This window comes from Oncorhynchus tshawytscha, linkage group LG03 (assembly GCF_018296145.1).
Source record: "Oncorhynchus tshawytscha isolate Ot180627B linkage group LG03, Otsh_v2.0, whole genome shotgun sequence".
Classification (NCBI taxonomy): domain Eukaryota; kingdom Metazoa; phylum Chordata; class Actinopteri; order Salmoniformes; family Salmonidae; genus Oncorhynchus; species Oncorhynchus tshawytscha.
In genome coordinates, this window is record NC_056431.1 from 47,372,236 (window position 1) to 47,516,414 (window position 144,179).

Genomic DNA, 144,179 nt, shown 5'->3' on the forward strand with positions numbered 1-144,179 from the left:
AATTCAATAATCATTACTGTGTTGCACCTTTAACCAATATACTAACACAGGAACAACTCTTTAAAAAATACAAAGACTTTTGATTGTCTTTATTCAGACATCCTCTATATAAAATTTTAGCCAGACCACCCAGCCAGCCAGAGCCGCCAGCACGCCCAACCCCCACCAGGCTAGTCAATAACTCAACTCTCTACCCAACTTCCTTCCCATGTTTTTGTTTTATGTCTCAAGGAAAGGTTTGGAAATAAGACACAAATACACCTACATATTAACACACAGAAACCATATGCACTCCATATAATTCATATCACAGGCCTAATAGTACTGTAGAGCTGTTTTTACTTGCACAATATAGCTGAATTGCCCCGTCGTGTCCCTAAGGGTCCACGTCCCTGCAGCGCCCAAATCCAACACACCCCACTCAGCTTTAGGATCTTAGTGAAACATTCATTATTGGTTTCAGGTGTGTTGGGCCAGAGTGTCAACCAACAGTAGGCAGACCCCCAGGGCCAGGACTGAGCAGCCTAGCAGCTAGGTATTGCCTAAATAGGTATCTCCCCTGATGTGGACATGTTTTCAATACAGACTCCTTTTGTCATACTGAATTGTAGCAGATCCTTTGTTCGCACTCCCCAGGGCGATTGAACTGATTCCAGAAGCAGACCGGCAGAGGAGAGGTGCTCGGAGTGGTCTTCTAGTCCGACTTAGGAGGCACGCACACCACCCACCACTTCCGAGTATATTACTCACAAATGTTCAGTCTCTGGATAATAAAGTTGACGAGCTCAGGGCAAGGGCTTCTTTCCAGCGAGACATCAGGGATTGTAACATACTCTGTTTCACGGAAACATTGCTCTCTCGGGATATACTGTCTTAGTCGTTCCAGCCAATTGGGTTCTTCATTGTGCAGACAGGAATAAATATCTCTCCGGGAAGAAGATGGGTATATGTGTATGTTTCATGATTAACGACTCATGGTGTAATTGTGATAACATACAGGAACTCAAGTCCTTTTGTTCCCCCAACCTAGAATACCTCACAATCAAATGCCGACCGTATTATCACCCAAGAGAATTTTCTTCGATTATAGTCACGGCCATGTATATCCCCCCTCAAGCCGATACCACGACGGACCTCAAAGTCCTTCACTGGACTTTATGCAAACCGGAAACCACATATCATTAGGCTGCATTTACTGTAGATGGGATTTAGATTTAGATGTAGATTTTAACAGGGCAAACTTGAGGAAAAGTTCAATCAACATATCGACTGTAGTACTCACGCTGGTAAAACACTCAACCTCTGTTACTCCAACTTCCAGGATGCATATAAGGCCCTCCCCCAATCTCCTTTCAGAAAAACTGTCAATGACTTCATTTTGCTTCTCCCTCCTACAGGCAGAAACTCAAACAGGAAGTACAGGTGCTGATGACTATCCAACGCTGGTCTGACCAATTGGAATCCACACTTCAAGATTGTTTTGATCACGCGGACTGGGATATGTTCCGGGTAGCTTCGGAGAATAATATTGACGAACACACTGATACGGTGACTGAGTTAATCAGGAAGTGTATAGGAGATGTTGTACCCACTGAAACAATTAAAACCTAACCTAACCAGAAGCCGTGGATAGATGGCAGCATTCACGCAAAACTGTAAGTGGACCACCGTATTTAACCATGGCAAGGTGACTGGGAATATGGCAGAATACAAACAGTATAGTTATTCCCTCTGCAAGGCAATCAAACAGGCAAAACGTCCGTATAGAGACAAAGTAGTGTCGCAATTCAACGGCTCAGACATGAAACGTATGTGGCAGGGTCTACAGACAATCACGGACTACAAAAGGAAAACCAGCCATGCTGTGGACACCGATGTCTTGCTTCCGGATAAGCTAAACACCTTCTTCGCCCGCTTTGAGGATAACACTGTCACACCCAGATCTGTTTCACCTGTCCTTGTCATTGTCTCCACCCCCTCCAGGTGTCACTTGTTTCCCCCAGTGTATTTATCCCTGTATTTCCTGTCTCTCTGTGCCAGTTCGTCTTGTATGTTCCAAGTCAACCAGCATTTTTTTCCATTCTCCTGCCTTTGCTATTCTCCTTTTTATAGTCCTCCCGGTTTTGAAGCTTGCCTGTTTCTGGACTCCGTACCCGCCTGCCTGACCATTCTGCCTGCCTTGACCTCGAGCCTGTCTGCCACTCTGTACCTCCTGGACTCTGAACTGGTTTTGATCTTTTGCCTGTCCACGACCATTCACTTGTCTACTCCTTTTTGGATTATTAAAGATCTTAAACTCCAACCATCTGCCTACTGTGTCTGCATCTGCGTCTTGCCTTGTGTCATGATAAACACAGTGTGTTGGTGGCCCGCTATCAGGAACTTTGGGCTCTCCTTCTCCATGGCCGATTTGAGTAAGACATTGAAGTGTGTTAACCCTCGCAAGGCTGCCGGCCCAGATGGCATCCTTCGCCGCGTCCTCAGAGGATGCGCAGACCAGCCTGTTGGTGTGTTTACGGACATATGCAATCTCTCCCCATCCCAGTCCGCTGTCCCCACATGCTTCAAGATGGCCACCATTGGTCCTGTACCCAAGAAAGCAAAGGTGACTGAACTAAATGACTATCACTTCTGTCATCATGAAGTGCTTTGAGAGACTAGTCAAGGATCATGTCACCTCTACCTTATCTGTCAACCTAGACCCACTTCAATTTGCTTACCACCCCAATAGATCCACAGACGATGCAAAAACCATCACACTGCACACTGCCCTATCCCATCTGGACAAGAGAAATTTGTATGTAAGAATGCTTTTCATTGACTATAGCTCAGCATTCAACACCATAGTACCCTCCAAGCTTATCATTAAGCTTGAGGCCTTGGTTCTGAACCCCGCCCTGTGCAACTGGGTTCTGGACTTCCTGATGGGCCACCCACAGGTGGTGAAGGTAGGAAACAACACCTCCACTTCGCTGATCCTCAACACTGGGGCCCCACAATGGTGCGTGCTCAGCCCCCTCCTGTACTCCCTGTGTATCCATGACTGTATGGCCACGCATGTCTCCAACTCAATCATCAAGTTTGCAGACGACACAACAGTAGTAGGCTTGATTACCAACAATGACGCCACAGCCTACAGGGAGGAGGTGAGGGCTCTGGGAATGTGGTGCCAGAAAAATAACCTCTCACTCAACATCAACAAAACAAAGGAGATGATCGTGGACTTCAGGAAACAGCAGAGGGAGCACCCCCCCCCGATCCTGATCGATGGGACCGCAGTGGAGAAGGTGGAAAGCTTTAAGTTCCTAGGCATACACATTACTGACAAACTGAAATGGTCCACCCACACCTCAGGAGGCTGAAGAAATTTGGCTTGGCACCTAAAACCCTCCCAAACTTTTACAGATGCACAATTGAGAACATCCGATCGGGCTGTACCACCGCTTGGTATGGCAACTGCACCGCCCGCAGGGCTCTCCAGAGAGTAATGCGGTCTGCCCAACGCATCACCGGGGGCAAACTACCTGCAGGACACCTACAGCACCCGAAGTCACAGGAAGGCCAAAAAGATCAGGACAACAACCAGCCGAGCCACTGCCTGTTCACCCCGCTATCATCCAGAAGGCGAGGTCAGAACAAGTGCACCAAAGCTGGGACCGAGAGACTGAAAAACAGCTTCTATCCCAAGGCCATCAGACTATTAAATAGCCATCACTAGCATATAGAGGCTGCTGCCTATATACATAGACTTTAAATCACTGGCCACTTTAATAAATGGAACACTAGTCACTTTAATAATGTTTACATATCTTGCATTACTCATCTCATATACTGTATTCTATACTGTCTTAGTCTACACCGCTCTGACATTGCTCGTTCATATATTTATATAATCTTAATTACATTAATTTACTTAAATGTGTGTGTATTGGGTATATGTTGTGAAATTGTTAGATTTTACTGCACCGGTGGAGCTAGAAAAACAAGCATTTCGCTACACCCTTAATAACATCTGCTAAACACGTGTATGTGATCAATAACATTTGATTTATTCCATATAAGGCATGACCTTATGAAAGTTGCACAGCATACCCTTCATCTGGTCATAAATCAAATCTAGTGATACATAACTTGACATTTCTTCCATCCATTGTGGGAGGATCAACCAACCTTCTAACAAGCATTTTACTACACCTGCAATAGCATCTGTAAATATGTGTATGTGACCAATAAAATTTGATTTTGAATTAATTGCAATGCATTTCTTAGCCACTATAAATACTAGGTTACACTGTTTCTTCTGATAAGTTTCCAGTATCAACATTTCCAAGCAAACAAAAACAGGACGAAGGGAGAATCTGTAGACATGCTGAGATAAAATAACATACTCTTTGCCAGAATTCATCCAGCCTTCACAAGACCTGACATGCAAATATTTTCCCTTTTGTGTTTTACACCTCCAGCAGAATAATTACATTTCTGTGTGCATTATATTCAGTTTCACTGGCATATAGTACATTCTATGGATGGTCTTAAACTGTAATAATTTATGTCGGAGATTATATGAGCATGACTGGACATTCAAACATATCTGTATCCATTCATCATCATCAATAGCATCTCCCAGTTCTTCCTCACATTTTTGTTTCACATGTATTATGTCATCGGGAAAAGCCTCTATCAACCCTTGGTACAGTTTGGAAATCAACTTTAGAGGTTTGTCAGACTGCTTTAAAATAGTTTAAATCTTTTAAGCTTCTTGCTTGTCCCATGTTTTCTGTACAGAAAAAATAAAGTGTTGTATCTGCAGCTCTGCCACAGACTGGTCTTCCCTGGCTGCCTGACCCTGATGAGACCCCTGTCACCATCTGATCCTGCTCAGATGAGGCATGACAAAGAATGACATTAGTATACATTATATTTTCCATGAATAGAATCAATAGTTCAACAATTGAAATGACCATTATTCCCAGATCCCAGACTGTGGCCTACCCATCAACTCAAGATGGAACTTTGTATCCAATTCACTCATAGTTATAATATAATGGAAAATTTACCTGAGCTATGTAGACCGGTCTTCCTTGGCTGTCTGACACTGCAGGGACACCTGTCACCATCTGATCCTGCTAAGACATGATGAGCATAGTGTTGTGTACTGACTGTGCACCATGACAGTGAAGCCTGTAGAGCTGTATATACTGTGGCAGTGTTAAAAGTAGGGAATTAGCTAGGGAAACGGACAGTTCAAAAACATTATATTGCTATACTGACTAATAAAAACTCACATTGTGCTGAAAAAACATCAGAATATCGGTCTTCAATCATTTGGCCACTGGTTTCATCGTTTGATTCAGGTCTGGTGTGATTGAGGCAAAAATAATAGCTAAAGTTAGCGAGCTAGCTAACTAACTAGCTAATGTTAGCCAGCTTTTGGCTAGCTCTGCTAGCTAATGGTACAATGGTGCATCATCAAATGTACCTCTGTTGAAAAGGGACAAAGTAAAGGCTACAAAACATTTCCATACACACAACAGCTGTTAGATACTGCTTTCTGGCAGATAGTTAGATGCTAGCTAGAGCTGAGCTGGCTGTGGTAGCTACTAGCTAGCTGCTGGTAGTTCATTCACCTCAGTGGAGGGGGATGAAACATTAGCTAAGGTAACATGTCAGTTACACTACTAGCTCAGTACTGGGAATATATATACTTTTCTTCTGTCAAACAGTAGTTGCCTTGCCAGCTAGATCAGACAACTAAAGAGTAGCCAGTTTCTGCTCTGCTTGCTTGCTTTTACAACTCAGAGAAAGTGCAACACAGACAGCAGCTACCTCTGTTCATCTCTCCTGTGCTGGTCTTATACGCCAGCCTTTCAGAAGCTTTGCCTTTAAACAGCCTGTCTGCTCTGTGGTGTCTCTGCGGTCCTAAATGCAGCAAGCTGAAACCAGAAAACAGCCTACCCAACTGCTCTGAGGCGTCCGCATGGTCCTAAAGCAAACCGGAGATGCGTTTTGTAACACAGTGCAATGATAAAACTATGGGGGACAAAAATGCAATTTCAGAATCGTCACCAGCGAAGGTACGCCCCTGCCCCTGTTGGTCACAGACACCTTTTAAAAAAGTAGGGCATGGATCAGAAAAACAGTCAGTATCTGGTGTGACCACCGCAGCACGACACATAGGTTTGCATAGATTTGATCAGGCTGTTGATTGTGGCCTGTGGCATGTTGTCCCACTCCACTTCAATGGCTGTGCAAAATTGTTGGATATTGGCGGGAATTGGAACACGCTGTCGTACATGTCGATCCAGAGCGTCCCAAACATGCTCAATGGGTGACATGGCTGGTGAATATGCAGGCCATGGAACAACTGGGACATTTTTAGATTCCAGGAATTGTGTACAGAGCTTTGCGACATGGGCCGTGCATTATCATGCTGAAACATGAGGTGATGGCAGCGGATGAATGGCACGACAATGGGCCTCAGGATTTCGTCACGGTATCTCTGTGCATTCAAAATGCCATCAATAAAATGCAATTGTGTTCGTTGTCCATAGCTTATGCTTGCCCATACCATAACCCAATGGCAACAGCTCTGGTGCAGTCAGCATGTCAATTGCACGCTCCCTCAAATCTTAAGACATATTTGCCATTGTGTTGTGTGACAAAACTGCACATTTTAGAGTGGACTTTTATTGTTCCCAGCACGAGGTGCACCTGTGTAATGATCATGCTGTTTAATCAGCTTCTTGATAAGGTGGATGGATTATTTTGGCAAAAGAGAAATGCTCACTAACAGGGAGGTAAACAAAGTTGTGCACAGAATGAGACAAATAAGCTTTTTGTATGTATGGAAAAAAAAAGTCTGGGATCTTTTATTTCAGCTCATGAAACACGGGACCAAAACTTTACATTTCACAAACTTTTTAATTCAAAAAACATTATTCCCAATTGCCTGATATTAAATGGTATTAAACAGTGGTTATTATTCATAGGTTAATACTGTATAATTAGCACTTAGCCTGCAATGTTTCAGAAAATACCTGATTTATAACTGACGGTTTGCATGTAGGAAATTTATTATTTTCAAAGACCTTGACAGTTATAATACAGCCATTGGAGAGATGATCAACATCTTTATTCAGCATCTCACTCAGTCTCCAGAGTGGAATAACAGGTCTTTCCCACATAGAAACCTCTATCAGATGTAATGAGGAAAACAGTTGTGCCTTATCCATATCCACATGTGCACATGTACATTTGCATAAACACATTTCCCCAGACCAGTCTTTGTTTTTGTCTTTCTTTGAGTTTGTCATTCCATGCTGGAGGTGTTGTTTCAGTCTAGAATCAGACAGCCTCAGAACCAAGAGGACGGAACCAGGCTTTTTTCTGATGCGTGAAATTAATGTTGCTGTTCTTTGTTGATAATCCACCAGTTTCAAAATGCCCCAAACCAACATTTCTTACTTTCAAATTCAAATAGCAGAGCCTTTTTCTCTGTCTTCCATCTCTCTTAAGAGTTTCTTATTACAAAAAAAGTGAATTCTAATTTTAATATTCACAATAATACTGTCCGTCATATAGGGAAACTATCTGCAGGAGTCAGTTATTTCTTGAAAATGGTATTAGCCTTAGACATGAGGAAAAATGATATCGCCATAGTTCATGGATGTATGGAAGTATATTTCATTGTGAGGCTAAGACGAGTGAACAAGCCCTGTGCTCAGGGCCACAATCTAGTCATTCAGAACCTCCAGCAACAGTCTAGCCGACCTACACATTAAGTCGACCTACACATTAAGGAATGAACTGTTTCCCTTTATTTGACCCGTGGCAAAAATAAAATACTTTAATTACCAGGGAGAGAATTATTCTCACTTGGCTGTACGCATGAGTGGAGGGGATAGGATAGGGAGTGACAACAGACTCCAAATGTAACACCAAGACATAGCGAGAGATCACGGTACGTTGATTCTCATGGGTTAGGTTGTGTAGCCTTTTCCTTCTTCACCTTATTACAAAGTATACTGAATGTCAACTCCTTAAAAACTTTCATAAAACCGTAATCTCTGGAAATATACTGTAACCTAGCTATAAAAGGGATTTAATGATTCTGCTCTTATCAGAAACTAATAACAAATATGATAGATGATCAAAATAAAGGGAGGGGCAAACAAACATCTCATTCATGTTTCCATCCGACTTAAATTGGGGATATTGCGAATTTTCCTAAATCAAAACAGGGAAAGTGGTCACAAGTCAGCTGTTTTTGAGTAACACAGTCCTAGATCAACAGTCATGTACAAATCAAACACGCACACACTTTCAGAACACACAACTAATACAGTAAACACACACATGCAGTACACACGACACCAACTGTTCAAAGCAACGTGTCTTAACAGGCCAATGAAAACGTTTAATGCATTCAGTATTTTATGGACTCTGCTATAAAACCTTTTACAGTGGGGTGGCATTTTGCGACGGGGTAGACGGAAGGCATTGTTATGGGCTTTACGGCGTCGTCAGGTCGCGACCTGGGTCTGTTGTGGCTGCTCTGCTAGTCTACAGCTACTAGGAGCATGGTACATAGGGCATGGGTAGAGGAATGGTGGATGTGGAGTAGACAGAATAGGGTTGTAATTGATTCTAGGGGTGAATGAAGTTATGGACATAAAGCTAAGGTTGGAATTGAGGGTTGGGGTTGAACCGGGATGTGGACATAAAGCTAAGGTTGGAGTTGAGGGTTGGGGTTGAACCGGGATGTGGACATGAAGCTAAGGTTGGAGTTGAGGGTTGGGGTTGAACCGGGATGTGGACATGAAGCTAAGGTTGGAGTTGAGGGTTGGGGTTGAACCGGGATGTGGACATGAAGCTAAGGTTGGAGTTGAGGGTTGGGGTTGAACCGGGATGTGGACATGAAGCTAAGGTTGGAGTTGAGGGTTGGGGTTGAACCGGGATGTGGACATGAAGCTAGGGTTGGGGTTGAACCGGGATGTGTACATAAAGCTAAGGTTGGAGTTGAGGGTTGGGGTTGAACCGGGATGTGGACATGAAGCTAAGGTTGGAGTTGAGGGTTGGGGTTGAACCGGGATGTGGACATAAAGCTAAGGTTGGAGTTGAGGGTTGGGGTTGAACCGGGATGTGGACATGAAGCTAGGGTTGGAGTTGAGGAGGTTGGGGTTGAACCGGGATGTGGACATAAAGCTAAGGTTGAAGTTGAGGGTTGGGGAGGGTTGAACCGGGATGTGGACATAAAGCTAAGGTTGGAGTTGAGGGTTGGGGTTGAACCGGGATGTGGACATGAAGCTAAGGTTGGAGTTGAGGGTTGGGGTTGAACCGGGATGTGGACATAAAGCTAAGGTTGGAGTTGAGGGTTGGGGTTGAACCGGGATGTGGACATAAAGCTAAGGTTGGAGTTGAGGGTTGGGGTTGAACCGGGATGTGGACATGAAGCTAAGGTTGGAGTTGAGGGTTGGGGTTGAACCGGGATGGATGTGGACATGAAGCTAAGGTTGGAGTTGAGGGTTGGGGTTGAACCGGGATGTGGACATGAAGCTAAGGTTGGAGTTGAGGGTTGGGGTTGAACCGGGATGTGGACATGAAGCTAGGGTTGGAGTTGTGGTTGAGGCTAGGGTTAGGGTTGAAGCGGGATGTGGTCATCAAGCTAGGGTTGGGGTTCTTCATAATCAGGAGGGAATAGAAACCCTGTCCACGGTTATGGATAATATTAAATCAGGTGTTAGTGAATGATAACTCAATGAATCCACTGATAGAAGGATGCTAGATGTTCCCTGTGTGAATATTGGAACAAAAGTAAGAGTGATGTGGACAATCTAAAGGTTGTCACAAAATAAACTAAGATGTAACAATATTACCTAATCTCTGCCATGACTTTAACTGTTCTATCAGAGGCACGCAGTGATTCATAGATTCATAACTGTTGGTTATCCTATCGTCTCTCCCAATTGGTCTGTAAAGAGGGGTGACATCTATTCAAATTTCATAGTAATAATACCTTATACAATCAGTGGAGGAGTAAGGAAAGATAGCCTTCCACCTGTGACCAAATGCATCTACTTTTTGGTTAAATTTGAAGACTAATCTTCACACATTTTCAGACAAAGAATCTCTTCATTCTCAATATCCAATGCAGCCAGTCTTTAATACTGTCTATACAACAGTACATGCAGCCAGACTTTAATACTGTCTACACAACAGTACATGTTTATTATGTTCAACAGTCTTGATTTCAATTCTGTTCTAACCGTACTATTGTTGACAAACTGAGTGGGCTGTGCTGTTTGTTGCCTCTACAATACCCCGCGCCACGACGTGAACAGCAGAGTCAGTCTGACACACTTTGTTTAGCTCGAGAGATTGCATTAATTCTCCCGTTTCTCCCTGCGACTACCAGGTGGAAGAGCATAACCACAGGGCAAAATTGTTCAGTGTTTAAAACATGGAATGCCATTTTTCTAGTTGTACGGATTGAATATGTGTTAGCGGTAAATTGCAGTGATGTGTCATGTCGTGTTTAGTGGCCATTTAGTTTATGATACCGACGGATCCACATTGCATTATGTTCCGCTCTCTACGGAGCTGAATATTGGAAATGAGAGGGTGTCATCATGGGTAGGATTGGGACAAATATCAGGTCAATTGCTTTATGGAGATATGTGTGAAGCCCAAATGGATTACTTTTCTTGTCACAAACGATACCAATATGGCATACACCAAACAAACGAATCCCAAGGGACTACAACAGGGCTCCAAACTGGGCAATCTAGGATTTGAATGAGATTCAAAGCATCAAAGACGTCATTATCTCCTAGTAACCCATCGACTACCGTGGTACTTGATAATACCCTACGCATTATGTCAATAGAAAATACAGCCACCATGCTGAGGGCCCCCTGTGTACTCACCACTCCTACTCACACATTAGCTGCATACAAAACCTCTGTGAGCCACTCTCTGTGCTGGCTGAAGGTGGGGGCCAGAGGGGTTTGGGGGGGGGGCAGGAGAGGAGGGGTCCCCGAGCCCCTCCACCCCCTCTTCCTTTTATATCATCTTTGAGAACGTAAAATGCATTGGAAGGGGATTGTGGGTAGGTATGCCCGGGGCTAGAGCCGAGTGTCGCGCTCAGTTGTGTGGGTGGACAGTTTGATGATGCACCCTGAGGCCTGTGTTACCTCAAAGTCCATTAATAACCACTATGGGCGCCTCTCCAGTCCCTATGCAGCCTAGCCCTACAACACAGCAGCCCTAAAGTACGTGTGCATAATGAAAAGGTTTAATTCAAATATTAACTCTATCGGTTTAAAACATCTTTTCCTCCTCGGTGTCGTGTGAGCCCGTTTGACTAATTCTGTTTTCTTGGCCTGATTTTACTTCATAAAAGATCAAGGGTATATAAGAAGGCAAGCGATTCAGGTTGCTGCTAGCAACACTAAAGGAGAACATGCTTTGAATAGGGGGTAGAGATTTAAAAGGGGAAGGCGGCCAAACAATGCTGCGGTTAGGCCTATATGGTTAATTCCTGATGATATGGTTAACGTTTAACCTTTTCACCCTCCGCTAATGAAAGTGTCTGTTCTACCTTGAATACCTAGTTATAAGGTATTCTCTAAAGGGGCTGAACAATTATTTAAACCATGGTAGTATATGATTGCATTGTTAGTACTGGCAGTCTGGGCATGACACATTGAGAGCTCCACCTGAAAATACATGTACCAAAGATATTTGCTTGTCAGATATGGATTCTAGTATTGTAATATGTTGAACATTCTCAAAACAAAACACTATATTCTACAAAACAATAGAAAACAATGTTTATTTGTAGAACTTTACAAGACAGCGCGTAGACAGAGAGACCTGCATTGATACCAGCAGACAAGTACCTAGCCCAAGTCAGCCCAAGTCTGATTAGGTACTTCAGTCTCCTGGGGCCTCATTTACAACCGTTAAATATGGGCAGAATAAGCATACATGCTGCCTATAGCAAGTGTCTAAGATTTATTGTATATTCAAAATCATTTAAAATGAACAAAAATATTAACTCAACCTGTAAAGTGTTGGTCCCATGTTTCATGAGTTGAAATAAGATTCCAGAAATGTGTCATACGCACAAAAAGCGTATTTCTCTCAACTTGTGTGCACACATTTGTTTACATCCCTGTTAGTGAGCATTTCTCACTTGCCAAGATAATCCATCCAAATGACAGGGGTGGCATATCAAGAAGGTGATTAAACAGCATGATCATTACACAGGTGCATATTATGCTGGGGACAATAAAAGGCCACATACTCTAAAATGTTCAGTTATATCATTTAAAAAAAATGTATAGTCATTTAGCAGGCGCTCTTATGCAGAGCGACTTACAGTAGTAGTAGTGAGTGGATAAAATGCCACAGATGTCTTAAGTTGAGGGAGCGAGCAATTGGCATGCTGACTGCAGGAATGTCCACCAGAGCTGTTGCGAGCATTGAATGTTAATGTATCTACCATAAGCCGCCTCCAACGTCATTTTAGAGAATTTGGCAGTATGTCCAACCGCAGACCATGTGTAGTAACCAAGCCAGCCCAGGACCTCCACATTTTGCTTCTTCACCTGCGGGATCGTCTGAGACCAGCCACCCAGACAACTGATGAAACTGTGGGTTTGCACAATGGAAGAATTTCTGCACAAACTGTCAGAAACCGTCTCAGGGAAGCTCATCTGGTTGCTCGTCGTCCTCACCAGAATCTTAACCTGACTGCATTTTGACGTCGTAACCTAATTCCGCTGGTACGCGGCCATCGAAGAAGGAAAAATAGGAAAAAGATTCCTATGTCTATATTTTAGATTCTAAAAATAAAACAGATGTTCTCGTTAAAGTGGAACTGACAGCATTTTAACTACTTTGCAGATACGAAACAGAATCATATCAGTCAAAAATATCAAATTCCCAGTTTATGCTACAAAACCAACTTCATAAGAGGTTTTAAAAATAGGTTCTATTTGACTCAACATTCCATGATGTACACTAAAGCATTGTTGGCAGAATATATCAGTTCAATGCATGATTAAATTAATTCACTAATACATTTCTTAGTAGTCCTAAAATATGACTTTATGGTTGTAAATCACAGCTGGCCTGGTGCATTGTTTGCTGCCTCCATTCAGGACGCACCGTTTCAGTTTCAATTACTCAAAATTTTGACAAAAAACTGACAAATGTAACTAAGGCTGGGAATGTCAATACCCATCAAACTAGCAAGGGCAGTTATCACCAGTCAGTCATAACATGGCTAATATGCTAGGGTATCTATTTATGTAGCAAGCTAAAAACAGAGCCTAATGTTAGCTAGCTAGATAGCTGCTAGGAGGACAATGTCATTGGAGAGGTCATGGTCTCAAATTTCCCCCTGGTATTGTTTTTCGGTGGCTACACAGCTAAAGATGCACGTGTCATTTGGTTAGCTAGCAAGAAATGTGAATCACTTTGCTAGCTAGCTATGCAGAACGACTGTTATCCAGCATAACTCTTGCATTCGCTAAATCACTGGCTAGCTATGTACTCTGAAATTTTGTCTGAGTGTGCCAGAGCGCAAAAAAACGTAATAGTCACGTACGCTCTATATAACATGTAAACAGCCTAACCAGCTCTGCTCGGGCGAGTAAAATGGTGAGTGAGGTGTTCCCTCATTTGTGTCTGGAAGTAGCTAGCAAGCTAGGACACTTTAGCCAGTTAGCTTGGGTGCTCTGTTGGGACATTGGCAGACAAGCTACAGAAGGACGAGCAGGCAATTACCCATCGTTTATCATTTCAATTTTGATGGCCAACTAGCTGAACAAGTTTGAGAGGGTTTGTGGAAATGTTCCTTCGTTAGATTTTAGCTCATCTTGCTCTGGCTAGCATTAGTTGTTGATCTTGTTGTTGTTAATGTGCATATACAGTACCAGTCAAAAGTTTGGACAGACATTTAAGGGTTTTCTTTATTTTTACTATTTTCTCCATTGTAGAATACTAGTAAAGACATCAGACAATGAAATAGCACATATGGAATATTGTAGTAACCAAAAAAAGTGTTACATTTTAGATCTTTCAAAGTAGTCACCCTTTGCCTTGATGACAGCTTTGCACTCTTGGCATTCCCTCAAATCAGCTTCATGAGGTAGTCACCTGGAATGCATTTACATTAACAGGTGTGTCTTGTTAAGTTAATTTGAGGTATTTCTTTCCTTCTTAATGCGTTTGAGCCAATCAGTTGTGTTTGGACAAGGTATGGGTGGTATACAGAATATAGCCCTATTTGGTAAAAGACTAAGATAATATGGCAAGAACAGCTCAAATATAAGCAAAGAAAAATGACAGTTCATCATTACTTTCAAAAGGTTAACACTTTTTTTGGTTACTAAATGATTCCGTATGTTATTTCATAGTTGATGTCTACACTACTATTCTACAACGTAGAAAATAGTACAAATAATGAAAAACCCTTGAATGAGTTAGATCCAAACTTTTGACCTGTACTGTGGGGAAAGATAGCCTACCTTTTTATGATTGTTTGAGCAATAGGACTGTAAACTTCCAAAATGTAATAGGGTTCCCGCCGTATTTATTTACAGTTGAAGTCGGAAGATTATACACTTATGTTAAGAGTCATTAAAACTTGTTTTTCAACCACTCCACAATTTCTTGTTAACAAACTATAGTTTTGGCAAGTCGGTTAGGACATATGCATTGTGCATGACACAATGTAACACAAAGTAATTTTTCCAACAATTGTTTACAGATTATTAAACTTATAACTCACTGTATCACAATTCCAGTGGGTCAGAAGTCTACATACGCTAAATTGACTGTGCCTTTGAACAGCTTGGAAAATTCCAGAAGATTCTGGAATGGCTTTAGAAGCTTCTGATAGGCTAATTTACATAATTTGAGTCAATTGGAGGTATATCTGTGGATGTATTTCAAGGCCTACCTTCAAACTCAGTGCCTCTGCTTGACATCATGGGAAAATCAAAATAAATCAGGCAAGACCTCAGAAAAACAATTGTAGACCTCCACAAGTCTGGTTCATCCTTGGGAGCAATTTCCAAACGCCTGAAGGAACCACGTTCATCTGTACAAACAATAGTACGCTAGCATAAACACATTTGCTGTCAAACCGCTCAGGAAGGAGATGTGTTCTGTCTCCTAGAGATGAATGTACTTTGGTGCGAAAAGTGCAAATTAATCCCCAGAACAACAGCAAAGGACCTTGTGAAGATGCTGGCGGGAAAAGATAAAGTATCTATATCCACAGTAAAACGAGTCCTATATCGACATAACCTGAAAGGCCGCTCAGCAAGGAAGAAGCCACTGCTCCAAAACCACCATAAAAAAGCCAGACTACGGATTGCAACTACACATGGGGACAAAGATAGTACTTTTTGGTCTGATGAAACAAAAATATAACTGTTTGGCCATAATGACCATCATTATCTTTGGAGGAAAAAAATGGGAGGCTTGCAAGCCGAAGAACACCATCCCAACCGTGAAGCACAGGGGTGGCAACATCATGTTGTGGGGGTGCTTTGCTGCAGGAGGGACTGGTGCACTTCACAAAATAGATGGCATCGTGAGGCAGGAAAATTATGTGGATATATTGAAGCAACATCCCAAGACATCAGCCAGGAAGTTAAAGCTTGGTAGCAAATGGGTCTTTCAAATGGACAATGACCCCAAGTATACTTCCAAAGTTGTGGCAAAATAAAAGCTGAAATAAATCACTCTCTCTAACATTATTCAGATGTTTCACATTCTTAAAATAAAGTGGTGATCCTAACTGACCTAAGACAGAGAATTTTTACAAGGATTAAATGTCAGGAATTGTGAAAAACTGAGTTGAAATGTATTTGGCTAAGGATGTATGTAAACTTCCGACTTCAACTGTACATATTTGCAGAAATCCATTTTGCCTAATGCGTTCTAATGATCTAAAGTCGCGCTGTTGCAACTGCCTGTAAACACGCGGTCCAGTTCAAAGTGAATGATGGCAGGCCCTTGTGGCAAATGGCTTGTTGGCATATAGACCTAGTGTACCTGATCGGTGTACCGCACCGGTCTGCGTAGACTTTAGTCCTGGACAAGACAGATGTTTTTATTAGGTTTAATTTACTGCAGTGTCTATTAATTGTCCAAATGCACAGCTGCTTTCCCACTCTATATCGCTATAGAATTTTTACAAATTCTTTGGAATGTTTGGGAAGTATGTATTCTAAGAATGTATGAAAACATGAAAATGACCATATCTAAGTGCTTGCTTGTCAGAAAATGTAAAAAGAAGTGTCATTCTTCCTGGGGGTGTATATTTTAATAAGATTTTTTGTTGCTAAAATGCTGTCAGTTCCACTTTAATGGGAAATGGCTGCATTCTGTTTAATATGTTTTATGAATAAGCTTTTCATCACATCCCCCTATTGCACAAAATACTTACTTGCCAGATTGCAATACAATATTTCATACACTAGCAGAGATGTGCGTACGCATCGTCTACAAGTTGCGGGGAGGTGAGCAAATTCTCATGTCAAGTACATTTTTTATAAATGCCAACTTTTGTGTGAACTGGCGCACGCACATTTTGGGGTATATTTGTACGTACGCACAATTTATAAATGAAGCCCCTGGCAACCCAGGTGTTGAGAGAACAGCATTTCAAGCCACAACTTGGCTGCCACTCTGTCGGGAGTCGTGGGGTGGGGAGCAATTCCAGCTCCAGGTCCTCTCCAGTACAGGATCAAAATGAACACAACCGGATATATGAGGTGGCACCGCCTTTGAGAAACCTTTGAAAGAGTTTACACGTTCTTTTCTCTTTATTTCAAATTCAAACCACAGTAGACATAAAAGACCTCTCCCTCTCGCACGTGAAGATGGGGACGTTTACAACAGGCACAATGTCTCAAAGGCATGGCTTTGATTTGAGCAGAGTGGAGCTGAGTGGAGAGAGAGAGGTGGTGGGGACAGGCTGTCTGAGGCCACCACAGGTTTGTTGCCCGTGGCTCCATGTCAGGCAGCTATGACGACAGCCCTTGAGACTCTCCCTCCCTCGCTACGCTGCAGACTTTCCATCAACCTTTAAATCCATCTCATTCTGCCACTAATCGAGTGAACTAAGTGTGCCCACTTCTGAGCAGATCCGCGGACTCGCATTGGCCCAGTTGTAGTCTGTCCGTCAGGGATGGTGGTCCTCTTTGTATGCCAGCAGACTCCTGAAGTCCTCCTTCAGCGCAGCCCAGGAATAGGAACTGGTGTCAACCTACAGTACAATACAGAGGAAAGAATGAAAGGCAGGATTAAGCTCTGGTGTCAACTGTCAACTTACAGTACAGAAGAAAGCAAGGCACACAGGCAGGGTGAAGGGTGAGGAGAAACCGTAAAGAGAGAAATTAATTGTGAACTGAATGAAGCGTGTGTTAGTAATCCCGTTCCTGTCATGTCAGTGTTAATTACCTTAACGTGATGTCTCCTCACCACGTATGGCCTTCTGCACAGTCCCTGTAGTTTCTTATAAAGCTGCTCAGGTGTAGAGTACAGATACTCCTCTGTAGGACAGAGTGAGGAAAGGAAAATGTATTTTCATGAAAGAAAAACCTCAAAGCACAGGCTAGATACAGCGCACTTTCTTTATAATTAAAAATACATATTACACTGAACTGGGACAGGTTTTACATAATTAAACTAGTATTCTTTTTAAAGATTCATATTATTTATGCAAATCTAATTCAAGGAAGAGGCACAGCTACAGTGTTAAGAATCAGGTAAATTAGAATTTTTTTGTTGTGCTCAGTAATCGTAGCTTTGACTTCAGCGTTCTATTTTAGTGATTTATTTTTCAGATTTACACCTTGAACATCTAAATACAACACATTTCTAGAGATGCAAAAATCAGAGAATTAAACATCTTGCAATGCAATGGTGTATTAGCGTATTTGTGTAGTAATACCTGGGAATATTTCAGGATACACCAAAGCCTTGGGGCAGAGTGGATAGCAGCCACAATGAACAGCTTCTAGCCTGCAATATAACATTTTATAGTTTAGCTTCCTGTCAAAAGTATTGGCTTAAAAACAACAAGCGTGAAACACATTTGGGCACCAGTTGTATAACATAATCATTGTCTCAGAAATCCATTTGCTGAAAAAGTGTGCTCTGGTCATGCAAAATATAGACAAATGTTGGTTTACTCTGTCCCCAAGATTGGAGAGTGAACACAATATTTGCCCCTAATAACTGCATGAGCTGAACAGCGTTGTCAAAATGGGTCCCCATTGTGTCTTTGTTGACATTGGTTTCTTTTGATGCACAGTTCAGAATAAATGAAGTCCCACAGACTAGCTGGGGAAAGAATTGCATCCGGACATAGCACATTTCCCAGCAACGCAGTGGATCTCATCCCATTCTCAAAACGATGGGGAGAGAAAATAATCTCTTTCACTGTGAACTCACATCATCTGCAATGTTACAGGATGTCCAAAACCATCACAAAAGAGAGAACCTAAAAATCCATCCAAATGGTTTTCAAATGTGAATAAGTTATTTGTGAAATGTCCATCTCCTGAACAAAACGTAGAGATCGAAAAAAAGCCTGTTGTTATGGTACATAGAGCTTCCCTCCACGTTCACAGAACTTATCTGAACCTCACTGACCATTGCAGAAACCTGCCTATTTAAATTAGAATGTGCATCAATATTGATGACACCTCAATTTCACTCCTTTCCATCACTTTATTACATCATTCCTCATGCAACAGACGTACATTTTTAAACATGGGATTAGTTCTCGGGAGTTTGATTTCATGTTAAGACTAAAATGATGGGTGAAATCCTCACACGTATGCAATGACACCATTCACTAGTCTGCACTCTAAAATGTACCCAATATCCTCAAACTGGTTGGAAATTCTATCTACAACATCTACTGCATCTTACTATTTATCAAACGGCAATTTTTGAAACGACAAGAATAACAGCAATATTGCTCTTCTGTCGCCCTAGTAGGTTTGACAGGCAACAGTTTGTTCCAGGGAAACAGGGGTTGAATAAGTCGAACTACCTTTTGGCACCGTATGAAAGTGGTTAATGCTTTCTAATAGTCTAATTGCCTTTGCCTGCATTCCAAAGAATAGCATGGCTAATCAAGCTAATTTAAAGGTAGCAAGATGATAGCCCCCTAGTCTATGACAGCAAAATCTATGAAACCGATTATTAAGGTCAGTTCCATTTCAGTGGCGTAATGTGTAAGCGCGCAAATGGTTATAAGGCTTTCCATCTCAAATATAATTAGCCGATAATTTTGCTGGGGTAAATGACTTCTTCACTGCAGGGCATGAATAGGCGTCTGCTCACATCGCCAGACCATAATTAATCAGATTAGGGCCAAATTCCACAATAATGAGGATGAAACACATTGGTGACACCTCTGTCGGGCAATAAGACTGGACTGCTCTTTTTTGTTTATTGTGCTCTTCAGAAGCCTCCGTGTCTGTTTATCCTTACACAGAGTGTGGAAATGAGAAACCCTTAACTATCTTCCTGTTTTGAACGCTATGTGAAGCTGATGAAATTGAACAGGTATTCTAAATCACTTGCTAACTTGAAAGGTTTGTAATGGAACACTCAACGAGCACCGATGTCTATGTTGTTTACTTTCAAAACAGGTGAGTGAAGCCGATTGGAAGCTGGAGGAAACATTTAACATCCTCATCCACCTGAGCATGTCTCTTAGGAGAACCCTGTGTTGATATTCCCCCATTCGATGTGTGTTTCTCTGTTGCCGAAAACACACACAAAGGGCCTCCAACACCAGCGCATCCACAAGGTTTACTATCAATAGAGCTTAGTGGGTGGTCGTGTGCGTCTCAGATCCCCCTGGTTTGGATCAAAGGAAGTATAAAACATCATTGTACAAGACTCCCCCAGAGGGACATCCCTTCCTCAAACTCAGGACAGTGTTTTTCACAACCATAATTAGCACATGGCTTCTTTATTGTGCACAGCCAAGCTTCTAACGTGTTTTCAGCCAATCTATCTAAAATAGATTCCCACACTGACTGCATGAAGCAATCCATAGAATTAACACACCACCAGGCTGGTGTTTTGTAAGATCACAACCTTCCTCTCTACTGAAGCAGCACTACTCTGGCTCCAGTCCTGCTCTACCTTGGCTGTAGGCGGGATCTGACGAAACCCTTCAAATGCACAGCACAGGTGACTGAAGTTTGGCTTCATACGGTAGCAAGTCTCATCATACACTTTGGACTCTACCTCCCTAGAGGTAAAAACACTTAGAAATAAGAGTTTTTAGTTTAGTTTTAATGAACGGTCACTACGTTTTTCCATGTCAAATTCAAACGTTTACTTCACATGAAAACCAACCACATTACTTTTCATTCACTCTTTCAGCAGTTCATGTTTTGTTGTGTCTTAAGTAGATATTAATGAAACAAACCAGGAGAGTGAGTTACTTACATGGCCACTCCAAAAAACTCATGCTTGGCTGTGGAGACCACCACATCTGCCTGGCAGAGGACATGGAGGTAGTCCTCTTTACTGGGCATGAACCCCCAGTGGAGGACATGGGCATTCAGGTCCACTCTGGCTTCTGCAAAGATGTCTGAATGGGGGGGAGACTGATGTATATTATTCACAATAACCATATCTGTTACTGTATGAATGCATTCATTTGATTGAGTAAAATGCCAGAGTGGACTGATTGACTTTGTCCAGTTGCTCGTTTCGTAAACTCTTTATAACCGATTAGATTCCCACATAAAGGACTTGAGTTTAATGGAGGATAAATTAAATGAAATAATGCAACAAAATGCATGTCATTGAAAAGCCATCTGTCCGTGACATTCTGGATTCATAATGAGTTCCATGCTGCTGTGTATTCACAGAATAGTGATGACATCAGGAAGATGTTTCAGTGACCAAAAAGTGTTTGGAGAGCAGATCAGTGAAACAGGGAATGGACTGAATCCAGGAAAACAGAGGAAAAAACAACCTATGAAAAACAGAGGTCAGAACTGAAGCCGAGGCATAAACTTTGGACTAAAAATGATATACAACATGAGATTGGGAGAAACAGGTGAGGGGTGAACATAATCAATACTGTGACCCTATTAAGAAAATCAAAGTAGATTAAAATTGTTCTAATGCGATTGCCTTCCGAGCAATCATAAACGTAATTACTAAATATGAGAAAAATTTACAGTCTCTCTTTCCATCTGTTTATGCTCCTATAAAAGTTTACATCCCAATATGAGAGAGTGTGTTTCCTGTAAGGATGTCTTTGCTTCCAGCCATGGGGCCAGAATGTGTATTAATTTACTTAACACTCAGTGGTGAATACATTGGAGTGTACTAAAGTCATTATAGCATCATCATCTACTAATGGGGAGCGGATTTGATCAATTAAACACTGTCCTGAGGGCTTAAAAAAAAACTGGCCTGTCAGACGACCTTAACCCCACACTTAGTCAAATTACCAATTACATTGAAAGCCATAACAATTACATACAGTATGCCTTGGGTGCACAAACTTATTCTACATCGTAAAAAACAAAGTATAGCTTTTCACTCACCTTTCGAGAAGTTGTGCAAAGTTTTCTACTCAAAGTTTTGAAACCAAACACACACTGCTTTGAAAACAAGTGTTATCGCGAAACCAGAGCCCACTTAATCCTTTGCTTGTAAAATGAGTGTGTGTGTACCTGGTACGTCAGTGAAGGTCTCCCCCAGGACAGACAGTTGAAAGCCCAGGCCTCTCTCTTTCAGCTTCAGCAGCATCTTGAAGAAGAGCTCGGGGTCTTTGTCGTGTTCCCTTCAACCACAAACAGAATTCAGGGCCTTGATGGTGCTACGTACACACACACAACAACACACACAGGACAGGCTCAGGAAAGGCACTGCTCTGGTGTGCGCCGGGCATCCAAAGGCTTACCCCTCTCAGTACCATTCTGCTCTGTGATTTATTCACACAGAAACACACACACACAGAGGCCAGGTTACACAAGGCAAGGCAGCAGCCAGAAAAAGAGAAAGATCATAGCACTCCCCAGAGGACACTTGACTGTGGTATCGATGCGGTGTGCAGTACGCCAGGTGGGGGATTTAACAAGCTGACAGACAGAGAGACAGAGATCCCTGTTGGCTCAGAGAGAGAAGCAGCCAGTCATCCTTGATGTGTTCGGTGCCTGGAAGGCCCTGCTTCTAGTTAACACAGGTGCTGTGTTCAGCTGTGGAGCAGATGTCATACTGTGCAAGTGGCCTGTCACTCACCATGTTAATCTGAAGGAGGGAACAGGGAGTACAGTCAACTGATCTAACAGGAGCGTCTGCACATTATCATTAACAGCAGCTAGCATTAGCTCACACCTGCCTTTTAGAGATGACAAAACAGGGAATCAGTGAAGGTCGATGACACAAATGTGTTGAGAGAGTAGCCTTGTGCCCTTACTAGTGCACTGTCATTTACGGTTTGTCACTAGCATAAACAGTAGAAAATGAATGAAGGTTGACTACATGCAAATGGCTGTATATCTCTGCTGGTTTCCCTCTGGAGCTGTAGTGAGGGGGTCCGCACCTGAGACTATAAGGGTTGTGACTGGGAAGTGGTGTTGGAGGGCCAGTAGGGGGCACTCTTCCGTCTGGTGTAATAGAGCCCTCAAGGCCGAGGGCTAGTGACCTGCAAAAGGTGCCGTCCCCTGGATGTGACATTAAAATGTAGGTTCTGGCTCTCTCTGGTCACTGGCGCTTACTAAACGTACCGGGCCGCCCCTGGGTGGTAAGGCAGGTAAAAACACATCTGACACTCTGCTCCTCAACACGCAGGCAGCTCAGGGGTGCGTGATCAGTCCCTTCCTGTACTCCCTGTTCACCCATGACTGCATGGCCAAGCACGACTCCAACGCCATCATTAAGTTTGCCGACAACACAACAGTGGTAGGCCTGATCACTGACAACAATGAGACAGCCTATAGGGAGGAGGTCAGAGACCTGGCAGTGTGGTGCCAGGATAACAACCTCTCCCTCAAAGTGATCAAGACTAAGGAGATGATTGTGGACCACAGGAAAAGGAGGACTGAATACGCCCCCATTCTCATCGACGTGGCTGTAGTGGAGCAGGTTGAACGCTTCAAGTTTCTTGGTGTCCACATCACCAACCAACTAACATGATTCAAACATGCCAAGACAGTCGCGAAGAGGGCAAGACAACACCGAGTCCCCATCAGGAGACTGAAAAGATTTGGCATGGTCCTCAGATCCTCAAAAGGTTCTACAGCTGCATCATCGAGAGAATCCCGACTGGTTGCATCACCGCCTGGTATGGCAACTGCTCGGCCTCTGACCGCAAGGCACTGCAGAGGGTAGTGCGTACAGCCCAGTACATCACTGGGGCCAAGCTTCCTGCCATCCAGGACCTCTATACCAGGTGATGTCAGAGGAAGCCCCTAAAAATTCCCAAAGACTCCAGCCACCCTAGTCAAGACTGTTCTGTCTGCTACCGCACAGCAAGCGGTACCGGAGCGCCAAGTCTAGGTCCAAAAGGCTTCTAAACAGCTTCTACCCCCAAGCCATAAGACTCCTGAACAGCTAATCAAATGGCTACCCGGACTATTTTCATTGACCCCCCCATTTTTACGTTGCTGCTACTCTCTGTTTATTATTATTTGTTTAATAATATTTGATCAAATAATATTTGATTATTTGTTACTTTTCTAAAAATAAAAAATAAAGTTTATTTTTATTTTAGTAAATACTTCCTTAACACTTATTTTTCTTAAAGCTGCATTGTTGGTTAAGGGCTTGTAAGTAAGAATTTTCACTGTAAGGTCTACCTACACCTGTTGTATTCGACGCTTGTGACTAATAAAATGTGATTTGATTTCAAGCAAGAGTAGGGACTATTACATGCCCAGTAGCTTCAGATGTAAAGAATCACTGTCCTCTCTCCACTTACAATCACTGCCCTCTCTCCACTTACAATCACTCTCCTCTCTCCACTTACAATCACTCTCCTCTCTCCACTTACAATCACTGCCCTCTCTCCACTTACAATCACTCTCCTCTCTCCACTTACAATCACTGCCCTCTCTCCACTTACAATCACTCTCCTCTCTCCACTTACAATCACTGCCCTCTCTGCACTTACAATCACTGCCCTCTCTGCACTTACAATCACTGCCCTCTCTCCACTTACAATCACTCTCCTCTCTGCACTTACAATCACTGCCCTCTCTCCACTTACAATCACTGCCCTCTCTCCACTTACAATCACTGCCCTCTCTGCACTTACAATCACTGCCCTCTCTCCACTTACAATCACTGCCCTCTCTGCACTTACAATCACTGCCCTCTCTCCACTTACAATCACTGCCCTCTCTGCACTTACAATCACTGCCCTCTCTCCACTTACAATCACTGCCCTCTCTCCACTTACAATCACTGCCCTCTCTGCACTTACAATCACTGCCCTCTCTCCACTTACAATCACTGCCCTCTCTCCACTTACAATCACTGCCCTCTCTGCACTTACAATCACTGCCCTCTCTCCACTTACAATCACTGCCCTCTCTGCACTTACAATCACTGCCCTCTCTCCACTTACAATCACTGCCCTCTCTCCACTTACAATCACTCTCCTCTCTGCACTTACAATCACTGCCCTCTCTGCACTTACAATCACTGCCCTCTCTCCACTTACAATCACTGCCCTCTCTCCACTTACAATCACTCTCCTCTCTCCACTTACAATCAAATCTCCTCTCTCCACTTACAATCACTGCCCTCTCTCCACTTACAATCACGGTCCTCTCTCCACTTACAATCACTGTCCTCTCTGCACTTACAATCACTGCCCTCTCTCCACTTACAATCACTGCCCTCTCTCCACTTACAATCACTGTCCTCTCTGCACTTACAATCACTGTCCTCTCTGCACTTACTATCACTGCCCTCTCTCCACTTACAATCACGGTCCTCTCGCCACTTACAATCACTGTCTCCACTTACAATCACGGTCCTCTCTCCACTTACAATCACGGTCCTCTCTCCACTTACAATCACTGTCCTCTCTCCACTTACAATCACGGTCCTCTCGCCACTTACAATCACTGTGTGTTGAGTATTCTGGTGTAAAATGGCTGCCATGCATGACTCTACACACTGAAGCTACACATTTTTTTATTTTATTTAAAAAAATGTATTTTACCTGTATTTAACTAGGCAAGTCAGTTAAGAACAAATTCTTATTTTCAATGACGGCCTAGGAACAGTGGGTTAACTGCCGTTTCAGGGGCAGAACGACAGATTTGTACCTCGTCAGCTCGGGGGTTTGAACTTGCAACCTTTCGGTTACTAGTCCAACACTCTAACCACTAGGCTATCCTGCCGCCCCATTAATGGATGGTTGACAGTTTCAGATTTTTGAGTTGCACCCCGCAAAGCACCACAATATGCATACCCTTCGAAACACCACACATTGTATTTGATCACCAACAGATCTCCGAATTGTAATAATCGACTGTACTCTATAACATGTTTGTGATAAAGGACGCAGGATTTGTCTAACAGTGGATAGTGTGTGAAGGTCAAACGCCTTCTACAAAGCAGCATCATTCAGACAGATCCCTCCTAATGCTACCTCCACAGGATCTCCTTAGGTGAGGTATTATAGGAGCTTATTTATTCTCATTTTCAGCTCTCATATTCATTGGCTTCCCCTGTGGATAAAAGCTAATTCCCTTATTTCCTACCCTTTTTAACTCCTTATGCGAGGCATGAATCCCTATTCCCCCATTACAGATAGAGAGGAGGACAATGAGTGAATGAGACGGTGATAATAATGCTCTGTGCACTAGGCTACCATCCCCCTCTGTAGGAAAATGAGTGTTAATTAATGTGTGGGATATGACTATCAGGAAGAACCTCTCTCTCGAAAACACACACGCACACGCACACACACCTCGGCAGCGTATCACAGTGCGAGCCCTGACTCCCCACTGATGCCCTAGATCTGTTAATGAGGACCGTTAACCCCCAGCGACAGTCAACCAAGTCGGAGGGAACTGTCATCCCACTGATTAGAGGGAGAGTGACAAACAAAGGCTATCTGGCATCTTCACAAAATCAGCCACACTGCCAATACACACCACTAATCTGCTGCTAAGGCACATCAAGGACATTTTCTAAGGTACAGTACAGTTTACAGTCGGAACTCCCTCAAGTCAACTGAACGGATGTTTCCCTCCAACTATCCCATTCCCATCAGGTATGCTATCTTCCAACATCAACAGTCACCCTATATTCTGCTCGTCTGGTCTCGAGAGATACGAGGTTGGTACATCTTCCGTTTGCTTAATTCTCCCTCCGAAGTTTACAGCTCCGACTAACACAATTTTTTCTCGATCTGCTCTTACTTTATATGAGTCCTTTGTGGTGTCTTATCACCCCTGTGACCTCACAGATGAATGCAGATGAAGCCGGGTAAAATGATCAAGTAAAAAGTATGTTCCGTACTACCCAGAGAAACCTCATTAATATGTATCACGTAGCAGCCAAAAGAAAATAAGATCCTCTCATTTGGAAATCTATGATTAAATATTCTCCTTTATGTTGCACCCAAGAGGTGCGTTTTAAAATTCAAATACTATTTACTCCAATGCACAATGTGAAATGAGCCCAATCACCAGAAACCAAAGGACTGCGCACTAATTAAGGGGACACTTGAAAGACAAAGAGTTGGTTGTTGAAGATAGACCAACATGCAGCAGGAGCGGACCGAGGAGATTTTTCCATTCAAAGGCCTGACAACATGCACCACTGTAGATAGTGGTGATTTTCAAATCATACGTCTAGGAGAACTACAAAGGGTTCGACATTTCTTAAAATAGAACTAACTTTGGGAACGGCAACAGGCTGCATCTTCACACACAAATACATATCCTTCGGTGCCTGCTTTCTACTGCAATGTACTGGCCCCACATGACACAGTCTCATTGGAGTATAATGCCTCTAGGTTCAGACTCGCAAATGCTGAAGAATGGCCATAAAGCATAACAAACCACACATTGTAGTGATGACTCTGGAAAACAGAACTATCACTTACAACACAAAAAATAAGCGAGTCAATCAGCTCACACCCCTGTATTTAACTTCTATTTCCTGTTCCCGAAGTCAGTCAGTCCTGAGGGTTGGTTGAGGTCAGGTTGGCGGCCTGAGGCCATGCCAGGGGAAAGCCCAGAGCAGGATGGGTGGGGGTCAATACTGATAGACTCTGTTGGCACATCACTGGACGAGTCTGTGCGTCAGCACTTAATGACCAGTGACCCGTCTGGACAGGGATTAGCAGAAAAACAACAAACAATACACCCAGGCACCTCAGTAACGTTAGGCTAGCCCCTCTCGCAGGGTGTCCTATAAATCAGGAATCAAGAATAGCGTCATATACTCCATAACGTTCTGAGGGTCTCACACTGCCGCAATGTGTTTCTTTTTCTCGATTGCCTGCTGTGTGCCTACGTGACTTACACATCTTGATTGCGTTGTTTGTTTTGCAATCAGAAATACTCCAGGAGGACAATCCTCTTGAGGTAAAAGCTGATCCTGATGAACCTTAGACGGAGTTAAAGCCCCTTGTAGCAGAGATTTAGCCTCCGTCCTGCTATGCTCTTCTCTCCCGCTGGTTATTATCATCACTACTGTGGCACGAAGCCATCTTCACCTGTAAAACAGCTGTCCTGTCCTCTGGTGGGGCTGATCTGATCCCACTGGCCTGGCCTGGCTGCCCGGGCCATTGCCTGCAATAAGACAGTCCTGTAATCTGAGGATGAACGTCTATCCAGGCCACACACAGATTAACAATCTGCAACCAATGATGAGCTCAAAAAAGTGAGGGCAGAGATAGTAAAAATGTAGGAGAATGAAATGCAACAAACTGTGAGCAGCATCAATCGAGGAGATTATCTGGGCTGCTCTCTCTCTCTCTTTCCTCTCTCTCTCTCTCTCCCTCTCTCGCCCACTGTAAATCCTAATTTACCCCAGAATAAGCCAAGGTTTATGAAGCCTGGATGTTGGGAGCGATAATCCATCTGTGTTTTGCTCAGTTTAGAGGAGATTACATGATGGGTGCTTTTGTTATTGATATAAGAGTAGGTGAAAAACAGACACCCGACCCATGCAAACACAGAGAGGGAGGGATAATGGAGAATGGCAATGATGCCGACAATGGCAAATCGCGACGCCAGCGAGGAACTACGGCACTGGTGGTCTTTGCGGTTGTTAATCTGATTTACGGACATGTTTTGGTGAGGAAACTAAGCCTCGCTGCCGAAAGGAGAATGGAGTCAGAGGAGAAAAATGTGAATCCACAGAAAAGCTGTTGTCTTTCCTCTCCAACACAGATGAGCCAGAGATAGAGAAACGGTGTGCCAAAAAAGGGGCCTACACTACTCTGAACAATGTAAAGGATATTTCTGCTTATGTAAAAGAAAAACATTCACAAATCCACCCAGAGTATCTTTAAACTTTCCCCTAGCTGTTACACAAGTCATGTTTTAATATGCCATTTCATTTAACTTGTGTTTTTACATTCTATGGCTAATGTCGACTGGGAAACCACACAGTAAGAGCATACCTGTTTATAGAAATCCTTAGCAAAGGCCTTAAAGCTTAAACTCAAAACACAACCAATACTATGTAGCTAGTTTCCACTCTTTTTATGACATTGTTACACAAAAACGTGTTAGTAATTTTCCATGCCCTCGGTTTGTTGTCAAACAACACTCTGATGATCCAAAGCAAATAACTCTCCGCAGGGTTGGTACATACGTACATTGCTGTTAGAGAGGTATTTCCAGGTCATTCTAGTTCCAGAAGAGGCCTACGACATGATCTTTGGATTATGGTTTGCATGACTGCTTTGTTCTAGAACATGCCATGCGATGCCAGGAGCGGCAAACACAGACAATCAAGCAAGGTAACAACAACCCAGTTGCCAAACGTGTTTGCTGTATTTGTAAATCATGACAGGTGTTTTGATACGCTAACACGCTAGCCTTCACGGTAGGTTCCAAACACTTTCTTCATGTTTCTTAGTTCTGAAACAAACAACCTCTATCCATAGGATTTTCCTAGAGTCCTTACAAAACATAACCATATATGGTTAACATTGAACATTACTTCAACCCTTGACCTGTTCCACATTTTTGTTGTGTTACCGCCCCAAATTCAAAATTGATTAAATGGAATGCATATACAAAAATTCACACCCCTGAGTGAATACATGTTAGAATCACCGTTGGCAGCGATTACAGCTGTGAATCTTTCTGGGTAAGTCTATAGGAGCTTTGCACACCTGGATTGTGCAGTATTTCCACAACTATTTTTTATTTTATTCTTCAAGCTCTGTCAAATTGGTTGTTGATCATTGCTAGACAGACATTTTCAAGTCTTGCCATAGGTTTTTCATTCTGATTTAAGTCAAAACTGTAACTAGGCCACTCAGGAACATTCAATGACTTGGTAAACAACTCCACTGTATATTTGGACTTTTAGGTTATTATCCTGCTGAAAGATGAATGTATCTCAGTGCCTCTTGGAAAGCAGACAACCAGGTTTTCCTCTAGGATTGTGCCTGTACTTAGCTCTATTCTATTTATTTTTATCCTAAAAAAAACTCCCTTGCCGATGACAAGCATACCCATAACATGATGCAGCCCCCACCATACTTGAAAATATAAAAAACGGTAATCAGTGTGTTGGATTTGCCCCCAAAGTAATGCTTTGTATTCAGGACATAAAGTTAATTTCTTTGCCACATGTTTAGCAGTTTTACTTTAGTGCCTTACTGCAAACAGGATGCATGTTTTGGAATATTCTTTATTCTGTACAGGTTCCTTATTTTCTCTCTGTCATTTAGGTTAAGATTGTGGTGTAACTACAATGTTGTTGATCCATCCTCTTTTTTTTCTCCTATCACATCCATTATTCTGTAACCGTTTTAAAGTCACCATTGGCCTCATGGTGAAATCCATGAGCGGTTTCCTTCCTCTCCGGCAACTGAGTTAGGAAGGACGTCTGTATCTTTGTAGTGACTGAGTGTTTTGATACACCATCAAAAGTGTAATTAATAACTTCATTATGCTCAAAGGGATATTCAATGTCCGCTTCTTTTATTTGAGCCCATCTACCAATAGATGCTCTTCTTTGCGAGCCATGGTCTTTGTGGTTGAACCTGTGTTTGAAATTTACTGCTTGACTGAGGTACCTTACAGATAATATATGTGTGGGGTACAGAGATTAGGAAGTCATTCAAAATCATGGTAAACACTATTATTGCACACATGCAACTTATTATGTGACTTGTTAAGCACATTATTACTCCTGAACTTATTTAGGCTTGAATAACAAAAGGGTTGAATACTTATTGACTTAAGACATTTCAGATTTTCATTTTTGTATTAATTTATAAACATTTCTAAAAGCATAATTCCACTTTGACATTATGGGTTATTGTGTGCAGGCCAGAGACACAACTTCTCAATCGAATCCATTCAGGCTGTAACACAACAAATTCTGTAGTAAGTCAATCGGTGTGAATACTTTCTGAAGGCACTGTATGTGTGTTCTTGTGTGTGTATCTATCTCAAGTGTAGAGATGACAAGACATCAACTCACCACCTATGAGGCCAGACGATATGAAGAGGTCTGACGTGGCTCTCTTCTCCTCCTCCATCCCCCTCTTCCTTCCCTCCCCCAGGCCCTCGCTCTTCCCTGGGGTGAGAAGGAGCCTCGGCCTGCCCGGTGCCTTCCCTCTGATCCAGGATGGCAGCCTCTGGCTCTGGGCTCAAGCAGAGCGCTTTGGGAGCCGGAGGGGAGCTGAGACTGAGAAGTCCCTCCTTTTCCTCTTCTACTGGACTGAGTAGTACTTCAGGTCTGCTGTGGTTAAATCAAAGTGACTCGTGAAGACATACGTACTGTACTGCGCCACTTCATGAAGTGATAAGTACATAAATACACTATGGTATGACCCTTGATGATGATCCGGCAGTATATTATTATATACTGAACAGAAATATAAACGCAACATTTAAAAAGTGTTTCATGAGCTGAAATAAAAGTTCACATAACTTTTCCATAGGCACAAAATTCTTATTTCGCTAACATTTGGGTACAATATATTTAGTTAGTGAGCATTGCTCATTTGCCAAGATAATCGATCCACCTGACAGGTGTGGCATATCAAGAAGCTGATTAAACAGCATGTTCATTACTCAGGTGCACCTAGTGAAGGGAACAATAAAAAAGGCCACTAAAATGTGCAGTTTTCACAACACAATGTCACAGATGCCAATTGTATGCTCCCTCAACTTGAGACATGCTGACTGCAGGAATGCCCACCAGATAATTTCTCTACCATAAGCCGCCTCCAATGTCATTTTAGAGAAATTGGCAGAACGTCCAACTGTCCTCACAAGCGCAGACCACGTGTAACCACGGCAGCCTCCACATCCGGCTTCTTCCCCCGCGGGATCGTCTGAGACCAGCCACCCGGACAGCTGATGAAATCGTGTCACAACCAAAGAATTTCTGCACAAACTGTCAGGAACTGTCTCAGGGAAGCTCATCTGTGTGCTCGTCGTCCTCACCAAGGTCTTGACCAGACTACAGTTTGGCTGATTTACTTATATGAACTGTAACTGAAATTGTTGCATGTTGCGTTTATATACAGTTGAATTCAGAAGTTTACATACACTTAGGTTGGAGTTGGAAAAACTTGTTTTTTAACCACTCCACGAACTAGTTTTGGCAAGTCGGTTAGAACATCTACCTTGTGCATGACACAAGTCATTTTTCCAACAATTGTTTACAGACAGATTATTTCACTGTATCACAATTCCAGTGGGTCAGAAGTTTACATACACTAAGTTGACTGTGCCTTTAAACAGCTAGGAAAATCCCAGAAAATGATGTCATGGCTTTAGAAGCTTCTAATAGGCTAATTGATTTGAGTCAATTGGAGGTGTACCTGTGGATGTATTTCAAGGTCTAACTTCAAACTCAGTGCCTCTTTGCTTGACATCTTGGGAAACTCAAAAGAAATGATCAAATCCTCAGAAATACAATTGTAGACCTCCACAAGTCTGGTTTATCCTTATGAGCAATTTCCAAACGCCTGAAGGTACCACGTTCATGTGTACAAACAATAGTACGCAAGAATAAACACCATGGGACCACGCAGCCGTCATATCGCTCAGTAAGGAGACGCGTTCTGTCTCCTAGAGATGAACGTACTTTGGTGCGAAAAGTGCGAATCAATCCCAGAACAACAGCAAAGAACCTTGTGAAGATGCTGGAGGAAAAAGATACAAAAGTATCTATATCCACAGTAAAACAAGTCCTATATCGACATAACCTGAAAGGCTGCTCAGCAAAGAAGAAGCCACTGCTCCAAATCCACCATAAAAAAGCCAGACTATGATTTGCAACTGCACATGGGGACAAAGACCGTACTTTTCGTACAAAATCATACAAAAATAGAACGGTTTGGCCATAATGACCATCGTTATGTTTGGAGGAAAAAGGGGAGGCTTGCAAGTCAAAGAACACCATCCCAACCATGAAGCATGGGGGTGGCAGCACCATGTTGTGGGGGTGCTTTGCTGAAGGAGGGACTGGTGCACTTCACAAAATACATGGCATCATGAGGTTCGAAAATTATGTGGATATATTGATGCAACATCTCAAGACATCAGTCAGGAAGTTAAAGCTTGTTCGCATTTTGTAGCAAAATGGCTTAAGGACAACAAAGTCAAGGTATTGGAGTGGCCATCACAAAGCCCTGACCTCAACCCCATTGAAAAATTGTGGGCAGAACTGAAAACGCGTGTGAGCAAGGAGGCCTACAAACCTGATTCAGTTACAGCAGCTCTGTCCGGAGGAATGGGCCAAAATTCTGCGAACTTATTGTGGGAAGCTTGTGGAAGGCTACCCAAAATGTTTGACCCAAGTTAAACAATTTAAAGGCAATGCTAGCAAATACTAATTGAGTTTATGTAAGCTTCTGACCCACTGGGAATGTGATGAAAGAAATAAAAGCTGAAATAAATCACTCCACTATTATTCTGACATTTCACATTCTTAAAATAAAGTGGCGATCCTAACTGACCTAAGACAGTGAATTTTTTACTAGAATTAAATGTCAGGAATTGTTAAAAAAAAAGAGTTTAAATGTATTTGGCTAAGGTGTATGTAAACTTCCGACTTCAACTGTGTTTTTGTTGAGTGTATTATGACGCTTTTGTTTACAATAAAGAGTTTAATAAAAAATAAATAAACATGTCAGCCATTTCTCATAGCCTCCACTTAGTCTGTTCTATCACTGCTGTATTACCGTGGGGCCTCTGGTCTGCCTGGAGACATAGGTTAACACTGCGAGGCTTGTGGGGCTCTGAGGTCATCAACATGATGCTGGCCTGTGATGGAGATGGAGCTTGTGTTCTAGGAATATTGTTTAAAGGCATTTATCCATGCACACACACCGTTCAATTTCACAGCACTCGAAGTAGATATGAAATTCTCCTCATAGAACTGTATCCATCGCGTGCATTGTGAATGGTTTGCTTCACCAATGAAAACAAAAAACGGAGAAGATCGTCCGACGCTACAGAAATCCTCAGTCTTTGTCAGGTTGCTTTGCTTGGAGAGGCAGACTTGGATGAGGAAGAGAACAAGCACGGAAAGATGCTGATGTCATTGACAAAGGAATGGGAAACACATTTAAAGTGCTGGCACCAAGGCAAGTGTTCGTGGCTAGGGTAAATTTATGACGGCAGGCAGGATTTTCATGCTACAGAGTGGCATAGACCGAGGGTCTTGTTACTGTTCTAGTCAGTCTAGAGATCCAGTCTTCTTATTACTTCTGGATGATACCACAAGTCCAGACCAAGATTAGGCCAATAAGTATTTAGTCAAGAATTGCTGGTTCACAGAGGAATTGTCATTGGCTTTATAAATACCTGCATTTTTCCAGTAGGTGAGGAAGATAAAGATACAGTATCTCAAAGCATACCGCCCACAGCCTTGGTCTTTCTTAGCAACCACACCTGAATGAACCAGCAACTATTGTAGCAATACAGTGGAGTTTAGGCCCATCCTGATTTTCATTAAAAGCTTGTTACTGATGCCAGAAGAATCCTGTGGTGAGAATGACATCACGGCGTGACGAATCTCCGCTAACAGATTTAGCAACGTAACCATAAGATGTTCATTTCTGGAAAAGTCATCTACAATTAAGCAATGGGTGTGGTAGCCTATAGGCTACCGTATATGGTTCCACTGCACTTCATTGGGTAAAACCAGTTTCCTAACATCAACTTCCTTAATCATCTACCTCCAGCACTACTGTCTTTCACATAATGAATCCTTCTTGAGGAAAGAGACTGAAGAGAGGGTGATAATATTGCCTTAGGTGTGGAAAGATTAGCATAAAGAATGCATGAAAACATATGGCTGGGCTAGAGGACAAATGTTAAGCGCTGTCCGTCTCTAGCAATGCACTTGAGTTATTAGAATCCATAAAGCCTTTCTTTTCAGAACGGTGTTGCTGAAATCAAGCAGCAAGACGTTACCTTGACAAGGCATTGATAAACCTGACAAAGTGGGATAGAGTAGGCAGATGGATAAAGAACCTAACCGATATGGACAAGGGATGGCCTCTGCCGTACAGCTGGACTGTGGAGCTGACAAAGAGCCACTTGTGGTTAGGTATGACCAATGAGGCTGCCTCACAGCCCCCTGGGAATATTTTATTCGATAAGCCATTTTAAAAATTGGATGAAGGGGTTTAGACTAGGGGCAATAAAAACGCTGCCGTATGTACCGGCAGAGAGCGAGAGAGAGAGAGGAAAAAAGAGGGAGAGAGAGCGGTACTTAGGGAGAATGCCGCCAATTAGCTTATTTATAAATCAACAGCAATTTCTGTGATGGCTTTACCTCTGCATTTGATTAAATGTGAAAGGATGAAGGGGGGAGTCAAAGTCAAAAATCATTTGATCTAATTTCCTTTATTGGCAATAATCACAAGTGTCTCTCCCACTGGGTAATGAAAAACGGCAGTGATCTTGAGCCACGGTGAGAATGGGCTGTGCTCTGCGGAGGGAGGAAAAACGGAGGCCTCTGGGCTGTACACTCACACAGTAGCATTACACAGGCTAGCCAAGGACTGTTTGGTACATAAATAATGTACAACCTCACATGAAACACGTACCCAAAGAAGACCAAAGTGCTGCTTGCTAATATGATAAGTATTAGCTATGACAATGATTCATTGTAGGTGATGGGGTTTCTTCTTTGTTTGTGAGGTTGAGGTCAAATCTATAGCACATGTGGTACCAGGAGTTGATCAACATAGGTTCCCAATAAGCCATTGAGTTAGAACTAAACACAGAGTCCTGTTTTTAATGACAACAGACACCACTGTTGAGGTGATCTAAGGACACTCCTGGTCCTTCCAGGATGAATCTGACTTGACCAAGTAGGGGTGAGTGTTCAGAGTAGGACAGAATACAGGGCACGGAACCATCCAAAGGTTTAGCGTCGAGGTTACTGTCCTGAGGGCATCACTTCAAAACAATCTCATCAGCATAATCCCCGAAACTAGCCATTTAGCCCATCTAATAGTGGCTTGATGAGAGACGGCCAGGCCAGTCAGCTACTCTTTAGCCGTTCCTGAGGCAGCCAGAGCACTGGGAGAAGCCTCAGCCTCCGTGGCACGGACAGAGCAGGTCATTAAAGCCCATTAAGATCTACATTACAGTCATTATGAGGCTGGCGAGCTGACCCTTTAGTCAGAAACTATCGGTGCAGTCCACTCTGCAGCACTCCTATGAGGGATGCTGGTCTACTCGATATGGCATGGCGAACGGAGGCTACGGTCAGCGAGAGGGCCCAGGGGGGGAATTCCCCACGAGTGTTCTGACTTAGACAGAGATTAAGGTGGAAGGGGAGCGAGGAGGACAGAGGAGGATGGAGGACGTTTTGCCTTGAGTATCATGGATGACTATAGAGCTCAGAGCCTGAGAGACCCAAAAGTCATTAAATAATAGGGAGTTTTTTGTGGTGGTTATTGTGGGAAAATTATACCATTATGTAACACGCATATGGCTTGCAAAATGTGACATCGGGAACAAGCAGCTTACACCAAAGGCACAGAAGCCCAGACATCTGCTGTGGAGCGCAGATCGTGCGGTAATACCCTCCGATACACAAAATATAACCTGTCCGCTCAATGTTTTTCATCCAGGTTGAGCTTCGGACATGAAAATCCCCATGTTAGGATTTGATTTGTTGTCACAAACACAGAGAGGGATATGGAAGTTCCATAAGGCATTGCAAACAAGAGCGAGAAAAAAGTACAACGTAAAGCATAGATCCCTCAGAAATATCCAACTGACCTCCATCCTCACAATACTAGTGACCGTTTTCCTCTGTGGCAGTAAACCATTATCTTTTACTGGGTTGGAACTAGGATTGCAAAGGGAGGGTTTATTACTGGAAACTTTCAATGTTGACCAGTAAATTACCAGAATTTGGGTAAATTAAGTTATGTTTTGGGGGGAAATTTTTATAAGATGACATCTAGTGGCCTTTCTGGGTACTTAATTTCTGGGTCTTTTCTGGGTACCGATTATCATAAGCGTCTAATTATCTCTGGCACTTCGTGTGGCCTTATTACATGTACAATACACGATTGTTATATTTAATAAAAATGTTTTATAAAAACATGTATGACAAAGCTGTATAAATATAAAACATTAACTTAGTGAATACCATTGGTGTATGAGGGGTTTCAGCATGAAACAGGGCAGCCGGTAGGCTAGCGGTTAAGAGGGTGGGCCAGTAACCGAAAGGTTGCTGTCTCGAATCCCCGAGCTGACTAGGTGAAAAATCTGTAGTTGTGCCCTTGAGCAAGGCACTTAACCCGAATTGCTCGTGTAAATTGCTCTGGATAAGAGCACCTGCTAAAATATAAATATCCTTTACGTATTTTTTTACACACTTTTGTTTATTTTACTGTCAAAATGTATGTTGTAAAAATGTTGGTGCCAGTTGTGAAAAAAGCTCAATAGTTTGAGTTAATTGAAAATAATGACTTTTTTTTTAAGATGCTTTTTTCATTAATGAGGCTATTTTCTCTTGAACCATATTGTATATCTACTAGAAACTCATGAACAGAATGGACACAGATAAAATATATACTATACATTGAAACATTTACCAGTTACCAAAATTAACAGATTGCCATAGATTACCTGTTAATTAATCAAATTGTATTGGTCACACACACGTTATTAGCAGATGTTATTGCGGGTGTAGCGAAATGCTTGTGCTTCTAGCTCCGACAGTGCAGTAATATCTAACAAACTATACACATATATGTTAGTAGGAATTAATTAAAACTATAAACATAAGGACGAGCAATATCAGAGCGCAACAGACTAAGATACAGTAGAATAGTATAGAAAACAGTATATACACATGAGATGAGCAATGCAGATATGTAAGCATTATTAGGTGAATGAGATGACGTAGAACAGTATAGAAAACAGTATATACACATGAGATGAGTAATGGCAAATTTATAAACATTAAGTGACTAAGAGACCATAGAATAGTATAGAATACAGCACATACAGTTGAAGGCTGAAGTTTACATACACCAAATACATTTAAACTCAGTTGTTCAACATTCCTGACATTTAATCCGAGTACAAATTCCCTGTTTTAGGTCAATTAGGATCACCACTTTATATTAAGAATGTGAAAATAATAGTAGAGAGAATTATTTATTTCAGCTTTTATTTCCTTCATCACATTCCCAGTGGGTCAGAAGTTTATATACACTCAATTAATATTTGGTAGCATTGCCTTTAAATTGTTTAACTTGGGTCAAACGTTTCGGGTAGCCTTCCACAAGGTTCCCACAATAATTTGGGTGAATTTTGGCCCATTCCTCCTGACAGAGCTGGTGGTAACTCAGTCAGGTTTGTATGCCCCTTTGCTCGCACACGCCTTTTCAGTTCTGTCCACACATTTTCTATATGATTGAGGTCAGGGCTTTGTGATGGCCACTCCAATACCTTGACTTTGTTGTCCTTAAGCCATTTTCCCACAAATTTGGAAGTATGCTTGGGGTCATTGTCCATTTGGAAGACCCATTTGCGACCAAGCTGTAACTTCCTGACTGATGTCTTGAGATGTTGCTTCAATGTATCCACATCATTTTCCAACCTCATGATGCCATCTATTTTCTGAAGTGCACCAGTCCCTCAACATGATGCTGCCATCACCGTGCTTCACGGTTGGGATGGTGTTCTTCGACTTGCAAGCCTCCCCCTTTTTTCTCCAAACATAGCGATGGTCATTATGGCCAAACAGTTCTATTTTTGTGTCATCACACCAGAGGACTTTTCTCCAAAAAGTACGATTTTTGTCCCCATGTGCAGTTGTAAACTGTAGTCTGTCTTTTAATGGTGGTTTTGGAGCAGTGGCTTCTTCCTTGCTGAGTGGCCTTTCAGGTTATGTCGATATAGGACTCGTTTTACTGTGGATATAGATACTTTTGTACCCGTTTCCTCCAGCATCTTCACAAGGTCCTTTGCTGTTGTTCTGGGATTGATTTGCACTTTACGCACCAAAGTACGATCATTAGTCTTCCGGCGCCGACAGAGATGGCCGCCTCGCTTCGCGTTCCTAGGAAACTATGCAGTTTTTTGTTTTTTTACGTGTTATTTCTGACATTAGTACCCCAGGTCATCTTAGGTTTCATTACATACAGTCGAGAAGAACTACTGAATATAAGATCAGCGTCAACTCACCATCAGTACGACCAAGAATATGATTTTCACGAAGCGGATCCTGTGTTCTGCCTTTCAACCAGGACAACGGAATGGATCCCAGCCGGCGACCCAAAAAAACGACTCCGTAAAAGAGGGAAACGAGGCGGTCTTCTGGTCAGACTCCGGAGACGGGCACATCGTGCACCACTCCCTAGCATTCTTCTCGCCAATGTCCAGTCTCTTGACAACAAGGTTGATGAAATCCGAGCAAGGGTAGCATTCCAGAGGGACAGAGACTGTAACGTTCTTTGCTTCACGGAAACATGGCTCACTGGAGAGACGCTATCGGAGGCGGTGCAGCCAGCGGGTTTCTCCACGCATCGCGCCGACAGAAACAAACATCTTTCTGGTAAGAAGAGGGGCGGGGGCGTATGCCTTATGGCTAACGAGACGTGATCACAGAAACATACAGGAATCCTTCTGTTCACCTGATTTAGAATTCCTCACAATCAAATGTCGACCGCATTATCTACCAAGAGAATTCTCTTCGATTATAATCACAGCCGTATATATTCCCCCCCAAGCAGACACATCGATGGCTCTGAACGAACTTTATTTGACTCTTTGCAAACTGGAATCCATACATCCTAAGGCTGCATTCATTGTAGCTGGTGATTTTAACAAGGCTAATCTGAAAACAAGACTCCCTAAATTGTATCAGCATATCGATTGCGCAACCAGGGCTGAAAAAACCTTGGATCATTGTTACTCTAACTTCCGCGACGCAGATAAGGCCCTGCCCCGCCCTCCTTTCGGAAAAGCTGACCACGACTCCATTTTGTTGATCCCTGCCTACAGACAGAAACTAAAACAAGAAGCTCCCACGCTGAGGTCTGTCCAACGCTGGTCCGACCAAGCTGATTCCACACTCCAAGACTGCTTCCATCACGTGGACTGGGATATGTTTCGTATTGCGTCAGATAACAACATTGACGAATACGCTGATTCGGTGTGCGAGTTCATTAGAACGTACGTTGAAGATTCGTTCCCATAGCAACGATTAAAACATTCCCTAACCAGAAACCGTGGATTGATGGCAGCATTCGCATTAAACTGAAAGCGCGAACCACTGCTTTTAATCAGGGCAAGGTGACTGGTAACATGACCGAATACAAACAGTGCAGCTATTCCCTCCGCAAGGCTATCAAACAAGCTAAGCGTCAGTATAGAGACAAAGTAGAATCTCAATTCAACGGCTCAGACACAAGAGGTATGTGGCAGGGTCTACAGTCAATCACGGACTACAAGAAGAAAACCAGCCCAGTCACGGACCAGGATGTCTTGCTCCCAGGCAGACTAAATAACTTTTTTGCCCGCTTTGAGGACAATACAGTGCCACTGACACGGCCTGCAACGAAAACATGCGGACTCTCCTTCACTGCAGCCGAGGTGAGTAAAACATTTAAACGTGTTAACCCTCGCAAGGCTGCAGGCCCAGACGGCATCCCCGGCCGCGCCCTCAGAGCATGCGCAGACCAGCTGGCCGGTGTGTTCACGGACATATTCAATCAATCCCTATACCAGTCTGCTGTTCCCACATGCTTCAAGAGGGCCACCATTGTTCCTGTTCCCAAGAAAGCTAAGGTAACTGAGCTAAACGACTACCGCCCCGTAGCACTCACTTCCGTCATCATGAAGTGCTTTGAGAGACTAGTCAAGGACCATATCACCTCCACCCTACCTGACACCCTAGACCCACTCCAATTTGCTTACTGTCGAAATATCTCAACCACTGCCCTAACCCATCTGGACAAGAGGAATACCTATGTGAGAATGCTGTTCATCGACTACAGCTCGGCATTCAACACCATAGTACCCTCCAAGCTCGTCATCAAGCTCGAGACCCTGGGTCTCGACCCCGCCCTGTGCAACTGGGTGCTGGACTTCCTGACGGACCGCCCCCAGGTGGTGAGGGTAGGCAACAACATCTCCACCCCGCTGATCCTCAACACTGGGGCCCCACAAGGGTGCGTTCTGAGCCCTCTCCTGTACTCCCTGTTCACCCACGACTGCGTGGCCACGCACGCCTCCAACTCAATCATCAAGTTTGCGGACAACACAACAGTGGTAGGCTTGATTACCAACAACGACGAGACGGCCTACAGGGAGGAGGTGAGGGCCCTCGGAGTGTGGTGTCAGGAAAATAACCTCACACTCATCGTCAACAAAACTAAGGAGATGATTGTGGACTTCAGGAAACAGCAGAGGGAACACCCCCCTATCCACATCGATGGAACAGTAGTGGAGAGGTAAGTAAGTTTTAAGTTCCTCGGCATACACATCACAGACAAACTGAATTGGTCCACCCACACAGACAGCATCGTGAAGAAGGCGCAGCAGCGCCTCTTCAACCTCAGGAGGCTGAAGAAATTCGGCTTGTGACCAAAAGCACTCACAAACTTCTACAGATGCACAATCGAGAGCATCCTGGCGGGCTGTATCACCGCCTGGTACGGCAACTGCTCCGCCCACAACCGTAAGGCTCTCCAGAGGGTAGTGAGGTCTGCACAACTCATCACCGGGGGCAAACTACCTGCCCTCCAGGACACCTACCCCACCCGATGTTACAGGAAGGCCATAAAGATCATCAAGGACAACAACCACCCGAGCCACTGCCTGTTCACCCCGCTATCATCAGAAGGCGAGGTCAGTACAGGTGCATCAAAGCTGGGACCGAGAGACTGAAAAACAGCTTCTATCTCAAGGCCATCAGACTGTTAAACAGCCACCACTAACATTGAGTGGCTGCTGCCAACACACTGACTCAACTCCAGCCACTTTAATAATGGGAATTGATGGGAAATGATGTAAAATATATCACTAGCCAGTTTAAACAATGCTATGTAATATAATGTTTACATACCCTACATTATTCATCTCATATGTATACGTATATACTGTACTCTATATCATCTACTGCATCCTTATGTATTACATGTATCACTAGCCACTTTAACTATGCCACTTTGTTTACATACTCATCTCATATGTATATACTGTACTCGATACCATCTACTGTATCTTGCCTATGCTGCTCTGTACCATCACTCATTCATATATCTTTATGTACATATTCTTTATCCCCTTACACTGTGTATAAGACAGTAGTTTTTTTGGAATTGTTAGTTAGATTACTTGTTGGATTATTACTGCATTGTCGGAACTAGAAGCACAAGCATTTCGCTACACTCGCATTAACATCTGCTAACCATGTGTATGTGACAAATAAAATTTGATTTGATTTGATCTCTAGGAGACAGAACGCGTCTCCTTCCTGAGCGGTATGACGGCCGTGTGGTCCCATAGTGTTTATACTTGCGTACTATTGTTTGTACAGATGAATGTGGTACCTTCAGGCGTTTGGAAATTGCTCCCAAGGATGAACCAGACTTGTGGAGGTCTTGGCTGATTTCTTTTGATTTTCCCATGATGTCAAGCAAAGAAGCACTGAGTTTGAAGGTAGGCCTTGAAATACATCCACAGGTACACCTCCAATTGACTCAAATAGCCTATCAGAAACTTCTAAAGCCATGACATAATTTTCTGGAATTTTCCAAGCTGTTTAAAAGGCACAGTCAACTTAGTGTATGTAAACTTCTGACTAGAGGTCGACCGATTTGGATTTTTCAATACTGATTATTGGAGGACCAACAAAAATCCGATACCGATTAATCGGCTGATATTTTAAATTGATTTATTTATTTGTAATAATGACAATTACAACAATACAGAATGAATACTTTTTTTGACTTAATATAATACATCAATAAAATCAATTTAGCCTCAAATAAAATCATCAAACATGTTCAATTTGGTTTAAATAATGCAAAAACAAAGTGTTGGAGAAGAAAGTAAAAATGCAAAACGTTTAAGTTCCTCGCTCAGAACATGAGAACATATGAAAGCTGGTGGTTCCTTTTAACTTGAGTCTTCAATATTCCCAGGTAAGAAGTTTTAGGTTGTAGTTATTATAGGAATTATAGGACTTTTTCTCTCTATACCATTTGTATTTCCTTTGACTATTGGATGTTCTTATAAGCACTTTAGTATTACCAGTGTAACAGTATAGCTTCCATCCCTCTCCTCGCCTCTACCTGGGCTCGAACCAGGAACACATTGACAAAAGTTACCCACAAAGCATCGTTACCCATCGCTCCACAAATGCCGCGGCCCTCGCCGGGGGGAACAACTACTTCTAGGTCTCAGAGCGAGTGACGTCACCGATTGAAACTCTATTAGCGAGCACCCAGCTAACTAGCTCGGGAGTTGATAGGCTTGAAGTCATAAACAGCTCAATGCTTGAAGCACAACGAAGAGCTGCTGGCAAACGCATGAAAGTGCTGTTTGAATGAATGCTTACGAGCCTGCTGCTGCCTACCACCGCTCAGTCAGACTGCTCTATCAAATCATAGACTTAATTATAACATAATAACACACAGAAATATGAGCCTTAGGTCATTAATATGGTCAAATCCGGAAACTATCATTTCGAGAAAAAAAAAACATTTATTATTTCAGTGAAATACGGAACCAGTCCGTATTTTATCTAACGGGTGGCATCCATAATTCTAAATATTCCTGTTACATTGCACAACCTTCAATGTTATGTCATAATTACATAAAAGTCTGGCAAATAAGTTCACAACGAGCCAGGCTGCCCAAGCTGTTGCATATACCCCGACTCTACGTTCATTGAATGCAAGGGAAGTGACACAATTTCCTTAGTTTAATATTGCCTGCTAACCTGGATTTATTTTAACTAAATATGCAGGTTTATTAAAATATACTTCTGTGTATTGATTTTAAGAAAGGCATTGATGTTTATGGTTGGGTACATTCGTGCAACGATTGTGCTCTTTTGCAAATGCGCTTTTGTTAAATCATCCCCCCTTTGTTAGGAAGAAATAGTCTTCACAGTTCACAACGAGCCAGGCGGCCTAAATTGCTGTATACAGTGGGACAAAAAAGTATTTAGTCAGCCATCAATTGTGCAAGTTCTCCCACTTAAAAAGATGAGGCCTGTAATTTTCATCATAGGTACACTTCAACGGACAAAATGAGAAGGAAAACAAAATCCAGAAAACCACATTGTAGGATTTTTAAGGAATTTATTTGCAAATTATGGTGGAAAATAAGTATTTGATCAATAACAAAAGTTTCTCAATACTTGGTTATATACCCTTTGTTGGCAATGACAGAGGTCAAACGTTTTCTGTAAGTCTTCACAAGGTTTTCACACATTGTTGCTGGTATTTTGGCCCATTCCTCCATGCAGATCTCCTCTAGAGCAGTGATGTTTTGGGGCTGTTGCTGGGCAACACGGACTTTCAACTCCCTCCAAAGATTTTCTATGGGGTTGGGATCTGGAGACTGGCTAGGCCACTCCAGGACCTTGAAATGCTTCTTACGAAGCCACTCCTTCGTTGCCCGGGCGGTGTGTTTGGGATCATTGTCATGCTGAAAGACCCAGCCACGTTTCATCTTCAATGCCCTTGCTGATGGAAGGAGGTTTTCACTCAAAATCTCACGATACATGGCCCCATTCATTCTTTCCTTTACACGGATCAGTTGTCCTGGTTCCTTTGCAGAAAAACAGCCCCAAAGCATGATGTTTCCACCCCCATGCTTCACAGTAGGTATGGTGTTCTTTGGATGCAACTCAGCATTCTTTGTCCTCCAAACACGACGAGTTGAGTTTTGACCAAAAAGTTATATTTTGGTTTCATCTGACCATATGACATTCTCCCAATCTTCTTCTGGATCATCCAAATGCTCTCTAGCAATCTTCAGACGTGCCTGGACATGTACTGGCTTAAGCAGGGGGGCACGTCTGGCACTGCAGGATTTGAGTCCCTGGCGGCGTAGTGTATTACTGATGGTAGGCTGTGTTACTTTGGTCCCAGCTCTCTGCAGGTCATTCACTAGGTCCCCCCGTGTGGTTCTGGGATTTTTGCTCACCGTTCTTGTGATCATTTTGACCCCACGGGGTGAGATCTTGCCTGGAGCCCCAGATCGAGGGAGATTATCAGTGGTCTTGTATGTCTTCCATTTCCTAATAATTGCTCCCACAGTTGATTTCTTCAAACCAAGCTGCTTACCTATTGCAGATTCAGTCTTCCCAGCCTGGTGCAGGTGTACAATTTTGTTTCTGGTGTCCTTTGACAGCTCTTTGTTCTTGGCCATAGTGGAGTTTGGAGTGTGACTGTTTGAGGTTGTGGACAGGTGTCTTTTATACTGATAACAAGTTCAAACAGGTGCCATTAATACAGGTAACGAGTGGAGGACAGAGGATCCTCTTAAAGCAGAAGTTACAGGTCTGTGAGAGCCAGAAATCTTGCTTGTTTGTAGGTGACCAAATACTTATTTTCCACCATAATTTGCAAATAAATTCATTAAAAATCCTACAATGTGATTTTCTGGATTTTTTTTTCTCATTTTGTCTGTCATAGTTGAAGTGTGATGAAAATTACAGGCCTCTCTCATCTTTTTAAGTGGGAGAACTTGCACAATTGGTGGCTGACTAAATACTTTTTTGCCCCACTGTATACCCCGATTCTGTTGCACAGAACGCAAGAGAAGTGACACAATTTCCCTAGTTAAAAGAAATTCATGTTAGCAGGCAATATTAACTAAATATGCAGGTTTAAAAATATATACTTGTGTATTGATTTTAAGAAAGGAGTTCATGTTTATGGTTGGGTACACATTGGTGCAACGACAGTGCTTTTTTCGCGAATGCGCTTGTAAAATCACCCGTTTGGCAAAGTGGGCTGTGGTTCAATGATAAATAAACAGGCACCGAATCGATTGTATGCAACGCAAGACAAGCTAGATAAACTAGTGATATCATCAACCATTTGTAGTTAACTAGTGATTATGTTAAGATTGATTGTTTTTGCTAAGATAAGTTTAATGTTAGCTAGCACCTTACCTTGGCTCCTTGCTGCACTCGCATAACAGGTAGTCAGCCTGCCACGCAGTCTCCTCGTGGAGTGCAATGTAATCGGCCATAATCGGTGTCCAAAAATGCCGATTACCGATTGTTATGAAAACTTGAAGTCGGCCATTCCGATTAATCGGTCGACCTCTACTTCTGGACCCACTGGAATTGTGATACAGTGAATTATAAGCGAAATAATCTGTCTGTAAACAATTGTTGAAAAAATTACTTTCGTCATGCACAAAGTAGATGTCCTAACCGACTTGCCAAAACTATAGTTTGGTAAAATAAATTTGTGGAGTGGTTGAAAAATGAGTTTTAATGACTCCAACATAAGTGTATGTAAACTTCCAACTTCAACTGTACATATGATAAATGCAAGATATGTAAACATTAAGTGACTTAAGATACCGTAGAATAGTATAGAATACAGTATATACATATGAGATGAGTAAAGCCAGATATGTAAACATGATTTAAGTGACTAGTGTTCCATTCCTTAAAGTGGTCAGTGATTTCTAGTCTATGCCTATAGGCAGCAGCCTCTAATGTGCTAGTGATGGCTGTTTAACAGTCTGATGGCCTTAAGACAGAAGCTGTTTTTCAGTCTCTCGGTCCAAGCTTTGATGCACCTTTACTGACCTCGCCTTCTGGATGATAGCGGGGTGAACGGGAAGTGGCTCTGGTAATTTACCAAAATGACTGAAGATTCCGGTAACTTATGTCAATTACTGGTAGCTTTGCAACCCTAGTTGAAACACAGACCAAAATTAGCGCCTTTCATTGTGACACGCAAGCACCATCCATCCCAAGGGGACAAGACTCAGAAGTCATTCTGTTCCAATTAAAACACTCTGTGTGTACCGTGATGTCATGCTCTGTGGAACCATCATGGTCAAATGCTTGTCATTGTCCTTCTAAATGTAAAGTATGGGGTATAAATCTCATTTGTGTAATGGGATAAACATTCAGAACAATATGGCACAGGACAGATATCAAATCAAACTTTTGTCACATGTGCCGAATACAAGTGTAGACCTTACCGTGAAATGCTTACTTACAACCCCTGAACCAACAGTGTAGACCTTACCGTGAAGTGCTTACTTACAACCCCTGAACCAACAGTGTAGACCTTACCGTGAAATGCTTACTTACAACCCCTGAACCAACAGTGTAGACCTTACCGTGAAGTGCTTACTTACAAACCCTGAACCAACAGTGTAGACCTTACCGTGAAATGCTTACTTACAACACCTGAACCAACAGTGTAGACCTTACCGTGAAATGCTTACTTACAAACCCCTGAACCAACAGTGTAGACCTTACCGTGAAATGCTTACTTACAACCCCTGAACCAACAGTGTAGTTCAAGAAGAGTTAAGAAAATATTTACCAAATTAACTAAAAAAAATTTAAAGTATATAAAGTAACACCATAAAATAACAATAACGAGGCTATATACGGGGGTACCGGTACCGAGCCAATGTGCGGGGGTACAGGTTAGTCGAGGTAATTTGTACATGTAGTTAGGGATGAAGTGACTATGCATAGATAATAAACTGCGAGTAGCAGCAGTGTACAAAATAAATGGGGGGGGGGTCATTGTAAATGGTCCGGTGGCCATTTGATTAATCTATCTGTGTATATTGAAGTTAGCTAAAGTTTGAAAAGTAGAAATGGTTAGTGTCAAACTATGACAGTTTCTGGTGAAAGGAAGTTGTCTGTGTGAGATCCAAGTTTAATTCACGGGTTGTAGATGTAGTCTGTGGGACTACAGGTTGTAGATGTATAACTAAAATGAACATGAAAGTAACATAACAGTACTTATTGTTAGTGTTATTGGGATTAGTTCAGATATATCAGTATTTGGAGGGTTTGTCATGGACACATTCTCAGTAACAATTTTGTTATTGAGAATGTGTGACGCACATTGCAGACGAGCCATGTGCTAAATGTAGAAATAAATAGGTGATCATTTTCAATATCCTCCTCTATCAGCTTTGGCTGAGGCAAAGCTCCCCTAGTTAGGAGATTATTGCATTGTGTAGCTTGTTTTGAAAACACCCATTTTTCTTGATTATGTCACCACTGAACAGATGCCAATGTGTGTTAGCTAAAGTTTGGTATTAAGGATAAATCACCAATGCCGGGTTTGATCCTTAATTCGTTCCTATTCATCACGGTTAGTTCCCCGAACTTCAAAGCCACCATATGGACCCAATTGTGGTCGTTCCTGGCACATGAGCGACTGAAAGCTGAGGCACTACCGTACCTCCAGTTTCGCTGTGCACTGTCATCATACTTTGTGCTGAGCATTTATTGCATACTGTTCTGTACTCAAGCTACATGTCAGGTGAACTAAACTGGAGGTTTTTTTGGGGGGGAGGGGGTAGCGGAGGGGGGAAAGTAGAATTTCAGGATGGGGAGTTGGAAGATATAAGAGGATAAAGGAGGACAGAAGTCAAATCAAGGTAAATAGAAAAAAGGTGCCCACCGACCAACAGCTGTTTTCATCACGTCACAGATGAGCTTATACAGGGGTGGTTTGATTAGGAGAGCTAGGCTTCCCCCTCCGCCTCACAGGCAGGGTGACCGCCGGTCGCTGACTGGAGAGTAGTCAAAGAGGAGATTGTGGGATGAGCGTCAGGTCATCTGAGGATGACAGACTCAGGAGGCAAAGGGTGACAACGGATTTGACCCCCGCGGGCCAGAGCAGAGCAGGGCTTGCTGGCTGGCTGGGCTGGGTGGCTGGGTGAGTGAGGTTTAGGGAGATTTACCTCATCATCTCAGGCTGTATCTAAACGGTGTCATGATCGAGATTAGAGGTTAGATTGGAGTACACAACAGATTACATGGTCATATAAATCTGTTGAACACAACATATTGTTCTAGATTTTCATTAGTGGTAAACAAGGGAATAAATATCTGGGATCAGTTGAAAGTCTATCCATGAACAAAGTCAGAGAGAACGTGGTGAATCATCTGAACTAAACTCACAGAGAGGGGGTATGTATCATCAATTTGATAATACAAATAATGGAATCAAGCAGACAATGTAGCATGAATTCTTTACACTTTTCTACATATCATAAAGAGACTAAATAACCACATGAAGGACTGTACTACAGCATTTTTCTTTCTTTCCGTCTCTATTTGGTAGATGTTTGTTCAATTATTGCAAAATGATCACCCTGTTGATCTAATGGTAAATCAATTCCAAACATCAATCAATCCTTGTTTCTGTCTACAACACACCTGTTTAACAGTCTCCTCAAGCCAGTCGACCCAGACGGCAATGCCTTTCAAATTCCTCTGCTCCATCGCTTTAATGTTTCCAATTAGTCCCCACAGTCCCATGGTTAAACAGTCTCACCAAGCTTTACCAAGGCTCGTGGCAACAAATGCCTTCGGATGTCGATAATCTAGAAAACCTTCGACCCTCCTTGGGGTTGTTTGTTCTTCATAGGTTTTCTATGTGGGGTGGATGATACAACAACAATCTCTCTCTGCCCTTAGACACAAATCAGAAACCAAAGCAAACCGGTTAACCTCCCCCATTTTTCACACAAACAGTATTCATCCAAAAGTCTACATTTTTCCGTCTCATCAGTCGTTTAAACAGTGAAACACAAAATGAACTGTATAATAGAATATATCTGATGAGGTTATTATGGATCGTGTTGGACTAAACAGATTATATGTGTCCTCCTGTTACCATCTTCAATCAGTTGCGAAAACGTCCAGTTGCATTTGAACTTTGTCAAAGGAACGTTTCAAACAGGATATCCTGCCATCTGCTCCTCCAGAAGACTCATTCCAGGAGTCAGTCACTTGAGACCTGAGTTGACTGCCTGCTTCTTCACACAGAGCCACATCAATGTCTTTTAAAAGTAGCCAAAAAAGAACAGCCTTTTCCCAATCAACTTAAAAGTATCTTCAGTTATCTGTAGCGAGTTAAGGGACTTAATGAAAACCGGCCATCAGTGGGGAGGTCCTAAAGAATGTACAACGCTTTCAAGCGGAGTTGAAACCTGCATTAATATCTTTTCATGGAAGAACATTAAAGGAATCCCTCCTTTTGTCTCTTAACATTAACAATGGAGAACCTGTTCCATAGAAGCCTACATTCCCTTGATTCCTTCCACATTCCTTTTTTAATGCAGATATTACATGTGAGAAAATGAATTAACAATATACTAATCATGATCAATCTGGTTTCCCTCCCCCTTGAACACCTGACGGCATTCTGTTCTCAAGAGGAAAAGGAACACACGCTGTCTGACAACCTGACAGCCACACAAAGGCCTCAGAAAGAACTGGGGTGAATGGGGGAAACTGCAGTGGGGTCCCGGGCAAGGCCTGCCAGAACTTGGCACCTGCTGATCACGTGCACATTTTATGACCTCCTCTCCATTCCCCACCCACAGTATAATATATATTTGAATATTGTCAATACGCAACACACACACACACACACACACACACACACACACACACACACACACACACACACACACACACACACACACACACACACACACACACACACACACACACACACACACACACAGCGGATTGACAATACTCAAAGAAAGTCAATGCCCCGCTGTTCCACGATGATAAATGTGATGGCTTTGTATCTCACCGCAGGTTCCTGCAGGCTCAGGTCAATCGCTATTAAATTACAAAAGTCCACCTCTCAAAAGCCGATTGATAGATGGATACTGCAAACACACAAACCACAAAAGAGCCCTCCGTTGCTTTCACAAACCCACCAGTTGTGCAGCCTGAAAAAAGGGCTTTTAGGGGTTGTTGAGATTTTTTACTTGTGCATTTGCAAATTCATTTGGGCTCTCAGTAACACCATAAACTCTCCAGAGCTTGGACCGAGTGGACATTTCTGAGAGCGACAGAAAAATACCTATACAGAAAAACCTTCTGGTATTTCTACTCTATTTGTTTCTCTGAGCGTTTTATATTTTCAAAGAGCTGGACTAACTGTGTTTGGAAAAGGACCGCGGGCATGTTGGGGGATTGTCGGCCATGCATATAATCGCTTACTTACACTCTGTGAGTTTGCTTTGGATCAGGCAAATTACCATCTGAAAATGAGCTGAAAAACACTCTGGGCGAGAGGCCTGCGTCATCCATGGCAGTTCACTTTCAGTATTTCTTACTGCAGCGAATATACAGGGAAACATGTGGAGATGCACACAAACACGCACACTGCTCAGAAACTGTAGTTGCATCATTGCTTTCAATGTACTTAAAATTTAAAGAGAAAAAAATACTCTCTAAATACTATAGAAACAAACCTTACTCTTAATCTTGGCACAGAATATGTCTAGTTGTGTTGGTAATGCATTATGATGATGTTGAATGTTAAACTTGTCACTGTGAGGGAATATGCGCTTCCAGCATAAAGTGGACTCAAATCACATAATACACTCGCTCTAATTGGGAAGGCCATAAAATAAAGTCTGCGTGACACAATTACTGCAGGCAGGGTCACACAAACACTCTCACACACAACTTTCATGGACAGGGAGACGTAGGCTTAAATAATTAGCTATAATATGCCACAAGAGTATGCTCAGAACAATATGTGCACTTGGGTGAGCGGCGGAGACTGCTTTCATCTTTTCCACTGTGTTCGGTCACCCCCGAAGAATGGCAAGGCTTGAAAGGAAGCACAGGAATCGCAAAAAAAAAACCTGCATCATATGTTTATGAATTTCTATTCAATAAATGCCATGCCGCCCTCATGAAAATATGGGCATTATGGTTTCGCTTAAAATGGAATATCAAGGAAGAAATTCCTGCTGTGATACATGAGAGAAATGTCCAAGCAGCAACACCAACATTGGATTGACAAGCACACACCTGTGTGGTCAACACTTAGAAAAAAGGACTTTTGTCTAAATACCTTTTGGTGTTTCAACGTTAATAATCAAATTTAAACGGCTATGATGCCGTCGTTTTCATGTGAAGAAGTGGCTGCTGTTGATTTGGTCTGTAATAGGAAGCAGACCCGCTCTGTTGCGTCGAGGTTTGGAGCACTTAGCAGCTAGCGCATTGTTTTGGAACAGAGCAATAAAAAAGAACCACCCCTCATCACTGAGCCGAGACAACAGCTTATATAGAGACGCCTGGATCCAATCGATCCACAATGACAGTTCTCTAATCTATATGCTTGTTATTTTACTTACAAATGTAAACTCATTGTTTGGTATTAGCTGAAGTGAATTTCTAAGTACAATTTGAGGTAACAATGGATATTTTCTGGGGCTTTTAGTTGAAATAATTCATAATACATTCAATATATCCTTAACCGCAATGTTCAAATTAAATAATTATTATTTTTATTTTATTTTGATATGTTACCTATACTGATGAAGCACTTAAGTCAATCCAAAGAGATAGAAAAAAACCACTCTCCTCCTAAAAAGGTTGCCACCTCTTTCCATCTCACCCAAACACTTCACATAGACGCATCAACATCTGTAATGAATACATCAACATCTGTAATGTATACATAGGCTACGGTACGTGCGAGAGTGATAGATAGGCCTTAGCGAAAACACGAAACAGGATATTAAAGCTCCGTAGACACTACTAATCTTGATTCTTACACAACTAACTTCTCTCCAGTCAGTCAGATTGCTATTAACCATGCTCCCAAACCCTATCAGCTCTCTGGGCCGGATTAAAAGCCTACAACTCTCTTTCTCTCTCCACTCTGCTTTATTTAATCAGTGGCCTGGTTATCCCTAGAAGGCAAATTACTGTAGCCAGGGATGATGACACTGACCTTGTGACATGGGGGAATTGGATGGGGAAGTGGAGGACCCGACACTTTGGGCGTATGAGCTTGTCCAGGTCTTTGGGCCTGTGGTCGGGGATCATCTTCATGAAGGACGAAATGGAGGACAGGAAAGACTCCATGTTGAAAGAAGAGTTGAACGCCACCACATCTGCCACCAAGCTGGGGGGAAAGGAAAAGGGTACACACACAGTCAGTGACACACACACACACACGCGTACGTACACACACAAAGTGACACTACTTCATTTGCAGATTCAGTGTGTGCCACATGGAACAGTTCAGCATAGTCTGCATTTATCAGTACAGTCTTAAATGGCTCCCATTCTCTTTCATTAGAACGAAAGCCATGCATTATAATTCAAATTAGCAAAGCAATCTGGCTTGAATCCAATCAAACATCTCTTAATGATCCATTCCCTTTGAGTAGCGTATTATTTAATGCTGCCATATTTGACTGGGTTAATGCCATTAAAGTAGATTGAGTGGGCCTTGCCGAACTGACTTATTGACGCGTTGCCCTATGCAGATCAACAACAATCACTTTTCTTTAGAGTGCCCCTCTCTTTACTGTTTGCATTCTGATTAATGACAGCCCAGTCGCTCGACAAGAGTGACTTCAATTACCCAGAGAGCATCATGTCGGCCTGCCGTAATTAACCAATCATGTTGCGCCCCAGACATGCTCATTAAGACAAACTATTACCGTATGAATAGTGTGTTGTTTGTTTATTTTAAATACACAAACAAACAGAACAATTATGCTCGTTGCTCATCGTCTTTGCTTGTTACGACCTCTTGTTCCTAATGTTAACTGGGATAATAATGTGCACTCACTGTGCACCAGATAGATTGTGTACTGTATTATACATTGTGTACGGCACACTCAAGGCCGGGCTGGTCTTTACCATGAGAGAACCTGGTTGTATCCGTACTGGAAGTCTCTGTCCTGGCTCTTGCGGACTGGATAGACCAGCTGGTTCTCGTGGAAGTAGAGCACCTTCTTCAGTGTGGCCAGGTCAGGACGCAGGGCCACCAGTTCAGACAGGTTCAGCACAGAACTGGCAAACAGGACCCTGAGGACCAGAACACAGCACAGGGGGTTAGGATGGTGAGGGTGAGTTAATCTATCTGCAAATAGAGTGCATTCAGAAAGTATTCAGACCCCTTGATTTTTTTCCCACATTTTGTTACGTTACAACCTTATTCTAAAATGGATTAAATAACAAAAAATCATCATCAATCTACACACAATACCCCATAATGACAAAGCGAAAACTGTTTTTTAGAAATGCTGCAAATGTATAAAAACTGAAATAGCTTATTTACATAAGTATTCAGATGCTTTGCTATGAGACTCAAAATTGAGCTCAGGTGCATCCTGTCTGTCCTTCAGATGTTTCTACAACTTGATTGGAGTTCACCTGTGGTAAATTAAATTGATTGGACATGATTTGGACAGGCAGACATCTGTCTATATAAGGTCCCACAGTTGACAGTGCATGTCGAGCAAAAACCAAGCCATGAGGTCGAAGGAATTGTCTGTTGAGCTCCGAGACAAGTCAAGGCACAGATCTTGGGAATGGTACCAAAAAATAACTGCAGCATTGAAGGTCCCCAAGAACACAATGGCCACCATCATTCTAAATTGAAAGAACCACCAATAATCTTCCTAGAGCTGTCTGCCCGGCCAAACTGAGCAATCGGGGGAGAAGGGCCTTGGTCAGGGAAGTGACCAAGACCCGATAATCACTCTGACAGAGCTCCAGAGCACCTCTGTGGAAATGGGAGAACCTTCTAGGACAACCATCTCTGCAGCAATACACCATGAGGCCTTTATGGTAGAGTGGCCAGACGAAAGCCACTCCTCAGGAGAAGACACGACAGCCTGCTTGGAGTTTGCCAAAGAGCACCTAAAGGACTCTCGGACCATGAGTAACAAGATTCTCTGGTCTGATGAAACAAAGATTAAACTCTTTGGCCTGAATTCCAAGCGGCACCTATGGAGGAAACCTGGCACCATCCCTACGGTGAAGCATGGTGGTGACAGCATCATGCTGTGGGAATGTTTTCAGCGGCAGGGACTGGGAGACTAGTCAGAATCGAGGGAAAATGAACAGAGCAAAGTACAGAGAGATCCTTGATGAAAACCTGCTCCAGAGCACTCAGAACCTCACACAGCCAAGAAAACACAGGAGCGGCATCAGGACAAGTCTCTGAATGTCCTTGAGTGGTCCAGCCAGAGTCCGGACTTGATCCCGATCAAACATCTCTGGAGAGACCTGAAAATAGCTGTGCAGCAACGCTCCTCATCCAACCTGACAGAGCTTGAGAGGATCTGCAGAGAAGAATAGGAGAAACTCCCCAAATACAGGTGTGTCAAGTTTATGGCGTCATACCCAAGAAAATGTGAGGCTGTTATTGCTGCCAAAGGTGCTTCAACAAAGTACTGAGTAAAGGGTCTGAATACTTATGTAAATGTGATTTCAGTTTTTTATTTTTTATTAATTTGCAAAAATGTTTTGTCATTTTGAGGTATTGTGTGTAGATTGATGAGGGGGGAAATCTATTTCATACATTTTAGAATAAGGCTGTAACGTAACAAAATGGGGAAAAGGTCAAGGGGTCTGAATACATCAGAATGCACTGAACAATTATGTCTAACAAACGCTGGGCCTTACTACCATATCTTCGTGCTTACTAATGTCGGACTAAAATGAAACCCTGGGAGGTGAGGGAGAGCTCTCTTTTTAGCCAAGCCATATCAGACTTGAATGTCCCCACTGCTTCCAATGCCAACCACTAAAATGCCTTTTATCCATCAAAGGGATAAATCCTGCGAAATATGACCCATTTATCGTAACCAGCAGGTAAAATAGTAACATCACCCAAATCTAATAATTTCCCAAGCAGGATAATCCACCCAGCCCTGCCCAGCTCTGCTGCAGCCTCTCAGACAATGCAGCATTTCCACTGCAGCCCTGTCTCTAAAAGCATATCTCTCTCTCCGTCTCCCTCTGCGGCATCTCTGTATCTGTTGCGTGCTCAGCGATGAGGCTTTGAAGCTCCATCATCTCCCTATGTGACCTCATCCTCCACTTCAAGCCTTGGCCCATCCCTTCATCAGTCAGTCAGTCCCCTTAACCCATGAGCGAGGAATCTTTGATGTGGTTGAGTCCACGAGCCATCGCTAAGATCACGTCCCCGTGTGCCTCTCAGACATGGGATTAGCCCAATTTCCTAGCCTGTTTGGGCCTTCGATCAAAACTAAAAGAGGCCTACAGGACTGCATGTTACAGAAATCACCCTCACCCCCTAAACTCTGTCGGTAATGTGGGGGCTCTGACTCAAACCAGATGAGAGTTCTCTATTTTTACCTTTTTCATGCCAAGAATATTCCACAGGGACATCCTGTGTAGTTAAGAATTAGACGCACTGAAACTGCAGGGCTAAAGTATCCCTTTAGTGGGAGATGGATTTTAAAAAATATATATTTACCTTTTTCATATAAATAAGTAGAACATTTTGATTTGTTATGTGCTGAATTACCACTTGTCATCCCATAGAGGGAACAGCAAATATCCCATTCTCCAAAATCCAAAACAGCACAACGGAGAAAGGGGGTTATGCTTAGTTACTTACTGTATGAGCTATTACTTAGCCACATGACATTCCATAATGTACCTAGCCACCAGAGGTGGGACAAGACACAATTATTCAAGTCTCAAGTCACAAGATCCAAGTCAAGTCCCAAATAGAACTGTTAAGTCTTGAGTCAAGTCCAAGTCGTGCATTCAAAGAGCAAGTCAAGTCGCAGGTTTTTTCAAGTCAAGTAAAAAAAATAAAGAAAAATAAAAGGCAATGAGTTGTTCAAATACAAATCTAAGTTTATTTATTGAGATTACCAGAGAACAAGTTATTTTGTCTACAATGCATTTTGATTAGACCTACGTAATAATTGATTTGAACAACAAATTCCAAATGGGAGCTTCATAAGTAAATTATCCATTTCAGCCAATGTTGACTTACCAAAAGACCAGTGTGTCAGTGCTAGTAATTGTTGCTTGAGGCCCCATTGCTGGTGATCTTGCAAAGTTAACTTAATATTATTGACCAATGGTGAAAAGTACTTAAGTAAAAATACTTTAAAGTACAACTTTAGTGTTTTTTTGGTATCTGTACTTTACTATATATATTTTTGACAACTTTTACTGCACTACATTTCTAAAGAGAATCATGTACTTTGTACTTCATACATTTCCCCTGACACACAAAAGTACTCGTTACATTTTGAATGCTTAATAGGACAGTAAAATGGTCCAATTCACACACGTATCAAGAGAACATCCCTGGTTATCCACTGCCTCTGATCTCACTGAACACAAATGCTTTGTTCGTAAATTATGTGTTTGGAGTGTGCCCCTGGCTATCCATACATTTATTTAAAAATTTAAAAAATTGTGCCGTCTGATTTTCTTAATATAAGATATTTAAAATAATGTATTACTTTTAGTTTTGATACTTAAGTATATTTTAGCAAATACATTTCCTTTTGATACATAAGTATATTTAACCAAATACTTATAGACTATTACTCAAGTAGTATTTTACTGAGAGTCATTTTATATTAAGGTATCGTTCCTTTTACTCAAGTATGACAATTGGGTACTTTTTCTACAACTGTTATTGACCAAACAAATTTGGAGCTGCATATTCATTTATGGCAATCCTAGAATCTCGCTACAATTTGAAGTTTGCGATGCACAGCAAATCAGCAATCTGTTCGCTAGTCCAGTGGTTTTCAAAGTTTTTGACCCGCGACCCCCAAAAATGGGTGGTTCAAACTTAAAGTTTGCAACCCCGCACACGCCCATGCCCACACGGCGAACACACACACAAATGTAGCCTGTCATTACAGCCATAAACGGTGATGCATTTTCAAAGTGCAAGATACTGAAATAAACTGTGTTTTACATCTGCATTTTGAGCCGAGTCATTCATGATAGCAATCAATATCAATTAGGTATAACGTTATCAAGTCATACTGTCACTTTTTGGAGTCAATAGCAAGCAGGATCATACGACCTCCCAGCATGCAGCGGGGGTTGAATGATCGGAATAGAAAGCATGTAGCCTTTTTCTTCCTAATAAATATCATAATTAATTCGCCAGAATGTTACATTTTCATTGCATAAATATTGAAGGTAGTGCGATGTTACAGCTAGCTATCTTTAGTCATAGCCAGTACGACCACTGAGGTAAAGAATTACAATCCACCAAAACTAGGCCCATTTTAAATATGAACATGATCTATGACATCACCAGGTAGCCCATTGTTGTGGCAAAGATGCGTCAGTAGAAGATTGCTTATTAGCACTTTACATGAATAATATTAATGTACAGTTGAAGTCGGAAGTTCACATACACCTTAGCCAAATACATTTAAACTCAGTTTTTCACAATTCCTGACATTTTATCCTAGTAAAAATTCCCTGTCTTAGATCAGTTAGGATCACCACTTTATTTTAAGAATGTGAAATGTCAGAATAATAGTAGAGAGTGATTTATTTCAGCTTTTATTTCTTTCATCACATTCACAGTGGGTCAGAAGATTACATAAATTGCTTATTAACTTGGGTCAAACGTTTTGGGTAGCCTTCCACAAGCTTCCCACAATAAGTTGGGTGAATTTTGGCCCATTCCTCCTGACAGAGCTGGTGTAACGGAGTCAGGTTTATAGGCCTCCTTGCTCGCACACGTTTTTTCAGTTCTGCCCACAAATCTTCTATGGGATTGAGGTCAGGGCTTTGTGATGGCCACTCCAATACCTTGACTTTGTTGTCCTTAAGCCATTTTGCCACATATTTGGAAGTATGCTTGGGGTCATTGTCCATTTGGAAGACCCATTTGCGAACAAGCTTTAACTGATGTCTTGAGATGTTGCTTCAATATATCCACATAATTGTCCTTCCTCATGCTACCATGTATTTTGTGAAGTGCACCAGTCCCTCCTGCAGCAAAACACCAACATGATGCTGCCACCCCTGTGCTTCACGGTTGGGATGGTGTTCTTCGGCTTGCAAGCCTCCCCCTTTTTCCTCCAAACATAACGATGGTAATTATGGCCAAACAGTTCTACTTTTGTTTCATCAGACCACAGGACATTTCTCCAAAAAGTACGATCTCTGTCCCCATGTGCAGTTGCAAACCATAGCCTGGCTTTTTTATAGCGGTTTTGGAGCAGTGGCTTCTTCCTTGCTGAGCGGCCTTTCAGGTTATGTCGATATAGGACTCGTTTTACTGTGGATATAGATACTTTTGTACCTGTTTCCTCCAGCATCTTCACAAGGTCTTTTGCTGTTGTTCTGGGATTGATTTCCACTTTTCGCACCAAAGTACGTTCATCTCTAGGAGACAGAACGCATCTCCTTCCTGAGCGGAATAACGGCTGTGTGGTCCCATGTTGTTTATACATGCGCACTATTGTTTGTACAGATGAACATGGTACCTTCGGGCATTTGGAAATTGCTCCCAAGGATGAACCAGACTTATGGAAGTCTCCAATTATTTTTCTGAGGTCTTGGCTGATTTCTTTTGATTTTCCCATGATGTCAAGCAAAGAGGCACTGAGTTTGAAGGTAGGCCTTGAAATACATCCATAGGTACGCCTCCAATTGACTCAAATTATGTCAATTAGCCTATCAGAAGCTTCTAAAGCCATGACATCATTTTCTGGAATTTTCCAAGCTGTTTAAAGGCACAGTCAACTTAGTGTATGTAAACTTCTGACCCACTGGAATTGTGATACAGCGAATTATAAGTGAAATTATCTGTCTATAGACAATTATTGGAAAAATTACTTGTGTCATGTACAAAGCAGATGTCCTAACTGACCTGTCAAAACTATAGTTTGTTAACAATACATTTGTGAAGTGGTTGAAAAACGAGTTTTAATGACTCCAACATAAGTGTATGTAATCTTCCGACTTCAACTGTAGGTAGGCTACTCTGTTTTTGCCAGGCAAAACCGGAAGAAAATAAACAAGCGCTTTCTGGTCACTATCTGGATATGTGCAGCCGCCTTTGCACGCTAACTTTTCTTTCTGAAGCACAAATTTGATGTTTTTGAAACAATCATTTGATGCAATGCCGTAGCCCATTGTTAGTGACCAGATCAAATAAGCAAAGGTATAAATATCAAATACAAATGGTAGGCTATAATATTATGTAGCCTATTAAAATATGTATGAAAAAACTTCCCACTTGCACCACCCAAAACCTTCCCATTGCGCTAGCTCACCCGACCTGTTTTGATTGACAGTTTGCTGGTCCAATCAGAGGGCTGAGTGTGTTTCACCAGCCAATCATTTTTTTGCAACTGCAATACTGTCTCTGGCTACGTGGAGAACAATCCAAGGAGACTCTGTCCGCAGAATATGTGACAAAAAGTTACAAAACCTGGCGAGATGATTTCAAGTCATCAGTCTCAAATCAAAGTCGAGTTTTGAAGCTCCAAGTCAAATCTGAAATTATTGTACTTTCTATCAAGTTGAGTCTCAAGTCATGACATTTGTAACAACAGTCAGACTTGAATGCACACCTCTGCTAGCCACTATCGATTTGACTACCTGTCTTCATTTTGACTGATGACCTTTTTGAAGTTGGAATTCTACTCTATATGTGACATGGCTCGCCCACTGTGTTCTCCAGTAACGACTGTTACTGCGGTGTTGCAGAGATGACAGAGAGGGATCAAAACCAGACAAGTACACATCCATCTGAGCGTTAGCCCTGTGTGTGGGTGAGCCGCAGCATCATGCATCGCTTCACCAAACGTATAGTAAATCGCCCTATATTTGCCAATCATCTGTGAAGTACTCACCAAGTCCTGAATCAAACCCGTTTCTGCAAAGCAGAAATTATCATCAAATAAAATGATGAATAATAATCATAGTGCACCCTCTGGTTTAATGGCAGGATAGTATCTAATTGAACTGGGTTTCCCTAATAAAACTTACAAAGTAATTCCAAAGCAAAAAGAAAAGATAGCTAAGTACTTTTACACATTGGGTTATTCCCCTAAAAGTAATGTGCAAGATAAAACGGAAAACAAATTGACACCGAAAAATAGAGAGTGAAAGGTTGGGGACATTTCAAGCAGCTGTGTCTCATTACATATGACCTAAATCCTCTCTGTGGAAGTCAATGACCTAATGGAATCCCAATCTCAGAAGTCCACGAGTGAGTGATACAAGGGTACCTGAAAAATGGCTGACAACCACATGGCCCACTTTCCATCTCACTGTGCCAAAACAGAGGAATTGGATTTCCCCTTTACAGAGCTCACAAACAACATGTTGGAAAGACCAACAAAAAAAGTAGTGTACAGTACCAGTCAAACGTTTGGACACACCTACTCATTCAAGGGCTTTTCTTATTTTTTACAATTTTCTACATTGTAGAATAATAGTGAAGACATCAAAACTATGAAATAACACATATGGAATCATGTAGTAACAAAAAAAAAGTGTTAAATCAAATATATTTTAGATTCTAAATGATCCACCCTTTACACACTCTTGGCATTCTCTCAACCAGCTTCACCTGGAATGCTTTTCCAACAGTCTTGAAGGAGTTCTCACATATGCTGAGCACTTGTTGGCTGCTTTTCCTTCCCTTTCCGATCCAACTGCACTCAAACCATCGCAATGACTGGTACTGTATATTTCACAAAAACAATGATCTAGCAATCTTAATCAGCACTGTATCAATTCCAACAGTCATGTTTCTATGTATACCTGTATGAGGGGCTAGCCGGGATAGCCTGCATGAAGTACAGGGCTGCTGTCCTGGCCCTCCAGTGCCATTTCTTAGCCGGCAGTGTGTAGGACACGCAGTCGTCCACATTCTCTCTAAGCAGGTCTATCAGCTGTTTGTGGGAGCCACCGTAGAACGCCTCTACCAGTAGCACACTCATGGATAGGCTATTCTGAATCTGAGGAGAGAAAAATGAATGATAATAATCAAGGACAAGATAACTGCAGTAAGAATAGGGAAATGAGGGGGAAATCATTGCGTTCAGAGATTGACAATGAAGGCCTCCTTGGCAGGGAAAGAGGAAAAGACCAATTGGATTTTGGGAAGTGTAGTCTATTCATTTACTGTGGAACAAAATAAATCTGACCAGTTGTATCAGTTATGGTAAACTGACCTGACGACATACCAATAGGCTTTTTGGAAAAGAGTCATCACAAACTATCTGGTGGTGTAAATTAATGGCAGAAGCAAGGAAGAATATGAGTGATGATGATGGAAGGAAATTGCAGCCTAAAATGCTGAGGATACATTGATATAATATAACTGTGTTCCCGTGCAATTTCTTTTCCAACAAATTTCCTCCCCATTATTTCCAGTTTATTACAGTAAATGTTATGTCCTCCATCTCATTCTTCCATTAAGCTGCCCACAATGGGTAGTAAGTTATTTGCCACACTCATCATTCGCCCACAGACTTTCCAATCAGTCAACATCTTGGTCCCTCTCTCGTTCTTAAATACAAGTCATATCTTAAGCAGAAAACGTGCTGTCATTTTTTTAACACCATAAAACCCTTTAAAAAAGTATGACGGTAGATATGGAGTTCAGTAGGAAGTAAATGTTTTAGAAAGGCAAACAGAAGTTTAGACCAATGACAAAAATACATCTTCCTGAAAGCAAAATTGTGACCCATTGTAACAAAACATTTAATGGAAAACCAATATATATTGGCAACATTCAATTTGTAAACAAATCCTAAATGTTTAGATGACATATTGACATCTCTGACCTAGTGTGTGACTCTTGCCAAGCACTGAGCATTATTCAAGCTTTCACAGAATTTTAAACAATTATGTGGATAGACAATGGACCATTACTGTATGGCATAACAACAGCTAACAGAAGACAAACATCTCATCTGGAATAGAACACGAAACAACACATTTTCAACCACATCTCCGGGGGGGGGGGTTTCCAATCTTACCGCCATGCATTGCAAAATGGACCCATTGACGATCAAATCTCTCCTCATCTATACCTTTCGCCCACCCTTTCAGAGTATTCAGGTTATTGACACCATTCCACCTCAATGGCAGACATTAACTGAAAGGGTTAATGTCACCATTCTCTCCCCCACACACTGATGTGACAGGGAATCCCCAACACACCAAACCACTCAGGAATTAATAACACAGTAATGACACTGTGAATGTTGACAAGTCATTTCACGACCTGACATGTCTGACTGGAGACTCTCAGATAGGCTTTGTCATTAAACCGAAACACCATTTCAGCCTGGAAACAAAACAACATGACAAAAAGTGAATATTGGAACATAATAAGAAGGTACAGTTTGGAAGGTAATTTTTTCCCCTGGCTCATTGTTGTTGTTGGCTTTTCTAATATTTAGCACAACGCCCTTACATGTAGAATTTAACTTTACATCCTCAACGTCACTGACAACATTGCCAGAGTATAGGGCGACTACAGCACATATTCATTCTCTCCGAAATCTAAGTGGAAAATCACCACCACAGCTTTATAAATCCTGTGTGTATCCCGGAAAAACACACTGAAGTGCATAACACTCCCCTCACCACACACACATCACCCTGAGGTGCAAAGGGATTTCATGCAGAAATACAGGATTATTTAGCAAGGGTGGGGTGGGGTGAGGCAGCCAGCATTTCCATATAAAAATGCATAAAAACGTCACTGTGAGGACCAATCGTGACCATTAAAGTCATCACCAGAAGCACTACCCCCATCGTGCCCTTGGGGGTAGCAGGCACAGAGTTGGATGGGATTGCAGGGACCGGCGGCAAACACAGATCGCTGGAGCGTGCGTGCCAGATTCCGACACCTCCCTTTTGCTCCCTTCGGCCATGCAGGGTTTAAGCATGCATTCTGTCTGTGTGTGTGTGTGTCTGTCTGTGTGTGGGAATCATCTTAGATGGTGGCTGACAGGGAGGAGGATAGCTCGGATTCCTTTTTTTGGAGGATTTATTTCTCCTAAACATGGGATCAGATGAGAGATCCCCCTCAGATACTGTAGCAGCTGAGAACATGGCAGATTGAGGCTAACACGGAACCCAAACCGGCAGCGCGCGTGCGCCATCGTGCGCTATCGTGCATAAATGTATTTTGCCTCCCCACACCAAACGCGATCACGACACGCAGGTTAAAATATCAAAACAAACTCTGAACCAATTACATTAATTTGGGGACAGGTCGAAAAGCATTAAACATGTATGGCAATTTAGCTAGCTAGCTTGCACTTGCTAGCTAACATTAATTTTTCCTATTTAGCTAGTTTGCTGTTGCTAGCTAATTTGTCCTGGGTTATAAACATTGAGTTGTTATTTTACCTGAAATGCACAAGGACCTCTACTCCGACAATTAATCCACACATAAAACGGCCAACCGAATAGTTTCTAGTCATCTCTCCTCCTTCCAGGCTTTTTCATTTTTGAACTTATATGGTGATCGCATCTAAACTTTCATTGTATTACCACGACAACCGGCAACAAAGTTCATCTTTCAATCACCCACGTGGGTATAACCAATGAGGAGATGGCACGTGGGTATCTGCTTCTATAAACCAATGAGGAGATGACTTTCAGCACGATCTGCGTCAGAAATAGGAATGACTTCTATTTTAGCCCTTGGCGTCGCAGACGCTCGTTGGCGCGTGCGAGCAGTGTGGGTGCAATAATTGAATAACATGGATTTCTAAATGTATTTTGCGACGCTCGCAACATGTCCGGTCTGGTCAGCATGTTTTTTTTGTTTGTTTTTTTGTCCGGTCTGGTCAGCATGTAAGGCTAACCAAAGTTATTGAGCACTGTCCAGAAGGTAGTTAGGGTTCAGGGCCCACTTGACCAACCAGCTAGGTGGCAAATGTAGTAAATACTAAACACATATAAGATACGGGCTACATAATACATCAACATTTGAAGAATTACTAGACATAAAAATTAACTGTAGTCTGACATCTGGGAAAATAGTTTAGCCTCTGTCATTTTATGTTCCTTTAATCTGAATAAAATTCCTGGAACCAAATGTATTCGAGAGCAAATGTCTTATGATTGAAATGTTTTGAAAGATGACATACTTGAAAGACTACATTCCTAGTGTATTGAATTGTTCACCATGATTTTATCTGTGGGCTATAACTGAGTTATAGGTCATAGAAGCATTTCCTATTTTCCACCATTGGTGTAAATGGCAATAATATTTGCAGATATTTCTAAAAACTATGATTACATTAGGATCAGTGCTCAACCAGCAAAACAGAGGGTAATATTGTGTCCTAAAAACCTTTTCATTCAGTGTTCTCATGACAGGCCTTTCAGTTTGACAATGCAAATTTAAGCAGCTTCGCACATCGAGCAAGGAACGTGTAATGCTATTCATAACTCCTTTGATCTCATATTAGAAAAGGGGAGGAAGCTCCCATTTTCCACGGATTAAGGTTTCAAAGCGGTGAAATGAGTGAGAAGTGACTTTTCCTTCTTTTAATTGAGGAAGTCGTGCCCTTGTACTTCACAAGCGCAGGCTTTACGTAAAAGCGAATCATTTAAGGATCCACTGAAAGGGACTACAGCTATAATTATAGGCACATGGACATGTGCTAATCTCTCTGTGCTGCCTTGGATGGGGAGAAGGAGAAGGCACAGTGATACGCACAATAGCCAGGAAAATGAAAAGACAGACAGGCAGCACAGCAGTCCAATGCAGAACTTTACAGACTTCATATGACAAACTAAAATGAAATGTTCCATCTACCACACTCAATGACATCAGATCTCATTTGGTAAATGAAACTACCTATGAGCCATGAGTGTGCTACTATGTACTTTTGTCGGTTATTAAAACCATACTGTATTTGTCAACATATGATTTCTCATTCAGATGAGGGATCACACTTTCAGGCAGTCTAGGCCACTGAATGAAATAATGCTTTTTTCTTTACATTGTGTAGGCAATTTTCACGACTTTTGGGTGGCCTTGTAAATTTAGAGCATCCCTTTGAAGTAGGCCTCAAGAAGCTTACTCATTTAAAACCACATCACTGGTGAGTATTTCACTGTTGAGCTACTGTAGTGAGAGAAAAAACATATTTTCTTGAGTAACACAGTAAGCAAACTGTCATAAACGGCAATACTATTCTCTGTATTTTAGTATGAACTGACTGATCAGATGTAGGCAGAAAAATTGTGTCATCAGTTGTGACCATTAGTTGACTCGAGGGCTTGAAATGGGTGAGATGTCTATTTAGATTTCGTATGAAATGTAAGGCAGTAGTATGGGGAACTATCTAACCTACTAAATGGAGAATCAGTTTTTCCCTTAATTCTTTAAAATGTTCAACATTATTGCAACAATTAAGACTGCCTGGCTATGCATGTAATACTAAACCAAATACTAGCTGTGTGTGCGCAGCTCGTAGTAACCTAGCCATACAACAAAAAAAGGCGGTAAACAAAATAACTACTTTATTTCGTATTTTGGAGAAATAGCAGCTGTCACATAAGAGAGAACAGCTCTTCAGCACTCTAACATCATCTTTACTTTGGTGAGTTGAGTAACGTACATTAAATCCAGTCACTAAACAAACTGTTCAAGGACTTTGTCTATGGCCTTTACCGCTCAAAGATCCAGAAAACTCATCTTTAGCAAGCCGCACTAACGCCGTGCTGGACCAGAGCTAGATTGTACAGTATCCAACATCTCGTTTGACACACTCATTTAATCCGTAACCATATCCGCCATCGAATACATATAGCCTAGTCTCGATATGCCCCCCCAAAAAATAACAATCATCTTCACTAAATACAAATTAATGTAGATATAAAGGTAAAGTGTTTGAAACAACGTGCTATGCGTGGCAGTGTTCTTTTGTGTCTGCATGTGGAATGAAAACTCACCTCTTCCTGAATATGCTTGCTAGAAAAAAGGACGCGCATATTTCGTCCATGCGTGATACCGTCATTTTAGGAACGCCTCTCACCCGATGTACACTATTTACCACAGCCACAAAGTCATACACCCCGCCTATTTCTACAATTTTGTTTCTTAAAATGTGTTTTTAAACCTAACCTTAAAAAAACACTGCTAACCTTATGCCTAACCCTAACCTTTAAATAAATAAAAAATCGGTTTTGTTTTCATGAATTTTTACGATATAGACTATTTTGACTATGTGGCTGTGGTCACTAGTGGAAACCCTCTCACCTCTTGCTGGTTGCATGATCAGAGCATTCCGGGATCCTTGGGACGTCCCTACTCCAAACTCTAACCTTAACTCCTACCCTACCCTAAGCTTAGCTTAACCATAACCATAACCCTTACCTAACCTTTACATTTAACTTAACGATTTTAAATGTCAACTTCAACAGGGTATTGATGACCCAGATAGCAAAGACCCTGTTTGCATAGGTCTTCAGTGGCTTGAGCGATAGAGCTTTCTCACACAGTATTTTGACAATTCTGTCAAGGGGGAATTTTGCTAGGCTACTTGTGAGCATTTTCTCTGCCAATAACTGATCTTCCATGTTTTAGTTGACTCAGTGATGAAATGTGCATTTCTCTTACCCAACATCTGATCGATCATACAATAGACTATCTTCCATCTATGTGTGTGTGTGTGTGTGTGTGTGTGTGTGTGTGTGTGTGTGTGTGTGTGTGTGTGTGTGTGTGTGTGTGTGTGTGCGTCTAACTCGATGAACTCTTCACCTGCTTCTATTTGCATTTCATTTCGTGAGTTCAATTAGTAAGCTCATGGATAATGTCATTCTTCTGAGTTCCTGTGCAAACAGTTCATGGCAAGATTGACTGTCCGCTGCTGGTGACAATTTTAGCTCAAGCCTAGTTTTTCTTTTCAAACTTTAAGAAGGCAAAGTCATTTTAAAGTCTATCACACACAACCTCTAAGAAATCTGGTACATAAAGTAACATCCACATCAGAAGATGAAGATAGCAATAAATTATATTTGAGAGGGAGACTTGAGATTATTTTCCCTAATTTTATAGTAAAGTAAAAGACTGTACTAATGAGTTTATGTTAATTAGGAACTTTCCCTGAGTAGAACATGAAACTAAAGCTTGGAAAATGTCTACAGTACTTTTGAAAATGTTTCCCTTTGAAAGTGTTAGTACATGTTTATTGAATGTTCTGTTATATTGGCATGTACAAATTCAATTATAATTCAATTGTAAAGTTAAACAAAAACACAACACAGTAACACTTCCTACTTTCACATGCTAAGATAGAAAGTTTCCATACACTGAACTGTGACATTTCACAATTTCATGTGCTGTCTAGTTAGGACATTGGAAAACAACCAATAATCTAGACAATAATGACCTTAATAAAAATTGAATAAACATGAGACTGCTATACCCCACATACACATGATCACTGTTAGATTGTTAATAAATAAAAGTAGTTCAAGTACAAGAAGAATAACACAGCTTTATTAAAATTTTATTTGGCTACATTTATTCGAGCATGGTCATTTCCAAGAGAAATTAAAAATTCAATAATACTTCAGACATTTCAGGAATTTTTCATTATCAACAGTCCCTCTATCTTCATCTCTTTACCTGGATGAATAAAGTGGATTTTTATTGTCAAAAAATACAGTGTTTTCACAATATTGTATCAAAAGTTCCCCAAATTTAGAATTTCCAGTAGTTGAAAGGAAATAAAACATTGAGAACAAAATTTCAAATTTTAACAATGAATGTTTTTCCAAATACCATAGAATGCTCTCTATTTATAATTTGCTCCAATAGTCAATGACAGAATCCTTTACTAAAATATATCTATTTTTTGAGGAACTATAATACTGTACACTACAGTATGAAATAAATAAAATTAGGAAATATAAAATGAGTCACATAAATAAAATGGTAATTTTAAAATAAAAACGAAATGTAATTTATGCTTGGAAAAAAATCAACAAAAAGTAATACTGACAAAAGGTCATGAAAAAAAAATACAGAAAATTGCACAAACATAAGTAAACTAACGAACTGCTGTCTCAATCTATGCTAATACTGACATAGGTACATGGAAAACAAGGTGAAATATTTATTTAATACTGAAGCCAGAGCAAAGATAACACAAATCAACTCTGATTTACACTGTACAAGGATGGCACTTGCAGAAACGCACAGGTGAAAAGGTTTGCATATAAGGCTTTCTGTTGAGAAAATAAAACATACAAAGGCTCTGTCTTACGTACGGAGCCCTCCATATTTCATTGTTCCCTCCTTCATTCTGTCACTCCATTCCGGGTCCAATTTAAGACTCACAACATATCAAATTCACACAGGTTTAAAGTTTCCTTCACATAAAGAAATTTGTGAGGCCCAAAATTGTGTGGTTAGTTTGCCTGGCAAAAAGGGTGGTAGAACCAAGGACATCACAGTAAGTGGTAGACAAAGTACAACACTGACGGACTGCTACCGAGTCTTCAAGCACGGTATAAATATACATAGGCTTTTTTTTTCAAAAAATGTTTTTGTAGTGATTAAAGGGGCAGAGTGCAATTTCCTAGTTTGGGGTATTAACACAATGAAACACAAGGGTTAAGAACATTATAGCACCACACAGCTTTTAGGCCTTATTTAACACTGTACATTAAAAACAGCTTCATTTCATTTTTAATTATAATGATAATCATTATTACTTCATTTTTTTGTTGCATAATGTGGATTCTTAAACAATCCCACCCAGCTTGTCGTCACAACTCTGATGTTGGCAGTCACCACATTGCATGAGTCCATCATTATGAGCTTCTGAGAAGCTAGAGGCAAGCGCTCGCGCTTGCTTGACTGAGCCACCGCAGTGCCTATCTGAAAACAAAGCAAGTTTCATGTTTGTTGGAAGAATGGAAAAAGGAAATGAAACAACCCAACATGACAAATATTTGCTGAAAGCTTTTTTTCAAATGACTGCAGTATTGACTTAATCTGCTTCTTCCTGGTCCGACTTGGTGTCTGTTTTCCCTTCTCTTGAACTCTCATCCATTGAATGCTCCGCATCTTTCCCCTCATCATTCCTCGCCGTGTCCATCCTGCTGTCATCCTCTTCCTCATCCTCTCCCTCCCTGAAAGTTCCCGTCTCTCGCCTGACTGTCACCTTCTCATACGTCTCGTCCACTTCCCTCTCTCCTCGTCCTCCTCTCATCCCTCCTTCAGTGCCGTCCCTCAGAATGGTGCCACCCCCATCCTCTGGCTGGTCCTCGGTGTCAGAGTAGCCCAGAGGCCCCAGACCCTGCAGGTAGGCCCTCCTCATCAGCAACTCTGTGGGTTCCAGGGGGCCCTTATCCCGGGCCTCCCTTTCAGCCGCCTCCCTTTCCTCTGCCTCCCTCTTGCAATAGGAGTACCGGTGGTTCATGTGCTGGGAGTAGGAGCCTGAGTGAGAGAAGCGCTTGCCACACTTGTCGCATTGGTATGGCTTTTCACCCGAGTGCAGACGCGAGTGCTCGATGAGGTGGTGCTTATGTTTGAAGGCCTTCTTACAGATCGTGCACTGGTGTGGCCGCTTGCCTGCAGAGACACAGGAGACAGGGGAGAGAAAGTGTTACTATGGTGTTACTGCGGTCCCCTTCTCTAGAAACACAGAGCAGTACAAAAGGAAGATAAACAGTTATTCAGGAGAACAGACATACAGTAGACATGCAATGTTAGAGTGACTTTGATCTGACTTTGGCACAGAATGTATTGATCATGTTAAGTGCATCTTGAGTGTAAAAGCATTTATATCATATGTCAGGATTTCTTCATTCCCTCCCATCATGGTGAAAATAATTAACACAAGAAAATAATGATAGGAATGAGTAATGTTGTGATTGTATAAATAAACTCAAGTACATTTCTCAAATACATTTCTGAAAACAAAACAAAATAAAGTGTTGAAAGTAACCCGACATTTATGGTTGACCACCTAACCTTAGAGACATTTTCAGTTGCTGCTAGATAACACTGGGGGGAGGCAGGTGGAAATAAGAACCCAAACACTCTATGATGGGTCGTCTGTGACTGCGGCGGGGCGAGTGAGCAGCGAGCTAAGCCAGTGAGCTCAGATGTTTAGAACACCAAGCAAGGTGAAACTGAAGCAGCCTGGCACCAGTGACAGAGCGTGTTGTCATGACATCATTGGTCCAGAATAAAATGACTAGGATTAGGCATCCTTCGCGTGATAGTGTGATGGTTATATTTGTAGGAGGAGTAACTTCACACCCCTTCGCTCCCCTTCCCTGCCCCACCCCCGCACCATGCAGCTCCTCGCATTAAAGGTTTACTACAACTCAGTGGCGCTACCGGAAATATATTCCCTTCCATCTGACTTCTATTAGACAAGATGGGCCTCTCTAATGCCAGTTCAATCGGCCCATATAATAGCACCCTTCCAAAGCTCACATCCCACGCACACATGCACAAACACCTCCCATCCTACGAATGCCAATACACATACAGCACACACATGCGAGCAGCCACGCAACGGAATGCACGCACACACACAGGCAATTCCTAGCCACAAATAGCCTTGGAATGTCTGCAACATCTTCCATAGTTGGCATTCTTGAAGTGCCCCCCCCCCCACCTACTCGCCCTCCCCACCACCCTCACAGTGTGGCAAAAATAGACGAGACAGCGAATTCCTCGTGGAGCATTCCTGCACAGAGTGACAGGAGGTGATGCAACCTGATGAAAGAGAGGAGTCCCCAGGAGGAGAGGTCACATCTTTGAAGATTATTTCAAAAAGAACCAGAAATGCCATACAGGCAAGCCTTCTATACGACCTAGCATTCTGTTAAATACCACCAGGGTCAAAGCAGTCATTCTTGTCCCTGTCACTGAAGGCACTGTGTATGTACTGTATGAACTTTAAAAAGACAGTCCCTCTTGAAGCGGCAAGTTTGTTTCCAAAATGGCCACTGGTCCTGTTAACTTCTGGAGAATGTCTGGAGCGATAAATGCAATGAAGCTTATGTCTACTTTACTGAACGTTTATGTAACCCCTGTCATATCAAAACATGTCACTATTACCCACCCCTGTCAAAAAGAAAGGAACATGTTAGGTCATGGATCTGAACACATTCAACATAAAAATATGTGAAAGACAAGAGAGAAAATAAGAACTGAGATGGGAGAAAAAGCTATGTGATCAAGAACGAGAAAAGATCATCAAAAAAGATAATCAAAAAGATAGCTTTCAAAAGACACAAAACATGGAAGGGGTGGGCACAAAGGCGAAGAGGGGGGGTGGGGTAAAAAAGAAGTGTCCAAATGTTATATACCTGTGTGCTCATATTTGTGTCTTAGGAGGGAACTGGTCTTCTGGAATGTTTTGTCGCACAAGTCACACGCGTACATACCACTTTCTGTCTTTTTAATCTTCTTCCGGGAGAGGAGCGATTCGTCTGTCAGGTCCTCCAAGCCTGACAGATAGTCCGCAGTGCCGTCCAGTAGCTCCCCCTATGAGATGAGAGGGGCAGATTTTTCAATTATTTGTAAGTAATCCACACCTGTCACCTAAACATAGACACCTTCTGCTCTGAGTTTGATCCCAAGTCTGGACAGGGCTTAGCCGTCGATCCGTGCAACCTGTGTAAGACCCTTCTTACTGGCCAGGAGAGGAGACATAAAAAGGGGAACATATGGGCTTTCTAATTCTGTGTTGTGGATTTTACGGGTGTAGTGGCAGTATTAACAAAACAGACAAAATACTATTTCACGGGAAAAAATGACATTACAAAAATGTAAAATCTAAATCATTTTACTTGTTTTGTGTTGAGTGTAACTATATCCATTATGCACTCATTTAAAAGGGCAAAATGTTTATTGCAAACCTCTTACTAAAAATGTACTTTAGTGAATGGATCTAAAACCACAAAAGGGCATGCTTACCTGGAAACCTGGTTTCCGTTGGTACTTCCTCGACCTGTGTTGCATTTCAGCAAATGTGGCCGCCCCAGTTGCATAAGTGTAGGCCATGTGGGGCAGGAAGCTCATTGGATCCAGCCCTGGGTACGGCCTCAGGCCTGGGATGCTGGCCTGGGCCTGCATGAAGCTGTGCGGGGGGAACGCTCCATGTGGGGGCAAAGGTGTGTACATGTGACCCCCACCAAAGGGGTTGATGCCAAAGATGGGGCTGGCACTCTTTTCCATCTGGTGGCCACTGTTCCCTCCGTTGTCTCTCCCTGAGCCCAGGAACTCTTTTTTGATGTGGGCCAAGTCCATGGGCTCAGTCCCCTGCTCCCGGTTGGATTGGTGGTGGTCACCATTGCGGTCTGAGACATAGCCGTTTGGTTTGGACCTCTTTTCTCCCAGTGAGATGCTGTTGCTCATCATGTGTTTTGGTAGAGAAAGGTCCAATGGTGCGTCCCCCCCATGGCCATCCCCTTCAGAGGCCAGGCTGTTTGGAGTGTATGAGCTGCTCTGGGAGTTTTTAGAAGAAGTGGAGGAGAGATTGAGAGGAGATGACGTGCTGCTCCTAAGGTGGTCCAAGGTCTCTAGTGGTTTGTCACCCATCTGCCTGTTGGCTGTAAACTGGTTGGCCTTTAAATGTCTGTGGGAAGTGTCACGGTCACCGTTGGTGTTGCCGCCGTGTAAATCCGCGAGTGCCATAATGCGATCCACGTGTTGTGCCATGGACATCGGTGACCTGGCCAGGCCGTGGTGGTTGCGCTCCTCTGCACTGCTCCGGTCTGGCGGTGGCGACCGCTTCCTGGAGTTAGCATTACCGTTGTTGTGTTGTTGTTGTTGCTGCTGATTCTTCCACTGGGAGAACCACTCCTTGACAAACTCCTGTGGGAGGCCGACTGCGATGGAGATCTTCAGCAGCTCCTCTGAGTTGGGCTCCATGTTCATGGCGAAGTAGGCCTTGAGCACTGACACGTGGTCCTTGAAAGGGTTGATGGGGCTGGTGGCGCCCCTCTCTGACAGAGAGGATTGCAGAGCGGCCTGCTGCTCTGAGGGGAACACCCCCCTGCGGCTAGGAGGCACACCCTCACTGGGCTGGAGGTGGTTGATCTCCTCGTTCTTCTTACACAGATAGCGCTCGTGCTGGTGTAGTGGGATGGGCCCTGGGAAGTTCTCCTTGCAGAACTGGCAGGAGAAAGGCAGGAATGGAACCTGGTGGCTCTCGTGGTGCGACTTCTCCTCAGGATCCATCGAGTGGTTTAGCCTCTCCTTCTTGATGTCCATGTTGATCTGCCTCTTGGAATCGTCGATCAGGCTCTTGGCCTCATTCACCTTCTCCAGAGTGTAGTCGATTATGCTTTTTGTGGGGCTGCCGTGGCCCACCACCTGGAAGCCAGCACGCGGGGAGGACAAAGCCAACTTCTGCTCCTCCATCTGGGCCCCCAGCTCCTTCATATAGGCCCTGAGCTTGGAGATCTCCTCCGGGTTCCCATCCATCTTCTGCCTGCACACAGTGTTGTCCACGATCTGGAGGACCTTCTGCACCTCGCTCAGGTTGTTCCCCAGGGAACCGTAGCCCAGCAGGGGCAGATCCAAGCCCATCCCACTCAGGTGCTGCAGGGGACTCTGGGAGGAGCTGTGGATCCCCAGAGGGCTGCCTCCTCGGCCGGCTCCGTTCATATAGCCCCCTGGCCCTCCGACGCCATACTGGGAGGCCATCAGTAGCCTGTAGTCATTGAAGTCCATGGGCTCTGCCTTGATGTCCAGGTGGCTTTGCTGGTCTTGGGAGCCCATGGGGCGGCCGTTCTCCAGCTTGTGGCGGAGCTGGGCCAGGGCGGGGCTTCCCGGAGAGGAGGCAGTGGAGTTAGGGGAGGAGCCAGCCTTGGTGTTACCTCCTCCGTTACGTACTCGTCCGTTGACAGAGATCAGACCGATGCACTTCTTGCTGCTGATGTGGGAGCTGTAGGAGCCAGAGTGGGAGAAGCGCTTCTTGCAGTTGGAACACTCATATGGTTTCTCCCCTGTAAACGGGAAACAACAACATGTATTTCAAGTTACTCCATTTTGAATACTTGAATTTGGCTGGTAGTGAAATAGCTGAAGATTTCGTTCAGTGTGAAAATGAGAATCTCTATTTCTATTCAACTCTCATTTTCTTGAGCTATGGCCTCATCCATATGGCTGAATTAGTCAGTTATGAAACAGGTCTGAAACAGTGAGCTATTATAAAACAGAATGACTCATTTACTGACAGAGGCCAAAAAGGAACATTATCAATTTTAATTTTATGGCATAAGCCCTCTCAGTCATCTAGCTACAGTCACATTAATACATTTAAAAATGGTGGGTTAAAGCCAGCTTGACTCGGCTTAGTACCTACCGCTGTGAATTCGGAGATGCTCCTTCAAATGATGCTTGTATTTGAAGGCTTTTCCACACTCGGTGCATTTGAACTTCCGGTTGCCGGCCCCTTCATTCAGAAGCTGGGGCTGTGGAGGAGATAGAAAAGGGAGTTTTCACATCAGTGCCACCTAAACGTGGTGTGTAAGAGAGGGAGGTCACAAATGTACAAGACACTAGGGAAGATTTCAAGGTAGCTGGTCTTGAGAAGGAATGTAATGAGTTCTTCATAGCTTCAACGGTAGGCTACTTTGCAACACAATAACACTCTCTCACACAAGTTAACTAGCCTATATCGAACAGGTTTTTTTTTTTTTTTTTTTTTAGGGGTTTACATCCTAAATTGCGTAAACAAAATGATGAAGCACACAAGCAACTCTAATCGATTTCGAGAATACAGTGTGGGTTGAGTTTTTGTGTTCTGTTCAAAGGTAACTGTTTAGTGTAGGTGCATTTCCTGCATTTGAAATTCAAATGAGTGCAGATAACAAACAAAATCAATGTCTAGGGAGATGAAGCCCCCACAAAGAACTTCATGAGAATGATGTGGGAGGTGTACATTGTTACATTTTCAATACCAAAAAAATCCCTTTTCGCTAATGCTTGCTGAGGAGTCTATGTACCGGTATGTGCGAAAGTGTGTGTGTGATTGTGTATGGAGTTAAGACATTCCTAAGGCAGGTGACATTTTAGGTTAGGGCATGTGATTAGGGTTAGCCTACTGAATGTGGCTTGAAGGGGACTACTTTGTGAAAAAGCTATCCGGGAAATTGGGGCAATGAACGATGTGGAACCTGCCATCATAACCAAATGTGTGAACAATTAACCCACGATAAACATGTGCTCTAGGCACACCGAAGATAAGCAAAGTAGCACAATTCACACCAATAGCACTCAGTATCACTCAAATCAAAATCCCTCCACAGTCCGGTGCACTAAGGTAACCCGTAATGACCTTCCATAAGATCCTTTATTTAACTATTTTAACTGGAGAGGAAGTACAAAAATAAACAAACACTTAGTCATTTGAGGATTATGATACTCCAGATCACTGGGGAAAAGACCATCTGCTCCTATTTAAGTCAGTCTGGAGGGGGAAAGGGGGAGTCAGGTGAGGGGGTTGAGGCGGTAGAATGGGGGTGCTGCTTCACTGCTTTTGTCACATTGGGCTCAGGGCAAATTTGAGGTTTGAATCTGACATGCTTAATTCAGGAAATCTCATTATAATTACAGTATAATTGGAAAATTGAATGATTCCACTGCTTATTTGCATGGTCCGTTATGAGACAGTTGTAGACTCAGTTATAGGACAGAGAAAGGGTCTACACTTTTGGTTGTGCTTGTACTGATTCCCTGGTTGTACACAATAGGTACATTTTAGATTCTACACTCAACGAAAGCACTTCTTATCGCTGTTTATTAAACCATAGGAAATTGTCCATATCTCTAGCACTATCTTTACGAGTGCTAATTTCTAATCAAATCTGTTCCAGTTCCAGCAACAGCTGATGCAAAAAGTCAGATGGCCTGAGGAAGGCAATATGCTAGCACATCCCACGCATGCCTCACTGTAGGCGGAAGCTTGGGGGAGCACAACAAAATACAGCTGCGAACAAGCAGTGCGGGGTCTGATTTTTTAAAAGAACAAGAGCTCAAAAGTAACTTGTTGTAATGTGAGAGGAGTAGAGGACGATAGGAAGAGGAAATTAGAATAATCATTCACTCAAGAGAATAGGATTCTCGATGCAGAAGACAAGTGCATGCAGTAACCACGAGGAAGCCATTAAAGCCCTTGCAATTAACAACAATCTTAGATGGGGGGGAAAAAGAGTGACGGGCATTGAGCTCAAATGATACTGTGTTTCACACAGAGCACTGGCCGACCCACCAAACGACACAACCGAATGTGTGAAGGAGATCAGATGAGGAAAGAAAAGGGGATGAGAAGGTGGAGAAGAAAAAGAGAAAATGATCATCCCCTGTCTGTCTGCCAGTCTTACCTGATCTCTCCCTGGCTTGTGCGTGGCCATATGCCTCTCCAGCTGTGTGCGGTGGGAGAAGGTCTCACTGCACAGCGGGCAGGGCACGCTCTCCTCGTTCTTCTCATGGCGGTACTTGATGTGCTCCTTGAGCGATGTCAGCCGCTTGTAGCCCCGGTCGCAGTAAGGGCAGGTCAACAGTTGGGCGAAAGCATCTGGAGTCCCAGGTGGCAGGTCTGTGTAGAAGAAAAAGGGAGGAAGAGGAGGGGGAGGGCTCATAAGGTCAGCTAATAGACACTGATGGGCAGCATGCCAAGGTTGTAAACGGAGGAAGTGTAGCAAGCTACATAATTATCTCTGCTTCACAAAGCCTCAGTCGCCAGCAGCTTACACTTAAACACACACTCCCCATAAAAGTCACTCAGTAACACTATTGGGGACAAAGTCATAAAAGTGGTAGACCTATAACGCTATAATAGTCCTGGATTTACTGTAGGGCTATTTATTTTCTGGATTCTTACCGTTTTCGTTTTCATCTTGCCCAACGGCCTCGGGAGTTCCGAGTCGTGTCACTTCCTCTGGGGCTTCTGGGTAAATTATGGCAGTGTCTCCACGCTGCAGGTACTCAGCGATGCTGGCTGAGTGGCTGTCACTCTCCTCCAGTTTATTACGCTTAGTGAAGTACTCGTCAAGCCCCGACACCCCATCCATACCCTTCACTGTATAAGACAAGGAAGTGGAGGAGAAGGGCATGTAGAGAAGAAGAGAAATGGAGACAAATAAAAAATATTTGTCAGTCTCATTCGTCCTTCCCCCAACTTGAGAGATGTGCTGCAAAGCTACAGTATATTGGCCACACAGGAAACAGACTGGTCTCTAAATGTGATGAACTGAGGGAAGAAAGCACTAAGCCACTACTTAGAGGGGAGTATACATTTAAGTTACCGTTAATGCTGTCATGTAATGGCTTCTACAAAGAAAAATCAGAGACAATTCCATCATTAAGTGATGTTCACAACCCATCTTAAATGGTGGAGAAAAAAAGCTTTTAAACATTTGAACTTAAATATGTCCTAGTATAAACGGGTAATTGGTTTAAGTTGCAATTAGATTTGCAGGGTTTACAGATCTCACTTAGAATTCTCTCTCTACATCATTTAAAGCAGAGATTTGATTATAAGTAAGATAATGTAGGGTTACATCTACTTAACAGTCAGTGTAGGCATAATGGTATATCAGGTATCTAATGCATTCATCAGCTGATTTAACAAATCAGGGCAGTTACAGTCATGTGGCTACCTTTATGTCTTTGGATTATTACTGTTGGCTATTGGCTTGAGAGTTATACGCTGCTGTGTATATTTTTCGTTGAACTGTTAACAATATCCTTAAAACAAAGGACACCAAACTGTCGCCAAGAGGCCTGGATCCCTTGTAGTCACTCTAGGCAAGGTTTTGTTGATAAAACGCTCAATTGCAAAGACCTTGTGACTCACTGCAAGGACAAACTAGCATTTTATTTTCTGCTTGTAAACCAATTTGAAAGTACATGAACCAAACAAATGAGATTTAGGTCAAAACTCAATTTTGCAGCAAGATGTGATTTGCGCTGCACTCTCACTCAACCTAAAACTGCTTTGCTTTCCCCTCTTGCTTTGCTGCACATGGAGGGATATTATCTTGCATGGCTGTTGACTGTGTGTGTTTCCTATTAGGTATAAATCACCTGCTGCACGGGGATATTATAATCAAGTCTCTTCCTAGTGTCTTGCTGCTGAGGATTTAAAGCTGGAACGGGATTTTTAGTAAACATGGTGTTACAGTGAAGAGGGTGAGAGTGGAGCTCACCTGTACCATTTCCTACAGAGTGAAGAGAACCCTCTGGCCCCAAGGATTCATATTCCTCCTTCCTTTCATCTGTGAAGGAAAGGAGAAATGCGTTTAAAATCGGACAATCAACTGTGGCTAACACAGCTCTCAATAAACTCAACACTCGAGGCAAAGTCAACTGGAATGCGCATGCTACATGCTACCCTGACAATTCAGTTAACAAGTACCTCTTTCCATTCAGCCCCAGCTCATAATGTGAATGTATTTTCCAGATAATGAAGGACAGGCAGGCGAGGGGTGTACATATACTGTGCCTATTGTGTTTGTTTCTCCTGGTCCCAGTCATGTGACTCCTCAACAGGAGTCACAAGTATCATAAGCTTCCCTTCAAAAGAGGGATATACAACACCCCTGCCTGTAGCAATAGAGGATGGGGAAGAAAGCAAGAGCACAGTCTCCTTTTCTCCCCCCTCTCCCCTCTTCATTGCAGCAGGTTACTTTTCAAAACTTCCTTCCTCATGAGCAATGAGTGTCAAACAGGAACCTGATGCTGTGCTTTTTATAACAAAATAGTCTTGCTATGAGTCAAAGGAGTCACAAGGTACTGTGCACGATTTATATCATATATTTATAGTCGAATTACACATTTTGTGGCCCACAAGAGTAAAAGGAAGGTTGAAGGTACAATGCATGGAAATCATCTGCTAGTTTCCCTTAATTAATTCATAAATAATGTAGATGAAAACTATTTTCTTTGTCATAGTTCCAAGACTATGAATCCATGTAAATAAGAAGCGAGGTCTCACCCTTCTCCCTACCACTGAAGTTACCTCCTGCACCACACAGATAAAATGGTGGTACTGTACGCTTCAGAAAACAACTGCAAAAATGCTGCCTTTTCTGATGGGGAAAGCATTGTTGCTTCCCTTCGCCTCAACTTTTGGTTCATTGGGAAGAGAATCATTGCCAGACTTTTTAGAATGAGTTTCATTCAGCCAACATGGGGCTTTTTGTGGGTTCCAGGCCTCAGAGTAAGGACAAAGGCATGTGAGTCACGCCCTGTGCCACTGTCGTAGAATTTAGACACTGTACTCAAGTGTCATTCTATTTTCAGTAGGCCCCTCCTTCACTACACTTACAGTACACTTGCACTGAATATGAAATCTCAAATATAAAATGGAGGCTCATTGTGTTTTCAGTAGTCTTTTTTTCCTAGAGAGGCAGAGGCAAGATGGCGGTTAAAGTAAATTAGCATTTCAGTTCTGTTTGTGGTAATTCTGTTTTGACCCTGCGCATTCTCGATGTGACTCAAACCTCCACAGTTCAAGACTGCTTCTTCTTTTCAGTACCGTGAAGTGACACCCGAGTCCTTTACATCTGTTGCCTGAGTCAAATTGATATGAAAAATATGTGAGTTGTCTATCTTTCGTCAGTTTACCTATAAATGTAAAATACCAGCTCAATGAAAATCATCCACCAGTTTAGCATTAGCTATAACAGACTGTAGCAGATGTGCTAATCTGGCATTGATTTCTTTTACAGCTTTCTCATGATGGCCATGATAATGATAACATCTATGCTCGCGCATCAAGGCTCTTTTCATTTACATTTCGTTTTGGACCGCGTTCAAAATCAAAAACTTCTTCCTAGTACTTTCTATTTCCCAGTTCAGCGGGGCAGCGCGCCACCAAGTCATTACCAGAGACGGATAGCCGACGCCAGTCCGTTTTTTAAAACTGGGCGTCTTACATGAGTTCACTCTGCACTCTGTATCTGTCAGGTGGCACTAGAATGGTGGGCCTATTATGCATGTAAATTGCCATCATAAAGCTCCAAATTTAATTTAGGCCTGTTAATGAGTCCTGCTAAAGCCTGGCTCCCTCTTAACGATCCCGTTTGGCTCCTAATTAAAAGTATTTGTCTTTGAGGTCCTGGCGACACCGGTTGTCCTGTCACTGATGCAGATGAGTTGGAGGGGGAGGAGTGGATGGAGAAATATAAAGAGAGAGGGGGGGAAGAAGAGAGAAGGGGGGTTTGACAGGTTTCGCATGCGCTACTTGCTCATTGTTGATAGCTCTGCCTGTACAATATAGAAATATGGGGGAGTTGGAGGCTGAGTTGGTCACGGCCCACTAAACTGAGTCTAATTATAAAGAATTTTATATCAGGTTGTTTTCCTAAATATAAACAGGGTTAAAATTATGGGTCAACGAGAATGAAAGGTGGCGCTTCATATGTTCAACTGAAGTATTGTGACATATTCTGCTCTGCCGAGACCTTGAGTACATTGACCTTTTCAGGGGTTGACTTTATTCCTATGAAAGTATGTGAAAATGAGGAGACAGATGACATGCTTTTACAGACCCAAGAGAAAGAGAGAAGGAGAGAAAAGAGGGTCAGTGAGAACATTGAGAGGACAGACGTGCTACAGGGTGTGAACAGTCACACAGCAGAGTATGTGTGAGAGGGAGGGTGAGTTGGACACACCTCAGGGAGGGAGGGAGGGAGGTGGTTTTGCCGACGTGAGCCTGTGAAGCAGCTAAAGTGCTGACTGTGCTTCAGCAGCAACACGTCCCACTAGAGTAGAGCACCATGTCATACTCTACAATCTCCTGTCAACCTCACAGGGCCCCGAAAAATAGGAAAATAGACAGAATATCGAACAGAGCCACTTCCCAGGCTCAAGCTATTTTAGCAGAAACTGAAAAAAGGTGAATAGGTACTGTATTATTATAAGATGTGTAATTGAATAACATCAGTTATATTATTTTAGTGTCTGTCGTTCTGGAGGTGTTGTGCTGATGTTGTTGTGCTGTGTAATTGATTTACAACAGTGAGGTGTGTTGCCTACTCACTGATTTACGTTCTACATGTATCTTGAGCAGATCACTCACCAGTCCCGTTGAGGTGTCCGTGCGGGTTGTCTGCCAGGCGCCAGGCGTGGTTGTGGCTCTGCCGCCCATCCCTGCCCTCTGACCCCTCCTCTGCTCCAGCCCTGTAGGACAGCAGGGCGTGGCCCACCCTGGGTGATGCCTCCAGGTTGGGCACGCCGGCCCCAATGGGGCTGCTACCCTCCTCCCCATTGGTTAGACCATTCTCCTCTGAGACTAGAGTCCTGTCATCCTCGTCTGTCTCGGAGCCCGTCTCCACCACATTCTCATAGTTCAGCACTGCAAAACACAAACAAAGAGACGCTGTTAGGTTTCTAAAACAACATCCAACTAACTTGGCTCTAGAGGTAAAGACTAAAGTAGTGGAGGCAAAAGCTGAAAGTCACATTCCTGCGTTGAATAGTTTGGGGAGCTTTTTATACATCCCAGACACTCTAGGGACCAAGTGGAAATGGACAGCTTGTAAATATTACATCCCTGAACTTTGATAAAATGTGGTTGATTTGATTCAGGCTGAACCCAAGGGCCTTCACGCCAACCTATAAATATGTCCACTTCGGTGTTGAAGAAAAATACTCTGAAAAAGGTGCATGAGAAAGGCAGGCATAGACCCAAAAGAGAAAAAGGGAGGGGGGGGGAATAACACAAAAAAAATGTAAAAGCCATGACATCATGGGAACTAGGCGCAGGAAAGGGGGCCCTCGGGGGTGGAAAATAGAACACAATTTTCAGGTTCATTTTGAGTTCTGTGTATGCCTAATAAAGCAATATTTCCCCAAGCTCTCATGCGCGTTATCTCTGGAGGCCGCTGCCAACTCCAGAAAGCGAGAGGGACGTGGCTAAAAACGACGCGTTTTGAAGTCAATTGCTTGTTTGGGGATATTATTTGGTTCCCCTCAACAGTTTTTCAAACCCATAAACCTTTACATCCTAACGGCATACCATTCCCTCACTCGTCTCTTTTTTCACTCTTCCCCTTTGGGTACATCGAGATTAGGCTTTGCATATCTGTTCATAATATGATCTTTGTCTGACTGTATGGTTGGGCACTTGCCTCCCGGACAACTGCGCAACAGGTGCAAATTAAAAAGGGGAGCCACGGTGGGGTGGGCTGAAATCTGCTGACCTGGGCTGAATACCAAGAGCAGCAGAGGGGGGTGGAGGGCGTGGGACAAAACCCTCTTTAATAAAAGGTGTGACCACAAGGATTTAGGGGGAGTTCAGACAGGGTAATGCCCTCTCTGATCAAAAAAAAAGAAAGAAAGAAAGAAAGAGAGAGAGAGTGAGAGACAGAGAGAAAGAAAAGGCTGAAAAGTGAGACGTGAAAACACGTTGTGTGGTCTAGGTATATGTTGGATATAATATGATTTCATTCAACGTCTTAACCTTGGGCTCGCTCTCACACACCCTCCCCTCTTTAGTCTCGCTAGACCAGCAACAATAGTGGTTTTGCCTTTTCGCTGAATGAAATATCTGACCCTTTTTAACTCTGAACTAAGAGCAGTTTGGAACAGACCAATGAAAAGACCAGCTAGCATCATGTCCAGTTTATAGAAAGTGTGTTTTCTCTATCAAGACTTGCGTATGTTATTATGCCATAGAAAATATGTAGGCACATTTACTTTAGGAAATTATATTATTCAAATAATTTCTTCCAGGAAAAAGAGAGAGAAAGATACATGTCTCACAGTTATAGAATCACTCACCAACTGACAAAGATAAATGTTTTGGTGGAAAAACACGAAGACAACTGTTTGTTTGTTACTTTACTTATGTTGCTCAGATACTTGGCCAGTGTGTGGCTGTTTTGTATCTGTGTTGCAGTAGGCAGACGGAGAAAAGCCAGTGACCTCCCAAACAAAAGCAATTCATGAGACTGTTTGCCTCCCAGGTCACATGGGTCTAGTAGTGTGGCAGATGTCACAGAGGGCTGGACTAAAGCTACAGGCTGGGATCTTAGTTGCTCTGTGTCTCCAAATCAATAGTTCTGGTTGGAAATGACTTCAGACACACCACCTGTATGTACAATCTGTCATTAATCTAGATAGCAGTTAGCAAACTGTTTTTCAGTAGGTTTAGTCAGGATAAAGCGAGATATAACAACTCAGAACCCGGAGAGTGAGTGCGCTTTGTCTCCAGTGACATCTTTGATGGAGCGCCACCCTTCGCTCTGTCTTGCCGCACCTCTATTGTGTGTGGAAGCGCCGCCGTTCCGACCTGCTGATCTCATGGAGATCCATTGTCTCGGCCCGTCACCTCTCCACCGATCGATCCTTTGTGCTCATTCAAGGAGCCCGAGACAAAGCAGCGACAACGCTTGCTATTCTCCTCTGAACGCTCTCTCCCTCTCCCGCTCTCTCTCTCTCTCTCTCTCTCTCCCCTCTCTCACTCTGCTGCTCTCTCTCACTGCTCAACTAAGGTCGTTCCACAAAGACATTAATCTTGACCCTCCCTAGCTGGGTTGGTCATCTCCTCTGGTATATTTACTCCTAGCAGATTCTCAGTAAGAAGAATGACCTTTTTAATGTCACTAATGCCTCCAGCTGTTTCAGTGAAGGACTTAATGCCTCCAACTCTAGCCACAAGTTCCAGGCAGGTGGCTTTAAAAAGGTAGGCTATATTGATCACAGTATTTGTCTACAATGGTGCAGGTGGTGCAGGGTAGGAGTACACTTCCTTACTGAAAATCCCTTCTGAGTCTCTCTGAGGATGATGTAGAATGGTTGGTTTGTTGGTGGATTATCGCCATCCGATGCCCAACCCCTTCCACTGTATCTACTTTATATTCAAGAAAATCAATAGTTGGGGTTAGGAGGTGGAGCTTTCTTGCAGTGCAGAGCACCGTTCATATCAAATTATGACAGAATAATACTCAGTCTACATGATATATTACAGTTAACCCCATCATCATTTGAATATAGAACAAATCCACTAAATCCTATGAAACAGACATTCCAGTAACGCAACCATTAGCTACAACAGCAACAAACAAAAAAAGATCTAACTGCCTTAGAATGAGCGTGCCCATTGAGGTGTGTAACTGCAACTAACAGGTGCATACCATACCTGCCACATATCATATGGATTCTGTAAAACAACGGAACCCACTCCACATCATCGCCTATCCCACAGTGCATCCCCAGGCTCTGCAGAGACCACACCTGCCCTCTCCTCGCATGAGGGAGGCTTCCTTCCACGTCGTCCATTTTAAACCGCCCCACAGTGGAACAGATTAATCAGACAGAGCCATTGCCTGCACGTATGCCATGAGGGGCTAGTATCCACACCCACACAGTCTCTTTCTCTCTCTCTCTCTTTCTTTCTCTGTGCGGCTCAATGAAAAAGCCAGTTCCATATTCAAACACACACACCATGGTGTTTGATATGATAATAAAAAACAACACAGGTTTCAGGTCTACTGCTTGCTCCAGGTGATCCTCTGCTGCGTCCTGTCTCTCTTGTCCGCCGCTACGACTGCCTGGGTAATGAGAGATGAGATGGAAGCTACCAGAGAAAAACCTCTCTCTCTGTTCTACCTCTCTCTCTTTGCTCTCTCTCTCGCTGCCTGTGAGTGGTGCAGATCACCTGAGCGAACAACTGGAGGGGGAGGGGGAGGTGAGTGAGTAGGTAAGGAAGCACTGCATGAATGCTGTGGAAATGAGGTCGCTGCCTAGCGGCTACAGACTGGAAGTGGTCCAACATCCATCTAATGATATGCGTACACAGACAGGTAGGGGGATTCACACAGGGAGGTGGGGAATAAAGGTGTACTAATGCAAAAAGTTTTAGAAAGAAATAGCCCACAGCATGAATTATTTGCCATAATAGTACAAATACTCTGAGGGACATGAAACAAATCAACCAAAGAGTGTGTGTCAATATTTGTGTTGTTGTGTGGGCCTATATAACTGAATGTTTGTATGTGTGTATATGTGCCTGTGCGTGTGTGCATGTGTGTGTGTATTCATGCACGTCTGGGGAGTGCCAGCCAGGAGAGAAGGGGTGGTTCCAGTAGCCTGCCTCTAATTGAATTAAACTCCCATTTATCTACGGGGTCCTGAGCAACAGGCTGGAAAAAAGGAGAGAGAAAAAAAGAGAGAGGGTGCAAGAGAAAGATCTCAGAGTTTTACTCAAGCGCCCAGACGGCCCCCCTCCCACCCCCACCCCCTCCTTTCCACCCTCTCTCCCTCCCTCCTTTCCACCCTCTCTCCCTCCCTCCCGTTACGGAGCCATCTGTGCCCTGCCTGCGCACATGTTACTCCTCTCGACAAATGTTCAAGACCCCCACCGGCCCCACACACTTACACACACACTTTTACACATACATGGTGTACAAACAAAATAGCCAACTAGGATCACTTTGGATAGCCGACACACAAGACCGGAGGAAGTTAAAGATAGAAAAACCCTCAAAATGGTTCCCTCACATGGTGGCTGAAGACAAGCCAAAGCCTTCAGAAACAAAGGCCAAAATAGACAGAAGTGTGATGTCCTCACACTGCAAGGATTACAAGTGAAATGCAAAGAACCGACTAACCTGATGCTCAACCCTTATGCTAAAGAACCTTAGAACAGGTGAAAGAAGAGGCCCTCGAGGAAAAAGGGGGGTGAGAGAGATTGATAATTCTGTAGAGTCATAAACTTGCTAGCTTATTTTTCTTTTTGGAGTTAATACGGGTCAATTAATATGCAAATCTAGGAGCAGATGCTCGGCAGCTAGCCACCTCCTGTGTGATTCTGGCTTGTCCATCACTAGCGGTTAGCATTTTTACAAAACAACACACACACGCCACAGAGGCTGTTCACAAAACTAACAACGCTACGAGTTACGAACCTGAACTGAAACTAGTGCCCTTCTGCCATATAAAGACAGCCACACTGTTCATACTCTTTATTCCATTGGCTTTTTGAGCCATTCCTCTCAATGTGGCTATGTTCTGTGATATAATAAACTGCCAAAATAACTGCAGATCAATTTAGGCTTTTCATTTTCTCTGTGATGTTGACCTGAATTCACTTAACTAAATGGATTTTGCTCTTGGCTGCAGGTTAGCCATCGATTTTACACTAATTCAATTTTTTGTACGACGACGAGGTGCTCCATATTTTGCATTGATTTCAGCGGAAAATCAAACCCAATAGGATAAATGATCCTCGATTTGAGTACATCCGTATATTAAAGTGAACCTGGACTCTTTCTATCTAGATTTTGCCTTGCTACTTGTACCGAGGCCAATTGTGATTTTCACCTTTGTAGACTGTGTGGTGCAGATGGCCACAGAAGGGGCCATTAGGACATTAGGAGGGTTTTAAACCACGTTCCACAATCAGGAAGACAGGTTGCTCATCAAATATTCAGGCAGGAGGAAGGAGGAGTGGTATTTCTGCCTAATATGAGTGCCCTGCTGTCAGGGTAGCAAGTCAAGACAAAATAACACACTTAATAATCATAGCTCCACTCAGCTATGAATTTAGCTAGTCTTGTTTGTGCAAAGTATAAATCTCATAGAGTCTCGTAAATATTGAGGAGCTGTTTAATTTAGCATAACCTATTTGGTATGTTGGCGCTGGGGTTAAATCCTAAAAGCAATATTTTTCCACAAACCCTGGAAATGACAGCGAGCAGAGATGGCTTCTCTCTCATGTTCTTTCGTTAGACTGTATCCTTTTTATTCCCCTTATAAAGCCTAATTGTTCCCTCACACACTGTCCCAACTTCTACCTTTACACACACACACACACACACACACACACACACACACACACACACACACACACACACACACACACACACACACACACACACACACACACACACACACACACACACACACACACACACACACACACACACACACACACACAGGAAGCTGGTGACAGCAACAATGCGTGTCTAACTATGTGTTGCAGGTTGTGGTGACGGTCTGTGCCAGGTTCCTTCTGCTGCCTGTTCCAGCCCTTCCAGCCCTTCCAGCCCTCCACCACCTGCCTCAGTATCCTGTCGCTCCATGGATTAACCAAGGCTCTTTTAACTGAGCAACTGTCCTCTCTACTGCTGGGCCTCTGTTCAGCCTGCAGTTTTTCCCTGCCATCATCAATTACAAGAACTGCTTTGGGGAGCTTTGTTGATCACACTCACAGTGTGTGTGTGTGTGTGTGTGTGTGTGTGTGTGTGTGTGTGTGTGTGTGTGTGTGTGTGTGTGTGTGTGTGTGTGTGTGTGTGTGTGTGTGTGTGTGTGTGTGTGTGTGTGCGTGTGTGCATGCATGTGTGTGTACGTGCATGCATGAGTATGGATGAGACAAGCGAAAAATAAATCACCTGGGCTAAATGTATGCAAATTTGGATGAATACATGCAATCAGTGTGAAATTAATTTAGCTGAAGCTGATTAGGAGCATTAATAAATCTATCCACGGTGCTGCTTCCATCTGATATTGCCTTACACTTCCTGTAAGATTAATTAGGACGCTACAATAACATACGGTACTGCTGGTACAGATTACTGTAAGCCCTCTTCTCTTTTATGAAAAGCTAAGCAAAACCTAAATTGCAATTAAGTATTGCACCCGAGTCCGTTTGTAGCTGTTTTCTGTCTCTGTAATATAAGAGAGTGATGAGAGAGGGAGAGAGAGGGAGAGAGAGAGGGAGAGAGAGAGAGAGAGAGAGAGAGAGAGAGAGAGAGGGAGTGATGAGAGAGGGAGAGACAGAGAGAGAGAGAGATGTAGCAGTGGGCATGAGGGGCATCTGTGGTCTGGTCTGTGGTGACTGCAGTAATACCCTGCCAGTCACCAGCTGGCAGTGTAGGCGGGAGGCTTTCAATGGGGTCAGTTTGTGTGTGTGTGTGTGTGTGTGTGTGTGTGTGTGTGTGTGTGTGTTAGTTGTTATTGGAGGTCCCACTGATAGCAACTGCCCACTGATGAGCAACAGCAACTCAATCCCAGCACCGTTTAGGCCCCTGCATTTCAGCACCTCTTTCACATGTTAATGAGATTGTAAACCACATCTGCTCTCCCAGCCACCCACACATATACCATGCCAGGATCCCTGTCACCTGAATAGCATCCCCACCAGGTACCAAACAAGGGAGCAGGCTTCCCTTCTGTCCCCTAACCCCCTGCCCCCCCCTTTAGTTACCCCCAAATGCTTGTGACCTATGAACTCTCTGAGAGGCTACATCCACCAGGCCCCACACTGTCATGCTATCTATCAGTCAACCTGGCCAGGATATCTGTTGTAAAAGAGACACTACAATTTAGGACATTAGTTTGTCTTTTAGTCAGACTGTGTGAGTTCTTAGGATACCTGGAAAGGTGATAAATGGAGCAAGTGGATAATTAGGAAGCAGCTTTAGCCACTTAAACATGGCTCTGGCTCGCACGCTGCTAAGCTATGGAATCCCCTTGTACCGTGAACACACACACTGCCTGCACAAGCCAGAAACAGTGCTTCAGGATGGACGATTATGAGCTGAGCTCCAGTAAATATTTGAAACACCATTGTTCCTGCCACTTCCTCTGAGAGACCATGAAGACTTGCTTTTTCCACTTGGGCGTTCCTCCAGGGAGCGAGCCGCAGATCAAATGACCATCCCAGGCGGAAGTCGTATCAATTCCGCCGACCCCATTGCTGCTCTCTCAGGCATCATCATGAGCATGGATACAGACTGGAGGAGGGGAGTGTGGTTTTCAGGACCGGAAAGACATGCATTAACTCTGGCCTCAATCTGTTCTAATGTGATAGGAACCCCCATTGCAAAAAGTAGTTTGGTGAGCACTAGGGATCACAGAACACTCCGGAATAAATTACAGCATTAACAAAGTTGCTCGGTACGTTTATCGTTTGTCGACGACATTTCTTATGAAAGTCAAAGATGACGGACTCTGCTAGAAACCTAACCTTGTGGAGATGTCTTGGCACACTTAACCTGATCATTTCTCAACTATGCAGACGGAGAATCTAAGAATGGAGAAAATCTCTGTAGAGGCAGGAGCAGGCTTCAGGAAAGAGCAGAGGAGAGCAGAGCAGTAGCGATGCCATTGGTTTCCATCGCCAACCAACCTGTTGGCAGGCTGATCTATTATTATGGCTGCCATACCCAGTCTTTCCCCGATGCGGTCCACCATTTTGAAAACAAAAAGAAGAGTCGCTCTGTAATTCATCCCGACGGGGCTGAAACGGCAGGACGATGGAGCAGTCCAGACCAGACGCTGACCGCAGCCAATGAGTTATGTTTTCTTAAAAATTCAACAGCCTGTGAACAGTCCTTCTGGGGGAGGGTGGAGTGTGTGTGGGGGGTTGGGGGTGCTGCTCTCCACTTCAAACATGCCAAGAAAAATGTCTCAGAGCTCCCTATTAAAAGCAAGACCATGGGCGTGCTTTATCTTGTAGGTGGCTCCTTATTTCTGAGGAGAGCCCCTTTGAGTAACAGTATACCTCACCAGGGTTTAGAGAAACTGGCCGGCGCTGGTGGTCCTCTGCTATTACAGTCTGGCAGGCAACAAATTAGCCCCTCGCAGGAATAGGTGTGTGAAAACATCATAGCTTAGAAGAGAGAGAAAGAAAAGTGTATTTTGCCCCGCACTTTTGTCCTTTTCTGTTGTGCTCTCTTTCTTGTTCCGCCTAGTTTCACCCTGTCCTGTTTTTGTGTGTGTGTGTGTGTGTGTGTGTGTGTGTGTGTGTGTGTGTGTGTGTGTGTGTGTTCTTATCAGCCCTGCTGCCTGTGTGCAAGGTGTGACAGTGAAAAAGTTAGTTCCTCCTTGAACGTGTCACTGGGTAAGTGCCATGTAGCATGAAACACTTCTCAGGGGAACTTAATCAGGTTTTGGCACCTTGAGCTGGGCTGGCTGTTCAAGAGGGAGCGTTAACTGTAGTGCCCCTCGCCCATTTTCTCCTTACCACCCCAACCACCAACATACACAAGGCCCTCTCATAATACATAATACATTGAAGAGTACAAAAAACTACAACAAAACAACTGTATTCAGAGTCTAGAACAGGGCTTTCCAACCCTGTTCCTGGAGAGCTACTGTCCTGTAGGTTTTCATTCCAACCTCATCTAGCACACCTGATTCTAATAATTAGCTGGTTGATAAGCTGGACCAGGTTAGTTATAACTGGGGTTGGAGCGAAAACCTACAGGAGGGTAGCTCTCAGGAACAGGGTTGGAGAGCCATTGTCTAGAATAAGTTGTTAGATATTACAGCAATATTCTCTGTTACTGTGTAATGTGTTCTTAATGTGTTATGATGCCAATTATGTTATGAATGTCATTGTAACGACCTAAAAACCAAACCATATTCAATAAAGCCATGTGTTTGAAAGCTCATATCAGTTCTGTATTCATAGGCTGTGTGACAGTTACAAAAACCAGCCCTCTCACCTCAAGAGGCCGGTAACATTTCTACAACGGTGAGTTGCTGATTACATAAAACACTGCTGTGTCTCCCTGATAAGACTCTCTGAGATAGATACCAAACAGACTCGTGTGTGTTTGTGTTTGTGTTTGTGTGTGTGTGTGTGTGTGTGTGTGTGTGTGTGTGTGTGTGTGTGTGTGTGAGTGTGTGTCAGTGTGTGAGTGTGTGAGTGTGTGTGAGTGTCAGTGTAAAGGAGCCAAGGGGAAGGTCAAAGGTGTGAAATGCTCTTTTCTCTCTTTGTCTATTTGTTGCGAAACACAATTAGTCAGGCCTTCAGCTATTTTTTAAGCGCACAAGAGATGTTACAGCTGTTCTAGGAACTCCAGTGTGGGTGTGTGGGTGAAAACAAGAGATAGAACAAGTAATATGTACATAAGGAATTGAGCACACCACAGAGAAGGTAAAAAAAGTCCCTTTTGAACTTCTGAACATGCTCCACATACATTTGAAGTACATCAAAATCCATCTATCTGTGTTAACCGTTCAATTAATCATCAACTACTGGAAAGGGAGGTTGGAAAGAACTACAGTAACCTCACAACACTGAAATCTAGGTTGCCTAAGAGAAGACTGACTTAAATCAAGTTGAACTGAATAATGTATGCACATGTACACTTTTGGCAATGATGAGGCAGTTTCAGGCTTTACAGGCAGCCCACCTCTCTGGAGGGATGGAAGGAGGCCTACTTCCAAAATGGCTGAATTATGCATCTTCCCAGGTGGAACTAGACTCAGTCCTTGTTTCACTCCTTTTTACAAAAGGAAGCAAAGATTCCCATTTCAAATCCCTCCGATGAAACTACCCTCCTTCTCATTCCAAAACGTAATATTACAAATACAAAACTGAATGTTACCCTCAGAATGGCTGCAACAGACTTAGTGGACGGTTTCCCACCTCAACCCATTTCCCACCTCTTTGTCTCCCTGGCACTCTGGCCTGGTTGGCTCCAAGTGGTCTCTCTTTACCTGCCCCTGTAGAATCATAATCGTCAGCCGGGCCTAAAAAAATGTGAAACCTGATCTTGTTTGTAGATGATCTTATTTGTGAACCTTGGCTGATAGACATCTCCCTCAGGTGAGCAGATTTTCATTCAGCACCATTTAGTGGGTTAGAGAAGAGCTCTTTGGCAGGACGTCAAGGGTATATATGGAAGGATTTGAGCATGAGTTCTGCTTATGGACCCTAGAGAAAAATATTAGGTTTTTCTTTTAGTACTTTTCACCTTTCAGTAGGGTGGGAGTGGAACAAAAGATGGAAGAGGAGGAGTGGTGGGATGGAGAGGGGGAGTTTTACATCACACTTTTAGTTCTCGAAGCAACATTATTACCATTTCTGTTCTAGGTCTTCAAAAGGCTGTTTGAGACGTAAAATTACTCAGCTACTTGAGACCTTTCTGACACGCAGACAAAAAACAAAAATCACTCTTACACAGTGCCATAAAAGGAATAATCTGTTTAGTAATAAAGGGAAGGAGGACAATAAGAGGCAGTGTGAAGACAGTGTGTGTATCTCAAATGGCACCCTTTTCCCTATGTAGTGCACTACTTTTGACCAGGGCCCATAGTGCTCTGGTCAAAGGAGTGCACTATATAGACAACAGGGTGCCATTTGGGATGCCGCCAGTGTAAGGGATTTGAGGTGGGGGTGGTAGCAGATTACTTGTATGACAGAATTTGCAATTATCCCAGGATGAATCATGACAAAGATAATACATGCAGCCTGTCTCATGAATATTCTAGATTGGCCACTCCCTGATCCTAACGAGGGACCAGGCCTTTAATTACCACTGATGGCTTCAACTTCATCATCACACACGGGTATTGGTGCATACACACACACACACACACACACACATACACACACACACACATACACACACATACACACACATACACACACATACACACACACACACACACACACACACAGACGCTCAAACACACTGTCACACACACATAGGGCCATGCATGCACACACACACACACACACACACACACACACACACACACACACACACACACACACACACATACACATACACATACACACACACACACATAAACACACACGCACACATACTGTGTATTGCTTCACATCAACAGTATAGTTCCTCTCTCTGTTGACCAGACAAGCACCACATTTGGCAGTGTTGTTGCATGTTGCGAGGCTGTTCCACTTCCTGGAACACGCGGTTTAGAGTAGTGAAACTGGTGCATTTGCTGATGAGGCCAGTTTGGTCAAGCAGCTCATGAGACCTGCTTGACCAAACACTGCTTAAGCTTTACATGGCAGCATGTCTACAGAGCAGTCCAAGGCAGCAGTCATACTTTCTGCCTGGGCATTGAACACACTTCACACCTGCATAGGATCCAAGATGCTAAAATACCTACAAATGGAGATGTAGTATAACATCTCAAAAGCCTTGTGACGACCATGAAAAGCGCACAGAAAACAAGTCACTTGTTTTCTTTTTAGATAAAATGTCAAGCATGAAAGTGAGTTTGTATCTTGGCAGCCAGTTGTTTTACGCCCCTGATACACACACACTCCTTTTATCATCGCTACTACCCCTGACACACACAAGCACGCGCACACACACACACACACACACACACACAGTCTCCTTTTATCATCGCTATTAGCAAATGTCAGTGCCAAGTGGCCGTGAAGTCGCCCTTAATGAGGACCTGATGCTGTTTGCGTTAGATAAGGTGAGGAGCCTAACTAACTGCCAAAGCAGATTAAGACCAGAAAAGAGGTAAACACTGAGGTGGACACACCAGTCACCTGGTTTATCCTCCTGTAGTACTTCAACAAGGAAGGCATGAGTACTATACCACAAATGCCTTTTCAGATGTAGTGTAGGACGGTGTATACATGGGCTATGTTGTTGTAGTTGAGAATGCCACCACAAGAATAACAAGATGTTCATTTACTCAAAACGTTGATTGATACTACACCCTCCTCTCCCCTGCTCTGTGCAAGTAGTAATTGTTAAATAAGGAGGAAGGGTAAACAGGAAATGAGCTACGTCAATTCTAATGGATGTGGATTGTCCTAGGTCAGAACACTTTGCCCCGCGGTGCCACCTTTGGAGTGACAGATGTGTGCAACCTCCATGTGACGTGGGAAAACGACCCCTTTACTGCCACGACCGCCGGGCCCAGTGCGGGTCATTTGTCCCCTGTTCCCATTCTACACCGTTGATGGCGCTAGTCAGGCTGAGGTGAGGGGAACTGACAAGCGTTCAGTCCCCAGGGCACAGCTTTCCAGTCAAGTGGATCGGCAGGCTGGGGGATAAAAAAAAAATCTAATAAATGACTTATGAATAGTCATTTGGTCTCCCGCTACCACTCCCAAACAATCTAGACCTCTCTTGGCTGGCTCTCCATCTCCAGCTCACAGCAAGCATCCAAATGCCTTTGATTACGCTGATAGCATTTGACCTTAAAAATCATGTTTTGACATACATGATAAGGGCGCTAACACAACGATGACATGGTTAAGCACTGGTATAGCTCGCCGCAGCCTTAGCAGAACGTTTCGCCTTACCTAAACTACGATTCCCGTCTTCTAACTCCCGTTCCAAGTTCCCTGTGTAATGACCTTTGATTGTCATGGCAGGGCTGTAGCCTTAACTAGCTGAATAAGAGGAGAGAGGTGAGAGTACTGGTGCATCATTCTCTGACAATAAGAGCCGGGGGGACAGGGAGTGCGGTAGAGGGCGATGGGGGGGGGCTGTGTGGTGGAAGCACAATGAGCCCAGTGTTACTGCGATGTGCTCACCATTGTTTCGCCCTCCTATTAGGTATCCCACTTCCGCCCAGGACAGGAACCAAGCTACCCATAGCTGCCTAGCTGCATGCCTGATATAGGCCAAGGACACAAAGACAGACACACTGACTGAATGAATCAGACTGGTCCAGATAACATTTGAAGACAAACTACTATAAAATAATAGAATTAAAAGATAGAAGGTGGATAAAGGTGGTGGATAATGGCCAGTTCTCTCTTGGGAAAGAGGTCTTCTGAACCCAATGAGATTTCCTGGTTAAATAAAATATTGCCGATCCCAGTAATCCCAACATTTTCTAAAAGGTCCAAGCAGGATGATCTTGGCACACTTCCTGTTTCACCAACACCTGGTGCCAGAAGGATTTGTGTCTAAAGTCTTACGTTGTGTGAAGCTGTGCTGGCAGAGTGGTCAAGGTAAATACCACACATTCTGTACAAGGCCAGCTAGAAAAATCTAAACATTTCAGAATGAGCAACTAGGAGTTATAGCAACATCAACATGTCACACGTGCGGAATGTAACAACAGCTCATGCTTTTTGCATTTTCGTAGCATTTCCTTCTTCTGGCTCACAGGTTTTCCTGTCAGCAAGGCAACATAGAGGAGAGCAACAGGGCCCATGGGGGGAACACTATTATTTTTAACGCTAGGATTTTATGTCCTTATTGTATTTGGACATGCGCCTACAGAACCCAGGTGGAGATCATTTCAAGGACAAGCTCCAAAAATGTGTTCTAACATCCAGCAAAGGACATGGGTGGCTAAGAGCATGTGACTCGCCCTCAAATGGTAGTTGTTACATATATGCTGTAAATTGTAGACATTTCTTCTTGTCTTACAATGGGGCTGAATATGTTGACTGAAAGTGGACCACATCCCTTCCTCAGTAGTACAATAGCAGTGTTTGGTCACAAAATGACAACAAACACACACACATACACACACACACACACACACACACACACACACACACACACACACACAGGATGATCCGTTGGTAAGACCGCTTCAAGGCACTTAAATCCTACTCATGACAAAATGAACAATTAATGGGAACAAGCAGGCAGACATCTGTCATGAAATATGCATGTCTGTAACATGTTACAACATACATACATGGTATATGAACCTGATGTTTTACCTTGCCTGTCCTCCTCTCTCCTTCCTGAATCACCCTGACGTGTGTCAACACCCAGACTAGATTGAGGTGACAATCGGAAGCGAGTCACGAGTCACCTGTCCCTCGTAGCGCTTGTCCACTTTGGGAACATTTCAGAGGGAGGGGATAAATTGTGCACACACTTGAAAAGTAGCAACTCATTGCATCACATGACAGATCCAACCTCTCTAACACCCCCCCTGTGTCCCTTCAGACAGCTGGCTTCAACCAAGGTGTGGGTTTTGGAACCCCGATGAAATAACATTACTTAGAATTACCATGGGAATTACTGTAACAATACGGCTTAGTGCCCTGCTTGGAAGAATTAAGATCAGGTAGATATCTTCAAATGTAAAAATACATGTTTTAAATATTAATTCTATACCCAATTGTGTCTTTACTGGTTACCAATAAGTAGAATCTAGATCAAATAAAAAAATAACCCAAAAGCTACTTCAAGTCACATCAAATGAACAATAGAAATACACTGTGAGTAAGTCTACCTGCTTCTGTGTTAGTAATTATGTGTACTACTTCTCTGGTAGAAAGTACAAGCCGGACGGTAAGGTCCATCCTGAGGAAAAGGGGGTCAGTTCGGGCTTCCTTGGACCCAGCAGGGTCTGGTAATAAACGCTGGTCCTTTTGTTCAGGCCACAGTTGGCAGGGGGGCGGAAAACAATACAGCATCTCCCAAGGGAGGCTTGTACTAACTCTGTCCATTACATTCAACCTCAGCCTGGAGGAAAAAAGGGGGTTGTGAACTACTTTAATGTTAAACACTATGATGGTGTTACCTTGTTGATATTCTTGTGAATGCTGAGTGATTCAGATTATACAAAACAATAGGTCTACTTGAAGTTGTTGATGATCAATGTGCCTTGCCTTCAAATCATGTTTGATATTAACAGCAATTCAAATGGTATTCTTGTGACCGCTCTCCCAGAGTCTAATACTAAAACTTCAAGAATCTGCTATGATCACTTTGATCACTCTAGTTTGATGGCCTTGTCCTCCTCCATGAGATGGATGACCAGATAAGACCCTGTTCCCAGTCACTTCCTCCCGGGCTTAGACTAGGCTCCTTCCAGGGTTCCTCTCTAAACGACAGGCTGCATGGTTCCCGATCTCCACGCTCCTCAGGCCTGACCCTAATCTGTGTTAGGCACCTCTGTGGGGGTCCCAGGTGTTGTTACAGCTGTGGTCACCCAGTGAAGAGGTGTGTGTGTGTGTGTGTGTGTGTGTGTGTGTGTGTGTGTGTGTGTGTGTGTGTGTGTGTGTGTGTGTGTGTGTGTGTGTGTGTGTGTGTGTGTGTGTGTGTGTGTGTGAGGGGAGTTGTTGGGAGGCTGTTAAAGGCCCAAGGAAGTGGCCAGCTGATTAGAACCAGATGCCAGACAGATGGGATGAGGAGGGCGGCTACACATAGGTGTGACCCAAATAGAAGCACACTGTCGCCCATTCCTGACTCATGCAGGCATGGTTCTTCCTTTAGCCAGGCCCAACTTCACACCCCCATCTTTGCACATGGTCTCCTCCTTCTAGGGGACTGTTATGAATGTTACCATGGGGTCACAGAACTATTTGGGTGGGGTTGTGTGTGTGCGTGCGTGCGCATGTGCCTGTGTGTGTGCGCGTGTGTGTGTGACAGGATAGGAGTAAATAGGCCAATAAATCGTTCTATTACGAGCCGATTACATCGAACATTCCCTCTCGCGTTCGCTGCCATTCAAAGATGTATCGCTCACCGACTGAAAAACCAGGAGGGCGAAGGGGGGATAAACACTTTGAAAACCAAAACCAGCCCGCTCCAGTCAGCCAGCGTGTAGACTAGGCCCGATGCCACAGGGACATTTTTAATCCTTTAATAGCAAGCCTTTACTGTTCCCTCTCGAGCCACACTCTAGGTGCACTCCAAAATAAGTGTTAGGAGGACCCTTTTATTTCCCCACACTCTTCCTCTCTCGATGCTTCCTCCACCAATTAGTCATTAAGCAAATCGTTCTCTTCAATTTCATCGGCCTCAATCCTTCTTCGGACTACAATTTTCTCAAGACTTGATCCTTTGATCCTAGGTGTGAAAAGGGGGGGGCACTTTAACATAAATCTTAAAGGCTCAAGGAAAATGGAATTCTGTAACTCGAGAACATTGTCGTTTTCAACACTTTGTGTGCCATTGAACAACAGCGTGAAGAGGTGACGAGAGAATCTTGTTGACCACGGCTGTAGCATTATACTCACACAAACACACTGGCCCGGAGTAACAGACCAAAGAGTGTTGAACAATCACATTCCTTCAACCAATTCACTCTTCACTGGCAAAAGACTGAGAGAGTAAATAATCCTGTGGCTAGCTACCTAAGCTCAATGTCCTTGATGAGATAAATCGCTTTTATATTCTGATAGTGCTCTCAAATTGAACATTGTGTCCCTTGCCTATGTCAGAGCTCACTTCACTACTATCAGCACGTCTCTGAACCAGCCAGTTATGTTAGCTCTTGTAGCATAGGTGTGGAACTGTCATATAAGCCGAGAAGTTGTATTAATATGCATTGTGAACTTGTTGTTCTAACAAGCCTTAAAATGTGAGAGCAACTGACTTCACCTCTCATTTCACTTCCTCAGATTTAAATGCTCCTACGTATCAACCATATTATGAGATACGGTTTAACCCGTTTCTTTACGGAGCTCACTTATAGATGCTGTATATAAACCCAAAGTCTATATGTTCACTTACAACTCATATTTTTTTTATTTGGAGAATCATTCAGGCTCCCATAGCAATGTAGCATCATTAATAATGAATAGTTGTAGTTCTAGACTGAAGTTCTGTACTAGGAAACACATTCCAGCATATTTATCAGGATGAATACATTTTCTCTTCTAAGTAATAATGAAAAACCCCAGAATTCCGTTTGGTAGAATGTGTGCTCGGCCAAATGTTAACGTCTGGGAGCGCCACACAACATTAAAGTGAGCACAGTGAGAGAGAGAAGCCTTGTTTATACCTGGCGCAAGCATGCATCCTTGGTCCTGATCTTGTCCATATTCTGATTGGGCCCACATTTTCAGATATGCGTCTACACATGGTATTAAAATGTGTCTGTTATCTCTCCACTGTGTCCACCTTGTGACCACATTTCCTGGTCCCTTCCTGTATTCAAATTATTTTACTAATACTCTTTCAAAATCATATTTATTTATTTATTTTATGACACATTTTCATGACAAAAGTTAATGGTGACACCTTAATGATTTTAGATGATTTTAGATTTTTTAAAAATTGATAATTCAGATTTAAATGGTTTCACTGTCAAGATCCGTCTATACTTGTGAGATATCCAGACACAATGTGCGCCTTACTACCTCCGGAGGTTGTCAAGAAGATCTAATCACAATCAGATCACAATGTGTCTTCTGATCGTCTACGCCTGTCTACAAATGTGGGCACAATCTGGATCTAGAAACAGTACAGGACAAGACAAAATACACATGTTAGAACCAGGTATAAACAGCACTATATATATATATATATATATATATATATATATATATATATATATATATATAGAGAGATATATAGAGAGAGAGAGAGAGAGAGAGAGAGAGAGAGAGAGAGAGAGAGAGAGAGAGAGAGAGAGAGAGAGAGAGAGAGAGAGAGAGAGAGAGAGAGAGAGAGAGAGAGAGAGAGAGAGATACGTGAGGGAGGTTGATATCTTTTCATTCCCCCAGGTGGAAAGATATAGTGTTGCGCTTGAGAGCGCCTGCTAAGGCAGGAAACTTTATTAGACTAGTTAAATATTAATTCTTCCACTCAAAGATGATCGAAAAGATTGTTTTCATGTCATTTTGCTTTCAGGCCACCTGGCTTTCTATAACGGCATTCCAAAGAATTTGTAAACAGTCGTCAATATGAGACTATATTATTCTATAATGTATAAGTACTGCATTGCCTATGTACAGGTACAGTATATTAATTTAAGATACTAATAAAAAACAAAGGTTTTCCATTTTGACAAGGCTATTTATTCTAGAGTTGCTATTATTTAATTCAAAATAAAGTATTCTAAAATGGTGGTTAAAAGGAGGAAGAGAGAAGTAGCCTTGGGGATATATATAAAAGGGTAAGAGGAGATACGGGAAGACAGTGCACTTTGAACAATGTACTATTTTAGTGACTACTGAGAAATGGAAGCAGAACCAACACCATATTGACAAGGTTAACAAATCCCCCAGAGTGTCAGCATTTTGCTTAGAATCAACAAAGTAGACAAGTTTCAAGGACACCTCTTAGTGTAAAAACCATCAACAGCCAGAGGAAATGTGTTTGTATGTGTGTATCATGTGCTTCTCAGGGCGTGAAAATGTGTGTGTATCATTTTGTTCCTTACCTGCTTTCCACAGACAGTCAAAGCCGAAGAAGAGCCACACCGGAAAAGGAGAGCGAGAGAGAGAGAGAGAGAGAGAGAGAGAGAGAGAGAGGAGGATAATGATCAATTTTGAGTTCATAATAATCACTGATAACACACATAATTTTTCAAACATGAATTAAGAATGTGCTGGACATTAGAATATTCACAATATGACCCTATTTGTAAAGCTTTGTGCAAGAATTTCAAAGACTAAGGAGATTAGAAAAACGGACTACCGCTTATTACAGTGATTTTTATAATAACATCAATACAAACACAAACTTTTCAAAAACAACTATTGTATTATCTAAAGGACGTCTTGTAAAGCTGACTCCATAGTCGTCCAAACTACCGCATATTGTTCAATGACATGTCCCATTCTATATCAGTCTACGGGGAGAATTCAGTTGCATCTGCAATATTTCCAGGCCTTTTTTAATAATGGCCTTTTGTTTGTGTTGTTGTTGTACAGCAAGCAGAGGCTCAAATAATTAGTTTAGTCAATTGACTTCAATGGTGACTGACTGGAGAGTCCACTCCACAGTAGACATATCCTGGTCTTAATGAATGATTTTCTGGTCTAGTGCACGTCCACATAAGATACATGGTAATTATTGTCTGGTATCGCTGGGATCAATTTGCATTTAACCTAGATTTCAACTAAGAGTGGATTGTGGCGCGTTGTTATCACACAGACATATGACAGGGAGAGAGCGGCAGCAATTATCAATGTGGAGCAATATTATTGTGACATCCCTTTCATTTGATTCAACATAATCCCCGAGAAGAAAACATCTAATCATTAGCATTTATGCCAACACATATTGGCAATATAATTTACAACTGATATGATAACACCACCTAAAGTGGAAACTCAAACATCCCTATACAGATCTGCCCAACACCGTTCCTCCTCCTCCTCTCCCATCCTTACTCCAAAATGCATTAACCAAGCCATATATCACCATCTTCACATTTCATTTATACTCATGTCCCAGACGTGAAAACAAAGGAGCCTCCTGAGACGTGGGGCCCGACCTGCCCCCCTCCTCCACCCCTTCACCCCCACACCGCCCCACGACGGGCGGGCCCTGCCCAGTGGGTCACCTAGTTCTGCACGGGGGCTTGCTTTCCCAGGCTCATTACCAGACAGGAGACAGGGGGCTAGGGGAGGGAAGGAGGGAAGAAGGGAAGGAGGGAAGGAGTCTGCCCTGCATGGCCCTGCTGGGACGGGGACCATTACTTTCAGGTGAACTGGTTTACATGGGGACCAAACTCACTATTCAGACATCCAGCCTGAGGAGCCCCCCGGCCTGGCCTGCCCTGGCCTCCACTCGCCAATGTAGGCTAGGCCTATGCCCCCTCCAAACCGACCATGCACACACACCCACACACACACACAACCACACACACACACGCACGCACACACGCACACGTGCGCACACACACACACACACACACACACAAAGATGACAGAGTCATGCACAACAGATACCCACACTCCTCACCAATTTAGCCCTTAGGTTTGGTGTGCTCATTAAAAACAACACACTCCCAATTTACCAAGTAGGATGTTGAAGGCAGGGAGACATTGATTGACCTTGTTAACCTCAGTTGTATCTCAATGCATAAAAAAAGTTAGTTAAATAATACCGTTTCCATTGCATTCATGGATACCTCATATCTAGCCATGCCCATTGCATTAAACAATGGTGGAGATACATTGTAACTGGTAAGAGAGAGAGAGCGAGAGAGAGAGAGAGAGGAGAAAGACAGAGAGAGAAAAACACTGTCAATGTCCTCTATTGAATCTCATCTCTTTGAGAGAGAGAGAGAGAGAGAGAGAGGCACAAACAGCCAACGAGTGAATACAAAGGGAGCCTTTCAAGTTCATCTGGACTGATGTAATAAAATTGACACATGGAGTCAGAGCTGGATTGTGGGGTGTCTGTTCTACCTAAACTCTCATTTCCAAAGCTCTGTCACCTCCCTTCACTGCAAATGAATCAATTACAGCCCAACCTAATCCTGTTAGAGCGATGAAATGACTGCATACCTCCCCGTAGGCAGGTGCTGCATGCCAGGCTCAAGGGCTTATTATTCAGACTAGACTATGTACTGTCATCATAAACCAGTGGTGTATAGCATTATGTGTTTGTCATTATGCAATCAAAATCATTCAAAATGTAAGCTACCTTTTTGTTGATCTGATTTTGAACAGAAAAGTGTATTTCTGAATCTCACCGCACAACATTGTTGTGGAAGGACATGAACGTATGTTGATCTGAAACTATCTAATGGATATAATAAATAGCATTTTCCAAGCAGAAACGTCTCCCTGACCTCTCTTTCCTTCCTTTCTTTAGAAGAGGCATTGCTCATACTGGTTCTTTTCACATCTCATCACTCCTTTATGCAAATCCTAACAAAGGGAGAGAAGCTTGTAAAACTGTAGCTTTATTGTCAGGTATAACTGTTTCTGTTAGTACTTTACAGGGCAAATAGGAGGGGACTGGGGGGTAACTAACACTGCCTTATTGTTTACAGCCCACTGGTTGAGGGCCCTGGTTCTGCTACAGCACGTTTGCAAGGTACAATCCGTCTAGCGGGGGCTCCCGACATTCTGAAGCACCTTGTCAGATAACGCCTGACCCACACTGAGGAGTGCCTCTGGGGAAAATAATGAAACAAAACAATGACAGAGGGCTTGTGTGCAGCCAAGAGGAGAAACGGGAGGGAGGAGGGAGGGAAAGAGAGAAAGAGAAGAGTGGGGGAGAATAGGAGCGCACCACAGCTAAGCCCCCCACCCCCACCCCCCCCCCCTTCCCTCCATCATGGGTCGGCCCCTGCTCTGCTCACCCAGACCATTGTGCACCCAGGGGGCTTTGGAGATAAATGGCCGCATGTTAACCACGTTTGACGGGCTGCACAAAAGGGGACACCTCGGGTCCCATGACGCAACCTGTACCCCCCGAACACCCCCCACCTCTACCCAAACATGAGGTACAGGGGACAGTGCCACCAAAGCACCCAATGAAGCGCAAAGAAAAGAGCACAACAATTTGTCACTGGGCTGTAAGGGCTTTGTGCTTTAAGTTGGCAGGGTAGGTTACATTGTAGGGTGGGGAGGGTTAGAGGTAGGCTTTTATAGGTAACACCTTTAATAACTAACACAATTATCACGCAAAATATAAATGGAAATAAAAGCAATCTCTGTTTCCTTATCTGTTTTCCATGTGATCGTAAATGACAAATGAGTCTGTTTGGATGTGTTGTCTCATTGAGGGCTGCTCAATTGAATACTTGTATTTTCTGGAACATATGTTGTTGTCCTATACTTAATGAGTCAAGTCCAAACCATTACAGATAGAACCATCACACAATGGAGAAAAACTGTTAGATTTACTGCCCATTTCACTGCATAAGCACGCTATTGGAACAAACAGATCTTATAAAGTTATCGTTGCCTTTTGAGGGCTACTCTCACAACAGGGGAACAATCGCCTTTTTACAAGGTGTTTGTCACATTGTAAATAAAATGGTACTTTGCAATCGTGCAGATATAGATCAGAGTTCGAAATAGATCAGAAAACACTGTGTTTTAAAATGTATCTACTCTACACCTCTTGTCCATTTAGGAAAAATTAGCAACCTTTAAATTGGGGACTACAGGAGGAGAATGAAATGGCTGTCACCCTAGCACCCACTCGGGGGGTGGGGGGTATAGTACTCGGCTGTAGTACTAAACTTTTCAGCTCTGTCACAGCTTTGATGCTTGACAGGACCCACAAAAGCACCTGCCCCATCCCCGGAGTGTTCGTTCAGCACCCCCCTCTCATTTTCTGTGACCTGGCCAGCATTCCTCACCATCAGGGGGTCCTTCCCATGGCTACCTTTACCCAGTCACCCCAAACCCCCCCCTCCCCCGAGCTCTCATACAACCCACCCAGCCCTCGTAATCCCACTGCAAACACGGTTAGGCCTGCGCAAATGCAACACGCGAGACTTCTCAGGCCTCAGCTAAAGGTGCACAACTGATTAGGCCCCATTGCGTGGGAACTAAGGAGAGAATCTGTGAAAGAAAAAGTCATTGAAATGCATATGGGGACTTTCCCAAAACCTGGCCTGTGAAGTGTCATAGTGAGAGAGATTTCATGGTTGACAGGTCTGTGAAACAAAAGCCATGTAGGTTTTTGACTAATGATGATAAAAATAAAAAAAATATTTATGTTTTTCTTATAAATGTTTAAAAAAATATGACCAATGGCAACTAAAAAGGTTTTATAAACAGAGGAAATGGAAGTCATACCAAAAAAATTGCTCCTAATAATTACCTCTCATAGCAACAACAATGTCTGGCAAAGTTTGAGAGAGGACTATAAACGCACTATAATTTTCTGATGTAATGAATATGACCCTGCTAGAGTGCTGCGTTGCACCAGCCCAACCCAAACAGTGACAACACTTATATCCACACAGACAATGTCATCCCAGCACCCCTCCTTTCCTTTGTTCCCGGCTTAACAAAACTCAGCCGTCACGCCGTTTTAGCTCAATAAAGACCGTGGACAGCCGTAACCCCATCAGGCCCTGCTTGTCATATGCAAACCTCTGAGTGTGTGTGTGTGTGTGTGTGTGTGTGTGTGTGTGTGTGTGTGTGTGTGTGAGAGAGGGGGAGAGAGAGAGAGACAGACAGACAGACAATGTGTGAGGGCAAGAAAGAATCAAAGAAAGAGATTGGTAATGTGTGGTTGATGCAATTGTGCCATGCTTAATCTGTGAATGTGGTTTGTTTGAACAGATGCTTAATGTCAGAACTTGACATTGAGAGAACGCGAGATAAAGACAAACAAACTGCTGAAGGGGACAGCCAAGCTTAACATTGAAAGGTGTTTCTCATTGACCGGTGAAAAAGATTATGCTGGACCTGGCTATTATGTCAGACTCCATTTTATTATGTCAGACTCCATCTACCTATAAGACCACTTCCCTGTTCCTGTCTTGTTCAGGATGGTTCAAACTCCCTCTGTGCCTTTTTGTTGTTCAGGAAAAAGATGAGCATTCAAGGGGAGGAGCTTTGCATGTGTAACAACAAGAAACTCTCCCCTTTCCTACCCAGTACACCCCACCCTCCTCTACCTCCTATCCCCGCCCAGCACTACAGTCGCTTGTCAGAGCAAAGCACTAATTGCCAACATGCCAGGCTGCCACCATAATACAAACGGGGGGTGCATTAAGCGTGGCTCGCTCATTTGCGAGGAGGACGGCTGAGAAGGTGCCGCACATGAATATTTCATTAAGTCTAATTGCACAGGATCACTCCTTTATGGTAAAACCAGAGTGAATGCAAGTCATTAGGAGTGCAGCCCCCTGTACTGTAAAACTCCAAACGCAACATCACATTAAGATGCCCTGTGATTTGTCTGCTTAGAGGGTACGATAAGACGTGCCATCTGGATGAGTGGCACACACATGGCACTGCCAAGTCTCTTTAGTATACTATACACACACCACCCCAGTGATGGAAGAGAGAAGCACACCTGCAAGCATTTCCCTCTGATGAATGACACCGGAAATGACACACAGAATCAAAGATGTTGATCTGAAACTCTCACGCAACTGTCCCTTTTACAAAACTTCTCCCTCATCACCTCTGAAGCCATAGCTCCCAACCATACGGCAAACTTTGACAGGAATGCCCGTTCCTATACCCCTGAGTGGTTGGACGAACACTAGGAAGGGAATCATTTAGCCGTGGAATGTAAGGACAGGACATCCCCCTCAGATAAGACACGGGCAGCCTACGCCTGAGGTTGTGACTGAGCAGCTCAGAGTACGGAACTATCAGGAGGGAGGCCCACCATAGGGGCTGAGGCTCAGGCCTGGCTTCCATGAGTGATGAACTTCCTCATTACTTTAATTGCTAGATCTGTGACCAGGAAGTTGTGTCCTTTCATCCCTGACTGGAACCCCTGCTGATGTACCCTGAGGAGCACTACAGACGACCCAATAGGAGGACAGGACAGTGAACTGGTAGTTTTAACCTAACGCACAGAGAGAGAGGACCGCTGCATGGGAAACAAAGGCTGTCTCCAAACCAAGACAGGACAGGAGAGTGGATCCGAACAACGGGAAGAGGAGAGGAGGCGCTGGCTGGAGCCTTTCTGGCTGTCACAAGAGGGGGTTTGGGAAAGGAGGGTAAGGATGGAGGGAGCAGGATGGAGGGTGGATGCTGTCACCATGACTAATCCCTTCACCCAGTTGGCTGTGTTTGTTACCTGGGGAGGTGTCTGGGTGACATTTGGTAGTGACAGTGCCGGGAACGGCTACGGCTCAGAGGAGCCTCTGCCCCAGTCAGAGCCTATTTAAGGATCACATCACATCTACCCATCCTGATGTCTGCCCTTCCACCTCATAGTGGTGGACAACACTACCCAAAAGCTGATCATCAACGGGATTCAAGTGCATTTTGTTGTTGTTGTTTCTAACCCGGTTGCTGTCATGTAAATGGCCAGATATGTTTGAGTGGTGAGGTTAATCACCTTCCCACTACTCACGGCAGATATAGATTGAAAGAACGTTTAGAAAACAACACAAATGTAATTACAGTGATGTCAGTCTTTGAGATCTTTCCGTTGCTATAGTAGTAGGGGTCCTAAAGCATACAGATCTAGTTCAGAAGAGGGCTAACAGGGAGGACTGGAGAGAGACAGAGACTAATCTCCAAAATCAATCTATTTCTATTACTTCTACACAGAACAGTTGATCTTTATCACCGAAAACACGCCACAGGGGATATACATCAGATACCACAAGCCAGATTCAACCAATGTGTCTACTTCCAAGAGAGAACAGCACATGTGTTTGTAAACTTTCCCACTCAGGTGACGACAGTACAGCGGGCCAGAGACCCCGTATGTAAGCTTTAAGTCCTGGTTGTGTAGATCTGACCGGAGCACTCTCTGACAGACAAACAGAACTCTCTGTGGGAGGCATTCACCCGTATGGGAGAGGTCTGGACCCACAGATGTCATGACACCTTAATCCACCGATCCGTTATTGATTGTTCCATGTGTGTGACCTTGCCCCGGGTGCTGCACCACACCGCGCCAATCAAGCCCACATATCCGTGTGAGGGATGCCGCATACGTGTGTCTGAAAATGTTGTCGTCTGGCTCAAACATGTTCAGTCGATATGTATACAGGCCTCGATCAGCGAGCACCTCATGCTCACTTAAAACAAATGAAGAAAAAAACGTCTAAAGCTGCTCCATTTAAAATAACTGGGGAAAATGTGTAATAGTTCAGTAAGGTTATCATACAGAGCTCCCCTCTCCCCATCCCCCCACCCCTGATAGTTGCACTGAACCTTATTTCCATTCATTATCACGGGGACTGTTGTTTCTGTAGCCTGCAGTGACATACCTCATTATTGACCTTGGTAAATCCTAGCTGTTTAGGCTAAAGGCGATGTGGCGCCACAAAATGTCACGGGGGAACTCTGTATTCACTCATGAAGAAAATATGCACATGGTTACAGAGAGAAAAAATACAATAACCCATGTCAGTCACCTTGAAATGCACCAACACTGTCAGGCACACAAATAACCAGCAGAATGTAACGCTTTAGCAGCCTGATTCGTATCCATCAAAGTCAGTCAGTGCAGTGTGGCCCTATAGTACAAACTGTAGCAAGCAACACTCTCTGTGTCTCCGCCATTCCAGTCAGCAGCGTAGGGAGGCGTACTGTAGGTGTTCTGAAGCTGTCAAAGCGGGCTCTCTGTTCTGAAGACTTTTGTGCTTCTGACACAGTGATGAGCTTTGTTTGTACAGTTAGACGTCTTGGCATTTACAAGCAGGCAGGCAGGGCCCATGCATCTCAAAGAAGTACGGTAAAGAGAATGATGAGTGAGTGGGGGTGGGTGTGGGTGGGCACGGCAGGCAGGCAGCAGACACACTAATATGTACATGGCCTGTTCCTATTAGTCACCGGTGACGCGAGAGTAACTGCGCCCCCGGTGGCATTCTCTCCTGTCCCCCTCAGTAGTGACAGATGTTAGGAGGACAGGCAGGATAAAGCTGTAGCTGGAGTGGTGGTAGTGCAGGCCGGCTACGGAACGAGAGAGGTGGGAGAAGTGTATAGTGTTGCTGTGGATTAGTAAAGCAAGACTTAGGCTACTCCTCAATAATTCTATAGATCGCTCTCTTTCTCAAGACAGACAGGATACCAGATAATTTCATTAATATGATCAAAACAACATTTAACTTTGATCATACACAAATACAGACCAAACTGTACATCTATAAATAAATCACTGACTTTGGCCATTTGAACTGGGAGTGCATTAATATGGGAGTGTGTATGTTATTGGGTGTTTATAAGTGTGTAGTCAGGAGTCATTGGGGCCAAGTCAAAGAAAAAACGCTGGAGCATAGAGGCATCCGGCCAGCCCATCTCTCTGTCCCTGTATGTATAAAGAGTGAGGAGGGGGCAGTGGCTGCATAGAGACTTAACACGGCTCCCCAGGCCACCGGCACACTGGTTAATATAATGTCCCTGCCTCCGCCTGGCTACTTGGTGAAGCATTATCTCTCCTGCACCTCTCGGAACAAAGGCCCCCTTCTTCCCAAAGCAGGCCTGTCTCCTCCCCAATGTCCAAAGGTGTTTGGTGAAGTAAATCTGCCTAAATCCTGCACAGCTTGGGCTGGCAAAGGGAGGGGGAGGGAGGGAGGGAGGGAGGGAGGGAGGGAGGGAGGGAGGGGGAGGGAGGGAGGGGGAGGGAGGGAGGGAGGGAGGGAGGGAGGGAGGGAGGGAGGGAGTTGAATGAAGGTGAATGAAGATAATCTCCTTTTCTTAACAAAAAATTAGGAATTCATATCACATGGTGTATTTTAAAGTTGCAGCATCCCACCCCCTTTCTCTCTCTCTTGCTCTGTTTCTATTTATCTCTCTCTTTCTGTCTGCCTCTGTGGATGTGTGATTCCTGACCTATGAAGCAGCAGGAGAAAAGAGAAGAGGCCTACCACAATGAAGTTTGTCTCGCTAGACAGCACCGCAAGACAAGTGTTTTGCCTCTGAATTGGGCTTTATGGATCTATTCAGGGTTATATAGTCAGTATTAAGGCCTTGGAGCACAAATCGCAAGCTCTATCTTTTAAATGTACAGAAATATGTATTATGAAGGTAGTTTGTTGTGAGTGGGTGAGGGATGGATGGGGCGGAGTGTGCAATGCAATGCAACACCCAATGTGACTAGCACAACCAATCCACAGGGGAAAACAAAAACAAATCCCACCTGCCCCCAACTCTGTCATGCTGATTAAAATGGAATCTGAAAAGTCTCAGGCACTCGCAAGATTTCTTTTACAGCCATAAAACAATCTGTTGCGTTCCCTCCCTCGCAACCATGCTCTCTCTATCCACACCCCTCACCTCTTCCTCTCTCTCCCTTTCCCTTTCCTTCTCTCTATCCTCCCTCTCTCACTTTCTCCCTGCTTACCACTCATCTCTCGCTCTCTATCTCCCTACACCACTCATCCCTCTCTCTCACTCTCTCCCATTCAGCTGTGAATAGTCCAGGAATGGCATCCCGTAACCCTATCTGTCCACCAGTAGGACCCAGCCCTTGGGCTGAGTGGGAGGGCTATATAGGGCACGTAACCAGGGGAGGCCTGACAAACAGCCGGAGACACCTAAGTTATGTCGCTCAGTCACTACCCACCACCACCTTCTGTCCCTCTTTTCCATAATCGCTCTTTTTCATTCCCCCTCTCACTCTCACTCACTCTCTCGCTGTCTGCTTTCCATTTTTTCCTGAGCTCTTTTCATCTCGGGCTTTGGGATGCTGAATGCGAGAGCGGCCTGGCGGCGGTGAAAGGCCTGAATTGTGATTAAGAATGAGGAGAGGAGCTCCTTTTCTTTGTTCTGCCCTCAGGGGGTGTTTACTGAGGGGGAGGGAGGGGGGAGCAAGGGAGGGAGTGAGGGAGGGGTGCGTAAGACATGGTGGAGCAGATATGAAAGGCATTCAGGTCAGCACTGATGTGAACGAGAGTGGTAATCATACCAAAGGCGTTGTGAAGGACCACCATAGCAGTGCCAGAGAGCTCTCGGACTGAGGATGTGTGTGTGTGTGTGTGTGTGTGTGTGTGTGTGTGTGTGTGTGTGTGTGTGTGTGTGTGTGTGTGTGTGTGTGTGTGTGTGTGTGTGTGTGTGTTGTGTGTGCGTTCACGCATGCACATGAACACGTATGAGTGAGCTCATATGCCATTAGCCATAATAAGCTGACAGACACCGAATAAAAGTGAGAGAAAAAATGTCTGGTAAAAATCCAAACACAAACAGGAGGGCATTAGAAAAGGTATCTGTCTCCAGCAACTAGGACAATGGCACGTTTGTGAGAAATGTGGCATGAATGGTACAGCGGGCACCCTGACACTGCTCACTGCTGATGATAGGAGCATGTAAATGAGACACACTTCCAATGACAACCCATTGTCTTGAGACAGTTATGGACCCACTAGCCTACTGGCTACGACAGCTATACAAACCATGCCTTCATTTGAATGTTGTAATAACCCAGAGAGGAACCAATGTATTTAACGTCGTATAACTCTAAGTCGGGGTAGCAAGACCATAACAGAAGACACTGCTGGGACCTACTCTTCTGATTTAATCAAACAAGGTTTGTGTCCAGTTTATTAGGTATTTGATCATAGGCTAAATTATTTTGAAACCCTACACACTTTAGTCCACCAATTTGGTTAATGGCGAGTGGCTTTGAAAGCTGAAATAGTGGCCATTTTCTTTGAAAGAAAAACAGAAAAAGAGACTATTTTAACTTTACTGGCTGGCGAGGTTAAGGGAGCGCTTTTGACAGCTGCGCTCACACAACCGAACGAGCCCTCACAGCTGGATGTGACGTAGGCCTATAGCACCAGAGGGGGGACTGCGAACTGCAACAAAGCTGCGCAGGCTGCGCGTATCGAGTTACACAGGGCCTAATGTGACCTCCCATTGGGACCCGAGAGTGGCAGAGTAGGGGGAGATGTGTGTGGGGAGGGGGGAGAAGAGAAGTATAGGCATAAACACAAGAAACTGTCAAAGTGTATATATACATGCAACAGACAATATGTGGACAATTCCAACAAAGGGTCAATAGCATTTACATAATGATCGTGCATATTTCGAATTAAAATATGAGGATCATGAAAAAAATCTATAATCAAACAAAAACACACCACCTCACAACCTGTATATTCTGGTGCTCCGTTTCTCGATTTGCGATAATAAAATGCATAGGTCAAATAACAAGACCCTTCAGGCCTTATAGATATTCCTATAGGAATAGTCTACTGCATCGGAGTGAAAGTTGGCCTCAGGTAAAAAGTATATTCAGGCACACATGAGTTGTAGTAGACTTTCAGTCTTATGAATTAAAAGTTGCCATTCTGGATAACACACATTTACACCAGACCAAAACTGTGGGCCCACATGTCTTTTTGTTGTTGCCTTAAACCACACAATTAAAAGTCTTACATAGACAATATGGGCCTATCCAGCGGACTGTAAGGCAAACACAAGCATATTCAAAATAACTAATTGCATATGAAGATATAGGCTATAAAATTCGCCCACAAGGAAGAAGCAATTCGCGAAAAATGGGGAATGGGTGCGCAAACATTTCCTCAATAAAATGATCAATAATAAAAGTGAACATCTGGGAGGAGCAACAGTAACAGAAGGCCTCCGTTGTCGAGCCTCTGACGAGACGTAAGCCGGTGAAAAACGCTTCCAAACTATCTAAAGAGGTTGGTTAAATAAATACGTTTACTCTTAAACAAATGTCAACTGGTCAACAATACGTTTTTCGTTATGTTTGCCCATATTGGCTGCATGGTCTTTGAAATTCAATCTATACCATTTCAATTTTAAAATTCACTTCTCATCTTGGTCCTTACAAACACCAAGGTGCAGTTAGAGAGCAGCAATACTTCACTCTATTTGCCTTTGTTGATCAGAAACGTGCTTGCGAGCAGTAAAGACCCTGAACAACCTACTGATTTCACTCAATCAATGAACGAATAAAAACGAATAACCACGAGAAGTCGACTGAAAATTGTTCAAAAAACAATGTCATTTAAATGCAAAGATTTATTTAAAAAATATATGTTTACAATAGCCTACGTCTACAACAAACAAACAAATAAAACAAGACACTGTGATAATTAACACCAAACATGTAATAGCATGTGATATTAAAGTAACAACAAAACCGACTTCAGTTCAACATTGACATTAAATCAAACTTTACATAACACACATGGCTGAAACGTCAAAAGGGATGCGCTCCTCGCAAAATCCCTGTCACAACTCCTAGGCTACACAAAACTCAGGAGTTTTTTATATCCCATTTTCTCTGTTGCTTTCCCCCTAACATAATCGTTAAAAACGAAAATAAACGTTGTAACACATAACTAAATTCTTAAGTAACTGTTCGATAATAACAGAAATGCACTCGGATACTTTTGTGTGATACAGTCTGTGAGCTTGCCTATGAGTTGTGTTGCGTTTAGTGCTGCAGCCTTTGTGACGCGCCGCATCAGAACAAACAACAAATGTAACATTCAGAAACTGTGACTCTTACGTATAATGACCATTTCAAGACCTTTATCTCCAATTTGACAACCTATAATAACTAATACGTGGTAAGTGTCTGTAAAGACACCAAATCACTTCTGAATGGCAATAATGGCACAACACAACACAATACACACAGCACAACACAATATACACAGCAATGAAACAGCGTTGAATAAACGTGAGATAAAGCCCATTTCCTCCATGATCACACAAACGTTACCAAAACAATGCAATTTCTACATAATCCACAGGTTTTCCCAAAATTTCCAGTTCATAGCCTACGAGAAGCGCTCATACCCATATAACGGTTTTCCTGCATGTCTGCTAGATAATGGCACTATCTCGCTGAACCGCTATTCAAGCCTCATTCTGAAGTCCCTTTCTCACACAGTCCAGACTTTTGATAGTATACTTTAGTGTTCATAATCTCATTCAAAATAAACATTAAAATGCTTTTCATACTGATTAAATTCAAAACTACAACAACATGTAGGCTACTTCTACGCAGCCTACCCTCTTCACAACGCTGACACTGAATGTAGCCTAATTGCACTGTGGAAGGAGACAGCGCGCGGGATGTCCCGCATATGACTGGTGGCAAAACATACAAATGTTCCCGAACTGTCCTTTTATTTTACTTTGAAAATGTTCTTACCGTTCTTTCTTTGTGGGTTGGATTGTTTTCGCCTCTTACACCGGGGACCCTCCGCCATGATCTCCTGCTTCATTGATAAGACGAGTAGGCTAGGTCAGATGGCATGCGCTCCGCATGGGCTCGGCTCCTTCAATCAGCAGCACACAGGCAGGCTCTGGTTGGTATCTAATAACCAAACAAAACGGCGACAAATGTTGGGACAAGATGACTGTATGGATCCTGTTCAACCACAGGGGCACGACATATAAAAGTTCAAATTCACTCTAAAGTCTTCAATGAAACTCCATATGTGTAAAGAAAGAGTCCAGGAGAGTGATATTGAGTAGGATCGTAGGCTACTGCGTCCGCCGTCGCCTGATCTGTTGATATGTCTCTAATCCGGCAGAGCGTCAATGAACCGAGCAGAAGGAGGAGGACAGACAGACAGGCAGACACATTCGATAGTTTACAAGGATGACTGAAAGCTAAGGCATACATTACCACTATAAGGTCGATTATTGTATGAAGTCAAAAAAATAGGTGTACCTTTTTGTTTAAGTTTACTGAACTTTCACATAAACTTGAGCCTTGTTGATGACGTTTAGGGATTGTGACGGCTTCCACTACTGTCAATCAAAAGCGACTTTGCTGTCATCTCCAAACTGAAATCTATCCCATTGGTTCAGTTTTTAATCACTAAAATGTCAAACTTAACCAAAGAACTATAAGCCATAATATGTTACATCCTTTTCTCGCCCATAGGTCATCTCAGTCATTTAGAGTTTAGTTTCCCTTTTTGCAAGCTATGTTTATGAGTGTTAATATTCTGTAAAAAGCCAATCATTTTGATAGGCCATTCATGATAAAGATTCAGCAAGAATAAAACGTGCTAAATTGTGCAATCTTAAAATGTGGGGAAATAGACAAACTTCCCTTTTATAATAAATTAATGGTAAGATGTATTTCATCTACCATCCAAACTGATTGATAAAAATGAGAATCAGCCTGTCCATGGCCCACATTCAAATGTTGTGTAAAATGTAAGGACGTGGTGTTAGTGGAGTTTGTATTAAAACGGTAGCGAAGCGAAGGAGAAAACAAACACACACACAGTCACCAACATTTACACGACAACACACGGAATAGGCTACTGCCCCACATGGAAAAGCTTTATATTGTACATTTACGAGGAAAATCAATTGAAGTATAATGGTTGAAACACAGCCCAGACGAGGATCTCCTAGTTTAAAGATTTCAATGTGGAAATGTTGCCACCGCATCGCATTTTTTTCACAAGGCTTTGGCATTTGCACCAGTAGTGAACACACACAATAGTGCGGATGTCTGTGGTCACTGCACAAACCCCAGCTACGCAGAATAAGAGATGTTCACATTTGGAATGTGGATTAAAAAAACAATGTTGCTCCATCTAATAGAAGGCTATACATAAAATGTACAAATAAGATGGATGGCAAACCAACGGGAATAGCCTACGTCCGTTTCCTACCAAAAGGAATAGGAACGAATAACATCGAATACATTTCGATTCCCTGGAAAGGACACCGGGAATATGATAGCATCAGAGTACAGTTGACGCAGGTACCTACAGCGCTCTACCCACTCCTGGAGCAGCACGGACCTTTCTCACCTGCTCAGGTAAGTGGTCCAACTTTTATAATTGCGCAACAGCGCACGGATACCTGAGGTACCTGCATGCCATAGCTACCTCAACCACATAGATGTTGAAGTTTCACAGTCAGAAACTGATGTAAAAATGACAATGTGGTAAAATACACCTACCAGAGTGTCAGTGTGTTCCTTCAAACAGCTGGTTAGAAGACAGAACGTCAAAGAGAAATGGTAAAGTGGTGCGTCGTGGATCCAAAGAAAATAACTGGGAATAAGCCTTGAAAATAGCTTGACGAGGGACCGTTATTCCTGATGGGCAGGTTAGGACTGATCTCTTTCAGCCACTTCACGAAACAGACCTGGGGACGCGCACTGACGTGTTACGCCTCTTCTAATGACATTTTTTCGCTCTCTTTCTTTTCCTGCAATGTAGAAGGCGCCGGACCCCTTAACACGCCACCTATCTTCACGCGGAGGGATAATTGAGGAGTATGTGTGTGAGCGTCGTTTGGAGAAGAACGTGATCAAGTTGTTGTCTCCCTTGAGATTACATTTATCATTTGTAGGCTATGCTTTGAGTCAAAGGTTAGAGGAATTACCCACGAAGCAGACTTCCAATAGCGACATCACAAATTAAATAAAACAGCAATGTAATTGCAGTGAGAGAGAAGATCTTTATAATTCGGCGATAGGCACTGTCCATACTGGCATATGAGTCAAATCTGTGAAAGGAGCGCCGAAGTACCTGATTGGAGCGCACAGGTAGTTTACCTGTACATATAGTTCCCTTCCTGCGTGTATCCAGAGGCACAACAGCGGATAGGTAGCCGACCTCTGCCTGTTTATCTTGACTTAGTGACTGTATATTCTCATTGAAAATCCTTCTGTGCCATTCCGCATTGTATTTATTGTACAAAAACGAAAGGGGGAAGATGCAGACATATTTTTCTACCGGGCTCTCACTGGCATTAACTAACCACGCTGCGGCAAAGGCGTAATTTACAACCTGCTTATATGCATATCATACTATATAGGGCTTTTTTTGATTATGTTTCATGTTTATCATAGTTAAAATTAAAAAAAATCATCATCACTTGTAGGCTCCAGTCAGTCATGTGCAGCGGAGAGTAACTAACACACATGGTTTGTGGTTGGTAAAGTAGGCTATTCCCCTCCCTTCTCGGTATCTATTTATTTTCTGGATGGATGGATGATAAGTTCACAAATGGATGGAAGCGGCTATATGATGAACCCACTCAAAGCCATTTGGATTTGAATGGAGCTCATACGAAATCAGGAATATGGAAACTTGATCAAGATGGCAGGTTATCAGGTAATTTTGAGATCTACGGTTATTTTTAAGTTATTAACAATAATAACGTTCTATTTATTATTATTATTATTATTGGGCTATTAACTATAATTATTATCATCTTAATCAAATGTCATGAGCATATATATATATATATATATATATTGGGGACAATTTTTGCCAAGGCCTCACGACATCACAATAAGTCTATAATTGATAAAAGTATAGTATAGTTTCTAATACGTTTGTAAATAGGCCCTATCTAGAGGTGCACAGAGGTGAGGTGCAAACAGTTGCGCCCAGTAACTCCCCCTTTTTTTTGTCTCTACGTCTGTTAAAATGGCATGAAATGAGATTAGACTTCGATACCGGAGTGCTTTGGGCATTAAGAAATCCACTGTCAGTGGGGCATCTTCTCTTCTTGTGTAGAGCAAGAACAACGTTTTATGACCAAAGTATGTTCCATAATGAGTCCTCCAATTAGCATTTGATCATGTAGAATAGCATATAGGCCTACTCCCATTATCAAAATGACATTTCCACTAACATGGTTGATTTTGAAAATGGACAAACATATTCATTTTAAAACCATAATCTCCTTATTGGGATTTTTTTTTCAGTGTTAAAAAATGTATCTATCATTTTATTAAAATGTTTTTTTTGTGACCTTTGAAAGTACATTTAATGGCTAAGTTTTGTCACTCATAGCATACTGCTTTTGGGAAGAAAATAACAAACAGATATTTTATAATGTGAGACTTGTAGCTGCATAAAGCTGAATTGCTGTCTGTGGCTTATTTGGAGTGTCTGATAAGTCTTTATGTAGAACCACCTGAAGTTCTAGGAAAAATAAAAGGGAAATGAGAGCCTCAGTCACCCCACGAACCTGAGGAAAGGTTTGTCATACCCTGACCATGTGAGCTGCCACACACACACACACACACACACACACACACACACACACACACACACACACACACACACACACACACACACACACACACACACACACACACACACACACACACACACACACACACACACACACACATACACACACACACACACACACACACACACACACACACACACACAGAGGGAAATAGATAGAAACCTAATGTTGCTCAAGAGGTCTTATTGCAACATGGGAGAGATACAGTTGAGGGGGAAGATTAGAGGCAAATGGATGTCATTGACATTAATAGGTGAAAGAGGGATCTGGAAAGTGTACGTGTTGAGCAACTGAGAATCATGTCCACTAATCATTCCTCTTTTTTTACAGGCCGATATGAAACAGCAAGGGTGACTTACAGTTAATGTCCTAGCAACATTGATATTTAAATTCCACAATACAAAAAAATATAGGAGAAAATACATTGTTACACTCACCTCAGTTCAGCCTGTTAAAGAAGCTGTTGTCATTTATTTATTCTCATGTGTTTAAGCTGTCACTCTGATTTTGCTAAATGATGTGGTATAAACTCTACTGTTTTGTATTTTAGCATTCTGGATGTATTTCATGAAGTGAAGATGTTCAGTCATTTGCAGTACGGTTATCACTGTGTAAATTGGTTGAACTTGTCACGTCAAAATGCCAGCTAGACATTGAGCACCCACAAGGCTGTTCTCTCTGATGTGGTTCAGCATCGGAATGTTGTCCACTGGCATCCAACGGCAAACAACTTCCATCAACGACACAACAAATGTTGTCTGATAAACTGCTAGATAAACTAGCTGCGGTTCACTCAGCAACTATCATTATTGAAGTCATTGGCCAATGAATTCTTGTGTGATAGTGGTTTTATATGGACATGACGGCCTCAATAGTCCTTTGGACCTCCCCCCCTTCCCCATAATAAATGTATTATTGTTACATACACTGGATAGATGCAGTGAAATGTGTTGTTTTACAGGATCAGCCATAGCAGTACAGCTCCCCTGGAGCAAATTATGGGGTTAAGTTCCTTCCTTAAGGGCACATCAACAGATTTTTCACCTTATCGGCTCGGGTATTTGAACCAGTGACCTTTCGGTTACTGGCCCAATGCTCTAACCGCTAGGTTACCTGCCGCCCATAACCGCCCTTCCTCTTGCCCCCCATGAATGACCTAATCCAGCGTCTGCTGTCAACATAAACACATCACTAATCTGAGTCTATATCTGTGTAATACCAGTGTAAATTGAAAATAGAGGGGTAGAATAAAGACAGGGGAGAGGAGGAGGGGAGGGGGAGAGGAGAAGGGGAGTAAGGGAGGGGGAGAGGGGGTCTAATCCTGGATGTGGGAGGGGCGACAGATTAATATCGAGGCCTGGAAATGAACCAGGCCGGGGAGGGAAAGGTCTTCGGTAGAGAGGATTTAGGACAGGAGATCTCCAATACCTCTCCTAGCATACTGCCGTTGTCTGATCTGAACTGGGAGATACAGACTGCATCCCTGACCTATATATACTGTACATGTGTCTTGTCTGGCCTAGTGTATATGTTCAAGTGACTTCTCAGAGGCATGGAATACATGGAAGGCTACTTCCTGACCTCCCTCTGGCAGAGGCCAAGTTCAGTGTGACGGTGTTATGCTGTGGGTGGATCTCTGTTTACCTTTTGACCGCCCAGTGATTAAAACATGTGACACACAACCACAAACGGGAGGAGCTTTCACTTAACTCCATGATTCACCACAGTGTTAGTTTACTTCATGGAACCTCGGGATTATATGGTCATGTACCTGGTTAGTTTACACCCTGGTTCACACAATTGTGTTGTTGCATTGTGAAATGTATATATTTGACATTAAAGTCACTAGAATCTATTTTTGTTTCCAAACCACTATTTTAGACTGACCATGTTTAATTCCTAAAGGCAATGATAGTTTATACTGTACGAAAACATTGGATTCTAGGATATTGCTATGGTGAATCATAGTTAGTTCTGCCCTGTGCAGTTTTTTGTCAAGGTAATCAAAATCCCAAGGGGTCAGATAAGCCCAGCTTTTTGTTGTCCCATTCTCCCTCTACCAACCCGGCCATCTCTCCCTGCCCTGCCTGGCCCGTTCATTAAGCCCTGTCTAAACAAGTAGGTGCTTGTGTCTCTACCAGTGTCACAGCAACGTTTGGTTTGATCTCCTGCCAAGCTCGGCATGGTCCATGGACCCTGGCGCCTCCTGTTAGAGGCCTCCTTTTATTTTATAAAAAGGATGGAATGCTGCAGCAATTACAGATGACCAGCATGTTTCAAATACGGGTACATGTTGTCATTTTGCTGAGGCAACTGTGAAACAAATCATTTGAGTTTTTCAGAGACATTTCGTGACTAGTCGTTCTTTGATTAGATGGAATGGAATGCATCGCTATCTGATAGACTTAAAATGAAATCTTAATTTTTCACAGCCAGGGTTTGTGTACTTCATTATGCCCTTACTAACTATAGAGGCATAGATCTGACTCGACTAGAAAGCCCTGTCCTCAGCGATTAGCTGTGGCTTTTCAGTCTCTCGTTACCAAAATGCTGTATTTGTCAAAGCCGGCCTAGGCCGATGGTGGCCTTGAAAAACCTGTCACTGCCCCAAAAGATGAGTTTCTCAATTCGATAAAATATAACTTTATTTATCCCCCCAGGAGCAAGGACCCTTCTTATGACACTAATTCCATGTGTTCTTCATCAAATCTGTTAGGTATTTACAGGTAATTGGTGCTTAGTTACTGAATGGGTCTAGTGAGGTTTCCCCTGTCCGTCACAGGTCCCTGTATTCCCTCAACTGCTCTGAATGCTTCTACGCTGCCCTCATGTGTAGAGAAACCCTCAAATATTTTGGGGGATGGCTTACTCTCAATCCCCTGCCTCCCCACCCCTAAATCCTCGCCTCCCATTGCCAGCCCTTACCCTCTCCTAAAGACCCCTCCCTCCACCACTGCAGCCTCCTCCCCCTGTTCCTCCCTTTTTTCAATTCCTACCTTGCAGTTTAGTGCTGTGTGGAGGATTTAGGCCTTAATTGACAGCCAGATGTGAGGCCCCTGGGGAGCAGGCTGGTGAGCTATGATGCTCTAAGCCTAATGGGAAGTTTTATATGTACGGGAGTGAGGGCCTTGAACTGATTAGTGTAATTCCCCCTAACCCCCCCCCATCATCAACCCCCACCTTCTTTCCTAATACAACATCCCCCACCCCAAAAAAACAAATTAAGGTAAGCCGAATGTTACCATCAGAGATTAGTGTACCTTTACAGCCATTACCATCTTCGGATGGCTGTCTGGGCAGTGGTCGGAGGGAGCCATTGTGTCAGTGACTTAAATCACGTGCACAGTGGTGGATAGTGGAGGACATGAAACATAGACTGCAGCACCTGTCAAGATAGGTTATTGCCTAGGTTAGTCTGGCGTGCCTGTGCACACCTGTTACAGTTTCATCATCAAGGAAGCCCCTTTGATCAGTGCCATGTGGTGTCACTCAGACGTGCAAAGCAAGTAGGACGCACGCACACATAGGCACGCGCAAACACACACCTCCCAACAGGGTGGTTATCCACCTTGGCGGTTAATCCTGTCTCCTACACAAGAGTTGGAGCATAAGAGCTGTGAATAGTCTACTGGATTTTTTGTTGTTGCTGTGACAAGGTATTTGACAGACAGAGAATGGTGATGATAGCTTTGGTTACACTGAGTATGAGCCTGATTCTGAACAGGACAGCTTTTTACTGAATGATTAGGCATGATGCCACCCATGGAAAGTCTCTGAAACACCTGAAACATGAAATGATCTCTTGCCATCATGCAGAAAACCTCTGTCAGGAATTTAAATGGAAGGAATTAGAAAGAGGTTAGCTCCAAAAAAATGTAGCTTTGCCTCAATTTAGGTCCTGACTTTGAAGAATATAGACTATTTGTGAACTACTCTGTGGCTGAAACTCCAAAAGAGGAATCGAAACAGAAAAGAGGAGAGGAAAAAAACACAAACTGAATAAAGTAAGTCAATGCATTTGCTCTTGGGGAGTATGAGGCACAGAGGAGTAGGAGCCACAGGCACTAGTCATCTGAAACACACCACCACTTTACCTGAAATACAGAGGTTGATATCAGAGGTTTGTGAGTCTAGACTCAGTCACCATTGACTGGAAGGTATTAATTACCAACGCCCATCTTAACCACAAATCCCGTTAACCCAGTGTGTAGCGCATTTATTACGCACATGACCTGTGAACTCTGCACATATTGTAAATCAGCCTTACTATTTAGTAATAAACCTACAATACCGAAACTGGAACGTTTCTGTCATACTCCAAGTGTCATCTTATTCAACATGTTTTCAAGAAAATAGGACAGGACACATATAGATATCTAAGTGCCTTAGCAGTTATATCTTCACCAAACTGATGTTACTAAAGCAAGGCCTTATAGGAGGCTGTGAATGGTAATCATACAAGGCGGTGAGACTTGGTCCTGTCAGCTCTACAGTCAGAGTGATGGGCTGTCAGGTCAGGACTAAATATACTCATGGGGCGGTCGCGGTCATTGGCACTTCCTTTTGGCTGTCATGATGCCCTCAGGAGTTCTGTTAAAGAGTGCTGGATCTTGCAGTGACATGACTTTGACAGAACAGAAACTGTGGGTAGGAAAGTGTAGTGTGTGTGTGTGTGTGTGTGTGTGTGTGTGTGTGTGTGTGTGTGTGTGTGTGTGTGTGTGTGTGTGTGTGTGTGTGTGTCAGTGTGTGTGTGCGAGTGTCAGTGTGTGTGCGAGTGTCAGTGTGTGTGTGTGTGTGTGTGTGTGTGTGTGCGTGTCTCACACTGTGTCAGTGAGTCTTTATTTGTGGGAGAAACTTTAAAAGCCGGCAAGATGACACACACTTCATATTCAGTAGATATAGGCTTAACGGACCATATAGAACTAACCCCAGTTTCAGCCGCTGCCCTGACAGGCTTTCCCAGCCGCTATATGAACCCTCCAAGGCGAAGGACAGGAAGTGGACAGGGGGAACTAATCTTGGGGAGGAAGCGGTGGGGTGATACCTGAGGAGGAAACCAGGAGGATGTGACTGGCTAGTGATTACTGAACACAGAACTGTCAACCCCCACAGATGACACAGAGTGTGTGTGTCTGTGTGTGTGTGTGTTTGTGCGTGCATGTGCGTGTCAGTGACTGTGTGACGGACGGGGTAAGGAGGTAGAGGGTTTTATCGGACAGGCTCGCTCAAGGAGGAAGTGAATGCAAGGCATGATAGTTAGACAAAGTGGGCCATATCAGTAGTGAATGAGGGTGTTGGAATGTAGGGGGCCAGAGTTAAGCAGCTCGGTCTCCGGCCCCCTGTCTGTCCAATCCTCCATGTGAGGCGAAGCATGGGGAATGAGCATGTGTGTGCCTTTCCAAACATCTAAAAGCTGTGTATAAGCCACACATACCATATCATACAAACACTTCCACAGCCCGACACGTAACACTACCAGCACCTGCACAAGCTCAATACACACTGACCTGATTCACAACGGTAACATACATACACACACTACCTCCACCAATACCTCGAAAGTTCACATCAGATCAGGCATTGATCATACACATGGTTTTACAACAGGGAAACACTATTTGAACACTGCACCATCCATGTTCACAGTAAGTCTGACCTGCCATGCTATTGAATGGAGGAAAGGGGGATTTGAGCTGGTTCATCACCTCCTTTCTATAGAATAACATCCAGGCGTTTTTTCTTTAATCGACAAACAGCAGCCACAACAAAAAAGGGTTGACTTTCGATCTGTGTGAGCTGCTGGATGGGAGTGAGTATTCCCCCCAGAGGGAGGATTAGCTGTACCTGTGAAAGGCCTGTCAGGTAGATTCACAGGAAGCCATGATAAGGAGAGGAGTGAGTGGGAGGAGAGGGGGGATAAGCGAGAGGAGCGGAGGAGGAACAGTTCCATTTCTTCTCTGTAATCCAGGCCCTTGCAGGATGCCTGCAGAGCAAGGCTTCCCACCAGTCTGTGTTTTGTGTTATGTCTCCCTTCTGTGGAACGATGGAGGGAAGGAGGAAGAGGGAGATACTATTGAATGTGGCATCTAAAAGGAGGGGAAGATGGCTGAATTTGTGGATTGATGTCTAAAATGTTGCAGAAAATCTTGATCTTTCAAACATAACCTAACTGGACATATTGGGTACATTGATCAATGTTTTTGCACCTTCTGTATACAGTGCATAGCAGTTTGCATCCCTTTTCAGTACATCAAGGAAAGTATAATCAAGGTAGGCCTATAGATTTGTTTAACCACACATTCAAGTACTTGGGAAATTCCGTTTGTAGCTCGGATCAAGTGTCAGAGTGTTTGGATTTAAATAATTCAATAAACTCTGTAAGTTGACCTTTTCCACAGTGACCACAATAAATGCAGCACTTCATGTTTTGGCAGAGGTCCTTACACTCTTGAGCATAAAGGAAGCATGTCCTTATGACAACTGGACGAGGTAACTAATCATAACAGGACACACAGAAGGAGAGCTGGATCTACAATGTGTAGTTTTTTTCAATTCTGTTTTAGTAAATGTACCCGTTGAAGAAATAAGAGGGAGGGAGAGAGATATATGTGAGCGAGTAAGAGATAGAGAGAGAGAGAGAAAGAGAGAGAGCGAGAGAGTGGGGAGAAAGGTAGATAGAGACATCCTAAACCTGTGTGTCTGCGTGCAAAAACGAAGGTGAGCAGGTAGTCGACAAGCAGCGTACCACTTAGTGATTAGGAGGAGCCAGTGGTGGGTCATGTTAATGTCAACACTGCTGTCACAGCCCCAGATGTTTACAACCCTCTTCCTGGCAGCTCCCACCTCCCCAGTTCCCTCCCTAGCACCGGTCAACTTAAGTCCCTCACTCTCTCTCTCCTCGGCTCCATGTTATGTGTTCTCTTTTCAAATGACCGCCACCCCTCCTCTGTGTAACTGTATTCTCCGTACTGTCTGTCTGTGTCTGAACTTAACAGGGACGGGATAACTCATTTGAGGTAATGATTCCTCTCACTTGTCCGAGACAATACAGCTTCACATTAAAGGTGTCAAATTTCTCTCAAACTGCTAACAATGGTGATGAGCTGTGGCAGATGCTAATGGTAGTACGACATGTTTAATTGGGAGCAGTGTGTAACTACATGCACTACAGAGCCAAGGCCCCCTACTGCATTTGCGTAACCTTGACCCCTGGGTGTAAAACGTATTTCTCCCCTATAATGTCTGAGAAATGACGTGTCAAGAAGTTGTTAAACCTTGAGTCACTGGATTACTGTCCGACGGCCCGGTCTTTTTCAGTCGCTTGGGGTACGTCCCACTTCTTTCGAACTGTCCTAATTGAAAACAGCCGTTTGCAGCAATTTTACAAGCCAGCCATAGAAAGCTTGTTCCTGTGTAGTATGTCCATACAGTGTATTGTATGCACTGCATGAGTACTCTTAGCATTGGTAGGTAGGCTATGGGATAATGACTTGTGGGTCATTCACAATCCTAGTGAGAGACAGCCTACATCTGGTAAGTGTCTTTAGTATCCATGAATCCATCAACATCACAGTACTCATAGGCAGGCAGGTATTAAACACATGGATGGTGGTGGCTGAGGTGAGTGGCTCCTATTCAAGAATGCATATTTGTTATAATGCTGAAATTCAATTAAACACATGGGCTACAATGTTCCCTTTCCAGGATTGCGGCGCAGAAGAAATATCAGCGTGTGCAGAGAAGCACAAGATTGAACTTCACGCAACGTTTCAGAGTTTTCCCTGTTAGTTAACACTATCAACTTTTCCCTTTACTGTGGGAATTGTGATATAATCAACGCAATGTTAGCCACTTTCAACGGAACATACTGAAACAAAACAAACTATGCAAGATATTTTGGTGTAGGCAGAACTTATAGGAGTAGAATTATATTGCTTTGACTACAGTATGATCTATGCCATTCACTTTGAACTGGACTGTTTTTACAGCATGAGTGGTCCTGAGTAGAGATCAAAGAGAAAGCTAAATGTAGCGACCTGTGCACATTTGTACTTTTGTTCATATCCATTGCTATTTAGTGAGTTATTTGCCCAGTTATAGATAATTTGTAATCAGAAATGGTGGAGTGATTGCTTCCTACAAGAGCACAAAATGTGTGCATTTCTTGACATCTTTGAAAAGCTAGTCAGGTAAAGAGCTTTTTTTTGTCTTAAAGGGGCAGTGTTGTATTTTGAGACAGGCTTTAATAAGCTAAGTAGCCAATGAGCAGAGTACACCATAATTTGTCTGATTCTCTTAAATAATGGTATGGGAGTAATTCTGCATTTTATTTTGTAAAGTGGTTTCTTGCATCAAACAACACAACAACATTTTCAGACACCTCCTTGTCTGAAGGACAAATGGACAAACAGGTTAATGTCAAGCCCTGCATGTTTTTTTCCCAGAGTATCATGGAATGTAGACCTACATTGAACTCCACACATTGCCTGCTACTGTAGGCTGAATGATCAGCTATTTCCAAGTTAAATGTTATGGGACGCATTTTCTCCATTATTTTTTGATAACCATAGTAGCCTACTAGCCCACTGTTAAAACTAACTTAAATCGTGTACAGCCTCAGTGTTCTAAAAAAAATCTAGGGAACATTGATGGAGGCTGCTACTGAGAGTTGTATTGACACAGACGATAACCATTCTCTCCATGAAAACCAGGTCCTCCTGGAAACCGTCTCAGACCCACACAGGCATAAAGCAACAGATGATATCACCAGGCATTGGCCTGGTCTATACTGTAGGTGGTAGATCTCTGAGAGAGTAAGATTACCAGCTATCACAGGTCAGGTGTTCCGTCTTAAGTCCAAAGCCAGAGAGCCTGAGCCAATGTAAACTAGCTCTGTAACTAGGGAGGTTTGAGTGGGAGGGAGAGGCAGCCTAGGGGACTCCCTTTATGGTTGTTTTTCTTGATCCATATTACTTACCTTGAAAGAGCAAACGTTCCACAGGGGCCTCATAGAAATTCCAGTCAAAGTGTCATAGTCATTTTTTTACCACTCAGCAAGACGCCACACATTTATTGTCCCACGGATGTGGATGGACAGTAATGTCGTCACCTATTTAGATCTGTGGTTTCAACTGACTGAAAGTCAGTGGATGACACCAACAACCAGGCCATCCTTGAAGGAAAGAGCAACCAATGTGGAAGAACCGTGGTCAAGAACTTCACCAAAATGTATATTTCGAGCATTCTAGCAGCAATGCAAAAATACTCCAGAGTGACTTTTGGACTGTTCTTTAGGTCCTTTCGGTTTTTGCGCTCTAGATGTTTACCCAGGAATGAGAGCTGGGTCAGGACGTCCTGGCAGGGTCGTGTACTGCGTCGCCTGTTGTTCTTGGACACTCCCCAGCAACAGCTTGGAGTTCTATCTGTCTTTGGTCATCTCACTGTAACTGTTAGGGGACCAAATTATATCAAGCGTACTGTGCAAAATTGTATCGTTATGGTACCTTACCGAGAGGGGAGACATGTATACCTTTTATAGCTTAGTGTTTGAAGTATTTGATACAAGCAATGAGAGATTGAGAATTATTAGACAATACAACAAGAATATGACCTTAACAGGCCCTGAAGGATATCAAAATATGTTAAGGTATCCTTAAAGGTTCCCGTTACTCATTTAGGGTGCATAAAATGACCTCCTATAAGCGATGTAAATCTCAGTCCTCCCTTGTCTTTAATGTAGGCCTACATTAAACACATACAGTAACCTACAATCTGTGCTAGTCAACCTATAGAATTGATCTTTGTAGCCGGAAGAACAATTTAATGCAAGAACAAGAGAACACTGAGTGTGTCCTTACTCAGAAAAGCAGGAAACCACTACAGAGGGAGAATGCATTCTTACATTCTTAGAACTATTGCTAAGTGTTCTTTAGAAAAGGTACACTCCCTTCTGCTAAATGCTGTCAGATGGGCCTTTTTAAAGCCGTGTGTGGGAGTGACTCGCAGTCGTCCTGTTGCCGCTCATGTGTTTTTGTTTCTTCAGATTTCTGTGGAGGCATTATTCCTGGTGTCTTTGGAAAAAAAAGGGAGATGAAGTGAAAAGAACGAGACGAGTTTGGATCTTGCAGGCAGACAGAAGGCATGAAAACAGAGGGAGACGTAGGTAGTGTGTCAGGGGGAGAGATTTAGGTTTGGGTTGGCAGCCGCAGACAAAGAATGCAGACAGAGTTGGAAGGGGGTAGCGGGGTGCTAGGTCACTGACACGACAAATCAAAACCGAAGGGACTTAGACTTCTCGCTTTATATTTCTTGCTTGATAAACATCTCTGTGTGGAAAATTGCCCCAGCACCTCTGATACATTGTGCTATGAAGCTTTACCTCCCACCCGTCCTTCTTACTATAGCAGTTAATGTTGACTCATCCCCCCACTGCTCTGACTGCAACGGTACACAATACGTCTGCAAGGTAACGTCCTTGAGCTATGACCACATGTGTTATGATTGGACAGTGCTGTGTTATGCTGAATTTTATGCTAGAATGTGGACTTGAGCAAACCAGCAAAGGTTCCACTGATATTTCTTTTTTTAAATCTTCTTCACGGGAGACACCATCACCCAAAGCCTTGGAGTTACTAATGAAGTCATGCACAGCAAGTGCAGTCATAGAATAGCTTGTTTGATTTGTAAAAGGCACCAGTCAGGCTGGGCTGGGGCAGGCGGCAGTGATATGAGATGTCTTCTGTGCTATCGTATGCGTGGGCAGAGACTCTGTCTGTATCTGGTGCCAGCCACTGTTTATGACTAATACACATTAGAGAAACCATTGCTGTGGAGGAAATCCTGAGGAGGAAGGCTTATTCAAAACATTTAATCTTGTAACAGGCAACAGTGAAACACACTTCAGTAAACTGGCAAACATAGTAGATCACAGAAGCCAGAGGGAAGGGGAGACCTTATAGTCCAACTATTGTGTTACTGCTGTGATGCAATGTGTCTGGTAAGAAGAGTATGAACTTAGTGGAGACAACTGTCACTGACCAAATAAGATGATTAGGCAGAATCATGATAATATTTTCAGTTGGGGGAAGATACTTTTATTTTGAGAATTAAAAGTGGAAACACTCTTATGCTAAATCAAAGGCCCTAACCAGGAACCAACCAGGACAATAATAGCAAAGTGATTTTCCTTCACTCACGGAGGGCATATTTAAAGTAACAATTATGGATGTGAAAACTTGACATGGAGGGAGGCGAGCTGACAAAGTGCCAAGTCCTCTTTGTGTCTGGAAAGTCCACATCAGTCTAAGAGCCAGGGTACGTAGTCACCGACCGAGTGGTCGGAAAAGGAAACTATTAGTGTTGTTTTCTTTTGCAAGATTAAAGCTGCTTACAAGGACCAAGTCATCATAAATTCTACGCTTCATAGGTGTTTGTATTGAACTTCATCTCAGGCTGTGCCTTTAATCTTCAAACAGGAGAAAAGTATTTGGTAGGACACTCCTCCCAGCTTGAGGCCTACAGTAGGCAGTGAGTGGGTGAAAGCACACAAAGAACCTTAAAACTAACACAAAACCCAGGGGAAAGTGTTGTAATCAAAACACAGAGAATATATCAAGCACACTACTAAAGGTTTCGGTATGTCCAGTAATACTCATACTGGAACAACAACAAAAAAAATGTAAACGGCTATTGGAAGAATCAAGATATTTCTAAACATCTTAGCGCTGTCAATGTGTAATATCAGTGCAAGAGTTATATTACACACCCTATAACACTGAGTAATAAGAGTAATAATAATCCTCCTTCGGACATGACTGGGACTAATCTATCTTCAGTATAACCCCAGAGTAATTTGCTTGTCATTTTCATTGAGAAATACCCATGTGTATATTTTTCAGGCTGGACTTCTTAGATTTCCAAGCAATCTCTAAACTATCTTGTCAACTGGAATGATAAATGACTGAACAGAAAGAATAAACAAATCAACAGTCAGTTGTTTATGCCACCATGCTGTGCCTTTAAAGCCCTCTTTATGCCATATCTACCGAAGAGGGAAAATACTTTTGCCAAGAGACTTTGCCAAGCGTCCATAATTAAATAGACATACCATTCTATAGACGAAAGGTAATTGTTACTATATGTGTTGGGGATAAATCAACCATGTTATGCAAGTCCCCTGGTGGTGACAAAACATTTAGCTTCCAGGTATTGTTTTTCAACCCAACATGGGACAACTCTGTATATTTACAATGTATGTATAGTCCTTTCTATATCTTGGAAAGTCCAAAAAGTCCCAAAAGTAGAAAGTGTTCAAGCACCACTCATAAAACATCATGTTGTTTTTTTATGGTAAAAAAAAAATCTTAGTCCCAGAGCTAAAAAGAAAAGTTATGGGAGAAAATGATGGCTCCATCCCATCAGTGTCTCTAACACAGCAAGTTTGCTGCCGTGGGCCTTTCCTGCAGTCAAATAACCTAGTGGCCTCATAGGTGGAATGATACTAATGTCTTTCACAATTTCACAATTAATAACAAAAATATATATACTGTATATGAAAATCCGATGTTTCTACGTCAAAGAGTTTTGTTATATTTCAGCCTTCTGTGTTGTATAGAACGTGAAATATTGGGAGGCAAACTCAAGAGTGAATACATTTCAACTCTATATCTGACATGGTACAGGTGTCTTCTTTCCCCCCCATAACCATGTCTTTGAGGTACAGTTGAAGTCAGAAGTTTACATACACCTTAGCCAAATACATTTAAACTCAGTTTTTCACAATTCCTGACATTTAATCAGAGTAAAAATTCCCTGTTTTAGGTCAGTTAGGATCACCACTTCATTTTAAGAATGTGAAATGTCAGAATAATAGTAGAGAGAATTATTTATTTCAGCTTTTATTTCTTTCATCACCTTCCCAGTGGGTCAGAAGTTTACATACACTCAATTAGTATTTGGTAGCATTGCCTTTAAATTGTTTAACTTGGGTCAAACGTTTCAGGTAGCCTTTCACAAGCTTCCCACATAGCTTTTCAGTTCTGCCCACAAGTTTTCAATGGGATTGAGGTCAGGGCTTTGCGATGGCCATTCCAATACCTTAACTTTCGATATAGGACTCGTTTAACTTTGCATATAGATACTTTTATAGATAATTTTGTACCTGTTTCCTCCAGCATCTTCACAAGGTCCTTTGCTGTTGTTCTGGGATTGATTTGTACTTTTCGCACCAAAGTACATTCATCTCTAGGAGACAGAACGTGTCTCCTTCCTGAGTGGTATGACGACTGTGTGGTCCCATGGTGTTTATATTTGCATACTATTTTTTGTACAGATGAATGTGTTACCTTCAGAAAACTTGGAAATTGCTCCCAAGGATGAACCAGACTTGTGGAGGTCTTTCTGAGGTCTTGGCTGATTTCTTTTGATTTTCCCATGATGTCAAGCAAAGAGGCACTGAGTTTGAAGGTAGACCTTGAAATACATCCATAGGAACACCTCCAATTGACTCAAATGATGTCAATTAGCCTATCAGAAGCTTCTAAAGCCATGACATCATTTTCTGGAATATTCCAAGCTATTTAAAGTCACAGTCCCACACAGTCAACTTAGTGTATGCAAACTTCTGACCCACTGGAATTGTGATACAGTGAATTATAAATGAAATAATCTGTCTGTAAACAATTGTTGTAAAAATTACTTGTGTCATGCACAAAGTAGATGTCCTAACCGACTTGCCAAAACTATAGTTTGTTATCAAGAAATTTGTGGAGTGGTTCAAAAACTAGTTTTAATGACTCCAACCTAAGTGTATGTGAACTTCCGACTTCAACTGTATTTGCTTTTCTTTCAAAGTAGATTTGCTTAAGACTACCAAGAAACACTCTGTGTGACCATGATTTAGTCCACTGCAGTAAAAGGTTATTGAAAAAGCTATTTTAGAAGCCACAAGGTTAATATCACTGTAAATCCCCAAAACGTTTCAGGACACAGACGTTCAGGCGGCATTGTGTAAAATAAGTGATCAGTGATCTGATATTCTGTTGAGTTATCAGAGATTCAATTGTATTTTAATTAACGTTGTGTGGCATCTGTAACGGTTTTCTTCCGTTGAAGGAGAGGAGGACCAAAATGCGCGTGATTAGTGTTCAACATGTTTAATATAGACGATGAACGAGCACACTACAAAATACAAAACAACAAATGTGAAAACCGAAACAGTCCTATCTGGTGCAATGACACAAAGACAGAAGACAACCACCCACAAAACCCAACACAAAACAGGCTACCTAAATATGGTTCCCAATCAGAGACAATGACTAGCACCTGCCTCTGATTGAGAACCATATCAGGCCAAACATAGAAATAGACAAACTAGACATACAACATAGAATGCCCACTCAGCTCACGTCCTGACCAACACTAAAACAAAGAAAACACAAAAGAACTATGGTCAGAATGTGACAGTACCCCCCCCCCCCAAGGTGCGGACTCCGGCTGCAAAACTTGAACCAATAGGGGAGGGTCTGGGTGGGCATCTGTCTGCGGTGGCGTCTCTGGCGCAGGACGTGGACCCAACTCCACCATAGTCTTTGTCTGCTTTAGTCTCCTCCTAGGAACGGCGACCCTCGCCGCCGACCTTGGATTGGCAACCCTACTAAAGGGCCCCACTGGACTAAACAAACTCCTCTGGACTGAGGGGCAGCTCCGGACTGAGGGGCAGCTCCGGACTGAGGGGCAGCTCCGGACTGAGGGGCAGCTCAGGACTGAGGGGTAGCTCAGGACCGAGGGGTAGCTCAGGACCGAGGGGTAGCTCAGGACCGAGGGGTAGCTCAGGACCGAGGGGTACCTCAGGACTGAGAGGTAGCTCAGGACTGAAAGGTAGCTCAGGACTGAGAGGTAGCTCAGGACTGAGAGATAGCTCAGGCTGGTTGACAGCTCTGGCAGCTTCTGGCTGACTGATGGCTCTGGCAGATCCTGGCTGAATGGCGGCTCTGGCGGTTCCTGGCTGAATGGCGGCTCTGGCGGATCCTGGCTGACTGGCGGCTCTGGCGGATCCTGGCTGACTGGCGGCTCTGGCGGATCCTGGCCGACTGGCGGCTCTGGCGGATCCTGGCCGACTGGCGGCTCTGGCGGATTCTGGCCGACTGGCGGCTCTGGCGGATCCTGGCCGACTGGCGGCTCTGGCGGATCCTGGCCGACTGGCGGCTCTGGCGGATCCTGGCTGACTGGCGGCTCTGGCGGATCCTGGCTGACTGGCAGCTCTGGCGGATCCTGGCTGACTGGCGGCTCCTGGCTGACTGGCGGCTCTGGCTGCAGACTGGCGGCTCTGGCGGCTCCTTGCAGACTGGCGGCTCTGGCGGCTCCTTGCAGACTGCCGGCTCTGGCGGCTCCTTGCAGACTGGCGGCTCTGGCGGCTCCTTGCAGACTGCCGGCTCTGGCGGCTCCTTGCAGACTGGCGGCTCTGGCGGCTCCTTGCAGACTGGTGGTTCTGGCGGCTCCTTGCAGACTGGCGGCTCTGGCGGCTCCTTGCAGGCGGGAGACTCTAGCAGCTGTAGACAGGCGGGAGACTCTAGCAGCTCTGGACAGGCGGGAGACTCTAGCAGCTCTGGACAGGCGGGAGACTCTAGCAGCTCTGGACAGACGGGAGACTCTAGCAGCTCTGGACAGACGGGAGACTCTAGCAGCTCTGAACAGATGGGAGACTCTAGCAGCTCTGGACAGGCGGGAGACTCTAGCAGCTCTGGACAGACGGGAGACTCTAGCAGCTCAGGACAGGCGGGAGCACCCGTAGGGATGAGACGGATACACAGCCTGGTGCGGGGGGCTGCCACCGGAGGGCTGGTGCGTGGAGGTGGTACTGGATAGACCGGACCGTGCAGGCCCACTGGAGCTCTTGAGCACCGAGCCTGCCCAACCTTACCTGGTTGTATGCTCCCGGTCGCCCTGCCAGTGCTGCAAGGTGGAATAGCCCGCACTGGGCTGTGCTGGCGAACCGGGGACACCATGCGTAAGGCTGGTGCCATGTATGCCGGCCCAAGGAGACGCACTGGAGACCAGATGCGTAGAGCCGGCTTCATGGCACCTGGTTCGATGCCCACTCTAGCCCGGCCGATACGAGGAGCTGGTATGTACCGCACCGGGCTATGCACCCGCACTGGGGACACTGTGCGCTCCACAGCATAACACGGTGCCTGCCCGGTCTCTCTCGCTCTCCAGTAAGCACAGGAAGTTGGCGCAGGTCTCCTACCTGGCTTCGCCACACTCCCTGTGTCCCCCTCCCATACATTTTTGGGGCTGCCTCTCTGGCTTCCTTGCCAGCCATGTTCCCTCATATCGCTGGCTCCTCTCTCCAGCTGCCTCCACTCTCCTAGCTGCCTCCACCTGTTCCAGTGGGAGGCGATCCCTTCCAGCCAGGATCTCCTCCCATGTGTAGCAACCCTTGCCGTTCAAAACGTCCTCCCATTTCCAGGAGTCCTGACATCGCTGCCTCTCCTGCTGCTGCTTGTTACCACGCCGCTTGGTCCTTAGTAGGTGGGTGGTTCTGTAACGGTTTTCTTCCGTTGAAGGAGAGGAGGACCAAAATGTAGCGTGGTTAGTGTTCAACATGTTTGATATAGACGATGAACGAGAACACTACAAAATACAAAACAACAAATGTGAAAACGGAAACAGTCCTATCTGGTGCAATGACACAAAAACAGAAGACAACCACCCAGAAAACCCAACACAAAACAGGCTACCTAAATATGGTTCCCAATCAGAGACAATGACTAACACCTGCCTCTGATTGAGAACCATATCAGGCAAAACATAGAAATAGACAATCTAGACATATAACATAGAATGCCCACTCAGCTCACATCCTGACCAACACTAAAACAAAGAAAACACAAAAGAACTATGGTCAGAACGTGACAGCATCTAAGGTCCTGCCAAAAATACAGACATACAGAGTCAGCCACCGATTGTCACTGTGCAGCTCTGAACAATGTACCGGCCACAGGAGTTCAGAGGTTCTCTTTCATGGCCTTCCAAGGAGGCCTGCTTGCTGACTACTCTCTGAAATGCCACATGAAGCAGGTGGGCCAAACAAATGCATATGGGGAACAAACACACACCAGAAATTAAGCCGGAGACATTGGGTTCCTGTGAGCCTTTTTAAATGCATCATCATCAGAGAAGCAGGTGGTGCGACCGTGTTACAGTGACCCTCTTGCCCAGTTCCAAAATCCAGTGGCTCTGTAGTCTCTGATGCTATGTTTTGGGAGCCAGAGCACAGATCCTTTGAAGATACTTGCAGTTAGAAGTTTGCCTGAATCATCTGTCCAACAGTTCACTATCCAGCAGCAGAAAGAGGATAGTTGCGTTTGTTTGACTGAATGGGGATTGTTGGATTATTTTCTACCTAGACCTCTTTTGAGAAGTTATCCAATAATCAATAATGTAATGAATCAAAACATTGTAATAGTATTGCATGGTCGTGCCATGACAATATGCCGTCTGGCTTGTGGAAGTTGCCTTGACAGGATGTTGTTGAAGACCTCTTACACAAACCTACCGCTTGATAGCAATTTAAGCTTTCTCAGGTGAGGTTTGCCACATGACAAACCTACTAGGTTGGGTTTTGCCCCATTTCAAATGCCACAAGGTGTCTAAAGTCTTACAGTTTTGTGTGTTTTAACATTCTGCATTAGGTTGATAGCCTGTGGGCATTCATTATTTATGAGACAAGTTAATAAGAGATTATAAGACAGTACAAACAGTCACACATAAGACACACTGTGATATATGTAGGGTTTTTGCAAGAAGTGCACATTTTAAGGGAAGAACATAGCAGTAGTTGTCACTGAATTATATGGTTCCAAAAATAGATTTAAAGGGTGCTTCAAAAAGACGAGCCAGAATTACCACAGGTCCTGCAATCAAATTTACTTTAATTTCTTCACTGGTGCCAGAACATACAGCACATACAATCAAGTATCATTGAATACAGCCGTCTGTTGTGGGTGTTATCCACTTCCTCATTATAGGCCATTTCCCCGTGGTGTTAACCTTCAGTATAGTTGAACAATAAAGATCATGAGTACTAGGTACCATTAGTAGGGATACCAAACACACCAAGAAAGTCATGAAGAGGGAACAACAAAACCTTTTCCCCCTGAGGAGACTGAAAAGATTTGTCATGGGTCCCCAGATCCTCAAAAAGTTCCACAGCTGCACCATCGAGAGCACCTGGAGGGTTGCATAACCGCCTGGCATGGCAACTGCTCGGCATCCGACTATAAGGCGCTACAGAGGGTAGTGTGTACGGCCCAGTACATCATTCGGGGCAAGCTTCCTGCCATCCAGGACCTATATACTTGGTGGTGTCAGAGGAAGGACCAAAAAATGGTAATTGTTTTTTCCACTTCTGCTACTGACTGTTTATTATCTGTGCATAGTCACTTTACCCCTACCTACATGTACAAATTACCTCGACTAACCTGTAACCCTGCACATTGACTTGGTACCGGTACCCCTTGTTATTTTATTATGTTACTTTCTATTTTATTTTTTACTTTTGTTTATTTAGTCAATATTTTCTTAACTCTATTTCTTGAACTGCATTGTTGGTTAAGGGCTTGTAAGTAAGCATTTCACAGTAAGGTCTACCTACACCTGTTGTATTCAGCGCATGTGACAAATAACATTTTATTTTATTTTGATTTGATTAGGGCACTGGTGCCATCCTTGGGTTGTGGTGCCAATATTGTTTTTTGTTCCACAAATTAAAATCAGCAGTTTTTCGTCTTAATTGGACAATTTGATTTGTTTCCTGTGGTTTCTTAAAAAGTTTACACTAACGTCAAATACAAAGTTAAGCTAAATTGTGTTAGTGATGAGATCTCAAAGCGTTGCTAGACTCGCTAATGTAACAATGTATTTGTGTAAATGGAAAGGTCTCAGTAATGTGCCCTATACAAATGTGAAATAAAAATGTTGCTCAAATAAAATGGTCTGTTTTTCTATTGTGACATTTTGCATAATTTATGTATATTTCCCATATCCAAGGAGATAAATGTGTCTTTGTAGTATGAGCACCTTATTTCTTGCCTTGCCGTACTCCCTTAGGCCGGGTCAAATGACCTACACACTCTGTATGATGGATGTTCTTCGGGAGTTCATAACAACGTGGATCATGACAAAATTGCAATTTTTCCCTTATACACAAAATGGCAGCTCAGCTTACTACCAAACAGATGACCTCACTGAGTCACAGTGTGAATGGAAGGCCTTGTGCCTTATCACAATCTGGAACTTTGACAAGTCATTTTTGTCACTGTCTTTGTGATGAGAAATACCCCAAGCAAGTACAATGTCAGGAGGTTCTTACGGAACTAGTTTGTGTATCCTTAGTGTGCCTGAGTAGGGGCAACTTAGTGATCATTGCCCTGCTATCAACTGTGAGTTTGAATTGCTGATAGATTTACCATTCTATTTTTATGAACACATTGAAATGTCATTGTACTTGATAGTTCTGGAATATATTCATCTCCCTTTTGATCTGCTCATAAAGTGCTGCAGTAAAAATAAATAAAGCTACTAAAGGCTGTCGGCTATAAAGTGTGTGCATGATTGTTTATCTGTGCACAATTGTATGTGAAGAAAATCCTGACCCTTAGGAGATATTCATGACTTATTTAAACCCTGGGCATGGCTAAACAGTACAATTATTCACCATTGAATCAAGACAATTTTGCACTTTCCATTCCACAGAATTTCAGAGATATGAAAAGTAATATATTTCTTAAAAACAAAACCCCATTATTGCGTCCAAAACGCTGCCCGTGAATAACAATAGTTATAAAATACCACAAACCTCTTTACTTGCTGATGCAAACAAGTTTTATTTGCTGATGCTGGCACAAGAAGAAGAAACCCTAATTGTTGAGGAAAAAGGATGAGGCGTTTTCTTTTGTTATAGAGGGCTCTGGAGTATACAGGATGCAAATGAAATAAACAGTTTCCGATCGTAGCAATTACCCAAATTACTCAGCTGATAGCTTTGCTAAGGGTATTAGTGCCAGTCCAACCAACCCACCCTGCCCTGTGATAGTGGATCGGGTCCACACAACATGTTTACTGACAAACACGGTTTTTGTATGCATTAAGAGCCAAATAAGTAGGGACTGTGTCAAACACTTCTGTGGAGAGAGAAAGAGAAGACAATGGTCACGTGAGAGGAACTCGTGCATGGTTTTCATATTATCACTAACTAGTGATTCAACGTTAGCATATTAAACCTCCTTAATTGATTTGCTATTCTGTGGTGAAATGGCAGTGCTGAATTTGGACATGTATACCCATCACCAAGCTCTCTGACGAGACGTCATTACAAAAGCCAAACTCTCATTTATGCTTATGTGTCTGCCAACAGTTTAACTTATCTATAAAAAGGTATACTAATTCAAACAGAGGCCTACATTTTTGTATTTTTTATCAGATGATAATTACTGCGAGTTAAACTAAAATTACAGCATTATACAGTATATGTAGGAAGTACAACGTAGAAAGTAAACCTTAACCATAGTCAACTTCTGCATCTCTAATAGGAGGAAGAGCGCTGGGTGCGGGTGTCCTCATCACGTTCTCAACTTACTGTTACTGTATGGCAGGTTTGTCAATTTCCCTTATATGTACTATAATAGCCTGTTGTTCTGCCAAACTGTATTCCTCAGAACCTTAGTCAAAGAGCAGTCCATTTAATAACTATCCCTCTCTTTCCCTCTCTCTCTCTTTCTCCCGCTCCCTCTCTTTTAATAACAGATTTCGTTGAGCAATTCATTTGGTTTTGGGCTGTTCCCTGGCGTCCCCGCCTCCCAGAGAAATGTCTGAGGCCTTGATATATTCCTCTCAGGTTTCCATGGCCGCACCGCCTGGGCCAGATCCCGTTGCACTGATGTCACTCATGAATTGAACCACCTCTCTACGGGAAGGGATTCACAAGGTAACTTAAATCAAACTGTACAAATTGGGAATAGATGCTGGGAGTGTAAAATGAGAAGTTATATCAGCAGTGAGAAGCAGGATGACGTTTTATTAAGACAGCCAACCCAAATGGATACATACCTATAAGGTAAACTATTGAAGTAATGTGATAAAACTGTGACTGGAATGAATGGACATTATGCTCAAATTTGCTTTGTTATGAAGATATCATTACAGTTAGTTATAACAACATAATCTACATTCAATTACCATGTATCACTTGCCATTTCAATCCGTTATCTTTCAAAGGCAAAAGTAAAGCTTTTGTGTGTGTGTGTGTGTGTGCTTGTGTATGTGTGCGCGCGCCTGTGTGTGCATATGTACATGTGTGTGTGCTTGTGTATGCATATGTACATGTGTGTGTGCTTGCGGGTATCCATACCGGAGGGAAAAGGACATTTGTTGAGTTAAATCGTGGCAAAGGTGATTTGGCCTACATGCATGTTGACAGCTTTATGGACTGTTGGCCTTGGAGCGTGAGGGGAAAAGGGAAGAGAGCTGGCATGTTTCCCAGACACGCGCAGGTGAAACATCATGGTCAGTGCCCGTGTTAACAGTAACAATCTGGCACCTAACAAGCGCACCTACAGCCTGTCAGAGGAGACCACTGCGTAGCAATTTGACTGTGACTGTGTGTGTGCGTGTGTGTGTGGGGGGATTCAGTGTCTGTATGTGTCTACTGTATGTGTGTGCATGTGTGTCCCAATTCAGGAGGGAATGATGTCTGAAGCAATGTGACACTGCTGTGAATGAGATGAAGGTTATGGAATTCTAAGAACACAAACACTTGCCAATTGAGGTAAAGTTCAACTGATGGACCTCTTAAAGCCTGCTGGAGGCCATCTATGGATTGTCATGATTTTGATCTGATGTAATCTTGACTGATTTAGATGATTGGCAATTGTGTCAAATCCACAAACAAAGAATACAGTGTTTTGTCAAAAATCTCCACATTGACTATGTGGTCAGTTAGGGCCGCAATTATGGGAGCTTCCAGACTACAATTTATAAAATATTTGTTAACTTCAGGATGCGTATTTATGCTTCAGTGGTAATGCTAGTTTTGTTCTTTGTTCATTTGTTTGTTTGTCTGTTACTTGAACGTCATTATGTGATTGATTTTATGATGCCTTCTCAACATGACAACTCGCTGTTAGTGATAATGACATAGTTACGATAGAATGATCCATTGTGGACTAAGTTCACAGCTCTCTGCCCTTAAACCATATTGAGTCTTTGGCAACACTAAGTGCTGCCACACAGCCACACCCTTTCAGTATTACGTCATGAGAATCTTTGTCTGGGCTTGGTGACACAACTGTAAATGCCACAGCATGGAGCGTGGTCATTGCTTTAGCTAACGGAAACCTCAGCTATGTATGTCTGATCTCAGGGGATATTTCGACTCCAAACACCCGAGCCCCACCAGCAAGAAATGACACTGAACCGAATGAGTTGACCTCTCTGGATTTTTTTTTTACGAGGGCCTTTAATTGGATTTTAATATCATTCGATTGGGAGAAACATCTCATTATATTCCACTTTGAATGTATAAAGAGTCATGGTTTCACACGTGTAATTCATTCTTCTCTTGAGTCACTGTATAGTCGCCTATACAGCCAGAGACACGGTGGGTAGTTCATCTACAGGGCTCCACTTTAGAAAGGAATCTGTCCAGCTAGTGACTGTGAGAGAGCATGAACGAAAAATCCCAAATACAGTTATTATCACAGTTTATTAAAAATTAAGGAAAATACTGGTAGGTCTCTAAGTAACGATTCTGAGGTTGTAAGTGTGTCTCTAAAATATATTGCTTTCCATGATCATTTGTGAAGACTTGAAAAGCATCTCTCACTGCGATGACAGTTTGTCACAAACCTCATTTGACAAATGTCTAAAAATGACCTCAATAGTCAGAAAACTAACAACACATATAGCTCATGCGTCTACATGATATTACTTACTTCCATGTACTGTAAAGAAAAGAAAAATCACTCTTCCACCCATTGTGGTTGTTGGGTTCTGACCAGACATCCCATGTGAGTTGCAAGTTGTGAGATACCAAGGGGCCCCTCTAACCTGCTGCCAACTATCCCATGCACACCTTTTTCAGAGTCCAGGAAAAACACGCTTTACGTCAATGCAGAGGCTGAGAGATGGTGTCACTATTTGGCAAACTAGATGCCAACCGACGTGAATCATTCTAGAAAGGGATTTCACTGGAAAAAATAAACAGTTCTTTTCCAAATAATGAGTGAAATCCCTCCTACTCCCTGTTGTAGTATTCTTGGAGAGGGGTAAGCCAGAACAAGTAGGTCCAACTGGCTAGAAACAGTAGATTTGTTGCTTTTGGGGGATTTTTCAAATGCAGTAATGACACCACTCTGAGTTTGTACAGAATCACATTTGAATACTAATAATGTGTTTACATTAGAGAAATTCAGACCCTGCAATAAAATGATCGTATTGCAAAAAATATTTGTAGTGGCATTTAATTCAAAACCACTATTTATTGCATCATCAATGAGAACATGGCTAATATTTATGTGGTATTAAAATAAACAATGTGTACTATGCAATGAACACAATGAAAAAGTGATCTGTGGTAGTCCATCCTTGTTTCAAATCACGTGCTGAGTATTCAAAAGGGATTCTTAGTTTTTAACGACGATTTCCATATTTGCACCGTCAAAGTGTCACGCTTCTTCTCCAAGAGTCACGGAAGCAGCATAGCGTGTCATCCATCCAGCTCATTGACTGAAGGGAAGTGGTCAGTCAAACCAGCACCGTATCCGGGGTAACTCCTGACCTTGGCCCTCACATTTAAGTTCAGGTCTGACCTGAAGTAAAAGCCCCATTCTTCTCAAAGGCACGCCATTGTACCAGGGGCAGGTTAGTCTGCAACCTCCCAACACAGACACACTCACATTGGCCCTCAACTTAGGGGGCAACCCCTGTGCAACAGAAGAATTCTTGGGGAATTTATGCACCATCTCCCAGGCTAATTCAATTAGACGGGATCGTGTCGACAGTATGGCCATTGTGGCAAAAGCACAATGTTGCACTTCATATCGTCCAAGGCTCGGGGTGGAATTCTGTGCCATTTAGCTCCCCCTCCCCACGCTGCCCACCCCACCCCCACCCCTCAACGGCATCCTGGCCATTCTCTTTCTCTGTCCCCCTCTCCCTCTCTGTCTCTCTGTCTGTCCAATGATATGCCTGAGGGTCCTTTGCTGGCCACAGATAAGGCGAATCATTAACCAATCCCCTGAGAGAGGGCATTCACAGCCACAGGGCCACGAGGCTGGGTCTGGACTGGCGGCAACATGGAGGGAGCGAGAGGGGGAGTTCTGTGTCACTTAACGGACATGTCGTCTGTCGGACCCTTTGAGCTGCCTGATTCCCGCCTGGTACCGGAGCAGCCAGTCAGGCACTCTGGGGTGAAATGCAGCCAATGTTGTTTTCCTCTTTCTGCATCTACATGTGACTTATGCATTCCACATAGAAAAAAATCTATGCTTTGTTGTTTGCGTTGAGGCGTGCAGATTCCCCCAAATCTCCCCCAGTGCATATAGTGGCATATACACAGAAGACGATATAGAGTATGGTGCCAGTTTAACTTCAGATCTCTTTTGCTGTATGACAAACTGAGATATCAGGGCAAACTATTCTTTGATGGATGGCTAATGGCTTCTTGACTGTACCTTGGAACCGCATCACCCCGCCTCCCTCGTGGTTTATTGCATGGTTATGTGAACCTAGTTATTTAATTCGGTAACTATTTGAACATCTTTGATTTCAAGTAATTTGGACAGAGGACCGCATACCATACTACCTTGCTCCTTGGAAACACACAAATGGAAGCCATCTCCATGTACAGATGGACTGTATTCTAAAAATATGACATCTCCAAAAGAGAGGGCCTTTGTGGATGGCAGTTGGTCATACATTCCTTCGTACAATTACACTTTGCTCCATGTTCCTAATACACTGGTGGCATTATTGCCATTCTCCACCATGTCTTGGAGCTGAGATCAGTCATGTTGGAAACTTTGTTTATAGATTAACAACCCTCCCTTCAAACTTAAAGTAGATATGCTAATGATAAGTACTATTGAGAAGGCTTCCACAACAAACCTCAAGTCAAAGATCAATGGGGTGACACAGCAACACAGACAGGCCTTTTGTCTGCTCACAGTCTCCAGCCCAGTTTCGCCTCAGGGATCAGATTTTCATATTGCGTCTGGTTTTTAGGTGACTGGATGCACAGACGTGCATAGCTCCACTAATTCTGGACTGTCTCTGGTTAAAGTAACGAATTAAGCAATAACTAATGAATAGAACCAAGCACTCCTTGGAACGAGAGTCTTCAGAATAAGATGGTTGACCTTCCATTTACCATGTTTGACCCTAGATAATCTGTGTGAATGGGCAGCGATCCCTTATCATGCCAGTGAAAAGAATGTAATCTGCAATGTCCGCACGCATGGACTTGTGAACTCGTAATATCAAAGGACTTTCCCATCGTGAATAAAAAGCTCTATATTGCAGTTACAGAACTTTGCTACCTTGTCTTATTATTTCAAAGGTGCATGGATAATAAAATAGACAGCACTCGAAAAGATAATCTTTTAACAATTCATGTATTTCCGAAGTGCTACATTGCCTCAAAGGTGCTACCTTTTTGTCGAGTGATAAGCTCTATATATTCATACTTAAAGTCAAACTAAAAGCGATACCTAATCCCTTGTTTCTCTAGTAGTTCTCTGTCCATTGGTCTCAGGTCTTGTTGAGGACCAGACAGTGATTGATTCGCCCTTCTCTGTCCACATGCACAGCCTTGTGTGATAAAGATCTAATAGGTTGTTTGCCTTGTGATGTCTCCTGCATGCCTCCTGCATGCCTCCTGCCGGTCGTAAACCACTCATTAACCTCAGTCTCGGAAGTGGATCAGGAACCGGGACTTTGTCACGGTGAGCACGGTTAGTCACACTGACTTCTTTGATCCCATTGACAGGGATCACACTGTCCCCTTCACAGTCAGGTGTCTCAGGGACCAAGTTTAATGACTCTCCAGTCAATTCACTGAGCTTTCAATTAGACGCCAATAGACTGGCTTGTGCGGCACACGCGTGCACACACATACAACGACACACAAACAATGACGGTAATCCCAGCTCTTGATCACCAAGTGCAAGGATAAATGAATTACAAATCAAACTATAGTAGCAATTGCTTACCAAATGATTGCCTTTGGTATGAAAACGACGATTCAATATCTTGAGAGGACTAAAATGATTATATTTATAAACTGAGTTGGAAAGTCACAAAATACGAGGGACTTTTACCCTACTACAGTCTGGAGAAAATCAAACAGGAATCCATCTAATTTAGAGTATAGGGACGGAAGATGGAAAAAGAGAAAGCTAATGTGGAGCC

General features: G+C 43.2%; 2 protein-coding genes across 6 annotated transcripts; both read right to left on the reverse strand.

Moving 5' to 3' along the window:
• Positions 1-16,828: 16,828 nt before the first annotated feature.
• gtdc1 (glycosyltransferase-like domain containing 1) lies at positions 16,829-66,720 on the reverse strand. Of its 4 annotated transcripts, none has more exons than XM_024406119.1 (10): positions 66,664-66,720; positions 61,495-61,691; positions 53,605-53,772; positions 52,685-52,858; positions 30,712-30,969; positions 21,747-21,856; positions 20,503-20,647; positions 17,978-18,048; positions 17,485-17,576; positions 16,829-17,290 (listed from the first exon to the last, which is right to left on the reverse strand). In XM_024406119.1, exons 1-10 carry the CDS (start codon positions 66,700-66,702, stop codon positions 17,207-17,209), a joined length of 1,338 nt encoding a protein of 445 aa, XP_024261887.1. In that variant the 5' UTR covers positions 66,703-66,720; the 3' UTR covers positions 16,829-17,206. The 4 variants fall into 4 exon arrangements, with proteins under 4 accessions (XP_024261887.1, XP_024261878.1, XP_024261907.1 ...); XM_024406110.1 differs by having other exon boundaries at positions 30,712-30,972; XM_024406139.1 differs by lacking the exon at positions 30,712-30,969.
• A 1,470-nt stretch (positions 66,721-68,190) lies between these two features.
• On the reverse strand, positions 68,191-115,850 carry zeb2a (zinc finger E-box binding homeobox 2a). Of its 2 annotated transcripts, none has more exons than XM_024406154.2 (10): positions 115,621-115,850; positions 113,842-114,006; positions 81,777-82,052; positions 78,901-78,969; positions 77,574-77,771; positions 77,074-77,288; positions 75,054-75,162; positions 72,659-74,694; positions 72,127-72,226; positions 68,191-70,294 (listed from the first exon to the last, which is right to left on the reverse strand). In XM_024406154.2, the coding sequence occupies exons 2-10, from the start codon at positions 113,912-113,914 to the stop codon at positions 69,711-69,713; spliced, it is 3,660 nt and encodes a 1,219-aa protein (XP_024261922.1). In that variant the 5' UTR covers positions 113,915-114,006; positions 115,621-115,850; the 3' UTR covers positions 68,191-69,710. The 2 variants fall into 2 exon arrangements, with proteins under 2 accessions (XP_024261922.1, XP_024261917.1); XM_024406149.2 differs by having other exon boundaries at positions 72,049-72,226.
• Positions 115,851-144,179: the final 28,329 nt, after the last annotated feature.

Excerpts from the sequence above, each read along its gene's own strand:
- gtdc1 (XM_024406110.1), bottom strand. The coding sequence starts at position 66,702 with ATGCGCGTCCTTTTTTCTAGCAAGCATATTCAGGAAGAG. Across the intron at positions 20,648-21,746 it reads GACCTTCACTGACGTACCAG|ACATCTTTGCAGAAGCCAGA; the intron begins GTACACACACAC and ends CCCCCCATTCAG. Across the intron at positions 17,291-17,484 it reads TGAGGAGACATCACGTTAAG|GTTGACACCAGTTCCTATTC; the intron begins GTAATTAACACT and ends ATTGTACTGTAG.
- zeb2a (XM_024406149.2), bottom strand. The coding sequence starts at position 113,914 with ATGAAGCAGGAGATCATGGCGGAGGGTCCCCGGTGTAAGAGGCGAAAA. Across the intron at positions 82,053-113,841 it reads CAACCCACAAAGAAAGAACG|TGCTGAACTATGAGAATGTG; the intron begins GTAAGAACATTT and ends TGTGTTTTGCAG. Across the intron at positions 70,295-72,048 it reads ACACAAATATGAGCACACAG|GCAAGCGGCCACACCAGTGC; the intron begins GTATATAACATT and ends GTGTCTCTGCAG.